Below are 144,179 nucleotides of genomic sequence, written 5' to 3'. Positions count from 1 at the left end.
GGCTGAGTAATACTCCATTGTGTATATGCACCACAGCTTTCTTATGCATTCATCTGCTGATGGACATCTAGGTTGCTTCCATGTCCTGGCTATCATAAACAGTGCTGCAATGAACATTGGGGTACACGTGTCTCTTTCAATTCTGGTTTCCTCGGTGTATATGCCCAGCAGTGGGATTGCTGGGTCGTATGGCAGTTCTATTTCCAGTTTTTTAAGGAATCTCCACACTGTTCTCCATAGTGGCTGTACTAGTTTGCATTCCCACCAACAGTGTAAGAGGGTTCCCTTTTCTCCACATCCTCTCCAGCATTTATTGCTTGTAGACTTTTGGATCACAGCCATTCTGACTGGCATGAAATGGTACCTCATTGTGGTTTTGATTTGCATTTCTCTGATAATGAGTGATGTTGAGCATCTTTTCATGCGTTTGTTAGCCATCTATATGTCTTCTTTGGAGAAATGTCTATTTAATTCTTTGCCCACTTTTTGATTGGGTCATTTATTTTTCTGGAATTGAGCTGCAGGAGTTGCTTGTATATTTTTGAGATTAATTCTTTGTCAGTTGCTTCATTTGCTATTATTTTTTCCCATTCTGAAGGCTGTCTTTTCACCTTGCTAATAGTTTCCTTTGTTGTGCAGAAGCTTTTAATTTTAATTAGGTCCCATTTGTTTATTTTTGCTTTTATTTCCAATATTCTGGGAGGTGGGTCATAGAGGATCCTGCTGTGATTTATGTCGGAGAGTGCTTTGTCTATGTTCTCCTCTAGGAGTTTTATAGTTTCTGGTCTTACATTTAGATCTTAATCCATTTTGAGTTTTATTTTTGTGTATGGTGTTAGAAAGTGTTCTAGTTTCATTCTTTTACATGTGACTGACCAGTTTTCCCAGCACTACTTGTTAAAGAGATTGTCTTTTCTCCATTGTATATTCTTGCCTTCTTTGTCAACGTTAAGGTGTCCATAGGTGCGTGGATTTATCTCTGGGCTTTCTATTTTGTTCCATTGATCTATATTTCTGCCTTTGTGCCAGTACCATACTGTCTTGATGACTGTGGCTTTGTAGTAGAGCCTGAAGTCAGGCAGGTTGATTCCTCCAGTTCCATTCTTCTTTCTCAAGATTGCTTTGGCTATTCTAGATTTTTTGTATTTTCATACAAACTGTGAACTTATTTGTTCTAGCTCCGTGAAAAATACCATTGGTAGCTTGATAGGGATTGCATTGAATCTATAGATTGCTTTGCATAGTATACTCATTTTCACTATATTGATTCTTCCAATCCATGAACACGGTATATTTCTCCATCTATTATCAAATTTTTTAAGTCCTGTGTGAGGAGAAGATGGAGAGAGTAGCATAGAAATATATACATTATCATATGTAAAATAAATAGCCAGTGGGAATTTGCTGTATGACTGAGGGAGCTCAAAGTGGTGCTCTGTGACAACCTAGAGGGGTGGGATGGGGTGGGAGATGGGAGGAAAGTTCAAGAGGGAGGGGACATGTGTATACCTATGGCTGATTCATGTTGATGTATGGCAGAAACCAACACAATAGTATAAAGCAATTATCCTTCAATTAAAACTAAATAAAAATTATTTTAAAAGCCCTATATGCAAAATGTTGCCATAGCAGTCAATTTAACCATTGACTTCCTAATTAACTATGGGTAGAATTTTTTTAAAACAAAGGAAAAATACCTTGATTGACACTATGGCAACTTAAGTATGTTTACAGTGGCGCCTGACCTTCCATCTCCCCATTCATGGGATGTACTGCCATTCAAAAGAAACAGTTAGATGCAAATAGATGCAAAGCAGACACATGTTGCAACATGTGCAACATCTATTTGCATCAGGTGCTGCACCTGAGCAGCACCACCTGAGCAGCACCTCCACTCATTCTTATACTCATTCACCCCTAAAGAAGGAAAGAGCACGCAAATGCCTGTGGCAGCCAGGTTCCCACCCTCTCACCTGGCGAGCATCTTCTTGTTCTGCCTCTGACTCATGTCATCACTGACCCCCTCATCTGCACATCTTTCCTCATTCAGCCCCATTCACTTCCAGCGCTGGTAGGGAATGGGTAGGTAGACTGCCACCTACCCATCACAGGTGATTCCTCAGGAGCCTTCTTCTCCAAGATGGGTACCTCTCCTCACAGTGAACCGACCTTTCCAGGCTGGCATTAGTGTTCCACCCACATAAAGGAAAGAAGCAGTCCATGGGAGACCTTGTGTACCAGTTATGACTTGGTTGTTTTTCTGGTGCCCAAAATTACGCACAGAGTGCCCAGGTCTAAAGCAAACACTTCTCAGATGAAATCAACAGCAACTGAGAATACCAGAAGATGTGAGTTCTAACTGTACTATGGTTCAACCATTTTGTTTTGCTGTCACACAGTCTGTAACGATATGGAGATCATTCATTTTGCATTCTCTCCTGTGCCGCACACATCTGGTAATAAGGATAAACAAACTGGCTGTCCTGCCCACAGGTCAGTGTCTGGGAAAAGGCGGGCTGCTGATGACTCATGACTGGAATCTGTGTGTCCACTCACCTGTGCCAACGTTCCCGGACCTTCAGCGCCCATGCTGGGAACTTTCCCTGTGCTTTCCGCTCCAAAGACAACAGAAGAATATATATATATGAAGTGAAAGTCGCTCAGTCGTATCCGACTCTTTGCGACCCCCATGGACCCCATGGAGTCCATGGAATTCTCCAGTACTGGAGAATTCTAGAATTCTGGAGTGGGTAATCGTTCCCTACTCCAGGGGATCTTCCTAACCCAGGGATCGAACCCAGGTCTCCTGCATTGCAGGCAGATTCTTTACCAGCTGAACCACAAGGGAAGCCCAAGAATGCTGGAGTGGTAGCCTATCCCTTCACCAGTGGATCTTTCCGACCCAGGAATCAAACCAGGGTCCCTGCATTGCAGCCAGATTCTTTACCAACTGAGCTATCAGGGAAGCCTATATATATATGTATATGTATATGTGTATATATATATATATATATGTATATATACACATAAATTCCCTGTTCTCTGCCAGGTAATTCAACAAGAGTCTTTTAGGATGTTAATAGAGGATAATTGAGCATATGTGCTTTTCGAACTTGGGCTCCCTGAAGAAATAGTTTAAACCCCATCAGGCCCACCTTTTATTAATACTTGCACACCTTATGTATCCTTTAAAAGCACCATTTTGCTTAACTCTCAAAGAAATCCCACAAGGTGGGGATTTTAATTTCCTTTCCCGCAGAAGAGGAAACTGGATATTCAGAATGTTAAGTGACTTTCCAAAAGGACTTCAGTCTAAACCCAGGTCCTTTCACCACACTGTAGGGCCAAAAGATAAACTCAGTTCTGCCCTAAATTATACACTTAGCTGGAAAAGCTGTCTGAAGAAATAATGACAGAGATTTTCCAAACTTGATGAAAAAAGATCAACTTGTAAATCCAAGAAGCCCAGCAAACCAGAAGCAGGACAAAGAAAAACAACCATAGTCAAACTACAGAAATCCAAAGGGAAATTCTTTCAAGCAACCACAGTCAGGGTCTGTCACAGGTCTATAAAATTAACCCTGGAGAAGGAAATGGCAACCCACTCCAGTACCCTTGCCTGGAAAATCCCACGGACGGAGGAGCCTGGTAGGCTACAGTCCATGGAGTCACAAAGAGTTGGACACGACTGAGCAACTTCACTTTCTTTTTTCACTTTGTAAGATTACAGAGCAGGTTACACACCACTGAATTAAAAGAGACATCGTGAACAGAAGGAGTTATTTGGAACACCATCTAAAAGGGCAGAGATGCAAAATAAAGAACTATATCAAACAATAAAGAAGTGTAGTAAGTTCTAGCATATATAAAGAGACAAGATTTAAGGACATAAGACTAAGACTTTTCCAGGAAACACAGATAAGATTTAAATGCTAAAATATCAGAATCCAAGTGGACTTCAAGTAGGGAAAAGTCCACAACTAGAAACAACACAGAGAAGCTATAGGACATGAAAAATGAAAGGTCTTGAACTTCCCTGGTGGTACAGTGGATAGGAGTCCACCTGCCGAAGCAAGGGACACTGGTTCAATCTTTGGTCCAAGAAGATTCCACACGCCAAGGAGCACCTAAGTCTGTGCACCACAGCAACTGAGCTCACACGCCTAAAGCCTGGAACTGGAGAAACCACCGTTTTGAAAAACCTGCTCCCTGTGACTAGAGAGTAGCCTGCTTGCAGCAATGAAGACCCAGCACAGCCCAAAATTAATTCATTCATTAAGAAAGACAAAAGATCTTAAAAGCATCCAAGAAAAAAAGCTAGATTACCTACAAAGAAATGGCAGTGAGAGTAAAATCTTATTTTTCAGTGTCCGTGGTATTAGAGTCAGTGACTTCACTGTGCTCAGAGATACTGAAGAGTTACCCACAGTCCTCTATACTGACACTGTCTTTAAAAGCAAAGGTTAAATAAAAACGTTTTCTGACTTAAAAACTAGAAGTGTTTTTCTCTAAGAGACACTCATTAAAAGGACATATTACAAATATATGGAGAAAAACCTCTGGTGGAATGTCCAAGGGACAAGAAGAAATTGAGAGTAAAGGTATCAGCAAATATAAGTAAATACAGATGGTATAAAATAGTGTCTAATTTAGGAGTGTGGGTAATAGAGGACAACTAAAATACTGAACAACTGGATGAGTGGTGCTTCGCAGTTAAGAGAACAGATACTAAATACAGATTTCTTCGGCTCAAATCCCAACCCTGGTGCTAATTATCTGGTATGTCCTACCCTGCTTTGTATGTGCTCAGTCGCTCAGTCGCATCCAACTCTTTGCCACCCCATGGACTGTAGCCCACCAGGCTCCTCTCCAGGCAAGAACACTGGAGTGGGTTGCCATTTCCTCCTCCAGGGGATCTTCCTAACCCAGGGATCAAACCTGAGTTTCCTGCAGTATGCTGAATTGGCAGGCAGATTCTTTTTTTTTTTTTTTTTTTTTTTTTATTTTATTTTTAAACTTTACAATATTGTATTAGTTTTGCCAAACATCAAAATGAATCCGCCACAGGTATACCCGTGCTCCCCATCCTGAACCTTTACCACGGCGCCACCTGGGAAGCCTAATTAGGCGAGTTTATTAATCTCTCTGTATGTCTATCTACATCTTTTAATATGAGGAGAGTAATAGTGTTTTCTCATAGGGTTATTGATGATGCTTAAATTAGTTAACATATGGGGAACCACTTAGAACCACGCTTGATATGTAGCAAGTGTTTTGTAAGTACGAGCTACGATTTTTAATAATTTTCAATAAAGCATTCTCAAGTCCTTGTGTTGCCAGGTAAAATACAGAATCATGGTGAGAGACTTTATCAAACTTCGTTTGACAGCAGTGATTAAGAAAATAAAAGTACTATTAGCAAGCTTCTTTTGATTGACTCGTAAAACTTGTGCCCCACTAATTTAAACTACATAGACTTTTCAAAACTCTACTTCTTAATCTGCATGATAATTCCGAGAAGTAGAAACCAAGCAGGTGTGGCAGATACAGTTAGTTGCCTCCCCAGTTTCAGTCTGCCTTTCTTGTATGCAAAACACTGGTTTCCAGTGGAGTATGAATGTGTCCAGCTAAGACCCTGACTCTCCCAGGTGACTTTACAGTTATGTGGCCTTAGAATCTAGTTTAGATCATTTAAGTGAAAGTCATTGGGTTGGGTTTCTGGAAAAGCCATGTTATGCTTTATGCCTTTAAGGCTAATATGTATGTGTGCTCAGTCACGTCTGACTCTGCAACCCCATGGGCTGTAGCTGGGCTACTCTGTCCATGGGATTTTCCAGGCAGGAAAACCGGAGTGGGTTGCCATTTTCTTCTCCAAGGGATCTTCCCAACCCAGGGATCAAACCCTAGCCTCTTGCGTCTCCTGCCTTGGCAGGTGGCTTCTTTACCACTGAGCTACTTGGGAGGCTTTAAAGCTAATATGTGTTTCCGTCTTTTGACTGTGTGTGTGTGCTACTCATGCCTTCAAAGCTTCTGTATTGTTTACATTTTTCAAGCAACTTTTTAAAATAACAATAATAAAGCAAGATATAGAACTGTTTGCTATGTTCCCATTATAGTTGCAGAACTTACAGAAATAGCTATTAATATATGTTTGTTTATATGTTACAAACGCCTGATAAAAATACACACTCAGCTGTTAACAGTGAGTGATGGGGAGGCAGTGGGAGAATGGATGAGGCACTTTTTTACGTTTTATTTGCTTCCGGTCTGTTTGATGTTTTTACAGGTTTGTATTCTGCTTTTGAAATCTAAAAAAAAAAATGCATCAATAAATAAAACATATGCCAGTAAAGGGAAGGGGAAAGAAAGCCATTGCTTTCCAGCTCGGAAGGAAGCAAAGGAAGTGGTTCCAGGACTGGGGAAGAGCGAGGAGACAGGACTGACTCAGGAAAGGGGAGTACATGGATCAGTGATGCTGTGATGTCTGGGGGAGGCAGAGGGGGGACGCGCCCACATGATGGTGTACACCTCCCCACGGTGAAGGAGAGACTCGGGGCAGGGAGTGGGGAGAAATAGAGATAGTGACTTTGGCTAAACGTGCAGAGGGAGACAGGAGTAGGGGTCCAGCTGGAAGAGTATGCAATAAAGCAAGTACCAAATAAACACCGGGGGGAATGGCCATGTTCTCATTTTTAGATGTGCCCTCCTCAGCTTTATCAGCGACTGTATTTCTGTGAAAACCAGAGTAATTTTCTTCAGTTAGAAACATGTTCTTTAAACTATGGCCATAGGCCATCTGTGCCTCTGCCTAGACAATGCATAGTGAATGCCTCTTCAAAATAGATGGCTTTCTATTACACTGTATCTCCATAGCAGGACTTGGGAATTAACTTTGCCATTGGAGAGAGGGAATTGTATTAGGGAAAAGAAAAATTTATATGATAAATTCAAATGGGATAATAATACGATTTTAAGGAAGACTAACCTGAGAAAATGCACAGGAAGCATGCTATTTGTGTAAAATACCTTAAAAACCCATGCACAATCTCATCTTTGTGGATGCTATGCATAAAGAAATCTTAAGAGAGCAGGCCGAAGTTAAACCAGCTGAACTGGGGTGATTTTGTGTTTTCTGAGAGAAACATAATATACGAGAGACTTACGATCAGCTAAGCTCTTGCTGAAGGAGACACAGATGGTGGCTCTTGTGGTTTTTGCTTCTTATTCCCTTTGAGTGAGAATAAAATTATCATATTTTTGCTCTTCAAGATTCCTCAGAATAAAAAATTAATATACTCAGGAAATTAAAAATGAGTATACTCAGAAATTTCATTTCTAGGAATTTATCCTTTAGATAGAGTCACACATGTGCACAAAGATGGCTATGGTAATGTTGTTCATATTAGCAAAAACTCTGCCTCTCTGGGAAACAGAACTTTGCAGTTGATTAAAGCCCAGAAATTTTACAACTCTCTAAAATGGATAATGGGGGATGATTTATTTTTCTGTTTAATAGAAGAGACCCTTCAGTGTTATCATTTTCACCCTGTAGGACATTAGCCAGTTTTCTATCAAAATTGGCAATGCTATTTCAGAATTTCTTTTTATCCATTGACTTTATAATTTTCAACTTGCATATTCCCCTTTTTTAAAGTATTTTAAAAAATTATTTATTTATTTACTGGCTCTGCTGGGTCTTGGTTGCTGCATGGGCTTTTCTCTAGTTGTGGCGAGCAGGGACTCCTCTTGAGTTGCAGTGCCTTCTCTTGTTGCAGAGCACAGGCTCCAGGATGCATGGGCTTCAGTAGCTGTGGGCACGCAGACTCGGTAATTGTGGCTCCCAGGCTCCAGAGCACAGGCTCAGCAGTTGCGGTGAACAGACTTGGTTGCTCCAAGTTGCTCCAGGATCCTCCTGTATCAGGTATCTAACCAGTGTCTCCTGCATTGGCAGGCGGACTCTAACACTGAGCCACCAGGGAAGCCCGCATAGTCCCTCTTGAGCCAACTTTGTCATCCTGGTGGTTTTTTCATTAATGAATTAAATAAAACTTCAGTATATGTGAAGAAATCTTCTCCAATGGTTGTTTTTCTGGTGTGATTGGCCAGCATATTCTGATCCACGGAAAGAAGATGACCGTGGGGCCACACCTCCCCCTCCCACCTCACAGGTGAAGGGCTTTGGAAATCACGCAATGCAAGGCTGTGAAACTCACTAACCTACATACAGCTTTTGGAAAGTAGGTGAGTTCTGGTCACTGGACTTTTTCCAAAGCCATTTGCCTCAGGGGTGGGGGTCATTGTGTACTCAACACTTGTCGTCTGTCCTACTGGAAACAGGCCTAACCAGATTGTCAGAAAAAAGTGGTTAACCCAAGGTCTTCAAATATGGAAAGTTAAAAAATAAAACTGCAACAAGAAGCCTGCAAGATGCCATTAAATAGACCTGGACATTAGTGCCCAGCAAACACCAAGTATTTGAGACGCAGCCCTGTAGCCACTGAATGTAATCAATGGCCTTGATCACGATGAGATCGTACTGCCAGAAATTTTAGGGTCATAGCAGGTCATCTTTCCTTTTATTTGTTTACTTGGCTGTGCTGGGTCTCAGTTGTGGCATATGGGATCTTTAGTTGCAGTATGGGAACTCTTAGTGTGGCATGTGGGATCTAGTTCCCTGACCTGCATTGGGGTCTTAGCAACAGAACCACCAGGGAAGTCCATCTTTCCTTTTACAGGTGAATTTTTGGGAAGAATTTTGCATCTAATGGGTGGCATGGATCTGAGAACTGTCCTACCAAAGGGTCATCGCAGTTCACTCTGAGACTTTGACCCTCACTCCACCTCCCAAGGCTGCAGGAATTCCTAACATCCAGTCTGGCTTCCAAATGCTGAATTTCCATGATGGACTTGATCTTGTTTGTGAACCTAGGGCTGCAAATTGACACTATAGAATTTTATTCAGCAGAGTGGCAGTAGTTAAGGCAAGCAGTCCTGGCAAAGGTTCAGATGAAGAAGCATCTTCCTGTGTGGCAGGTAGGTGTGTGAATTGCTATGGCTTGTTTTGGCAAACAGGCAAGCAGTCTGGCAATAAGTTGCATAACTCATCTATTCCTCCAGGGCTCCAAAGAGGGCAGGCAGAAAGCAGTTTTCTCTCCCCTTCGTGGCCTTCCAGATCTCTTTTATTGTTTCTTTCTCGTCCCCACCTGAAATCCCCAGTAGCTGATGTAGCCTTTTCTGTCACTTTTAAATCATTTATTTAGTTTTTAATAAATGCAAAAAGGTTTATTTCTGACTCATTTTAAAAGTCCCTTGCAAATGGAAAGGCTGAGTCTTCTCCTCATCATCGTGACTCAAATGACAGAGCAACCACCGTCTCAAATGTTGTTGTTTAGTCGCTAAGTCATGTTTTGCAACCCCGTGGACCCATAGCCTCCCAGGCTCCTCTGTCCATGGGATTTCCCAGGAAAGAATACTGGAGTGGGTTGCCATGTCCTGCTCCAGGGGATCTTCTCCACCCAGGAATCGAACATAGGTCTCCTGGATTGCAGGGGGATTCTTGACCACTGTGCCACCTGGAAGCCTGTGTGTGTGTGTGTGTGTGTGTGTGTATGCATGTGTGTGTATATATACATGTGTGTATGTGTATGTATATATATATATATATATATAAAATGTTCTTTTCCATTATGGTTTATCACAGGATACTGAATGTCCCTGTGCTATACAGTAGGACCATGCTGTTTATCCGTCTTGTGTATGATAGTGTGCATCTGCTAAACCCAAACTTCCTATCCATCTCTCCTCCATCGCCACCCTTTGGCAAACCCGAGTCTGTTCTTTGTGTCTGTGAGTCTGTTTCTGTTTCACAGGTAAGTTCGTTTGTGCCGTAGTTTAGATTTAGCGGAGAAGTGATATCATACGGTTTTCGTCGTTCTCTTACTCCCTCGATATAATCATCTCCACGTCCATCCGTGTTGCTACAAATGGCATCATTTCATTTTTTTGTGGCTGAATAACGTTTTAGTGTGTATGTATAGTGTATATAGTGTGTATACATATATATCTCACATCTTTATTTATCTGTCAGTGGACATTAGTTGCTCCTATGTCTTGGCTATTGTAAATAGTGCTGCTGTGAACTTAGGAGTGCGTGTATCTTTTCGAATTAGTGTTTTCGCCCAAGCCCAGGAGTGGGCTTGCTGGATCATATGGCAACTCTAGCTTTAGTTTCTTAAGGAACCTCCAGACCATTTTCCATCAACTAGATTTATTCTTGATATCCCAGGACGACATGGTCTGTGTGCTTCATGCACAGAGTTGATTTAACGCCCCTGGTCTCCACGAGGACTGTGGACTCCAGAACCTCTTCTCCAGCAGCCCCGAGTCCTTTCCTAAAGACATGTGTGCACCACTGCAGTGGCCAGCACCATCCGCTCATGTCGTATTTCAGGTCAGGGACAACGAAGCCTGGGATGTGGCACCCCAGAAACCAGCCAGAGCCCTGTAAACTTGCAAAGGTCAGAAGGTATCACTCTTGGAGTCTAGAAACAATCTGGACCACTTAAAGAATCCACCTGCCAACACAGGAGACTTGGGTTCGATCCCTGGTCCGGGAAGATCCCCTAGAGAAGGAAATGGCAACCCACTCCAGTATTCTCACCAGGGGAGCCTGGTGGGCTACAGTCCATGGGGTCACAAAAAGTTGGACACAATTTAGCAACTAAACAACAGCAAAGATGCAGTAGGAATAAAGAGGGTACATCCACTTTCTCTCATCAAGAGCCCTATTATGTTAAACAAAGGAGTAATACCTCCCACTCCTGAATTACCTTCCAGAGGACAGCCTTGGGAGAATTTACCAAAGCATGGGCTGTGAGCTACAGGCTCAGGGATCAATCAACCCTTTCCCTTTGGAGCAATGGCAAACATGGCACATTGCGTGGAAGCTGCTTCTGGAGTGCCCTCTCTCAGCTAGAAAGGACAGGCAGCTTCAGTCTGATAGAATAACACATTTGTGCTTTGCTTGCAGAACTGAGCTTCCTCAGCACTCGTCCAGTTCAAGGTCAAGGTGAAACTGACTCTGGGTTTAACCTCACTCCACGGAAATGGCTAAAAATGCCCCTTCCTATTTGTTAGCTGTCTTCATCTTTTAACTTTAAACCAGAAAAGTTTATGACAGAAGATTATGCAAGGAAAGTATTTTAGACAAGCCATGGCAAACGAAAACCAAGTCATTACAAGAATTAATCACTAGCCAAAAAACAGTCTGTTGTTAACTCCATTACGAGTTTAAAGCAGCTATTAAACCAAGGGCATTAGATTCTTCTAGCTCGTTTTCTCATTCCTGGCTTATCTCCAGCTGGCTTGAAATGCTAACACAGTAGCTGAGAAATTCACGGCAAATCCAAACACAGCCCAGATCTGCAGGACTTTGGGGTCTCTGGGATTCTCTGAAACAGTTGTCTCAAGTAAGTATCAGTCCTCAATTCTCAGTAAAAATGTCCCAAGAAGATGGTTTCACTCTAAAGAAGATACAGGAAAAGATACAGGATGTCAAGATGAGGTCTATGAAGCAGACATTTTCTCTGGACTTTGCTGCATGTCCTGTTGAGAGCCCCACCCACTGCACTGGTTAATAGCGTTTTCTTAATTAGCATCTTTCAATCTTCTTTATGAGACACAAAGCACTCTGAGTAAAGCGTGGCACATCAGGGACCAGGAATGTGGAATTCTAGGTCTGACTTCATCTCTGACTCAGAGGATCCTGGGCAAGTCCTAGCTTCTCTGCCCTCATTTTTTTCCGTCTCTAAAATAATTATGGCTCATCTGTATTATCTGATTTGTTAGGACAAATTTCATGACCACATCGGCATGAAATCTGGATGAAGCTGGAATTGAGAAATGGATCAGACACTCTTGATCGAGATGGTGAAAGCAGAGGCTGGAACCAGGACAGATAACTGACTCCCACCCAGGTTGAGGGTGGCACGGCGTGTGGGGGGAATCAGGGAGAGCGTTATTTTGAAAACATAGCTGTTGTTTGAAATCCGTAGTATATTTGGTTAAATTTAACTCAGTAAATTTCACAACATATTGTGATCTATATGGGTATATATTGTGTATTATGATTTTGGATGGGTAAGATAGCTAACACATTTTAGTTCTTAAGGGATTTTTTTTGGTCTTTTTAATTGTCCAAGTCAGACAAACACCCTGAATGACATTAAAGAGAGGGAGGTGAGCCAGATGGGTCTAATTTTGATATTTTGAGCAGTGAGCCATTTCTAGTCCTTACCCTTCCCAGAGATGGATGGACGAGGCAGACCCAGGGAGCACCTCTCTTTAATTGCACAGACATAAGAAGGACCGTTCCAGTCTGGGTACACCAGCCCTTCACACTTAAACCTTTTCATGTTGACAAGTGGAGCTGATGCTGCCAATTGGCAGAACACTGGGTTCTTTCTCAGATAATGCACGTGTCTTAGTCTCAGTACAGTTTTTAAACTGAAGGGAACTGCAGGCCTTATCACCCAACACTCACACACAGGTATTAACAAATGGACATGCTGAGCACTACTTAAATTACATTTCTTTCAGGAAAACAAGCAGCAACAACAAAAACATAAACCAATCATTGATCAAAAAGAAAAAAAAAAAGGATTTTGGAACAATCAGAAACAGAATCTACACCATTGGGAAAAGGTTCAATCTGTGATTCTTATTTATAGGCAGTCTTTGTGAGCATTCTTTATAGTTTATCTACATGAAATCAACTTGGGCTTCATCAATTCTGCTGGAAGAAAAAGAAGATGAAGTACTCCTGGAACCACCAGCAAGCACTCTGGAGAGGACAGATCATTTAATTGCATCATTAATTTCTAAGACATATGCATCACATTTGAGTCTGCAGAACATAACCTATTAGAGGAAGCCCAATTGCAAGTGCTCATAACAGAGAACACAGAAGACCTCATTCACCAGCCACCTCTCTTCCCTTTGATTTCTAGCTTCCAGAAAGCAGCAGTGTCGCCCAGCTGCAGTCGCAGGACCACCTCCCGGTGAAGTTAGAGTAAGGCGAACAAGGAGGGTCGTGGGTCCCGCTTTTGCCCTGTGGACAGTGTTTGATGTCTTAAGCCACGTGATGAGGACGTGTGTGTGTGTGTTAGTGGCTCAGTCATGCCTGACTCTTTGCAACTCCATGGACTGTACCCCTCCAGGCTTCTCTGTCCATGGGATTCTCCAGGCAAGAATACTGCAGTGGATTGCCATTCCCTTCTCCAGAGGATCTTCCCAACCCAGGGATGGAACCCAGGTCTCCTGATTGGCAGGCGAATTCTTCACCACTGAAGCCCTGGTGAGGGCATGTGCATTTATTACTCTTTATTCCTATTCTTAGCATATCTTAAACATCGAGATAGTATATTATTTTTAAGGAAAACAGACCTGACTCTGCAGGCTTTGCAAAGTGATTCAGTCATCTTAAGCTATTTAGGTCTGTGTACTCTTTCTGGCTCCAGCGAGAATCATTTCATACAATTAAATTTTTCTCCACTCATCGAACATTAAAATCATAAAGATATATATAAAGCAAACAGCCAAGACAACGCACTAGTCCTCTGGCCTCCTCTACTAATTGCACTCCCCTTCCCAAAGATGAGCACTCTGTTTCAGCATGCCCTTTCAGATGCTCTCTATATCCACACGTAGGCATATTCACGTGTTGTGCTTCCAAATGTAGTGTCAGCTTTGACCTAAGCATCCTTCCTTGGCTTTGATCGCTTACAGTCAACAAGAAGAAAGAACCGATGTCCTGGGTCAGAAGAGATAGGAATCCTGGAGAGGAAGACTTGAATCAAGAGAGGACGGCTGTGATCTCAGAGAAGGGAGCATGGCCTGGTAATTCTGCCTTAGGCTGTGTGCACAAACTTGCCCAGAATAGTCAGAGTGAGGGAACCGAGGGGCAGCGGTCCCCAGCTGGGGACCTGGGACCCTTTTATGGTCCATGATGCCTGGAGCACCGTCATGTCCCTTGGCTTAAGGGCGGGCAGCTGAACAGTGGAGTCTGAATGACCTAGGCATAAAGAGGACAAAGCCGGGCAAAGACGCTGGTTTTAGGAGCGAAGCTCTCAAGAGGCTGCGTGTGCAGACAGCTCATGCCTGAGATGAGGCGGTTTCTGCAGGGGCCTTGGGTTGGGTGACTCACTAATGAGGGTCAGCGTGGATGACATAGGAGGGGTGAAGCCGTGGACTTATAGCCCAACCTAAAGACGGGTCCCCCTTCACCCCATGGGCAGCAGTGGGAGGTGTATCAGATCTCAGGGAGCCTGCCACTCTGTATCTGCCCTGGGGACAAAACACCTCCTCCTCGGACTTCTCAGGAATGGGACTCTCTCGAAGCAAGACCAGGAAGCTGTGACAGCCGACCTGTCAACCCTCCCAGCTTGCTAACAGGGACCTCTGCTCCCCAGATGGTGACCACCTCCTGTCTCTTGGTGTTTCCAAGGTCATCTTTGCAAGCTTGTTGCCTTTCTCTCACTTCTTAACGTATCTAAACCGGAAGCTCTTGGTGGAGATTTTTTTTTTCTCATATAGCCTGTCTTTATTGAATTTGTTGCAATATTGCTTCTGCTGTTTTATGTTCTGTTTTTTTGTCCAGGAGACATTTGGGATCTTAGCTACCTAAGCAGGGATCAAACCCACACCCTCTGCATTGGAAGGTGAACTCTTATCCCACCGGACCAGCAAGGAAGTCCCTCATATAGCCTTTTTAAACTGGGTGTAATAATCCACATGCCATAAAATTTGCCCTTTTCAAGTGTACAATCTGGTGGCCTCGGGGCAGACTGCCTCCTCCAGTGCCTCCTCTGGGTGCCTCTGGCTAGGCTCTGCAGAAGCTGTTTTGGGGAGCAGCTTCTTCTTGTGTGTGCCCCCTGCCCTCCAGCAGGGATGAGCTGGAGGAAAGCAGGTCTGGCTCCCCCTGTGCCTGCCCCCTCCGGCCGTGGACCTGCCTTGACCGGGGCCTTGCAGGTCCACCGGCTCCCCGTTTGCTGTGAGCACAGGCTCGATGTCAGGGCAGAGAGAGAGGTCACTTAGGTAGACTCTATTGATTTTTGCCATCTTCTCGTTCCTCTGACTGTCCCCTTTCCCCTGGAGGAACAGTTAGGAAATAGCTAACAATCCTTGCAGCCAAACAAAGTTTCTGATTTTACTGCATTCCTAAAACAGTGGAAAAGAAATCAAGAACCGGGCCTCAAAAGGATCCCGTAGAAGCAAATTACATTCCTATTTGATGGTGAAGTGGCTGGCAGTCCATGCCTGCGGGATCTGATGTTCCCTGAGAAGGATATTGCTTGACAGTTGGAAAATAGGCTGGCCTGCACACATATCTTTCTCCTTGAGACCAATTAGAAAGCTCTGGAAACCTGGTTAAGGAAGGAATATCTGGTATTTAGTTCTGTGCACAAAATGATAACCCAACAGCCAGAGGTAACTGTGGGTACACGTATTTTCTGAGAATGCAATAAACTGAATGCAATAAACTGAACTCCAAATTTACAAAACATCATTAAGTAAAGCATAGTTATTGGCGTTCCAAAACCATTCAGCATTTTTATCCTGGTGATATTTTGTTTTATGGGATGAGGCTGACAATAAACAGGTCAGAGACTGTAGACACCTCCATGCTAAAAATTCTTAGATTCATATGTGAATGCCTCAGAATGTAGAGTAAGACATACCTTCAGAAACTAAAGACTTTCAGGGTCGTGTGATTGCCTGTTTAAAATGTTTTTTAAACTGATGTTGTTGGGGGCCTTCCCTGGTGGTCCAGTGGCTAAGACTCTGAGCTCCCAATGCAGGGGGCCCAGGTTCAATCCCTGGTCAGGGAACTAGATCTCACATATTGCAACTAAGAGTTCACGTGCCACGACTAAAGATCCTGCATTCTGCAACTAAGACCAAATAAATAATTTTTTAAAAATTGATGTTGTTGGAAATTTCCCCCATAAAAGGTAATGAAAGTGATAGCTGGTAGAGTTCTAATAAAGCTGAGAGCTTAAGAAAGATGTTGAATTAGCCTTACTAGTCTTAGACAGCTGCTTATCTACCCTGGAAAGGTGAAAAAAACGACCAGCCTCATGAACCAAGGCAATAGTGTGAATCCACATCCCCTGGGACCTTGGTAAAAATACAGAGGCCCAAACATCAGCAATGGCAACAACAGGAATACAGAGGCTCAGGTCCCAGGCATCAAGCTTAGTCAGCAGATGTGTGTGTGTGTGTGTGTGTGTGTGTGTGTGTGCTCAGTCATGTCTGACTCTTTGCAACCCTATGGACTGTAGCCCACCAGGCTCCTCTGTCCATGGGATTCTGCAGGCAAGGATACTGGAGTGGGGTGCCATTTCCTCCTACAGGGGATCTTCCTGACCCAGGGATTGAACCCACATCTTATCTTCATGGGATCTAAAATCTAAACAAATTCCCTTGAATATTCTGAAGCACACTAATATTTGAGAAACCTTTTGAATTTTAAAATCAAGTAGACAATTGAGATTCAAAGGCCATCATCCTGTGACCTTGAGCAAGCTTGTCTCTAAAACTTAGTTCTCTCATTTCACTTACTCCCTGGGCTGTTGAGAGGACTAAGTTAATGGGCTGTTTGTCTCAGGGCTGGCCATCTGGGTGCATGCTAAGTCGCTTCAGTCATGTCCAACTCTTTGCAACCCCATGAACTGTAGCCTGCCAGGCTCCTCGTCCATGGGATTCTCCAGGCAAGAATACTGGAGTGGGTTGCCATGCCCTCCTCCAGGGATCTTCCCAACCCAGGGATGGAATCCACATCTCTTATGTCTCCTGCACTGGCAGGCGGGTTCTTTACCACTAGTGCCACCTGGGAAGCCTAGAGGATGATTAATTAATGTTACTTCCCTCATGAGGTTGCTAGGACTGCCATAGCGAATTACTATGGACAGGGCGGCCTAAACATCAGACATTTATTTTCTTACAGTTCTGCAGCCTGGAAGTCCAAGGTCAAGGTGTCAGCAGGGCTGGTTCTCCTGAGGCCTCTCCCCTCGGCTTGCAGCTGGCCGTCTTCTTGCCAGGTCCTCACATGGCCGCTTCTCTGCATGAGTGGCCCCATATTTCTTTCTCTTCTGATCAGGTCATTGGTCTTATTGGATTAGGGCCCCACCATGATGACTTCACTTAACCTTAATCCTCTCCTTAAAGCCCTTCCCTCTGAACACAGCCACACTAGGGAGTTAGAGCTTCAATATGTGAGTTTTGGTGGAGACATGACTCAGTCATAGCACTCCCCTTCCCTTCATCATTTGCCTTAGTTTGCATCTGAATCATCTGTAACTCAAAAGGACTGGTTTACAGTACCAGTAAGTCCCCCACATACAAATCTTCAAGGTTTGAACTTGCAAAGATGCAAACGTGCCTGCCAGCCCCTGTACACCAGCTACTGTACTACTGTACTCCAAGGTACTGTAAGATTAAAAATGTTTTCTTTATTTTGGTGTTTGGTTTTTTTTACGTTCCCATTATTTGTGTGAAAAGTATCATAAACCTATTATAGGACAGTACTTATACAGCTGATAGTGTTAGTTGAGTACTTTGGACTTTGAGTACTTTGAGTACTTTGTTGGACTTCCGGACACTTCCAAGTGTCCGGACTTCCGCACACTTTCAGAAGGGAGCTTGTTCGTACGTACAGGACTTACTGTACTCCTCTGATGAAAGCGCTGGCTGAAGGTGAGGTGAGGATAGGGTGCAGGCATTTTGCTGGAGACACGTGCTTCTTGGGAACCCTGTCCCCAGAACCCTGGTCCAAGATGATAGCAGAGACTCACTACTATTCTTAGCTAAAGGACCCAATGACTCTCACTAGTTCAGTTTCGTTTTTTTTTTTTTTTTAATGACTTAGGTTGAGAAGTCACGGAATCCCTTGTGTCTAAATTCTGAGTCCTCGAATTTCCAAACTGTGAAGGGCTTTCTTTTTCTTCTAAAGATAGATCACAGCAGAGAAAAAGAAAAGTCTCTTCAGATTTCAAACATAGAAAGTGTAACTCAGTGATATATTATTTCCTGTCAGAGCGGTTATTTGCACCTATATTTAGAGTCCATAATACTCAGTTTCAGATGTGTAAGGCTTCGTTCCACGCTGCCTCGCCCTTCGCTGCTGCTCACGTGTCTCCTTCGTGGCTGCACCCAGAGCTCTGCAGAGGCCAGCCACGTTGTGACAGAACCTATGATGTGAACTTGATTCGTTCTGATGTTATACAGGGGCACCTGGCCGCCTCCGATCCATCTCCGATGTAACTGGCAACGCACTAAAGTGACTCAACCTGTGAATCACTCAAAACCAAGCTCGAAACCTGCAGGCCCTGCACCGTTCCCTTATTCACACTAGAATTAACATTTTTGACTTAGACTATGAATTTTACCTCTTTCCCAATCATGTCCCTTGGCTCTCCATTGTTTTTTTTCCCCCGTGAAACTGAAGCAGCCTTCTAAAAGTATACGCATTTATTGTATATCTTCCTCTACCCGATTTAATGTGTGCCACTGATTCCACTGAATTGTGAAGGACAAATTGAATGGAGAAGCCTGGAAGTAGGTATGTATTTATAAGAAAGTCCTGACTATTTTTCTTTGGTAACTTGGGCAGAGAGGAAGGCTCCGTGTGGGGGCACTTCTGGTGTATTCGTTTTTAATATGTATATAATTTATTTATTGGCTGTGCTGGGTCTTCACTGCTCACAGGTTTTTCTCTATTTGCAGCAAGCAGGAACTACTCTCTAGTCGCAGTGCCCGAGCTCCTCTTTGTTGGCTCCTCTTTGCGGACAACAGGCTCTAGGGTGCGAGGGCTTCAGTAGCTGCAGTTCCCAGGCTCGAGAGTTCAGGCTCAGTAGTTGTAGCACGCGGGCTTAGTTGCTCTGAGACATGTGGAATCGTCCCAGATAAGGGATGGAATCCAAGTCTCCTGCCTGGGAAGCCCCTCTTGGGTGTTATTGTGCATTATTGTCAGGACCATCCTGACCACCCCAGTGGGCCGAGGCAGCCCCAAAACTCTCACTCTTCACCTTATTTATTGTTTGCCCCGCACTTGGAAAAGGTGCCCTATGGTTCAATTCTAAAATGTCAAAGCCCAGAGAGATCTTAGCCTCTCTCTCTTCCTCATTCTAATTAGCCAACGTTAAGCCACATAGTTGTCCAGGCAAAGTGAGTTTTCCTGGGCCTGGGCTCAGCCACGTGACTTGCCTTGGCCAATTGTATGTTGACAGAAGCGGTACAAGGAGAAACCTTAAAAAGTGCTGGTGCCGTGCGGCCAGCTGTCTTGCACTTCTGCCGTTGCTGGGAGAGGACGTGTCTGGCCGGCAGTGGGAACCAGGACGAGGAAAAGACACGCTTCATCTTAGCTAGACGTCCTCTGCCAAGCCTAGAGCAGCGCTCGCCAGCTGCTCCTGGGAAGGGATCAGTTTTTCAAACATGTTATTTTGCTCTTCCTGCAGTTATCTGCAGTACTTCACACCTTCAGAGCGCTCAGGTGAAGTCACCTGCACTCACTGTGGGACTGGGCTGCTGTGGGTGTATGTTCTGCACATGTGGTCCACAGACCCCTTGCTCGCATCACCCTTGCCCTCCCTCCGTGGTATGTGGCTGCTGCCTGTGTACTCAGTGAGATGGTGGTGGGCGAAGGGGAACGTTCTTGGGTCACCTGAGGTCTTGGCTTCAGTCTTAGGCAGACCCTGAGCGTCTGAACTTGGAGGAGGGCTTGCTCAGTTGGTCCTGTGCCTTCCCCCAAGGACACACAGCTCTGCAGTGAGTGTGAAGGTGGCCCTGGTAGGAGAGAACTCCCCGCCCTCCTCCAGCGGCAGTCAGTTTTCACCTCTGTCCCTCTCTCCAGGATCAGTTAGTTCTCCTCTGGGACTGAGCGTTTTCCACCCCACCCCTGGCATCGCCCAGCTCTGGCCATGATGCCTCCCCCAGCAGCCCAGGATCTTTGCCTGGGTCCCCGGGGCATGAGAGCTGGATCCTGTGCCCGTGTGTCATGGAAGGGAGTGCCCCCGGGTCCCTGCCCGCCCCACCCTGTCTGTGAATCTCTGAGGGAGCCTGAGGAAAAGAGTTGCAGAGTGGGTTTGAATAGCCCATGTTTAGGCTCCCAGGAATTCACAGCCCTCATGGAGGTCTACACTTGGCCCTTAAAGAATCCATGATGTTTGAGTTGTTTTCTTCCCCCTGGCGTTAATGACGGCCACCTCTTCTTTCTGAGCTCCCACATGGGTGAAATAGTCCTCACATTCCATTTTCCTTGGAGGGCTTGTCACCACCGAATTTGGTTCACTTCATTGCCTGCAATCTTAACTCTGAGATGGGCTGAACCAGTGTTATGGTTTTGCTAATTACCAAGATTGTCATTGTTAGGGTGGAAGCAAGGTTCCTTTGTGGCGCTCCACATCCCAAGCCCAGTTAGACTCCTCATGCCTTAGCTAATGGTCTGAAAACTTCTCTTTATGGTTATTTCCTTGGGCTTCCCTGGTGGCTCAGTCAGTAAAGAATCTACCTGCCAATGCAGGAGTCTTGCGTTTGATCCCTGGGTCGGGAAGATCCCCTGGAAATGGAAATGGCAACTCACTCTAGTATTCTTGCCTGGAGAATCTCATGGGCAGAGGAGCCTTGTGAGCTACAGTCCCTGGAGTCAAAAAGAGTCAGACACAACCAAGCAACTAAACCACCACCACCGTTATTTTCTTAACATTATCTTGATGCCATTTTGGTTTCTTCTTTCACCCCCAGAAATATTTAAAATATTTAATGTGTGTATGTGGATGCCTGTGTGTATGTGTTTCATTTAAGAAAACTAGGTAGTTTTTTTTTTTTTTGCAGTATTTCAAGTTTGATAGCATAGTGATTAGATAGTGTACTTGTACCTGTTCTTTATATATTAATTAATGCTTTTTGTGGTTGAATTTTGAAAATGTTCCATTTACATACCTTGTAAAATATGAAGACTCAATTTTTTTAGAATGGTTTTAGGTTCAGAGCAAAATTGATGGGGATGTGCAGAGATTTCCCATCTACCTGCTGCCCCCACACAGCCAGAGCATAAGGTACTTAAAAAAAGTTTAGAATCTGTTTTATGGTATAGAGTTTGCATCAAATCATTTTAAAAATAAATCGTTCAGATCTTCTCTATCAAAAATTATTTTGTATCTGCTAATCCTTAAGTTAAAAGACTCTTACTCCTTGGAGGAAAAGTTATGACCAACCTAGATAGCATATTCAAAAGCAGAGACATTACTTTGCCAACAAAGGTCCGTCTAGTCAAGGCTATGGTTTTTCCAGTGGTCATGTATGGATGTGAGGGTTGGACTGTGAAGAAAGCTGAGCGCTGAAGAATTGATGCTTTTGAACTGTGGTGTTGGAGAAGACTCTTGAGAGTCCCTTGGACTGCAAGGAGATCCAACCAGTCCATTCTAAAGATCAGTCCTAGGTGTTCTTTGGAAGGACTGATGCTAAAGCTGAAACTCCAATACTTTGGCCACCTCATGCGAAGAGTTGACTCATTGGAAAAGACTCTGATGCTGGGAGGGATTGGGGGCAGGAGGAGATGGGGATGACAGAGGATAAGATGGCTGGATGGCATCACGGACTCAATGGACATGAGTTTGGGTGAACTCTGGGAGTTGGTGATGGACAGGGAGGCCTGACGTACTGTGATTCATGGGGTCGCAAAGAGTTGGACACGACTGAGTGACTGAACTGAACTGAATCCTTAAGTAGGGGTATATTAAAATTTTCTCAATATTATTATTTTTTCTAAAATTTTAGACATAACTCTAACTGTTTGGAGTTTCTGTATTTTGGTGTTATTCATCTGGAATAATTGTTCATGATGGGAATTTCTTTGTCTTTTGTCTTCTCCTTCATCGAGAAAAAGTCGTTCACTTTGTCCTGTTAAGAATTCCTCTTGAAAGTCTTCATTCGGTATTAAATAACTAGGTATTTGGTATTAATAGCCAAGTGTCAGTAATAACCAATAACTGCTCTGTTTGTGCTTATATTTGCAAAACATATTTTGTTCATTTTTTTTTTCACCTTTTCTGGTCACTTAGTGTGATGATTGACATTTGGGAGGCTCAATTTTATCATTTGCAGATTATAACTTCTTGTGTTCCTGGAACTTTGGCTCTGATGTCATCGTCACGTTCTGTCTTGAAGTCTTGTCTGTGTTCTTTCCAGGCTTCCTCACCTGTTCCTCCAAGTGCACCCTCTCCAGCCATGACCGCTTCAAGTTGCCATCACCTCCACCCGCACGTGGGGCCATTGCTCCCTGCTTATTCCAGCTGCATCCCTGGAGGCTCTAACAGTTCAAGGTGCACAGGAGTTCTCAATAAGTATTTCTTTAGTGAATAATGATGGGTGTACAATTAGTTAGGTTCATTGGGAAGAAATAGAAAACTCAAATATCAATGGCTTAAAGAGTTTCTCTCCCTCTCTTATTTAATCCCTAGGCCTTTAGGCATTTAACCCAGAGCATCTGGTAAGACTTTTGCTCTAAGAAATGTTCAGGGACACAGATTCCTTCCAAATCATCATGTTGCATCCCCAGGGCATGTTTTCCATCCGCATGTCTAAGATGGCCCACATCTCAGGCCACAGGATGGGGGAAGGGTCAAAGAAGAGTCAGCAGAATCTCTTAGAGAAGGTTCCTGGGGCCTGCCAAAGATACAAACGCTTCTCCTTTTGTAGTCTTAGCCAGAATTTCATCTCAGGGCCATGCTGCCTACAAGGGAAGCTGGGATGTGCTGTCATAATCTGGATAACTTGGTGCCCAGCTAAAAATGCCATCACTGTGGAAGAAGAGGAAACCATGAACTGGGGCATCTTTAGCAATTGCAGAACACTAATCATGCATTGGAGAAGGAATGGCAACCCACTCCAGTGTTCTTGCCTGGAGAATTCCAGGGGCAGGGGAGCCTGGTGGGCTGCCGTATACGGGGTCGCACAGAGTCGGACACGACTGAAGCAACTTAACAGCAGCAGCAGCAATGATCTGAAAAGACATAGTGTTTGTGGAAACAAGAGGACTGATGGGGTATATGGTAGTAGGAACAAGGTAGTGGTGGGCCAGCTACAAAGACCAGGAGGGGCTGGCCTGAGAAGGGTCTTAGACTGTCATGCCAAGACTTCAGATATTATCCCGGAGACTGTTTATCAGTGACGGTTCCGAAAGGAAGCAAACAGTTTGAAAGGGGTGAAGTGAGTTCAATGAAAGTGAAAAGTGAGTGAGTGAAATTCCCTCAGTCCTGTCTGACTCTTTGCAACCCCATGCACTGTGGGACACCCCCCACCACCACCAGGCTCCTCTGTCTGTGGGATTCTCCAGATAAGAATACTGGAGTGGGTTGCCATGCCCTCCTCCAGGGGATCTTCCCGACCCAGGTATCGAACCTGGGTCTCCTGCATTGCAGGCAGATTCTTTACCTTCTGAGCCACCAGGGAAGCTGAGTTCAGTGGAGGGACTATTTAAAGGTGGATGATGCAGGGTCACAAGCAGCAGGCTCCACATCCCCACCAGGACTGCAGAGGCAGGTGGGTAACGTTGCTGGAACCCAACAACCTCACAACTCCTGTTGTAGGAGGTGGGCATCAGGTAGGAGCTGTGCCTTTGCAGAGGAGCACTGGCTCTGCAGCGTGTGGCCTGGACACAGAACTGCTGACGCATCTGCAGTGCAAAATGAGCATGAAGACACCGTGTTCAAAAACTCTGAAGATGGCAACAGCAGAGCGTTAAACCAAATGTATTGCCTTCCTTGAGCACAGGGGGCCTGTGCCTTTTGTCCAGGTTACACACCCATGAAGCTGGCCTTGCCTGGCAGAGAAGAAGCTGGAGGAAAAGCACCCTAAACTTCGCTCTACTCCAGCCCTCTTTCTTTTTCCCTTGCCTTCCATTGCCCACACCCAAGGAGAAGTCAAAGCCAAGGAGCCTGGTTGAGGCCATCCATGAAGGTGAGGCCGCCCATGAAGGTGAGGCCCAGCCAGGTAGGAGAGCAAACAGTGGGACTGCGGGAGCAGCTACAGAATACCAAGCTCACCATGCAGAGCCATTAGAGATTTTAAAGCAGAGTGACGTGTCCAGTTTATTTTTAGGAAGAACTTTTTGACAGCCGTGTGGAGAATGGATTAGAGAGCCTGAAGGCAGAAAGACCAATTAGGAGGCTACCATGATGGCTTCCTAGTCACTCTCCTTTTTTAAAAAAATAAAAATTCACTGTAGAAATATATTTCTTATTTATACTGCTAACCAAGTAACACACACACACACATATAAAATTTGATGTTCATGCAACAATACTTAACCTTATTACAAGCAAAGTATTCTGATTTCATTTAGAAATATTGGTTCCATATTATAGTAATCATTTTGACCATATGTGTAAATCAAACCATCATGCAGTACACCTTAAACTTACATAGTGATGTGTGTCAACTCTTTTCAATAAAACTGGTGGGCAGGGGAGTGGGAATGCTGGTTCCAAATCATTTAGCTGATTCTGTGAGTCACTGATGAGTCACAACTTTCAGTTTAAACATTAGTCTAAGAATGTTATAGACAGAACAGTGCCCCACAAAGATGCCCATGTCCTCTAAGTTTGATTGAGGACCCTGAGATGAGCGGTTACCTTGCATTGCCCAGGGCCCCCAAAGTATCAGTGCGTGGGTGCTCCATCACTAAGTCGTGTCTGACTCTTTGCAACCCTATGGGCTGTAGCCCACCAGGCTGTCCATGGGATTCTCTGGACAAGAATACTGGAGTGGGTTGCTGTTTCCTCCTCCAAGGGATCTTCCCAACCAAGGGATCGAACCCACATCTCCTGTATTGGCAGCCAGATTCTTTACCACTGAGCCATGTAGGAAGCCCAGGGTCTTTAAAAGGGGGAAAGGGAGGAGGAAGAGATGTGATGAAAGAGACAAAGTCTGAGTGGGGCAGCTGGCCATCGCTGGCTTGGAGGAGGGAAGAAGGGGGCCAGCCAAAGAACACATACCTCCAGAAGGTAAATAAGGTTGAGGAGACGCACTCTCCCTGAAGGCTTCACAAGGAATGCAGTCCTGTTAACACCTTGATCTTCGCCAGTGAGACTCACAGGACTTTGACCTCTGGAACTGTGAGGTGATGAAAGTGTGTTGCTTTAAGTTGTTGAGGTTTGTGGTGATTCATTTCAGCAACAGCAAGACCCTAACTTGAGGAGGGAGGTGAAGAGGGCCAGAGTGAAGGCAGTTGGTGTGGGCAGGGAGGAGAGACGTGGGGTCAGCTCCTCTCCCAGGGCCAAGGACCACAGCCCCAAGACAAGTCACAGCTTTCCTTCGTCCCATGTGTTGTAAGCCTGGGAAAGTTAAAATGAGTATCAGAGACTTACAGGGGGATGAAAGCCTGTTGAAAAACTCTTGTTTTAGTGAGACGTGACTGTGAATTCAGGGTGGATAAACAGAATGTGCTGTAAACCTGTGAGCGGACCTTGAAGGAGACAGACAGGGCCACCCAGACAGTTTCTTCCTTTAGTCCCAGCTGCCCGAGGAGATTAACCTGCTGAGCATAGCTCTCACGGATGAGTCTGGAGTGTATTTAGAACTTGCAAAGTGAAGCAAACTATTGATTTCTCTAGAGATGAAAGAAGAAACTGCTCCAGAACAGAAGTCATCAGCCACACTGTGGAACTAGGAGATGAACAGTTTGTAAGATGGACAGACGAGCACACGAGTTAGTCCAGGATTGGTTGTATCAGTCATGGAACACGTGATGGGCAAACCAGCCACAGGACCTGGTAATGGTCAATTAGCTCATACTTTTAAGTATAACGATCAATCTCCACTCATAAGTTACTTGTTCTGAAAACACAATTCATTGGAAGATCAAATCTCACGATAACTAGGGCACGTGATTTAAAATAAGTCATTTACAACAGCAAGAGAAAATGTAAGGCAAATTGTCTAAAAAAAATCTAAGGAGGCACAAGATCTTTATATAGAAAATTAGAAAACTGTAGAGATACATGTGTGTGAGCACTCAGTCATGTCCAACTCTTTGATACCCCATGGACTGTAGCCCAGCAGGCTCCTCTGTCCATGGGATTTCCCAGGCAAGAATATTGAACTGGGTTTCCATTTTCTTCTCCATAGAGACACATAACAAGATCTAATAAATGAAATCTGTTCCATGTCTGGCCGGGGTGACTATCTTAAAGATGCTGATTTTCTCCCAAATTTCTCTGTAAGTTCAAAGCAATAAGGAGCATTACCTCCTGAGTGTGTGCGTGTGCATGCGTGTGTGTAACTTAGGAAGATACCTGTAAAGTGCGTGTGCAAGAGCAGATGGCCAGGAAGCGCCACGACTACTGGAAAGGGAAACAGACTCATTCACTTAAACTAAAAATTTAAAAACTCAAATGTAATAGAAGTTGCCATAAATCATATGATAAAGTCAAACAGAGCTTGGGGGAGGAATTTGTAGATACAGGTAACTCATAAAGATTGAAAGGAGAAGGGGGCAGCAGAAGATGAGATGGTTGGATAGCATCAGTGACTCAATGGACAGGAATCTAGCAAACTCTGAGAGACAGTAAAGAACAGGGGAGACTGGCATGCTATAGTCCAGGGGGTCGCAAGGAGTCGGACACAGCTTAGCAACTGAGCAACAACAATAAAGCATCAGTCACTGAGTCAGTCAGTTCAGTCCCTCAGTGGTGTCTGACTGAGACCCAGTGGACTGCAGCACGCCAGGCTTCCTTGTCCATCACCAACTCCTGGAGCTTGCTCAAAATCATGTCCATCAAGTCGGTAATGCTGTCCAACCATCTCATCCTCTGTTGTCCCCTTCTCCTCCTGCTTTCAATCATTCCCAGCATGAGGGTCTTTTCAAATGAGTCAGTTCTTCCCATCAGGTGGCCAAAGGATTGGAGTTTCAGCTTCAGCATCAGTCCTTCCAATGAATATTCAGGACTGATTTCCTGTAGGATCAACTGTTTGGATCTCCTTGCAGTCCAAGGGACTCTCAAGAGTCTTCTCCAACACTATGGTTCGAAAGCATCAATTCTTCGGTGCTTAACTTTCTTCACAGTTCAACTCTCACATCCATACGTGACCACAGGAAAAACCATAGCTTTGACTAGACAGACCTTTGTTGGCAAAGTAATGTCTCTGCTTTTTAATATGCTATCTAGGCTGGTCATAACTTTTCTTCCAAGGAGCAAGGGTCTTTTAATTTCATGATCATAGTCACCGTCTGCAGTGACTTTGGAGCCCCCCAAAATAAAGTCTGTCACTGTTTCCATTGTTTACCCATCTATTTGCCATGAAGTGATGGGACTGGATGCCATGATCTTAGTTTTCTGAACCTTGAGTTTGAAGCCAACTTTTTCACTCTCTTCTTTCACATTCATCAAGAGGCTCTTTAGTTCCTCTTCACTTTCTGCCATAAGGATGGTGTAATCTGCGTATCTGAGGTTATTGATATTTCTCCTGGCAACCTTGATTCCAACTTGTGCTTCATCCAGCCCAGCATTTTTCATGATGTACTCTGCATATAAGTTAAATAAGCAGGGTGACATACAGCCTTGACATACTCCTTTCCCGATTTGGGACCAGTCTGTTGTTCCATGTCCAGTTCTAACTGTTGCTTCCTGACTTGCATACAGATTTCTCAAGAGGCAGGTCAAGTGATCTGGTATTCCCATCTCTTGAAGAATTTTCCACAGTTGGTTGTGATCCACACAGTCAAAGGCTTTGGCATAGTCAATAAAACAGAAGTAGATGTTTTTCTGGAACTCTCTTGCTTTTTCTACAATCCAACAGATGTTGGCAATTTGATCCCTGGTTCCTCTGCCTTTTCTAAATCCAGCTTGAATATCTGGAAGTTCACAGTTCACATACTGTTGCAGCTTGGCTTGGAGAATTTTGAGCATTACTTTACTAGCGTGTGAGATGAGTGCAATTGTGTGGGTCTGAGCATTCTTGGCATTGCCTTTCTTTGGGATTGGAATGAAAACTGACCATTTCAGTCCTGTGGGCACTGCTGAGTTTTCCAAATTTGCTGGCATATTGAATGCATTTACAGCATCATCTTTTAGGATTTGAAATAGCTCAATTGGAATTCCATCACCTCCACTAGCTCTGTTTGTAGTGATGCTTCCTAAAGCCCACTTGACTTCTCATTCCAGGCTGTCTGGCTGTAGGTGAGTGATCACACCTCGCGGTTATCTGAGTCATGAAGATCTCTTTTGTATAGTTCTTCTGTGTATTCTTGCCACCTCTTCTTAATATCTTTTGCTTCTGTTAGGTCCATACCATTTCTGTCCTTTATTGAGCCCATCTATGCATGAAATATTCCCTTGGTTTCTCTAATTTTCTTGAAGAGATCTCTAGTCTTTCCCATTCTATTGTTTTCCTCTATTTCTTTGCATTGATCACTGAGGAAGGCTTTTTTAAACCTCTCCTTGCTATTCTTTGGAACTCTGCATTCAAATGGGTATATCTTTCCTTTTCTCCTTTGCCTTTCATGTCTCTTCTTTTCACAGCTATTTGTAAGGCCTCCTCAGACAACCATTTGCCTTTTTGTATTTCTTTTTCTTTGGGATGGTCTTGATCCCTGCCTCCCGTACAATGTCACGAACCTCTGTCTATAGTTCTTTAGGCACTCTATCAGATCTAATCCCTTGAATCTATTTGTCACTTCCACTGTATAAGCATAAGGGATTTGATTTAGGTCATACCTGAATGGTCCAGTGGTTTTCCATACATTCTTCAATTTTAAGTCTAAATTTTGCAATAAGGAATTCATGATCTGAGCCACAGTCAGCTCCCGGTCTTGTTTTAGCTGACTATAAAGCTTCTTTATCTTTGGCTGCAAAGAATATAATCAATCTGATTTTGGTGTTGGCCATCTGGTGATGTCCATGTGTAGAGTCTTCTCTTGTGTTGTTGGAAGAGGGTATTTGCTATGACCAGTGCATTCTCTTGGCAAAACCCTATTAGCCTTTGCCCTGCTTCATTCTGTACTCCAAGGCCAAATTTGCCTGTTACTCCAGGTATTTCTTGACTTCCTACTTTTGCATTCCAGTTCCCTATATAATGAAAAGGACATCTTTTTTGGATGTTAGTTCTAGAAGGTACTGTAGGTCTTCATAAAACCATTCAACTTCAGCTTCTTTAGCAATACTGGTCAGGGCACAGACTTGGATTATTGTGATATTGAATGGAAACAAAGAGAGATCATTCTGTTGTTTTTGAGGTTGCATCCAAGTACTGCATTTCGGACTTTTTTGTTGACTATGATGGCTACTCCATTTCTTTTAAGGGATTCTTGCCCACAGAAATAGATATAATGGCCATCTGAGTTAAATTCACCCATTCCAGTCCATTTTAGTTCATTGATTCCTAAAATGTCAATGTTCACTCTTGCCATCTCCTGTTTGACCACTTCCAATTTGCCTTGATTCATGGACCTGACATTCCAGGTTCCTATGCAATATTGTTCTTTACAGCATCAGACTTTACTTCCATCATGTCACATCCACAATTGAGTGTTGTTTTAGCTTTGTCTCTGTCTCTTCATTCTTTTGGAGTTATTTCTCCACTGATCTCCAGTAGCATATTAGGGAGTATATGGACTCCCATACTGGGGAGCATTTAAAACATCAGTGCCCAGAATATTTTAATAATTACATATCAATATGAATCAACCCACCCACTAAGTAAGCAGACAATGGCAATTCACAAAAGAGGAAATCTGAACAGCCAATAAATATACAATGACATGTCCTACTTCACTAGTCATTGAGGAAATAAAAACAAAAATGAGATACCTCCTCACTCGCATAAAACAGCAAAACCTTTTCTATGTGACGATGTCAAATGTTGGAGAGGATGTGGAGGAGCAAAAACTGTCATACTTTCCAGATAGGAGTGTAAAGAGGTCCAAGCATTTTTGAGAACAATCTGATGCTGTCTAATGAAGAGGAAGATTCCTAGCGATGCTCCCTTGAGAAACCCAAACATGTGCACAAGAAGACCCACAGTACCCTGTCATTTAGGCATTGTTTAACCTGGCAACAAAACACCCATCACTGCGAGACTAGACACAAAAATACTGGTATATTCCCCCCCAAAGAAGAGCTATATCAGGGACTTCCCTGGAAGTCCAGTGGTTGGGATTTTGCCTTCCAATGCAATGGGTGAGGGTTCAATCTCTAGTCTAGGAACTAGGATACCACATGTCTTATGGCCAAGAAACGAAGGTATTAAAAAATGAAGGCAATGTTGTAGCAAGTTCAATGGGAACTTTAAAGATGGTCCACATCAAAAGAATCTTTTAAAATAAATCTTAAAAATGATCTTTAAAAAGTACTATGTCATAGCTGAAAATGAGTTCACTAGAGCCTTGTGTATTACCATAGATAAATCTCAGAACAATAGCACTGATCCAGAAAATCAAGTTTGTAGCAAAATGCATATAGTAACATGGCATGCAAAACAATGTTTTGCACACAAAATCCATATAAACATCTGTATAAAAGTCATAAAAACTTTTATGACACTAGAATGTTAAGCACCAAACTCAGAACGGAAGGTCTGGGAAAGAGGAAGGGGAATGCAGCTGGGGAGAAGCGGGAAGACACAGCAGGCTGTAGCTGTGATGTTTGATTCATACTCTATGCTCATTATTTTATTTTATATGTTGGACCTTTTTATATGATCTACTTTTGCCTAGTTTGTCCCACTTTTTCAATTCCATAATCAGTGCTCCCATTTCATTTAGTTTATATTTTCCAATTTCATCTGTCTTTTTTTTTTTTGATGTTCTTTCTCAAGCCTTTATCAAGTGTAGTAGAAAAGCTTTTATATGCATATGTATAAATAGTATGCATAATATATATATCTTAGAAAACTTATGCCTATGCCTAACTAAAAATGTTAACGACATTTTTAGTCCCCTTGTTTGACTTAGTATGGATAGAATGCTAGATTTCTAACTTTTTAAAACAAAATAGATATCCAAAAAGCAACCCAGGTTTACTGTATAGCACAGGGACCTATAGTCAGTATCTTGTAATAACCTATAGGGGAAATAATCTGAAAAATAATATATGTGTATGTGTATAACTGAATCACCCTGCTGTGCACCAGAAACATTGTAAGTCAACTATACTTCAATAAAATATATATATTGAGAAAAAAATCAAACCTTTCACCTTGACAATAAAGCCACACAGTCTTGCCCCCCATCCCCAAGCCTGTCTCTGCCAACCTTTCCAATCTCTCCATCCATCACTCCCATGTACCACTGGGCTCTTGATATACCGTATACACAGTGACACCATTGTGTCATTTCCTGAGTATATTTCTTTTCATAGTGCCATGACTTTACTGTTCCCTCCATGTGACCCCACCTGGGAAGCCATTCATCCTTCCACATTCATTTTGTGTATCATCTCTGTGATCTCCAAGGGCTCCTTCTCGAACTCACATGCCTAGGAGTCATCCTTAGGTCTTCTTAGAACTCAGGTTCTGATTCTGCAGGTCTGGGTGGGGCCTCCATGAGGATCACATGGAGAACTCCACCCTTTTCCTCCAAAATCAGGATTCCTATGGCCTCCCCTACATTCCCTTACAGTATTCATTGCATTGTTCTGGGTCTTCTTTCTTAAAAAAAAAAAATGAATATCCATCTTTTCCGTGAAACTCCTAAGGCTAGTCATCTCCTAGGGTAGTTTTCCTGCCCTGGACTTCACTGAACTGTCAGCACCCAGCCTTCATTCTCTGACAACCTGAAACATTCCAACATTGAAAGCATAATTGCCTTTTGCACCTCAGGTAAAACCTTGTTAAATCTGTTAAAACATATCTGTTTAAATTATGTTTCATATCTCAGGCCAGTAGCAACAGGTAGGTAGGACAGAAAATGCAATATTGTGCGCAGATCAGGTCTGAATAAGTTCCTAATTACCGTGCTCAACGCAAAAGGCAAGCTGGAAACCCTGAAAGATGTTCCAATCCCTTAGGGCAGAGAAAGCCGTGGAGATGGGGAGAATTACTTACTTAGTCACAGGGCATGGATCTTGCTCTAGGCGTTAAGGTGGATTACGGGAGCTTTGCAGAACCTGTTCGAAGAAAATAGGCCCTCTGAGAGTAGGAAGAGCGAAAGGGCAAATGAAGGGCTGCCTGATGAGTAACTCTTAATGGCCTGCCCACGGCTCGCCCGCCACGCTGCCAGTCCCATCCGTGGGCAGGGAGCCCGCCTGGCTGTGCCCGTGGCAGAAGCAGGCAGCTGAGTGGAGGGTGGTGGAGCCTGGCACCAGCTGGCACTTGCCTGCCCGAGTCCAGTGCTGGGTCTGGGTCTCGGCGGCTACGCCCCTTCTTGAGCAATTTTCATCTGTCAGGGTCCACGGGTGCCGGATTCAACAAATACAAATACTGCACGGGGTATATGTAGACTCAAAAAGTATTCCTTATTTATCTGAGATTCACATATCGTGGGGCATCCGTATTTCATCGGGTCACTGTCTCTGGGCCTTGCTTTCTTCATTTCTAAAATGGGGATGATAAGCTGATACACATAATAAAAGTTGTGGGAAGAAATGACTTAATACAGGGAACATGCTTAGAACAGAGCCTGGCTCCACAGCACATGCTCACCAAGGTGACTTTATTATTCCGCCTTCACGTCACTATCTTCAGGTTTGTCTGAACCGTAGACACACAAGTTCTAACTGATCACCCTGACTCTAGTTCCTTTCCCCTCCTTCCTTCCATGTGACAGCCAAGGAGGTCACTTGCCAAGGAGGTCACTTGCAAACAGAACTCTGAGCATGCCTTTTTTTTTTCTTTTCCTGGCCATACAACAGGCAGGATCTTAGTTCCCCCACCAGGGATTGAACCCTGGGCCCCCTGCAATAGAAGGGCAGAATCCTAACCACTGGGCAGTCAGGGAAGTCCCCCTGGGCATGTGTTTTCAGTTCTACTACACGTCTTCTCATGGCTCCCCGATCCACCTTCCTCTAACTGGGTGACCTTAGTGAAGGAAAATCAGAATGGAGCTGCTTTTCTCCACAGTGTGGGCGCTGAGGAGGTGTGGCTTCTGCACGTCTCAGCCTGGATGGAATCTGAACTTTTGACCACTTCTCCTAAGGATGATAGCCAGAACATCCGCTAGAAACTCAAGATTCTTGTCAGACCCTTGCCCCACTCACGACAGCCCATCCACTGACAGGACCCCTACCCTAAATCAACCCGCAGCAGCTTGTCCCTTATGAACACGTACTCATTTCCTATGCCAGAGAACAGCCTCATGGCTTTTGCCCCTGTCTTTCGGTTTTATCCCCAATCTGCGTCTCCCAAATTGCAGTTCTTAAAACCCTTCTGATAAAGCTCTTTGTTCTACAAAGATTCAAGATAGCTTCGTGTCCAGCGCCTACAAGACTTGCAGCCCCTCACCTTTTCAGCCTCTGTTGCCACCACCCCTGCCCTCTGGGCCCCATGCCCAGCTCTTCTTTCCTCCCTCTGTGCCCTTCCAGGGCTACCCCGTCTATCTGCAATTCCCGTCCCCCTGTGGCCCCTGAGAGACAGCCTCGCATCCTCTGGAGCTCTGTGTTAGAGCGCCTTCTCTGGCAATTTCTCTAAGCCCCCATTGTGAGACCTCATCCACCTCCACATTTGGGTTCTCATACCTTTATCTGCTCCTGTCATACTATATTATAATGATTTCCCATTCTTACATTATATTTTCTCTAACAGGATAACATCTGTGTGTACATTAATCTTAATCCACAGCCTAAAGTTTTTAGTTAGTATTTGAAGTATCTTAATCAGGAACTCACACATCAAACATTAAAAAACAAATAAATAAACAAAAAAACCCTGGCAGGAGTTTCCAGCCCAGAGGAGACTGCAGCAACTTCAAACACCTTGCTCACCATCTTCACCAGAGGCTGTGCTCTCTGGCTAAGGGATGTGGAAGCAGCTTTTCATTTCTGGAGTGGGCGGTGTTGAGGGAATATGGTGGACTTATATGGGCACCACTGTTCTGTCAAGAGTAGAAGAGAGGGAAACCCGAGTTCTCAACCCCACTTCACTCAGTCCTTCCACTTCCTGGAGGTTTCTGCCATCTGATTTGCTTAAGCTGATTTATTGTTGGCATACAGTTTCATTTGTCACCAGTGAAACTTTCATGCAAAGTGTTTATTGGAGAGCCTGAAAGAACAGAGAGCAGGGACTTACCCAAATTTTGGGGACAGCTGGAGAGACTGGTGTTCTACCTGCTTGCTAACAGAAGTTGGTTCATGTTTGGGAATGTGGCCTAAGACTTGCTCTCTTTGCTACACACACCTGGTAGGGACGGGGCGGCGGGCGGGGCTGGGGGGAGGCAGAATGCACCTGTACCCTTCCATGTGTCCCAAATCATCGAGGCCACCATCATCCAGCAAAAAGGACCAGACACAAGCTACACCAAATTGCTTCAGTTTGTGTCACCTTCAGAGACCGATATTCAACACCTTTTTGACTCTGGCCCCTCCCCCTGCAGCTAGTACCACTGTGGGTGTTTATACTGAAGGAGCAGGAAAAAGCCAAAACCCTTTATTGCTGAGCCAGCTTTAAAGCATTGAGGACAGACCCAGACATCTGGTTAGCAAGTAGGGTCAGGATGAAAATATGTGGGGCTTCCCTGGTGGCTCAGCAGTAAAGCACATGCCTGCCAATGTAGGAGACATGGGTTCAATCCCTGGGTCTGGAAGATCCCCCTGGAGAAGGAAATGGCAACCCACTCCAGTATTCTTGCCTGGAGAATACAATGGACAGAGGAGCCTAGCAGGCTACAGTCCATGGGGTCGCAAAAGAGTCAGGCAAGACTGAGCGACTAAACATCAGCAACAATGAAAACATGTAGGAAAAGAAAGACTACACAAGAAAAGTTACCTTATGATATCTTTTTCTTGAAATTGTTTCTGTAAGAAACAGCTTTCCCTCTTGAAAATTCATACCATCCCATTAGCAGTAAAGGCATTGAAGAATCTTTTTTTTTTTAAGAATCTTAAAAAAAAAAAAATCCTCTCATGCACTTTGCCTGTTGGTATTTTTCCTCAAAACCCATAACCTTAGTCTAATCATGAGAAACATCAGACAAATCCAAACTAAGGCACGTTCTACAGCACACGTGGACAGCACTCTTCAGAACCGTCAAGGTCGTGATAAACAAGGAAAGCCTGAAAAACTGTCAAAGACTGGCGAGACCATGGGGACATGATGACTAAGTGCCATGTGGGATCCTGGCTGTGCTCTTGGAACAGAAGGAGGACATTAGTGGAAAAGCTGATGAAATTCAGATATGACTGGAGCTTCACTGGCAGTACTGCACCAGTGTTAACGCCCTCAGTTCAGTTCAGTCACTCAGTCGAGTCTGACTGAGACCCCATAGACTGCAGCAGGCCAGGCTTCCTTGTCCATCACCAACTCCCGGAGCTTGCTCAAACTCATGTCCATCGAGTCAGTGATGCCATCCAACCACCTCATCCTCTGCCATCCCTTCACTTCCTGCCTTCAATCTTTCCTAGTGGGGTCTTTTCCAACAAGTCAGTTCTTTGTGTCAGGTGGCCAAAGTATTCGAAGCTTTGGCTTCAGCATCAGTCCTTCCAATGAATATTCAGGACTGTTTACTTTAGGATTGACTGGTTTGATCTCCTTGCCATCCAAAGGACTCTCAATTGTCTTCTTCAACACAGCTGTTCAAAAGCATCAATTCTTCAATGCTCAGCCTTCTTTATGGTCCAACTCTCACATCCATACACAATTACTGGAAAAACCATAGCTTTGACTATACAGACATTTGTCGGCAAAGCAATGTCTCTGCTTTTTAATATGCTAAGTTAGCTTTTCTCCCAGGGAACAAACATCTTTTAATTTCATGGCTGCAGTCACCATCTGCAGTTAACGCCTTAGTTTTGACTAACATACTACGATAATGCAAGCTGCTGATATTAGTGGAAACACCATGGAGGAAATACAGGAATTCTGTATTTTATAATTCTATAAAAAGTTTTGCAGCTTTTCCCTAAACCTAGAATTATTCCAAAATAAAAGCTCATTTAAAAAGGAAATGTGTTTTGAAAATAAAGGTAAATATTTGACTGACTGGATTTCTTTTAGAAAGACCTTTAGGAAGATTAACCAGATAATCTTCACAGTCTGCTTAAAAAACAGATGAGGGAGTGAACAGTTCTGCCTGATCCCATAAAGAGAGGAAGCCACAGGTCTGCTCCAGGCCAGAGACCTGGACTCCTGGCAGACAGACAGATGGACGCTCCCTGTCACAGAGGCAGGACCAGAGCTCTGCCATAGCTCGCCTTTCTCACCCGATTGACTTCGCCCACCCCCTCAGCAGGCAGTAATCATGCCTCCCTCCCCTGGAAGTCAGGGCTTGTCCCTGGACTGCGGGCTCTTCTTCTGAGAAGCCTGAGGTGACTCATTTCCTGGGACCTCAGAGTCTCCATGCCTGGTCTTCTGCTCTTGGACATCTCAAGTTCAACCTTCCATCTTGCACATCCCTGCACTTGACATTGCTAGGGTAACAGTAGTAATGTCTTTGCTAAAACTGGATGTGAGCTCCTTCCAAACCTTCACCTCCATCCTGACCCATGATGCCATGCCCATCCTTCAGCTCCCCAGACGGCAGCCGCCATTGGTAACCACTGTGCCCTGAGGTCCTCTCCCATCCTCTCTCCTCCCGACACCTCATCCTCTGTACTCCGGGAACTTCACAGTGTGTACACCCAACAGCTGTGGCCACCTTGGAGAAGACAGACAAGAAACTTGTAAACACATAAGTAAGACAACTCAAAATACAGATGGGCATCGTGAAGGAAATAAGCCAGCCTGCTTGACTTGCAGATAAAGTGTCCGGGCATTTATGTGGTGGCCTCACCTGAGGCATGAAAGGGAGCCGGCCTTGTGAAGATCCCTGGAGAGTGCAACTGTCCGGAGGCATAGCTAATTCAAAGGCCTTGGGGTGGGAATACTTGCAGCATTTGAGGGAAAGAAAGAAAAGCAGAGTGACTGGGGTGGGTGGGGGTGGTGACTGAGGGATGTGGAGGGTGAAGGAAAGGGTAGAGAGTGAAAGGGGGTGAGCAGCGGTGAGTGAGGGTGAGGAGGGGTGAGTGGGGATGGGTGGGGGGTGGGGGGATGAGTGGGGTGATTGAGGGTGAGTGAAGGGTGAGTGGAGTGATGAGGAGTGAGTGAAGGGTGAGGGTGGTGGTTGGGGTGAGTGGAGGGTGAGGGGGATGGTTGAGGTGAGGGTGATGGTTGAGGTGAGTGGAGGGTGAGGGGGGTGGTTGGGGTGAGTGGAGGGTGAGGGTGATGGTTGAGGTGAGGGTGATGGTTGAGGTGAATGGAGGGTGAGGGGGGCGGGTGGGCCAGGTCCATTCGTGCAGGATTGGGGGATGTGAGGAGACGCAGGTTTCATCCTACCTGCTTCTTGTGTGTGGAACCGGGACAGCACAAAGGCCATGAGTGCCAGGCCATGTCTCATGAGGGGCATTTGGTTTTCTCCCCAGCCTCAGGAGTGGAGCTCTATGGGCCAGGCCTCCGTCACATGCCCCACACGTCGCCCTGTTGGGAAGACCGCATCTCCTGCTTCAAGGACGCGGGGAGGGGCTGCAGAGGCAGCACAGAGAGCTGCCCTGACAGGCGGGACCACACTTAAGAGACAAGGCAGAGGCCTCTGAAACAGCTTCCTTCCTCCTGGCTCCTTAGAGCTAGGAAACCAGCCTGGCATTTTACATCAATCAGACCATCCAGAGAAAGTCTCAGTGTCTCAGAGTGATTGAAAAAACAAATGTCTGTAACAAATGACAAATAGGTTAGAAAGTGGAAGAATTCATGGGGTGGAAGGAACTGGTTTATGATTCTATTTCCAGCCCATTAGCCCTGAGCTTTGAGAGGTCAGATAAATGGGTGTGATCAGTGAATTTCCTTCCTCTTTGTGATGGTAACCATAACAACAAGCATGTTTTGAACACACCGTGTGAGCCAGGCACACAGTATGTTATCAGGCCATTTACCTGGAAATTTACAATCTTCATAACCACCCATTTTTCAGATGAAGGTTGGGAAGTTGAAGAATCTGCCCACGATCATGTCACTAGAAGATGTAAGATTCAAACACTGATTAGGAACCCTAGGGTCTTAATCCCTGCCCCTGGGTGGCCGGGCACCTCCAGTGTCTGCTCCAGGCCTGCTGGGCGCTGGTAGAGCTGCTCCCTGGGCCTGGCAGCTGCCCCGAGGCTGGGCCTGTTCAAGCAGGAGCCGCCACCCCTTAGGGAGCTGGCCACCACTGCCAGGGCTGAAGGCCAAAGTGAAAGGAGCCCAAGGACTGGCAGAGTCGGGATGATCGCTGCTTATGTTCCCCTGAGGGGAAAAGGGGAAGAAACTGTGGTTTTGATGAACGCATCTACCCTAGCCTCTGGTTGACTCCACACCCTACCTCATCTAGAAGCTTCTTCCTCGGTGATAGTTGAGATGTAAGTCTTTACTGAATTTGTTACAACATTGAATCTGTTGTCTGTTTTGGTTTTCTGGCTGCAAGGAATGTAGGATCATAGTTCCCTGACCAGGAATCCAACCCAGGACTCTGGGTGCATCTGTGTGGTGGGTTGAACTGAGGCCCCCCAAAGGATACGCCCAAGTCCCAACTCCCAGAACCGTGAGTGCAGACTCACCAGGAAAAAATGTCTTTGCAGATGTATTTAAGAGGTGAAATCACTCTAGGTTTCGGTTGGGTCCTAAGTCCTAAGACAGATGTCCTTACAGGAGCAGAGGGAGGTCTGGGACATAGACAAACAGAGAAGGTACAAGGTGAAGCTGAGGCTGGAGTGATGAGCATGGGTGATGAGGAAGCTGGGAGAGGGAACAAGGGTCCTCTTCCTCTGGGGCCTCCAGGGGGCCCGTGGCCAGGCTAGCACCAGGAGTTTGGACTTTTGGCCCCGGGAACCATGGAGGGTGATTCTCTGACGCTTTAAGCTGCCAGTCTGTGGTGATTAGTTAAGGTGTCCCTGGAAGCTAACAGGGTTCTGCCACCCTCATCCTTAGGCCTAACAAACTAGTTACACTGCACCCCCTTCGAGCCCCAGGCAGTGGCATGCAGTGCTGAGTCCCTCAGTCGTGTCTGACTCCGCAACCCCATGGACTGTAGCCCACCAGGCTCCTCTGTCCAAGGGATTCTCCAGGCAAGAATACTGGAGTGGGTTGCCATGCCCTCCTCCAGGAAATCTTTCCAGCCCAGGGATCAAACCTACATCTCTTATTTCCCCTGCATTGGCAGGCAGGTTCTTTACCACTAGCACACTTGGGAAGCCCCATCCCCTAGGCAAAGGGTTCCCAGATTCCAGGGAGAAATGGAATGGATAAGGGCAGGCCATCTTTGCCCAGTGCACTGGTCCTCGTGGGCAGAGCCTCAGGGCAGGACATAGATGCCAGCCATGGTCCAGCTTCAGAAAGGGCCCTCTTCCAGCGCTGGGGGCCCCCCTCTCCCAGTTGGACTTTGGGCAGCTCCTTCCCTGCTGGGGGCACAGGTCAGTCTGTCTTTGATGATTCCATCTCTTCTCCCCGCCTTTAGCCTCCAGGGGAGGTGCTCCCTGCCCCTCTCTGGACAGGGCCTGGTGGGGCCGCCCAGTGCATCTCACTCTGGGCCGCTTTCCCCCTTGAGTCTCCTAAGTGCTGAGTGACTCCAACTTCTCTGGCCCCATGTTTACCAACAACTTCCACAGACAGCTAATCCTATCCTTTCCTTTTGGATTTTTCTAGTTTCATCCAAAGTACGGTTTCCAAACCCACAAGGGGCAAGGGGGGCACCTTATGGGTGGGGCTCCATGGGGACATCCCCAGCTGGTGCTACGTGAGTTGGTGCCACAGCAACATGCCAAAGTGATGTCCGTCAGCAGGCGTTTGACACGGGCAAGTGCATCCTGACCGCGATTTTTTTGTTGTGTGTGTGTGTGTGTGTGTGTGTGTGAGAGAGAGAGACTGAGTATATGAGTGCTGTAAAAGTGTGAGAGTATGTGTCTCTTAGTGTCTGTGAGTGTGTGTATCTGTGAGAGTGTGTTGTGAGTGTTGTGTGTGAGAGTGTGTGAGTGATTGTGTGTGTAAGTGTGTGTGTTTGACACAGGCAGATTCATCCTGACAGCTCTTTTTCTTCTCTGTGTCCGTGTGTGAGAGAGAGTATGAGTGTGTGTGTTAGTGTCTGTGAGAGTGTGTGCATGTGTCTGAGAGTGTGTGTGTGAAACTGAGTATATGAGTGTTGTGAAAGTGTGAGAGTATGTGTGTTAGTGTCTGTGAGAGTGTGTATGTGTGTGAGAGTGTACGTGTGAGACTGAGTATGTGAGTGTTGTGAAAGTGTGAGTGTGTTTGTGTCTGTGAGAATATGTGTGAGACTGAGTATGTAAGTGTTGTGAAAGTGTGAGTGTGTTTGTGTCTGTGAGAATATGTGTGAGACTGAGTATGTAAGTGTTGTGAAAGTGCAACAGTGTGTGTGTTAGTGTCTGTGAGTGTGTCTGTGAGAGTGTGTTGTGAGACTGAGTGTGTTGTGAGACTGAGTATGTGAGTACTATGTGTAAGAGAGTGTGTGTGTTAGTGTCTGTGTCTGTGAGAGAGTGAGTGTGTGTGTTAGTGTCTGTGAGAGTGTGTATGTGTGTGTGTGTCTGTGAGAGTGTGTGTGAGTCTGAGTATGTGAGTGTTGTGAAAGTGTGACAGTGTGTGTGTTAGTGTCTGTGAATGTGTCTGTGAGTGTGTTGTGAGACTGAGTATGTGAGTGTTGTGTGTGAGAGAGTGTGTGTTAGTGTCTGTGTGTGTGAGAGAGTGTGTGTTAGTGTCTGTGAGAGTGTGTATGTGTGTGTGTGAGAGAGTGTGTGTGAGTCTAAGTATGTGAGTGTTGTGAAAGTGTGACAGTGTGTGTTATGTCTGTGAGAGTGTGTGTGTGAGACAGTATGTGAGTGCTATGAAAGTGTGACAGTGTGTGTTAGTGTCTGTGAGTGTGTGTGTGACAGAGAGTGAGTGTGTGTGTGAATGTCTGTGAGAGTGTGTGTGTGAGACTGAGTATATGAGTATTGGGAAAGTGTGAGAGTATGTGTGTTAGTGTCTGTGAGTGTGAGTTTGTCTGTGAGAGTGTGTTGTGAGACTATGTGAGTGTTGTGAGTGTGTGTGTGTGAGTGATTGTGTGTGTGTGTGTGTTGAGATAGGAGGCAGTCGCTAGCCACCTAACATTTTGATGTTCTCACACGGAATAAAGGGAGACTTTGAAGTTCTTACTCTTTCCGTCAGCACTAAAACCCTGAGATTCTGTGGAGCTTGTCCCAGAAGAATTTAAGACCAGAAATAATGAGTTCATGGGTGCTTTCAACAGCTCACTCTTACAGAGAACTCCAAACCCACAAGAAAGAAGAAAGAACCCTCCCTCATCAACCCAGTGTCTGCAGCGACCGCCTTTGGCAGAACGCACTGCTTGCTGTGAGGGACTCGCTCCTGTGGTTTGTTTTTAACAACATCTGTCCTTGAGCCACCTTCCGAGGGGCGAGGCTGTTTCCTGCCCACCTGCAGCGGGGCCCCGAGGCCCGTGTGAGCTTCACCCGCCCGCCAGGAGGCGAGTTGTCAGGCAGCCCATCTTGCGGGCCCTCCCATCCACTTCCAAGCCCTCTTCTGGGCAGATTTCCTTGACTGCAATGTGTGTGTGTGTGTGTGTGTGTGCACGCATGTGTGTGTGCACTCAATTGTATCTGACTCTTTGCAACCCCCTGGACTGTAGCCCACCAGGCTCCTCTGACCATAGGATTCTCCAGGCAAGAATACTGGAGTGGGTTGCCATGACCTCCTCCAGGAGATCTTCCCAACCCAGGGATCGAACCAGTGTCTGCTGTGTCTCCTGCACTGACAGGCGGGTTCTTTGCTGCTGAGCCCTGGACCGTGGTGCATGCTCACCAATGAGCCGGGATGGGAGGTCTGCTGCTGAGTGCAGCAGGAAGACGGCAGGGAGAAGAAAGCAGAGGGGGGGTTGGAGGGAAGGGAGAAGGAGAAGGAATTCTGGAGTAGAGGTGAGGCCAGGACACAGGGAAGGGTTTTGGGGTCCCACAGGCAGTAAGGGAACACCATGTCCTCAGGAAAGTGGGGAAAGGAGACAGGAGAGGGAAGGAGGCTTAAAATGTCTTCAAGGCTGAAGTTTGGCCAAGAGAGCCCAGTCCTCCTCCTCCCTCCCTCTGACACATGTGCCAGAACCACATGTGTCTCCTGCATTGGCAGGTGGATTCTTTACTGCTGTCACCACCTGGGAAGCTCCCTCTCCAATCAAGATGGACAATAAAACCAAGGACCTGCAGTGAAGAAAGAAATCGTCCCAGAGACAGGCCCACGCAGAAGCAGGAAGCAATGTGATGAGGGCTCCGCGGCACGGCCATCCGGCTCCGTCTCGTTCACTCCTGGATCCGCTTGGAGCCCCATCCTTCCGGACCCTCAGGACGTCAGAGGGACACTTACCTGAAGACGTTGTGCCCTCACGTGCCGGTCCCCGTGGGAGAGCTTTGCGCTATTTTCCTAGCTGTTCCTCTTCGCTCTGTCTGCCTCATGTTTGTGGTTTGGGAAGGGGCGGAGAGTGGGTGAGTAGGGACTGATCTCCCGGAAAAGGTCCACAGCTAGGCTGCCCTCGGCTCCTTCCAGTGGAAAGACCAGCCCAGACACAGACCGCCCCCTGTGGCTTATGGGGATTGACGTCCAACTCTGGTTCCCAAGACGGATGATGGCAGAGGGCAGAGTGACGCCCTGGGAACATATATATCTGGATACGGCCTGAGAATCACATGGTCCAGTGCCGGGGTCCAGCCCCGGTGGATCCAGGGAATTCGAAGCGGGGACGGCGTCGGCGAGGATCAGGAAACAACTGCTTAATTAAACGTTAATTAAGGATATAAAGAGTAATAGAATAAAGACAGCTCAGTGAGGAAATTCAGTGGAGAAAAGAGGCTGAAATAAGGATAGCTCAGTGAGGAAATTCAGTGGAGAAAAGAGGCTGAATAATTCAGCCAGAAGGTGAGAGAAAGAATGACATGGGGAGACCAAGTTTCGGTGAACAAGGCCCGCACTTTATTTTCCAAAGTAGTTTTTATACCTTAAGTTATGCATAGAGGATAATGGGGGAAGGGGTAGAGTCATACAGTAAGCCAGGCTTTCTTCCTGCAAACTTATCATATGCAAAAGTTTAGGTGATTTGCATCATCTTCTGGCCCAGAGGCCTGTTAACATTTTAAGATCCTTTCTTCAGAAAACTTATTTTTCTCTAAAGGTGATTAGTCAAGCGCCACCTTCAAAAGCATTAGATAAAGTTGCATTCCTACAGAGCAAAGGTGTGGTGAGCTATAACAGGAAAAAGAATTAACTCAAGGGTCCCAGGTTGCAAACATTAAAGCTACTACTTACACCAATTATATTAATCAATACACTGCCAGGGACACAGCAGGTAAGGGATATGGAGACTTAGCAGCAAACATTGGCCCAATAAGCGAAAAACCCTTCACCAATACAATTTCTAATCAATCTTTTAACTGCTCAAAGGACTCTGTATTTAGACAGTTTAGAACATCTCATGCCTCTCACAGTTGGGAGGCTCTGAGCAATCACATGTGGCCGGAAAAACCTATTCAGGCAGGCTAGAGGACTTCCAAAGGAGTTTGTAGGTTGAAACACTGTCACACCCAGGAATTATTAACTGGAGCTGTAAGTTAACTCTTTTTTTTCAGAGAGAGGTAGTGGGGGACAGCCCCCCGTAAAGTCAGAGGTGTAGGTGAGAGCACAAAGCAGAAAGTAGGCAGACTCTGGTTTTGGGGGTAGATGCTCGAGAATTTCCAGGGAGACTCCTGAGGCTTGATCCCGCCTTTGCGTATGCTGAGCCTCCTTCCTCATGACCTTTGCCACAGGCGGAGCTCGCTCCCCACAGTCCAGTTATGATCTCGTCCTCCTGGCCTCCTTCATTCATTCATTCCATTCGGGACATGCTGACTGTGTACCTTCCCTGTGCTGGGCCTTGTGCAGAACTGCCCAACAAACCTGTCACGGACCCCACCCTGGACCCAGGGGGTTGGTTTCCTTTTCAAAGGTTGAGGAAGTGCCCAGGCAGGGGACGCCTCTGTCTCCTCCCTGCCCCCAGTGCGTGGACATTGGGGTTCAGTGCCTGCCTCCCAGCTCCTGTTTGAACACGCCATCTCCTCCTCTGGTCTGCAGGGAGCCCAAGTTCCATCACCCCTGCGCAAAACAGGCTTTCTGGTCCTGGCCCCTGGCCTTGCTCTTAAGGCTTAGAGAGCCCTCTGTTGGTGACCCACGTGCAGTACCCTGGCCTTGAGCTGGCTCTGGTAGCATTTTCTGCTCCTGTGAACCCCGTGTGTGCGGTTCACCTATCCAGCCGTCAGTCCGTCCACCTTAACAGCCACTGCTGAGCGCCAGGCCCTGTCCGAGGGGCAGAGGATATGAAAATGTAAAGGGAAACTTTCAGGCTTCTCACAGGTTTCAAGTTCAACTCTCTTCCCATGAATGAGGATCCTGGCGCTGGTGGATGGATGGTGCATTTGCAGTTCCATAATCTCTTTCGGTTTTTCCAGTGGTCATGTATGGATGTGAGAGGTGGACTGTGAAGAAACATGAGCACCGAAGAATTGATGCTTTTGAACTGTGGTGTTGGAGAAGACTCTTAAGAGTCCCTTGGACTGCAAGGAGATCCAACCAGTCCATTCTAAAGGAGATTGGTCCTGGGTGTTCATTGGAAGGATTGATGCTGAAGCTGAAATTCCAATACTTTGGCCACCTGATGTGAAGAACTGACTCACTGGAAAATACCTTGATGCTGGGAAAGATTGAAGGCGGGAAGAGAAGGGGACAACAGAGGATGAGATGGTTGGATGGCATCACCGACTCAATGGACATGAGCTTGAGTAAACTATGGGAGTTGGCGATGGACAGGGAGGCCTGGCGTGCTGCAGTCCATGGGGTCACAAAGAGTCGGACACAGCTGAGTGACTGAACTGAACTGAATCTCTTTCACGGGCTTCCCCGGTGGCTCAGCTACAAAGAATCTACCTGGGATGCTAGAGACATGGGTTCGATCCCTGAGTCAGAAAGATCCCCTGGAGAAGGAAATGGCACCCACTCCAGTATTCTTGCCTGGAGAATCCCAAGGACAGAGGAGCCTGGTGGGCTATGGTTCATGGGATCGCGAAGAGTCGTACACGACTTAGCAACTAAACAGCAACAACAACAGTCTTTGTCAAAGGATGCGAGCTGAGGGACCCTCCAGTTAAGTGGACACTTTGTGGCTGTCCTTTGCGTCCTAGAGTTTCTGACCTAAAATGGGCAGATCTGTGTCCACTCTGACTCTGTGCTATATGTGGAATAATGGGCTTAACTCTCCTGGGAGATGAACTCTTTCCCCCCAAACCTACCTCCACCCCCTGCCCCCAAGGACTCCTCATTTCTGCCCCCTAAGCGGGAGTCCAGGGGGCATGGGCGTGAGGACCCGCAAGCCCCAGTCGGAATCTCCTGCCTTCCCTCCGGTCGATCACTGCTGCTGGGCTGCACCTGCCCGCCCCCCACACACAAGGTACTGGTCCCTCCCTCCCCAATCCTTCCATCTTCTGAAGGACAACCAGCACACCTTGACTCTCAGCAGTGACCACGGGGAACCTGGCACCCCCTTTCTCGCTCCCACAAGACTCAGAAAAATGCAGGTCCTGTGGTGTGGGCCCCTCCAGGGCCAGCGAGGGTTACCACTCCCTCAAAGTGAAGACCCAGCCTCTCCTCCAAGGGACCAGCCCTTCAGGCAGGGACCAGGCCTTTCTCAGTAGCAGAAACACAGAGGACATGCTTTTTTCTGTCCTTCTTTTGTGGTATTTCTGTGGTTTAAATCTTTCTAAAAATATTTTATTGGAGTATAGTTGATTTGCGATGTTGTGTTCGTTTCTGGTGTACAGAAAATCAGTTATACATATCCACATATCCACTCTTTCTTAGATTCTTTTCCCATACAGGTTATTAAAGAACACTGGGTGGAGGTCCCTGTACTCCACAGCAGGTCCTTGTCAGTTATCTATTTTAGATAATTTTAGTTTGTGTTTGTTCATCCCAATCTCCCAATTTATCCCTTCCCCTCCTTGGTTTAACTCTTTTTAAGCTTTTAACACAGCATCTTTATTGAGATGGAATTCATATGTTATACCAATCACCCAGTTAAAGTGGACAATTCAGTGGTTTTTAGTGTATTCAGATTCTTGCAACTATCACTGTGATCAACTTTAGAACATTTTCCTCCCCCAAAAAAGGAGGCCCCCACCTCCACTAGCTGTCACTCCCCACTTTCCCCCTGACCCCAGGATGTCCTCATCTACTTTCTATCTCTGTGAATTTATCTATTCTGGATAATTCCTATTGGAATCAGGTAACAGTGGCCTTTTGTGTCTGCCTGGCTTCTATCACAAAATAAATTTTTGTTCCTTATTTTATTTGCACTTTAATTAGACTGGTAATATAGTTTATCAAGAAACATGAGACCCTTGCTGAGAGAAGGGTGCTTAACCATTACCCAGTGACATCAGGCACGAACAGGGCCCTTCTGGCCCGCCTGGCAAAGGCGTGGGTGTCTGGCTTTCATCTGAACGCAGGCCGCACCCACTGTGAAGCCCCTTCCCCAAACCAAAAGTGCCAGGTCACCCTCAGCCCCTTGGGGTCTCACCTACACCTGAAGTTAATTTACTTCCGGTGTTATTCACGTTCTATTCAACAGCCAAAGCATGCTCGTGACTGATGGAGAAGTAAGACTAATTTCCCCCAAAGAGATGAGAACCAGCAGTTGTATTTCTCATTTCAGAAGCATGAAATTTGACTGCATGGGGTACACACTGCAAAGGAAAGCAGACAGGGAAAACAGAGCTGTGATGACAAACGTGGAGGGGATCCGAGAACTGCGGGCAATCGGAACGAGCTTCTCGGAGGCTTAATTGGGCCGGTCATGCGTCACGGCTCTGAAAAGGGCAGCATAATGATTTACTGTTGGGCTGTTAAAGGCACCTGGCTCAGAGGCATCTCTGGCTGTGCCTGTCCCTCCCAGGACTGTTTGTGGTACTCTGGGGAATGTTCTCAGCAAATGAAAAATGTACTATTTTTTCAATCATAAGTGTCTGCTGGGTGGAGATGGAATTACGCCTTTTGGACAACAGCTTCTCCCTGAATCGACTGACTCATGAGCACGAGATACAGTTCAGCAGTGGATGTTTTTAACCATCGATACCCTCCCCACTCCACCCCCTGCCTCCCTGCCCTTCCTACAGTAAGGTGCCCAAATACGGAGATCTCTTATCAGCCATCAGCATCACTGCCTTCATTGTTAGTGCCCCCACACGAGAGACTCTCTACTCACAATTATATACAGTAATCAAGAAGTTATCTTCTGCAAATCCCTGGCTCTGATCACATGTCTGCCCCAGCCTTGAGCCTAACTTCTGTAAGGAACCGAGCGATGTGTCTATGTTCTGAATTCACTCCCGGGGCCAGTTTGGGGCCACCTGTCACAGCGTGGCCGGGGATCGCCCTGGGTGAGAGCCGGTTTAGATTTCCTGCTTATTCAGATGCAGGCTCCGTCCCTGGAGCCAGACGTTTCGTCTAGACGCTTCCAAGCCAAGAAGGCCCCCTGGTGCCCGTCCGGTTCTGGGTCCCCCGAGGCACATGTGTGCCTCTGGTGTCCCGAGCAGCTTTTGTTTGTCTGTGTTTTGTGTTTGAGCGCATCCATCTGGCTCGCCTTCTGCCACCTTTTCTTCTGTTTACACCCACAGTCTCAATTTGTCTTCCAGCTCTTTCCAAACCCATTATGCTAGGGACAGATTTAGCCCATTTCCCAGGCCAGATGCTCAAATACATCCTTTCCTGCATTAAAAATAATCTCAAGCAGGCTCCCAGCCAGCAGCAGGATTTACAGGCCCTTGGAATTCTAGGAGAAATCCGCAGAAACTTTTCTGATTTTGGCTCGGTCCCCCCAGATTCACTCCTCTGGAAGGAAAAAAGGCACTGATTTCATATGAGCGTGGAAAACATCTGAAGTTGTTGGTCTCTGAGCAGACAGAAGACCTGGCCCGGATCCAACAGTACAGTTCTTTGCTGATGTGATGTTCCTCTCTCATGAGGTCGTGCACCACTCCCTGGCAGGGCGAGCCGCTCCGGAGCTGTCCCCCTGCATTTGTTCATCCATCGCCTCCAGCCTGGGATGCTGGGGTTTTCTGGTTAGCACCATGCTCTCCACCTTCTTGCTGATTTGGGTGTGTACACATTCATCATATTCTCCTCGTATGTCGACTGTTTCAGCTGGGACCATTCTTTCTTGCCTCATCGGAAAGCTCCAGGAAAGGGCTTGCTGATGAAAGGAGTATGGTGTTCGGAGGAGAACAAGCTCCCATCATCACGCCCAGGGGAGGAAGCCAGATTCTTGGCTGGAGCTCAGCAGAGAGTCACCGGGACAAGCATGCGATGCTGCGGGCTTCCTCGCTGACGGGAGAGCGGCCCCCCAGGCAGGGACCTCTCCGCGCTCAGTCTCACACAGGGGCCACCCTTGGCTTCCCGGGGAGAAAAGCCAGCCTCAGAATCCAGCGTGGGAGAGACTGCGACCGACTCCCAGGGATCCTGATGAGGGGTCGCAGGTGAGATCCAGGAAGCTGCAGGTGGTCTGGACTCAGGACTCACCAGAGGCGGAGTCTGGCCCCCTGGGCCACGGCCTCTCTGAATCCTCCAGGCTGCTGAGCTCCGAACTCAGGTGCCATTATGGTCCAAAGGCTGCACCCAGAATGAGGGTCCAGTGAGAGCCCGTGGGGCTAGAGCAGAGGGGGGATGCATCGCACCTGGGGGCTAGGTGGAGCACCCTGTGTGCCACCCACAGGCACCGCCAAGAGCCCCTTGTCAAATGTAAAGGTGGAGAAACGCCATCCCAAGTCACCCCACCCCAGGAGCCATGGGTCCAAACGTCGAAGAGAGAGGGCGGGGTCAAATGCCACCCTCGACTGTCCCAACAGCACTGCCCCGATAGCCCGAGGGTCAAGGCTTCTCCTTAACCTCATCGACCCACGGTCGACGCTGCCCCTGATTGTGTTCTTTGCTGTATCTATGACCCACTTGAAGTGAAGGGAAAGTCACTCAGTTGTGTCTGACTCTACGACACCATGGTCTATACAGTCCATGAATTTCTCCAGGCCAGAATACTGGAGAGGGTAGCCTTTCCCTTCTCCAGGGGATATTCCCAACCCAGGGATTGAACCCAGGTCTCCCGCACTGCAGGCAGATTCTTTACCAGCTGAGCCACCAGGGAACTGCATGACCCGCTTGGTGCCATGTAATGAATGTTTACTCTGGGCCACAAGGTAGGGGTCCTTCCTATGGGAGGGACGGCCTGCAGAGACCCCGAAGAGGATGCTGCTCCCCGTTCACTCGCTCCTCAGAGTGGGGTCCGGGGCTGGCGGCATCAGCATCACCTGGGGACATGTGTTAGAAATGCAGAATCCAGGACCCCCAGCCCTCCTAGTCAGAATCTGCCTTTTAACCAGACCCCCAGGTGATTTGAGGCTTCCCAGGTAACACGACCCAGTGGCTGAACACACACACACACACACACACACACACACGGCAGGTCCTGCTGTGTGGACAATTTGGGATTTTCCCACAAGCAGGTTGGCACAGTGTCCACAGTCAGCCAGGCTTGTTCTCCTGCTTTTTATGGGGGGACAGTTACCTTCTTGTGCCCACCTTCTCCTAAAAGTGTGCCATCACAGGCCACTCCCAGGCTACTCGGTTCTGTGGGGCGGCTGGAGGCAGCCAGCGACCCCTGCTCAAGAGAATTTCATTCTCATCATATGTATAAGGGCCGACGTACTAATTTTGCAAGCATGATTTAAGTACTGGGGAAAGGTTTGTTCATTGGACAAGCAAAGTGCTTAAAAAAGAAAAGTAAATATATTTTCCTTGTAAATGCACTATGAAATGTTCAGGGGAGTTTAATTAGCCAGAAGTTCTAACCTGCCTGTGTGCTCAGTCATGTCCCTTTGCAACCCCATGGAGTGTAACCCTCGAGGCTCCTCTGTCCAAGGGATTCTCCAGGCAAGTGAGTTGCCACTTCCTTCTCCAGGGTATCTTCCCAACCCAGGGATTGAACCTGCGACTCCTGTGTCTCCTGCATTGGCAGGCGGACTCTCACCACTGAGCCACTTGGGAAACTTGAAAAGTTCTAAAGTCCTTTTGTAAAAAATTACTTGAATTTAAATAAATTTTTAAATAAAAGAATAAGCTTTGTTAAGTTCGACTCATAAGCTTAAGAAAAGCTGGGTTTTACAATGCGTTACTTTTTTGAACATGTATTAATTGAACACTGTATTAATTTTTTAGACACCAAAGTCACCTTTTTGGGGACTCAAATTCTCCTTTCAGGACCACAAAAATGTGCAGCAGCAAAGGTACAGAGGAGAAACCAAGTGACATGCTTCCCTGGGGAAACATGGTTTTTCTTACCAGCACTTCTGAGCCTCATTCTTTTCTCACTGCATCTGGTTTTGCCCTTTGAGGGAGAGAAGAAAAATGTGAGTTCTCTGTGTTGCCGGAGATGGACGATTTCACACGCTGAGCTCTATTTTTCTGCAGGAGAGCAATTCCTTCGGCCCCATCTCCTCCTAATAATTGATCTTCCATCTTGATTCCATCTTCCTGAGATATCTCATCTCCTTCTGATCCCATACTTCTGTGACTTCTCTTCCAAACACCAGACCCCCGATGTATCCACCAGCGGTCCCCAGGACAGGCTGCTGTCATCTCAAATTCAATACCTCTATACCACCTCCTGGGCCTCCCTCCCCTTTTCCTTGTCCGCAGGCTCAGAACGTCAGGCATCTTAACGCCTCTGCCACGGTCCCACCTCTCTTTAATAAGTTCATTCTTTCTTAGAAATTTCCGTAGCACTTCCATTACCATGCCTGCATGCTAAGTCGCTTAAGTCGTGTCCAGCTCTTTGTGACCCCCTGGATTAGGGCTCGCGCAGGGCTCCTCTGTCCATGGGGATTCTCCAGGCAAGAACACTGGAGTGGGTTGCCATGCCCTCCTTCAGGGGATCTTCCCAACCCAGGGATCGAACCCACATCTCCTGCGGCTCCTGCACTGCAGGCTGATTCTTTACGGCTGAGCCGCCGGGGGAATCCACCTCCATTGCCACCACCAGAGGCCAATTCCTTATTTCCAAACCACAAGAGATTTTTTTGGAGGGAGGGCTTTTTTTTTTTTGATTGGTATATAATTCACACACCATGACATTCACTTGCTTAGAGTGTCCAATTCAGTGTGTGGTTTCTACTGTATCCTCAGATAGGTACAACTACGCTGCTAAGTCACTTCAGTCGTGTCCGACTCTGTGCGACCCCATAGACGGCAGCCCACCAGGCTCCTCTGTCCCTGGGATTCTCCAGGCAAGAACACTGGAGTGGGTTGCCATTTCCTTCTCCAATGCATGAAAGTGAAAAGTGAAAGTGAAGTCGCTCAGTCGTGTCCGACTCCTAGCGACCTCATGGACTGCAGCCTACCAGGCTCCTCCGTCCATGGGATTTTCCAGGCAAGAGTACTGGAGTGGGGTGCCATCGCCTTCTCCAGGGACAACTATAACCACCATCTAATCCCAGAACATTTTCATCAACCCCCAAAGAAGTCCTGAAAATGACTTCTTAATGAACCTTATAGCTGGTGATCTTTGCACTTAACTAAATACAGCTGAAGGTGGATTTCGGGTTGAGCTGTGTCGGGTTCAAATGCAGAGAGTGTCGTGTTGTCCTTACCTGAGGCAACTGTGGTGCAGTGGTCCTGGACTCCAAACTCAGCAATATGACATTCACTGCTTTTGTGGCCTTACTATTTCCTGTGCCCAGTTTTATCATCCATAAAGTAGGACGACGACGGTATTTGTTGTTCAGTTGCTCAGTCGTGTCCAACTCTTTGTGACCCCATGGACAGCAGCACACCAGGCTCTTCTGTCCTTGACCATCTCCTGGAGCTTGCTCAGACTCATGTCCGTTGAGTCGGTGATGCCATCCAACCACCTCCTCCTGTTGCTCCCTTCTCCTTTTCCTTTATGACAATGTTATAGTATGAGAATAAATCAGATACACTGGTGCAATGGGAGCAATCCGTAAACACAAGTTGTTATTCTATGGATTTCTGATCCAACTGTATAACCTTAATGAATCTTAGAATCTTAATCTTGAGATGACGGCAGATTCACCGACGTTGCAAGAAATCATACAGAGAGATTCCTCAGCTTTCTCCAGTGAGTTCATCCTGAAAAACCACAGTGCAAATCACAGCCAGAAAATCGACCCGGATGCAGACAGATACCAAATGTTTCTGCTGCCAGAAGGACCCCTCGTGTCGCCCTGTGACAGCCCCTACTCACTCTTCAACCTCCCTGGGAAATCCCTGATCTGCTTTCTGCTTTGTCATTTCAATCACGTTAAGTCAGGATAGGTGGGATAGCTGCTTTTTACAGTGTTCAGTACAGTGGCTCTGGGAGATACACAGACTGGTAGCCTCACTTTAGAGTGAGAAAATGGACTTGGCCAGCGTCCCATAGGGTGTGCATGACAGAGCTGGCCCTCAGATCACCTAGATAAATATACCCTGTGCTTTCCCTCCGCCCCCCACCATACCATTCTGCCTCCTTTATAAACTCATTCATTCAACAAACATTTCCAGAGTGCCTGGGCTCTGCAGACCCAGAAATGATAAGAGGCTGGGCTTCCCTGGTGGCTCACTGTTGAAAAGCCCACCTGCCGATACAGGAGATGTGGGTTCAGTCCCTGGGTCAGGAAGAACCCCTGGAGGAGGGCATGGCAACCCACTCCAGTATTCTTGCCTGGAGAATCCCTTGGACAGAGGAGCCTGGCGGGCTATGGTCCATGGGGCTGCAAGGAGTCGGACACGACGAGAGGCTGAACGAAGACAAGGTAACGGCGTCCTTACCGAGTTTGTTGCCCGGGCTCTGAACCCTGCTCCTATCCAGCCAACACCAAAGAGGACGCAAGCATCCTGGGTCTCTCAGGGGGCAGGATCGGTTCTATTGTAGCTCACAGCCCTGCCCTGGGGCTTATTCTCCACGGGTCTCTGCATCTTTCCTTCTCTGCAGCAAAGGGTCCTTCCTGGTTTGCTGCTGAGCGGCTTCCACAGTCCGCTTCCTGCCCACACCAGCCTGGAGGTCCAGAAGCTTCTTTTAATTTTTGAACCATCTCTGCCCCTTGAAGTTCACACTGGTGATGTACCCATCAACACAAGCCTTGTAAACACAGTGTGGGTTTCCCCAGATTCACCAGGAATTTATAAAAGTCACATTTACAGATATTTTGAGACGGGGCCCCATCTGGCTTGAGATTCAGTGGAGGACGCTGTGGGACCCCACCCGTGAGAGTCTTAGAAGCCTTCTGACCGGCTGAGAGGTCTCGGAGTTGTGCTCTAAATATTCTTGGAGTCATGAAAGAGGGGACCTTTTCCCTCACGGTCATCTTACTTTGAGAATAATTTGTCTTTCTGGAAAGACTGGGAGTGTGAAACAATTTAATTCTGAACCCAGAAAATCCTGGCTTTTGAAAATTATATTCCGTGAGTTATATTTGAAAACTGAAAATTTCTTCTTTTAGTTCCTTTCTGTCTGTCCCTTACCTGCTGAAAGACAGCAGTTTGCACTTTCCACATTCTGCCCGACACTTCCTTAGCCAAACCCACTGTCCATTGGTCATGGACAGCTTTCTTTTCCACCTTTCATTTCCACATCTGTCACAGTTTAGCAGGTGACAGCTTTACTAAACTTTCCGCTGCTACATCCATATTTTTTTCCCCTCCAGCTTCCAATAGCAATTTCCTCACGGCTCTTTCAGAGCTAATAACAATCTTCCTAAAATTCTTTAAGCCGTGGCATAGGCTTAAAGCCAAGGCCTTACGATTTACGTTTTAAAATGTCAACACCCCATTGCTGGTATCAGTTTCCATTTTGGTTATCTATTGCTGTGTGCCTCACCACCTGAAAACGTGGTGTCTTAAAACAACCATGTTTTGTTATTTATCATTGTTCCCTGGGTGGACTGGTCACGGGTGGCACTTGCTGGGTCTTTCATGTGACGGCAGGCAGATGTTCCTGGGGCATATGAGACCAGAGAAAAAGGTCAGGGTGTGACCCCAGAAGATTCGTGTGCCTGATTAAAGAACTTGAACTTTAAAACACAGTCAGTGGGGATTCCTGGGAAGAATTTTGAGCAAAAAAATGAGGTTATTAGCTCTTTCGTAAGAAAATAATGAGAAGCCGCGTGGGGATGGGCGAGGGAGCGCCCGAGAGGTGCAGGTTGTTAGAAGGCCTGGGAGTGGGCAGAGGCTGGTGGGGGTGAGAGCTGAAGTGCAAGGACACGGCCACGCTGGTATTCAAGGCACCTCCCAACCGAACATCCCCACTTCCGGTGTTTACTTTCTCAGTGAAGGGCAACCACAGTCTATCTAGTGCAAGCCAGAACCCTAGGGGCCATCTGCAGCTCCCGAGATCGAGAGCATCATGTACCCTCACCTTCCTGGGGCGGGGTCTGATTCCCTGTCCCACTGTCTTTGCCCTCTGCCACTTGGCATCCCTGGGCTGATAGTATATGAGCAGACTCTTTTCAGGCCTCTTCTCACCAGAGTCTTGAAATGTGCTTGTGTGTTTTGGCTTGGCCTCTTGTCCTTCTGTTGTCCACCATGGAAGAGCTTGCCCCAGGTAACTGCAGCTTCTAGAATGAGAAGCACATGCATGGGGACTTCCCTGGCGGTCCAGTGGCTAAAACTATGCACTCTCGGTGAGGAGGCCTGGGTTCGATCCCTGGTCAGGGAACTAGGTCTCACATGCTGCAACTAAAGATCCTGCATATGACACTAAGACCCAGTCAGTTCAGTTCAGTTGCCCAGTCGTGTTCAACTCTTTGCAACATTATGGACTGCAGCATGCCAGGCTTCCCTGTCCATCACCAACTCCCGGAGTTTGCTCAAACTCATGTGCGTTGAGTCGGTGATGCCATCCAACCATCTCATCCTCTGCCATCCCCTTCTCCTCCCACCTTCTATCTTTTAATACAGCCAAATAAATAAATTTAAAAATTCTATTTAAAAACAAAGGAAATGCATGGATCCCAACCAACCTGAGACGTATAACAAGAAAAAGAAATGATCACTGTAACCATGGAGAATTTGGGTTACCCAATATTACAGTGGAAACCACTGATAACTGTTTGTTATTTCACTGCAGTGCAAACCTAATCAGTATAATTATCTTGTACTTCCCTATCTACTCCTCCCTTTAGTGCCGTCAGTTTACCTCAGTAATATCTCTGGAACCTAATCATATCTGTCTGTCTGCAAGACCACCATTATCTTAGCTCAGGCTCTGGCCCCTTTTTCACCTGGACCTCGGCAAAGCCTCCTGCCTGGTCACACCTCTCTGGCTCTGGCCCCTTAGTGTACAGCGCTCCACCCTGCAGCTAATATGACCTTTGAAAAGAACCAGCCTCATTTTAAAGAGTCTCGCCAATCTCTTGGCCCAGTTGATGCTTTGATTCTCACTCTTCTATGACAATGGAAGCTTCCTTATCCACGGTGCCCCTGTCCCCATTGGGGCACACCCAGGTTACCATTTCACCATGAACTCTTGGGGGCAGAACTGACACATATCAGGAGCCTTTGACCCAAGGGGGACAGTCTGTTTGGGCTGAACAAGGGTGAAGTCCCTTTTGCTGGGCTTAGGATGTGGGGAGAGCACGCAGAGAGAAAGATGGTCCCTCAGCCCAGGCAGCCCCCAGCCGTGAACTCTCCCAGGGTATAGACAGGTTGCCACGTGGGTCAGGGTCCCACCTGGCGCTTCTGGGGCAGAGGGTGGACGGTCCCTCCATGCCCTCCTCTCTGTACAGTTCCCGCAGGCCAGCAAGTCCCTCTGGCTTTGTGCTCAGGCTCCCCCTGTCCTCGCCCCCTGCCCCCGCACCCCATACAGTCCGGGTTAAGATCTGCTCACTGTGGATGAACTTCAGTCCCTGACGTTCAGCCCCTGGGACATTGCCTTTTGATTCCCTGGATGCTCTGCGCTTACAAATCAGAGCTCCGGCTCTCACAGCTTTTATCTCTGGACCAGAAGCCAGTAGCCAAACCAGAAGCCAGTAGCCAAACCTTGACCCCGTCTTTTGTCTTTGCCGTTCAGGAAAGCAGAGCCTGCATCCTCCCCTAGGAAGAGCCGTGCTGGTTTAGGAGCTCAAAGAAGAAAGGCACAGTAAGACATGAACAGATGTGAAACACATCCTAGCCTGATAACATCACTGTCCGTCTCCACTTAGACTACTCAATGGCTTCCTGCTGATCTTAAGATAAGAATGAAATCTTCATCATGGCCCCAGAGAGCCTGAACCGTCTGGCTTCCGGCTTCCCCTCCAACTAATCATCCCCTCCAGCCCCTCCAGCTCGCTTTCCAGGCCTCAAAGGAGCCACACTCCCTCCTCTATAGAGTTCTCCTTCATCTGGAAAGCCCCTCTCGCCATCCTTCTCCCACCCCTCCACCCCCCAACCCCCTACCCCTCCAGCCCCTTCCCTCCCCTGCCCACCAGGCAAGACCCTGTGATAAACTCCCATAGCCTCTCTCCTTTTGAGGAATTCCTTTCACTTGCTGGGTTATTTGGCCACCATCTGTCTCTCCCTGAGTCTGTAAGCTGTGAGAGAATTAGTATGTTGTTGTCTTTTTCATCATGAGTTTTTCTTTAGTGAATGAACAAGTGAATGGGATAGATGGATGAACGGATGGATGCAGGGGTGGTAGTTACTGGTTAAAGGCAATCTCATATCTCTAGGTCCTAATCCAATTTGGTTCATCAGAGAACAGACCCAGCCTGATGAATGGTTGGAACATTCGCTGCCTGTTTGGGTTTGAAATAGAAAATTCAAGTCCTCCTAAATCACTTGGTCCCACCCACTGGACATTTTATTGCTTAGGGTTTTTCTTTTGTGCTGGTCCTCAAGAGCTTTTACTAAAATTCCGATAATTCTAGGAGAGTTCAGTCCTCTAGGGCTATATTTCAGGCAGCAGAATTCATAGCTGAGCCCTGGAGATGAGAGGAGAAGGAGGATGGGGAAGCCAGAGAAATGAGAGGTGGGGAAAGGGGACAGACGACCAGGGAGACTCTAAGAGTCAGCTTCTCAGATTTGCCAAGATCCCATCCTCTGACTTTAAAGCCTCACGACCCTGCGAAAAGTCATATTGCTGTTTTGAATTTTGCCCCAAGTGACAAGGGTACAAAAACAAACAGGGGAAATTCCTTTCAAGGTAACTGGAAGCACATTTATCTATTTTTCACTATTAGAGAAATGTTGTCAGTCACGTGCCTGGCCCCGGGCAGGGCACTAGAAATAGAGAATGAACAGAACAGACCATGTTTTTACCACATAGGATAGTGGGGACTTCCCACAAGGTCTTTTAGAGAAAAAGACATGCATTCATCGGGCCCACCCAGACTCCCCTGGCTTGAAACTGCCTGGAAGCAGTGGGGCAGGGGTGGGGATCAGGGGACAGTTGGGGACCATATTGTTGGGAATCACAGAAAGCATCGAAAGGGAAAGGAAAGAATATTCTCCTTTTCCATCTTCTAAAATTTTTGGTGCCAGGACGTGGGAAGATGAGGGGAGAGGGGGACGTTGGAAGTTCCAACTGGGAAGTCCGGTTGGAAGCTGGACTCCAGGAAGTGTCATCATTGTGGTTGGAGTCACTCTGATGGCCTGAAGCCAGCCTGTAGTTTGAAGCTTTGCTACAAATAGAGAAAACGTGTCTAGTCTGCAGAGGAGAGTTTAACTGACTGGAGGTGGGACAGTCAGTTAAATCTGCTGCATCTTATTTCATTTCTCTTGTTTCCCTTTGTTCCTGGTTTTCAATTTCTACCCTTCTCCAGTTACGTAAGAGCTGCCTCTTCTAGCATCTTACCCTTAATGAAATCCCTTCTATTCCTTTTCTTATATTACACATTCTTCCACCCCCCACCACCAGGCCATTACAGACGGCACGTACAAAATACAGCGATTCTGCAATTTCAATAAAAGCCATGTAATCGCTTCCTAAAGCACTGCTATGCTTTGAAAAATCAATATTCCTCTATTGGCAATTTCCCATAATGTGGTTAGTTTAACAAAATAAAATTTGAAAAATCAAAACGTTGTGAGAACAACTGCATTCTTCCAAGTTCTCTTCTTTAATCTCCTACCCTCCAGTGTTTCTTTCATGTCCTCCAACCTCACTGCTGGCTAAGGGAGAAAGTCAAGGAGAGCTGACCTTGGACCGTTTCAGAAGAAAAAGTATATTAGTCAGGGTCGCTTGGCTGTAAGTGATAGAAACTCACCGGGAGTTTAGCCCAAATGGGAAAGGTGTGGAGGGAGGGGGTGGGCTTGTTAGCAGAGGGAGGGGAGAGGGGCCTGGCAACAAAGTGAGCAGACGTCTCCCCATTGAGACCCAAAGCAAGTAGTCCCTTCGCACACCCACCCTCAGCTGGGCATTTATGAGGGTGGTGGGGATGAAGCTGGAGGAAGATGCTCTCCTGTTTGGAGAAGGTTTCTGGGCTCAGGGGTTGAGGGTGGTTAATTAGGGGAAATCATCATCTTTTTGCCCCAGGGTTCTTCGGGGTCCTGTTCTGACTCCCCCACTTGGCAAACAGGAAGAGGTTGCAGCAGAGCTGTCTACAAGACCTGCATCCACTTTCTCACCAGCAGAGCTTCCAGCTGCCGGTCTCTACCCTGGAGCTGTGCATGGCTTGATCACCCCACCTCCATATGCCAACACCAGGGCACTCTACTGGACAGACCTGACCTTTCTTCTTCTTCTTTTTAATTTGGCTGCATCAGGTCTTAATTGCGGCATGTGGGATCTAGTTCCCTGACCACGGATCTAACCCAGGCCCCCTGCATTGGGACCCCCGGGTCTTAGCCACTGGGCCACCAGGGAAGTCCTGCCTGTCTTCCTTCTTGAGACACTAGTCCCTGGGCATCTCCAGTTCGCCCGTCCCTGTTTTCTCCTCCTGCACTGGCCTCTCCTTCATGCTCTTCTGCTGGCTCTGCCTTCCCCGTTGGTCCCCCAGATGTCAGATCTGCTCAACGCTGGGTCCTGGGCCCTCTTCTAGTCTCTGTGTCCTCTCGTGAAGCAGTTCCACTGGTGAACATTCCCACTTAGATGTGCCCTGGGCGTGTCAAACTCAACACGCAAAACAAAGCCCTAGAAGCACCTCCTTCAGTCGAGTCCGATCCTCTCCTACTACTCGTAAGGGGCACCATTCCCCACCCCCACCCCGTCACTATCACCTCTGGTTACTGGGATCCGTCCATGACTCCTTGCATTTCCACTCTCCACCGTGGAACCGGATCTGTTGTTGTTTAGTTGCTAAGTCATGTCCGACTCTTTTGTGACCCCATGGACTGTAGCCTGCCAGGCTCTTCTGTCCTTGGGATTCTCCATGCGAGAACACTGGAGTGGGTTGCAATTTTCTCCTCCAGGGGATCTTCCTGACCCAGGGATCGAACCCAAGTCTCCTGCATTGACAGGTGGATTCTTTACCTCCTGAATAGGGAAGCCCCTTAGCTTGTAATTACCTCCTCGCAATTCCTTTAAGAAAAAGAAAGATGGGGGAGAGCTTTTTCAGTAGCTGCAAAATTTTCAATAAAAATAAGCTTACCTTTAAACCATGGTACCATTGAACCCCCCCCCTTTTTTTGAAGTTGAGCTCTGATAAAAAGGTCAAATAATCTTGCTTTATTTTTCATTACTTACCATGAAATAGTCTTCATTCTACATAGCTTTTGCTTACTTTTCAAGCACTTCACTTTTAATAAGGTTGTCTAAAAGTTTTATGTTTGCATGATAAAATACAACCATTATAAAAGTTTTCCTTAGTATTTGCATTAAGTTTATCATTTCTCTGATGAGCAAATATTTGTTTTCACTCTTTTTAACTTGGTAAATTTCACACTCATAAATATATCTGTGAAAGAGAACCGCAGTATTTCACAATAAATCTAAAGAGATGCTGACGTGACCACGTTGTTATTCTGAACCAGGACACATGCATTGCTTCTGTCACTACAATAACTGCATGGCTGAGTAGCTCTGGTACTATTCATATTTTTCAGTTGAGGACACTAGGGCTTAAGGAAGTTACAGAAATCCCCTAAGATCCCACAGCTAGAGAGTGTAAAGTAGGAACCAAAAGCTGAGCCTATGCGGGTCTGACACCAAAACCCATTCCACTCAGCCTCCCAACCCCATGGCAGAAACCACCAGAAACTGTGCTTTGGCAATAACTCAGCTCCCGGCTTTCTAAGAGAAAGAGGTGAAGGCACCAAGTGGGGTTGTGAAGTGCTAGAACCGGGATAGAATTTCAGAACCACACCCAGGGCTGCAGAGGGCAAAAACTGGTCCCGGCAAGTGAGCTGGCTGCCCTGCGGTGGCACCCCACCTTCTGCATGTGCTCCTAGCCTAACGCACCCTGGAGAAGGGTTTTTATTCTCTTTCTAGTTCTTGCCTCCAAGAAGGGTTAACCCATTAGGAGAGAGGGGACCCACATCTATGAAAATACCTACACAGACTTTTCTCAAGTTTTAATTCCTATAAATACCAAAATCCTGTTAAGAGTTTAATTGCCAATGTTTCATGTATTAAGTTGGATGATAAATACTCCTGCTATCGCTGTTAATGCTACCACTAATATTATTCTACTGGTTAGGTTTTCTGATAGATCTAACTCCATTGTCTTCTATTTCAGCTTCCCAGTGGACCTGTCATCTCCCAGGGTGTGATGGAGCTTTGGAGAGAGGTTTGTGAGTGTTGATGACAATTTACAATAAGGAAGTTTTACTGCTTTTTATGGCTTCCCAAGTGGCTCACTGGTAAAGAATCCGTCTGCAAATGCAGGAGATGTAAGTTCAATCCCTGGGTTGGAAAGATGCCCTGGAGGAGGAAATGCAATCTCCTCCAGTATTCTTGCCTGGAGAATCCCATGGACAGAGGAGCCTGGCTGGCTACAGTCCATGGGGTCTCAAATAGTTGAGCACAACTTAACACACACACACACACACTTGCTTTTTATGTTCAGAATTACAAAGTTCACATTTGTAATTGGTACTGTAATATTTGAACACATTATCTTTAAATTATCACTGTTATTTAGTTAAAGTTGGATATTCTAACTATAAACCAATAGGTACTTAACGTTTACTTACATCAGGACTTTCTGTACACTGTTTGCCTCAAACTGATTTTTAAATAAAATTCATAGATTTCTTTTCAAAGGACAGAGCACACACATGTGTGCATGACCCAAATGCTGCTGGGTAGCCCCAGAGATGTTTTTTAACCAGCACACATCTGTTCAGATTATTGTGTTTGCTTTCATTTTGGATTTCAAATACAAGCTATTTGCTGCTAAATTTAATGGGTAAAATGTACAAATAATAATTGACAAAGCATTCATAGCTATAGTCGAAGTAAAAATCCTTTGGAAACGAAATAAAACAATCGGATGCACCAAAACTATTGTAAAACAGTTAAATCTCTCAAGGTATCGGAGGGCTGTCACGTCGGGTATGTTGCTCTGTGTCTAAAATAAATTTCATCAGCTTTTCTTTGCCCAAGGGTTGATTTTAACTCAAAACATTTTGGATTCATCAGTTCAGTTCAGTCTCTCAGTCGTGTCCGACTCCTTGCGACCCCATGAATTGCAGCACGCCAGGCCTCCCTGTCCATCACCAATTCCCGGAGTTCACTCAGACTCATGTCCATCGAGTCAGTGATGCCATCCAGCCATCTCATCCTCTGTCGTCCCCTTCTCCTCCTGCCTCCAATCCCTCCCAGCATCAGAGTCTTTTCCAATGAGTCGACTCTTCGCATGAGGTGGCCAAAGTACTGGAGTTTCAGCTTTAGCATCATTCCTTCCAAAGAACACCCAAGACCGATCTCCTTTAGGATGGACTGGTTGGATCTCCTTGCAGTCCAAGGGACTCTCAAGAGTCTTCTCCAACACCACAGTTCAAAAGCATCAATTCTTCGGCGCTCAGCTTTCTTCACAGTCCAACTCTCACATCCATACATGACCACAGGAAAAACCATAGCCTGACTAGATGGACCTTTGTTGGCAAAGTAATGTCTCTGCTTTTGAATATGCTATCTAGGTTGGTCATAACTTTCCTTCCAAGGAGTAAGCGTCTTTTAATTTCATGGCTGCAGTCACCATCTGCAGTGATTTTGGAGCCCAGAAAAATAAAGTCTGACACAGTTTACACTGTTTCCCCATCTATATAAGTTGCAATAAAATGCAAGTGTTCATCGAGCCTCATACAGTCCCAGGGCTGCAGCTAAAGGCTAAAGCGGAGTCCATCCCACCAGGCCTTACAGGCAACATTCAATTGACGTTTTAAGGAATTTAATGCTAATAAATCAGAAATCCTTTCTGGTTTGGGTGTAAGTTCTATGTGCTGAAATAAGTACATTGTCCTATTGGAGTTTCTTTTTTTTTTTTTTTTCCATTGAAACCATCACAATAAGGAATATGGCTCTGCTGAATTCTTAAGAAACTTTGAGCTCTAGTTATTTTTGCATTGTTCTTTTTTTTGGCCCACAGAGCAGCGTGAGAAACTTCCCCAACCAAGGATGGAACTTGTGCCCCTGTATTGAAGCAAAGTTTTAACCACTGGATCACCAAGGAAGTCCTTCAAAGGCATTACAGTTTATTCACTCATGACTGTTCCTATTCTCTGTACAAGTTTAAAGACACTGGACTATTGAAACTACCAACTGGACTGGAAGTACTATTTTTTTTAAATAAAGACTTTACTAGCAAACACTGGAAACAAAAGTATATCAGTAAGGAATATGGTAAAATACAGAAAAATCTCAGAGCCATACAATTAAGTAAAAAAAAAAAAAAGCTGCAAAGTAATATGTAAAATACCATAATATTTATAAAAAGACTCCTTCAGCTCGTACACACATGTACATACACCCATCAAATTGTAATACAGGCTACATGGGGCAAGGAGATGCAGATGGGATAGAAAAGGGAGGTGTGTGTATTATTTTCTTGTTTATTTTGGGCATGCTACGTGGCTTATGAGATCTTAGTGCCCCCACCAGGGATCGAACCCATGACCCTGCAGTCGAACCTCAGGGTTTTAACCACTGGACCTCCAGGGAAGTCCCTGTGTGTGCTATTTTGAAAACATTAAGAAGGAAAACCAAACTGAACGCCAACAGGCGAACAAGCAAACCCCGAGGATTGTAAACCACTAACTGTGTGTTAGACTTCTCTGCTGGTTCAGCTGGTGAAGAATCGGCCTGCAGTGCAGGAAACCCCGGTCCGGTCCCTGGGTTGGGGAGATCCCCTGGAGGAGGAAATGGCTACCCACCGTAGTCTTCTGGCCTGGAGAATCCCATGGACAGAGGAGCCTGGCAGGCAGCAGTCCATGGGGTCACAAGGAGTTGGACACGCCTGAGGGACTGAGCACAGCACAACAGTGAGTGTTAGTTTGCCAGGACCATCACAACAGCATACCAGAGACTGGGGGGCTTAAACAACAGAGATGTATTTTGTTTTCCCACAGTTTTGGAGGCAGGAAGTCCAAGTTGAGGTGTTGGTAGGGTTGGTTCCCTGAGGCTCCCCTTTCCTGGCTTGCAAACCACACCTTCTTCCTTTGTCTTCAAACGGCTTTTTTCTCCGTGTGGGTTTGGATCCCAGGCATCTCTCCCCATCTGCCCCAATCCCCACTTCTTATAAGGACACCTGCCATCTTGGATTCAGGTCCCACCCTGAAGACTTCATTCTAGCTTTAATCACCTGTTTGTTGGTCAACTCTCTCTGTACAGTCACACTCTGGGGTATTGGTGATTAGGGCTTCAGCATAGGAATCTGGGGGCAGACACAAGTCAGCCACAATTCAGTATTTTTATTTTATTATTTTGCTTTATCTTACGTTATGGGAATTACTAAACACAGCACAATTTTAATAAACCACGTTTGGAGAACACGTTTTCGTGAACATCTGAACACCGATAACAGACTTAATTGGGTGAATTTTCTAAACCATTTAAACTAAAATTATGATCTGACCATGGATCCTTCAAAATTTGAAGTATTTTTATTTTAAATTCTAGACCAGATGGCTTATGTGCCGCAATATGTTCATTTTAACAACCATATGATTTTACACTATAGAAAGGCTAAGGATACACTAAAGATGACTTTATAAGTGGATTCAGGGGCGTCCCTGGTGGCTCAGTGGTTAAAAAAAAAAAAAATCAGCCTGCCGATGCAGGAGACACGGGTTTGATCCCTGATCTGGGAAGATCCCACGTGCCGAGGAGCAACTAAGCCCTTGTGCCACAACTCCTGAAGCCCGTGTGTGCTGAGAGCCTGTGCCCCATAACCAGAGAAGCCACTGCAAGGAGAAGCCCACACACCGCAAGAGAGGAGCCCGCACACACCGCAACCAGAGAGGAGCCCACACACACCGCAACCAGAGAGGAGCCCGCACACACTGCATTCAGAGAGGAGCCTCAGCACGACCTTGCTTGAAACAGGTCATCATGGATGTAACTGGTTCAGGTGAGGTTCCACTGGAATGGGGGGTGGAGCAAGTCCTTGATCCACTATGACAGGTGTCCTACACAGATATGCAGACACCTTACGAAGATGGACAGACGCTGAGACTCTGTTACAAGCCACAGGACATCAGAGATAGCTCGTAACCTTGGGGAAGCCAAGACGGAAGTATGGAACAGTTATCCCCTCCAGCCAAGCCCAATGACAACTTGGTCTCGGACTTTTGGCCTCCATGATACCGTCTCAGCGTTTAGGGCACCCAGCTTGTGGTACTTTGTTAGGGCACTTCTAGGAAGCTGATACTGTGAGGATCAATGAACAGAGTGAAAAAGAGCCCTAACAGAGTGTAGCCAGGGCCTTCCCTGGTGGCCCAGGGGTTAAGACTCTGTGCTCCTTGCAGGGCAGGAATAGAGATGCAGATGTGGGGGAGGAGGAGTGGGGACAAATGGAAAGAGTAGCATTGACATCGGGCTTCCCAGGTGGCTCAGTGGTTAAGAATCTGCCTGCAATGCAGGAGACACAGGGGGTTTGGGTTTAATCCCTGGGTCAGGAAGATCCCCTGGAGAAGAAAGGGAATGGTTGCCCAGTTCCATATTCTTACTTGGAGAATCCCACGGACAGAGGAGCCTGGTGGGCTACGGTCCATGGGGTCACAAAGAGTTGGACGTGGCTAAGGTGACTGAGCACAGCATAGCATTGACATCTACACACTGCCATGTATAGAATGGATAGCTAGCGGGAAGCTGCTGCAAGTTCAGCTCGTGCTCTGTGATGACCCAGAGGGGTGGGATGGGGGTGGGGAGGTGGAAGGCTCCAGAGGGAGGAGATATATGTGCACCTGTGGCTGATTCGCTTTGTTACACAGCAAAAACTAACACAGCATTGTAAAGCAACTATGTTCCAATAACAATATAAAATAAATGTCCTCCAAGGAACAACAAAGAGAAACCCTCTGTGCTCCCAGTACAGGGTGCCTGGTTGGGGAACTAGCTCCTGCCTGCTGCAGCCAAGGCTCAGCACAGCCAAATTAAACAACAACAAAAAGAAGTGTACCCAGTACAGCAGAAACTAACACAAGATTGTAAATCAACTAATACTTCAATAAAATTAAAAAGAAAAAAACATGGCATCCAGACAACAGGCATCACTGGGCCACGTGGTTCTCCTTCCTATAAATTACTTGTTGGACTTGAGTCTGTTCAGTTTCTTGTCCCCTCTCCACTGTGTCTCCTCCTGACAAGACTGCATAAGGCTCTTAAGTGACCGGAAGGAGACCTGTTTTCCTGTGCTGCACACACAGTCCCCTATCTGTCTCGGATGCAGCAAATAGTTCTTGAGAGCTGCCGAAGTCGTCATTTGCCCGGAGGAAAGCACATCCAAAACAAGGGCTCAGATGAGAAGGAATGAGCTTTCTAACCCAAATTCACCAGCACAAACTTATTTGCAGACTCATATTTTTAACCAGCCCGGCCTCTGTTCCCAGGCTAGGCACAAACTGTTGCGATGTTGGTTTCTGGCTCCCACACTTGTTTACGATCTTGGAGACCGTTCTCAACTGTTTACAGCGATGGCTGCATTTCTTCCTTGGGAACTCGTCTTGGAGATCCCCACAGCCGTTTTGGGGAACTGAGACAGAGAACCAATTTGCATTCGTGGCTCATGCACTTACCCCCTCCTGTCCCACGCCAGGTCTGACTGTCCTCCTGTTTGCAATTCAGGTGTCCTGGCCTCTGGGGGCCAGGCTCCACAGAGCCCCTATCTTCTTGTTTATTTCTTTGTTCAGTATGGATACCTGGCCTACCTCCCAATGTGTTCAGAAGCAAGAAACGGCTGGGATGGGTCCATTAAAAAAAAAAAAGGCAAGAGAGTTCACATCTTTTGAGCATTTACATGTGTGGGTTTTTGCGTGGATATTAGCTCAGCAATCATCCAACCACTGGGACTGGGTGTTCTATCCCTGTTCACACGGAGAAATGATGTGTAAAGGAGTGAAACTGTGCCCACACTCATCAGACTGATTTATGGTGGGCCTGGGGCCAAAAGCACGTCTGCCGTCTGATGGTAGGGCTTGTGTTTTTCCATGTCACCTACAGGGCTTATGTAGAGCCTGGACAGCTGTGTAGACGGTAAATGGAAAAGGAGGCTACGGGTATAAACAGCTGCCAGTGGGTATAAAACAGAGCTAAGAGTTTTCTAGCACCAAGGAACGGATTGCTGGCTCTCGTCTGATAGCTAGGTCAACACAATTCATGAAGAAGACACTTTTTTGAGAAATTTGCTGCAAAGACCTTCTGTCATCATGGGGTCAGCCAGGTGGTGTCTAAGGTCTTCCACCAGTCAGGAACTGTTGAATCTCCCCCCTTGGAAACTGAGGCTGTGCTGGTGTGGGTTTGGTTGTGGGACGTGTCCAGGTGTGTGGGCAGCGTGGGGAGGTGAGTGGCATCTAGAAGCAGGGCCTGGACACCTGGACTCCAAGCAGCTGCCAGGCCAGAGTCAGAAACAATGGACCGGTGCTGGGTTTCCAGGACACATGAGGCTGGGCCCAGGGGGTGTGTGTGTGTGTGTGTGTGTGTGTGTATGGAACCAGTGCTCAAAGAGGTCAAGCAGGTGGAAACTGGGTAAGTCTGCAGTCATTCCAACATAAAGGCAATCCACTTCTGTGCTTCCTTTTTTTTTTTTTTTCTCCTGGATATTCCTCTTCTTTTAATTGGAGGATCATTGCTTTGCAGTGTTGTGTCAGTTTCTGCTGTACGACCACATGCATCAGCTATACATATACACACGTCCCCTTGCCCTTGGACCTCCCTCCCTCCCTCCCACCTCCCATCCCCTAGGTCATCACAGGGCCCCTCGCTGAGCTCCCTGTGCTCCTCTCCCGCATCCCATCCCCTAGGTCGTCACAAGGCACCGTGCTGAGCTCCCCTGTGCTCCTCTCCCCGCCCCCATCCCCTAGGTCATCACAGGGCACCCTGCTGAGTTCCCTGTGCTCCTCTCCCACATCCCATCCCCTAGGTCATCACAGGGCCCCTTGCTGAGCTCCCTGTGCTCCTCTCCCCTCTCCCATCCCCTAGGTCATCACAGGGCCCCACGCTGAGCTCCCTGTGCTCCTCTCCCACATCCCATCCCCTAGGTCATCACAGGGCACCCTGCTGAGTTCCCTGTGCTGCGCAGAAGCTTCCTACCAGCTGTTTCACACACAGTCACGTATACATGTCAGTGCTACTCTCTCAATTAGACCCACCCTCTCCTTCTCTCGTTTTGTCCATGTATCCATTCTCTATTCGTGCCCTCTAGATAGGTTCACCTGTACCAATTTTTTTAGATTCCACATGTATGTGCTAATACACAGTATTTTTTTTTCTCTTTCTGACCTACTTCATTCTGTAATATCCAGATCACCTTCTTATTTGTGTGTGACGGACTTCGGGTAAAACAGAAGTGAAAAAACACTTTTCATCTCTTCATCTTTAGGTTTCTTTGAATTCTTTATAAAAAAAGTATTTTTTAAAAGTACAAAAGCAGTTTGGTAATTCATAATTTATTACAGTAGAAAAGCTGGAGGGCCCAAGTGTCTTCTGGGGGTGTGGATGTGGGTGATCTCACTGCTCCAACCCCCTGCAGGAATAGTCCAGATTTCAGAATTGGGGGGAATGCTGCTGAGTTTCCCCACATTGTGCTCCTGGCTGGTTTTTCAAGGCTCTACTTTTTCATTTCCTCCCCCTCAAAGTCAGGGACTCGCTGTTCTAGACATACTGTGTGCATGCTCAGTCGCTTAGTCGTGTCCAAGTCTTTGCCACCCCCTGGACTGTAGCCCAACTAGGCTCCTCGGTCCATGGGATTTTCCAGGCAAGAATACTGGAGCGGGTTGCCATGCCCTCCTCCAGGGGATCTTCCCGACTCAGGTTTCAAACCCGCGTCTCTTGCACTGGCAGGCGGACTCTACCACTAAGCCACCTCGGGGCTACTCACAGTTTCCTGGCCAGCTCACCCACTCTTGTGTCTGGGCCTTTGCATTTCCGTTTGATTGAATCACTGCCCCCCCAACCCCGACCTTTCTCTCTGACCCTCCACCATGCTCCTTTTCCTGGGTAAGGCCTACTCACATTTCTGGGGGAAAAAATTATTTTTTTTTATTATGGTAAAATATATGTAAGACAGAATTTACCATATTAACTATTTTTAAGTGTGCAGTCGGGGCATTACATACATTCATCGTATTGTGCAAACACCACTGCCATTCATCTCCAGAACACTTTTGTCTTCCCAAACTGAAACTGAGTCTCTATCTCCCCAGCCCTGCCTTCCCCGACTCCTGGTCACCTCTATTCTACTTTCTGTCTCTGTGAATTTGCCTATTCAAGGTACTTTGACTAAGTGGAATCATTATTTGTCATTTTGTGATTTCTTATTTCACTTACAATAGTATCTTCAAGGCTCCTCCATGTTGCAGCACGTGTCAGAATTGCCATGCCTTTAAAGGTTCTGTTGTCTGACAATACCACATTTTGCTTCTCTAGTCACCTGCTTCGGAGAAGGCAATGGCAACCCACTCCAGTGTTCTTGCCTGGAGAATCCCAGGGACGGGGGAGCCTGGTGGGCTGCCGTCTATGGAGTCGCACAGAGTCAAACACAACTGAAGCGACTTAGCAGCAGCAGCAGTCACCTGCCTGAGTGGTTGCCATCTTTTGGATACTGTGAATTATCTTGCTATGAACACTGACCTGCAAATCCTTCTCGTTTTTATGATTCCACTTGGACACTGTCTACTCCCCAAACCAGTTCTGATTCCCTACCATTCAGGTAACCTTCCCCCTTTGCCCACCAAATTTCTAATTTTGTTTTTTTCTCATTTCTATTGTCCTGGGGTGAAAACAACCAGTAAAGCATGTAGGCTTTGCCTCAGTCTCTACTCTCTAGGGACCTCAGCTCAGACATATATACGGTTAAGTCCCCTACATATGAACCTTTAACTTTCAAATTTTAAAGATGCAAACATGTGGCCTCATGCCCAGTCAGGTAAGTTAGCTCCTGAGGCTGGCGCACATTGTCACGTGTGTGCATCCTCTGCAACCATGCGTGTGGCTGTGCTTTTCTGTACTCCCCTGTACAGTATGCATGGAGTGAGGCTCCCTAGTGGCTCAGTGGTGAAGAATCCACCTGCCAATGCAGGAGACACAGGTTTGGTTCCTGGTCTGGGAAGATCCCCTGGAGAAGGAAAGGGCAACCCACTCCAGCATTCTTGCCTGGAAATCCCCAGAACAGAAGGGAGACACAGGTTTGGTTCCTGGTCTGGGAAGATCCCCTGGAGAAGGAAAGGGCAACCCACTCCAGCATTCTTGCCTGGAAATCCCCAGAACAGAAGAACCTGTTGGCCGAGTCCAGCGGGTTGCAAAGACACAACTTAGTGACTGAACAACAACACTGTACGGAGTACAGTAGTTCAGTGTCTTTATTTCAAGCCTTGGCAGGATGTCTGGAAGTAGTGATGGAGCTGGCACTGCTAAGAAGTGCCAGCTGGGATCCTGCACTGCTGTACTTCTCAAGGTACTGTACAGTCTAAAATGTTTATGTATTATTTGTGTGAAAAGTACTATGAACATATTACAGTACAATACTACACAGCCAGTTGTGTTAGTTGGGTGCCCAAGCTAACTTTTTGGACTTACGGACAAATTGGATTTACAAACACGTTCTTGGAATGGAGGGCTTTCCTTGTGGTTCAGCTGGTATAGAATCCACCTGCAATGCGGGGGACCTGGGTTCAATCCCTAGGTTAGGAAGATCCCTTGGAGAAGGGAAAGGCTACCCATTCCAGTATTCTGGCCTGGAGAATTCCATGGACTGTATAGTCCGTGGGATCGAAAAGAGTCGGACACAACTGAGCAACTTTCACTTTCTTGGAATGGAACTCGTATGTAGGTAAGGGACTTACTTACTGTACTAAGCGATGGTCACATTTCAGCTAAAATGTGATGGTAGTTCTTTGGAGACATTGAGGATTAAGGAAGTCTTAGTAATTATGTAGGGGTCCCAAGACCATCCTCAGTGGTAAGAAAGGCTACACTGGAGGGGAGGAGGAAGGGGTGGGTGCCTAGAAATGAATGAGGGGTGTGGTGGGGGGTGGTAAGAGAATAACCCTGATGCAGAGGACAGAAAGGAACAGAGAAATTCAGGAGGGAGTCAGATTTAGCTCCTGTTAACTAATCCATTCTTGCACCCAACGCATGACTCTCCTCTGCATCCTCCCTGCACGAAAGGGCCCTTGTTCCTTCTGACAGCCTCTGCTTGAACACTTCCTATAACAGCAGTCTTACTACTCAAAAAGAGCTGCTTTCATTTCTGCACTTCAGAACCAAACGGAATCAAAATCTGCCTACTTGCAATTTCTGCCCCTGAGTTCTGTTCTGACCACCGCAGTGGCTCACATGAGGTACCATGCCTTTCCTGCATTACAGACCTTCAAACATGTGAAAGGTTATCTGCTTCTGCTTTCTCTTTGGGGGGTTTAATAGCTCACTGGTGACATCATTTCCAGCTCCTTCGGTACCCCGGTCACCTTTGGACACACTCAGGTGTGTCACTGAAACTTAAAACGTGGGCCCAGCACAGAACCCAGACACAATGCCCCGGGAGGGGGTCTGGGGCAACGGTGGGAGGTGGGCAAGGGGGCGGTACTGCTCAGCCAGCGTGCACAACGGCTCCTACAGTCCTACCCAGTATGTCCATCCGGCTTTGGTGACTTGAACCCAAGGCGGCCAAGTTCCTCATTTCCATCCCCAGCCTCTCACCCCATTTCCATTTCAACTCCATTTGTTGTAGTCTTTCCACTGTTTTCCTGTGTTATTGGTATTTAAGTGGTTCAGTTTATGGCCATCTGCAGGTGACCATTCCGAGCCACAAGCGTTCAGGTTTCATTCAGCTGATGTGAGAAGCCCGGGCATTAATATGATAATGTAAAAACTCCCCAGGTGGTCCCAGCATGCAACCAGGGTTGACACCCAGCAGCGTTATTGCTGCCCTGTCCTTTTTAAACACAGTAAACATGTACTTCTTATTTCCTCTCCACCCAGCTCATTCCAAGCGAATATCATTCTCCGAGGTGTTAGACATTTACTATACGCACCCTTGATTTATGTGGCCAAGCTCCCGGTCTGCTCGTGCTAAATTATGAGGCTGGAGAGCTGACTTGTTGCCTCGATGACCTTCTCAATGTCTTTTTTCCTTCCTCATCACAGTAACTTGTGACTATATGGTCATATTTACTTGTGAGATCTGCATGCCGAACTTTCATTTTTTCTCTCCTTTTTCTAATCTACTTCTACGGGACATCTAGAACCACGCGGGTGCCTGGCCTCTACTTCCAACAGAAGGCCCTTTGACAGGGTTGCAGGTTGGTCGGGTAAGTTCTTTGTCCAATCAGTGCTCTATTTATCTTAAAATAATCCTCACAACCCTACAAAATAGGTATTATTCTTAATCTACACATGAAACAACCAAAACCCAAAGGTTAAGGAACTGGACCCTGAAGTCCTGTGGTTTTCCTGCATAGTATCCTGTGTTCTGAGAGCTGAGGGGCAGGGGTAGTCAGGACGGAGATGTGTCAAATATCAAATTTTTAAAAATGCCTGAGAAGCAGTGGTAGAAAGCAGCTCGCTGATTAGTGGAGCTCTGTTAAGAAACCCCACCTCCCACCCGCAAGAGAAAAGCATGGTGCATGATCAAGAAGCAGGGACTATGAGAGGAGCCAGGCTCCAGAACGCCAGAAAATCCACCTTATTGAGCAGACAGCTGAGAACGAAATAAATCCCTCTCTTTTATCATCACGTGGAACATGTGGCCAGACCAAAGAGCAGCATGGATTAAACCTGGAGGTTACAGCCCTGCATGCGGTCAGCACTGTTCCCCTCTACATCCTGCTCCGTTTCTTAAAATGAGGTTTCTTCTACTGCAATGTAGACTCCCCGTCCATCAAAATAAGATGTCTGTAGAAAATACAAATCAGATACTCAATGTCTGAATGTACAGTACTTCTAGATCTACATTAAGAAATATGTGTGTATTTTTCTTTTTGGCCGCACCAGGTGGCGTGAGAGATCTCCCAACCAGGGATGGGACCTCAGACCCTGCAGTGGAAGCAGTGTCCTAGCCACTGGACTTCCAGGGAAGCCCTCACTTCCTGCTTTTAATTGGTGGAATCAAAGGAGAGACTGGCACCCCCCTTTTCACAGCATTAATTTACAATGCCTACTGTGTATTTCTTTAAAGTTGTCATCTTGAAAAAGAGGCAGAATTATAAAAAATATCACAAGACATTTGATGTCACTGTCAAGAGTCACAAAGTAACTTAATAAATGAAATGTTCTCATGTCCTAGAACTGGATTAAACTTTACCAAGACTTAGATGTTGACTTGATTTTGTCCATGAGCTCTTTCAGAAGTCAGCTCTCCAGTCGCCCAGTCCGTGAAAGGGCTTCATGTATCAAGAGTCTTCTGAAGAAAAGTGCGCCAGGAGGCCGGCTGCGATAGACTGAGGGAGCCACTGCCAACACCCACTGCCACGGCCAAGAGGCCCGCTCTGCCAGGACAGGGAAACTGCCGAGGAGACGGCCAGCAGCCTGTGGTTTGGTTTCAACCACAAGTATAGGCTATGCGTGCTCCTTCAAGCCCTCCTCCCACCCCCAATCACCTGGTTTGGCTAACCAGTGACTATATCACAAAATAATAATGGGAAAAAAAATTAAAGAAATGCCTGTGACAGTTACCAATAAGGACAGTGTGAAGGCGTACTCCATCTTACTTGATCACTTTCTCTTTGGTTTAGGTAACACAGAAAAATAAAGGGCTGACACAATACTGCTTTTACTGAAGAATGTAATGAAATAAACTGAAGGAAAAAAAGAAGAAAATAGTGCAGACAAAATTTTTACACCAAAATTATGAACATTAGTCATTTAAAAGAAGAGAAATATTCTACAACAGATGAAGAAAGTTTTAATTTCTTTTCACATTAAACATCATATACCACAATCAGCTAACAGAAATTACTGTAACATTGGTCAAGATGACATAAAACTAAGGATAAATGCCTGTTATGAGGAAACCTCATTTAATGTCAGTGATGATGTCAGATACTATACTTTTCCATGATAAGATATAATTTATCTTGAATAGAAAGTAAATAAGTCAGATCAAGGAGACATGCTGAGGTTTTAATAAAGAAGAAAAGCTTTGCCTTTCCCAGAACGCTTAAAATCCAGGACAATTTAGGTAAAAGACAGGAATTAAATACCAAGTGCTAGGAGGGCCTCAGGCCCGTAACTCAGGCTGTGTTCACAGGACTGGACCTCTGCAGCCCTCGCCTTTCCGTGCGTGAGCTACTGTTTCTGGCAGAGGGATCTTCACTGGGATGTGGTATCGATTTTAACCGTCAAGCAGTCCAAAGAACTATTTCAAAAAGGGACAGTTGAGTACTTTCATGTATACACTATTAAGGCATCTAAATTTTTGGTGTTTTCAGTATATAATTTTACTGCTTTTTTTTTTTTTCATTTTGCACAACAATGATATTAGGTATTAAGTGACACATTTCTTTCTCTACTAATGATCCAGTTTATCCATTTTGCAAACTCCAAGTCTTGTGAAGGGAAATTTATAACGTGGTAACACACAGAAAAATACACAGAAAACCAATAGGGAATGTGGTTAGCCATCATAAAATTTCAATCATAATTTACTGATAGTCTTTAACTTTGGAAAAACAATAATTAGAATTAAAATAGTATTAAAAATAATTACCAGTAGTTTATATTAGGAAAGAATAGAGCCATAAATGGCTTAATTGCCCAATTAAGTAACTAGATTCTTCTTTAGTCAACACTAACAGAATTCACATTTGAGCCAGTCAACAAAGCATATAAATATTTAACATCTCTTGAATAGAACATCTTAGTGATAACAGAGACTACGTACTGCTACCCATTGTCATGACTGTGCACAAATTAACCAGGTTAAATATCAGAGATACACTGGGAATCCTCCCAAAACTAACAATAGAATATTCAACAAATTTTCTTAAAGATTCAGAAATAAAAATTGAACAATTATAACATGGATGAGACAGTACTTAAACAACTATCAACCTAATCAAAGACCTTTAAAATTACCACCAAAATGCACTATGATATTTTTTTATTTAGTGTACAGAAAGAATCTATAAGTACAGGTTGCAGAAAGAAAATGTTTAGTGCTATTTACATTCATTTTAAAACTCTGCTCTATACAAATTTAATTCTGATCAGTATGAACAATATTTTTGTAGACCTACTGCATATAAAGCCTTTTCATCAAAGCATTAACAATGAATAAAATAACCTGATTACCTTTCAACGAAGCTGACTGAAGCCATTTATACTCACTGCTTGGAAGGGCCGTGGACGCTCGTCTCAGTACAGAACATTATGTCAGCCTGCAACTTCATTTTTATAAAGGCTAGAGTTATTTATATGGAATATTGTTCTATATACTACACGCCAATCTATATTTAAGTTCTATAGTTAGGTATTTTATGAGGTTTTTATTAAATATATTCTACACATATTCGCAATTTCACCCAGGAAGAATTTCTTCCCAGTGAAAAAATATAAAATCTTTTATATTTTTTTTTACAGGTTTAGATGAAACTAGCTCATGCTTTAGTGCTGTGCAAATTGTTTTTAGCATATCAATTTTTAAATTATTGGTACAAAACAAAAGAATGGCATCCTTAATCAAGTATGCCTTAAAAATCAGCTTTCGATTTTAATACAATTGCAAGCACTAATACCCAAGGCAAACTACATATAGAAACGAAATTAGTCCTATGGAGAATTTTTAATTTTAAGAATTCATCTGAGCTCTCATTAATAAGTAAGTATGACACGGGACACAGAGATGAGCAATAATTACGGAAAATTGAATTTGCTGATATTCAAATACATAAAAGTGGTGAATCTATGAGGTTTTCTAATATTTCTGTGCAATCATGGAAATCTACGAGTGACTGGAACTCCCCCCACGTTAAGGCTAAGACGCGCGCCCGCCCTCTTGTGCTGTGTGAACAAGCCCCCGTCAGTCTGCCTGGAGTGCGCGTGTGAAGGAAAGACACCTAGCGTCACGAGCCTCTGCTGAGCACCTCCAGCAACAGGCACACTGTGTCTTTTCATCTGTCGCAGTGAGAACAGCGCGCTCAGGGCAGGATTCTGTGCCAGTGCAGCCGCCACGGCTGCCTTCGGTAGAATTCACCCAACATTTTAGGTTCTTTTCCATTTTTTCCTTTCAAGTTGGCCCAGCAATTAACTTCATTAATTGCTGAGTGTCTTCCAGTGTGGATTTACACATATGAGTATTTCTAGGTACCATAAACCATGTTATAAATTCTGCTGATGAAGAAAATAATTGTCAATCGTTTTTAGTGCAAAACTGTATTTGGAACACTTGATTTGTTAGTTCTGGTGATGAAAACTTTTGTGGCAGCAAAATGGTTTCTGCTATGAAAAATCACTTGTTAACTTTTCCCCTGGAGATTGACTTGCATTCAAAAATCAATTTATATTTTAAAACTGCTTAACATAAACAAAACTACTAGAAATAAAAAGTCATAGTGAAAAATGTCCTTGGTTCTTTTTACTTTCATGAGAGAAGATGACAGTTTTCACGTGGTGGTTGAGGTCCAAGGGTCTACAGGCAGACTCTTCCTGAAGGTTCTGAAGCGATGCCGGGTCGCCCCTGGCCCGGCAGCACGAAAGACAAAGACCACGCCACACCGCGCCCGGCAGACCGCTTACAGGATGACACAACAGTTACTCTCTCCAGTCTTTTCACGATTCCTCTGACCTAGGCAAAGTGAAGAGAAGCCTGGTTTATAAAGATGCTTGGGGGAAGCAGAGGGATTCCAGCATAATAAGAAACAGATTTTTTTTTTTTTGCTTAATGTTGGCATTTTTTAAAATTAAAAGGCTATAATAAATACCCTTTTAGTTTTAGCCTGTCTCCAAAATGCCTGGTTATCTGCTTAGCGAGCTCTGACCATAAACTATGAAAACATCCTTTCCCCAGAATATCCAAGAGAACTGGAGCCATTTGTGAATGCCTGCCTCTGTGGTGCAAGGCAGAAAGCTCCCAGCACACAGCTCACCTTGGGAGTTTGGCTCTGGCAAGGTCTCTCTGGCCACCAAATGCATCACTGTTGTTTTGCCAAAAGGAAGCTTTAATGCTGTGTGAAAAGAAGACAGTTTGTTACATATACATCAACCTGTTGGAATCACTCACCAGAATTGAGACCACTTTAAAAATTGACTGCTTTCTGTATGACTTCCTCAACAGATAGCACTTCTTACCGGATACAGCATTTCTTACATAATGAAGTTAGGTTAATATTATCAGAAGCAATTTTTATAATTCAGAAATTATTTAGCTATGACTATTAGTCTGACATATAAAAACATACTGTGTAAGGAAGGGGAAAGAGAAAATACATAATTGCTTAAGCTAATTTTATTTAGTCACCTAATAAAATTCCTGCATCAAAGAGGTCACCACAATGTAGAAATAGAAGAAATGACATATTAATGATTTTAAACATAATAATAATACATAACTTTATTATTTTCAACCTTATATTCTTAATTAGAAAACAATTTTCTTTAAAAGGTTACTTTAAACGAATCACTGTTTGGCATTATTAGTAATCACTGTTTTCTAATCAAGCCTTTAAAAGGTTTTTCTCATTTATAAGTAACAATTTTTATTATGAAATATTTCAGAAAGAGTAATATAATACACCCATGTATCTATGAACCAGTTACACAAAGTAAATCCCTTTGTCATTCTGTGTATAAAATGAGAAGGAGACAGTGGAGCTACGGCCTGGAGTTGTTTCTGCAGCTGCAAAGTTCTAGTTCCAAGTTTCAATCTATCCCCTCACTTGGAATTGAACGCAGGCTCAGATCAGTACCCAACAAGCTCAGCCCTCCTGCCACCCGCTGTTTAAATCTTCTCTATAGGATGATGGTTAAGAAGAGCCCTAATAATCTTTAATATTCCTAATATTTCATATGATCAAGGTGACTTTCCATCTTATTTAATGCTAGCCAGCAGCCATGAAATTAAAAGATGCTTATTCCTTGGAAGGAAAGTTATGACCAACCTAGATAGCATATTGAAAAACAGAGACATTACTTTGCCAACAAAGGTCCATCTAGTCAAGGCTATGGTTTTTCCTGTGGTCATGTATGGATATGAGAGTTGGACTGTGAAGAAGGCTGAGCGCTGAAGAATTGATGCTTCTGAACTGTGGTGTTGGAGAAGACTCTTGAGAGTCCCTTGGACTGCAAGGAGATCCAACCAGTCCATCCTAAAGGAGATCAGTCTTGGGTGTTCTTTGGAAGGACTGATGCTAAAGATGAAACTCCAATACTTTGGCTACCTCATGCCAAGAGCTGACTCATTGGAAAAGACTGATGCTGGGAGGGATTGGGGGCAAGAGGAGAAGGGGACGACAGAGGATGAGATGGCTGGATGGCATCACTGACTCGATGGACGTGAGTCTCAGTGAACTCCCGGAGTTGGTGGTGGACAGGGAGGCCTGGCATGCTGCGACTCATGGGGTTGCAAAGAGTCGGACACGACTGAGCGACTGAATCGAACTAAACTGAACTGAGCCACTATTTGGTCTATTCTCTTAACTTCCAAAGTTGAAGTGAAGCCTAACGGCCCCGAATACACAGTAGGCTGAAACAAGAGTGCCCTTACTGGATAACCTCCTGGGCCTGCTTTAACACTGAAATGCAAACAAAATTTTATATTACCAAACATTTCACTAAATGTATTGGGAAAGCCTGAATGAATTTGCAACGTCCACACACCAAGCTGTGGACCACTCTCACACCGCTTCCTGACCACAGGCAGCCCGCCCTGCATTAAGAGCACATCCTGCCACTCGCTCACTGTGAGATGGGTTCTGAGTGCCATCTGCCTCCTCCTGATGCCTCAGTTTCCCCCACCGAAACTGGGAGACAAATTCGAGCACCCGCCCCTTACCACCATATTGATTAAAAGAAACAATCCAGGGAAGTGCCTACCACAGGGCTCGGCCCAAAGAAGCACCCCATAAATTTTATTGCCATCACCATTATCATCTTTCTGAGCAGCAAGAAAAATGGGTCTCAGAGAACAGGTGTGCAAACTGAGATGCAAATGTGGAGAAACACTGTGGTCAGGCCTAGGAAGCTGCTGAGGGGCTTACCCATTTAGGCTACACATCTGACTAATGGGAACAGTTACTGTTCTTCTCCATCTGAATTTTAACTCAAAAGAGCAGACACTAATGGCATCAGAGGAGAAAAAGGAAGGGGGATACGAGACCTGAGACGCCCTCTCTCCTTCACTGTGGGGGCTCTGCTTTCTGCTGTGGCAGTGCACAGCAGCCAGGACACAGGTCCCCACACTTCACACAGGAGCCACTGGGGGCGACACAGCCCTAGCAGGCAGGGAGACGGAGAGGGGGACTGGGTGTGCAGAAATCTGCATTTAAAGGAAGATTCCGACACCCACGGGGTGGCAGGGTTATAGTACAGAGCAGCCCTCAAGCCGTGTAGAGCACGCCCAGGCCTGCTCCACGCTGGCCATTCAACGGCATGACCCTGTGCACTGTCTCCTCAGTACTCACATTCAAGAATATAGGAGACAAAGAAAAACAGTAACCAAAGCCCCTCAAGGGCTGAATGTCATTACCCAGATTTACTGATCAACTTAGAGGATCCAGGTTATATTCTCATGTTATTTGTCTAAATCACAAGACCGGAGAAATGGTTGGTTTTAAAAAGATTGACAGCAACATAGAAATAATGTAAGTCAATCTATTAATCATTCAAAAACAAATTCCAAAAAACAATCAATGATTTGATTTTAACACAAATTCTATGATCTTTAACATGAAGTTGGAGCTTTAGGGCCACAACAGAGAGGTAATTAAATTAAGTAGGTGAGAAAATGCTCACACAGGTCAACACGTAAAGGGAAGTGTAGTCTCAAGATGCACTCGTGGAGTCAATAGGTTAATTCAGGCCACGTCTCCCAGTGACATTCCAAGAGTTACTTGAGGCACAGATAACCAAAGAAAGGCTAAAATACGGTCCCATTTTCAATGAATGTGAAATACAGCCAAGGACAACACTTGTAATTACATACTGAAACGTTCTATCTGTCTGTCATAATAATCATTTGCATTCATCTACTCCAGCCCTCGTCACACAGTATTTTAACAGTGAATTTTATCTGCTTCTACTATCTCATACCAGAGTACCTTGAAGGAAGAGATTCTATCTTTTTCAATCCTGTACCTTTAACTGTTTAGCACTACTGTCACATAAGAAATAAACAGATGCTGAATGAATGAGTGAATGAATGAAAATAGCCTATCTTTAAGGAAAATCAGATTAAACATTTCAATTGTTAGGTTTAGAGAAAAAAACTCATGACTATATGTATACCAAGATACATTAAAGTAGATCACTTCCTCTGACTACAAATTTCTGTTGATAATTATCACAATATATTTGAAATACCCGTACTTAAATTCTGCTCATGGTTGAAAATGCACCACCATGAGGGGGCACTGCTGAGCCACGTCTCTTCATTCACACGTGAAGAGCAGTAATCACTGACAGTGTGTACCGCGTGCAAGCGCTGCTCTGAGGCCCTGTGGCCATTCTACCTTACTGATGAGGAAACCACACTAGGACAGAGGGCAGGCAAGTGGCGGCGCACAGTCACGGAGCCAGTGCGCAGCGCAGCTAAGCTCCGACATGGACAACGTGGCTCTAAGGTCTGCTCTTCCAGTCGCTATACATCACTGTTTCTCTAACATGACTCACTCACCTGTACTTCTGCATGATTAGCAATTCCATCAATTACAGTCAAAATGAAAACATCCCTTCAATATTATATCTGAAAATCCACCATCATAAACTTTGCCAAGTTTGTGTGTCTGGATTTAACTTAAAAATATGACATCTAAATTATATTGCTATGCTATGCTAAGTCACTTCAGTTGTGTCCGACTCTGTGGGACCCCATAGACGGCAGCCCACCAGGCTCCACCGTCCCTGGGATTCTCCAGGCAAGAACACTGGAGTGGATTGCCATTTCCTTCTCCAATGCATGAAAGTGAAAAGTGAAAGTGAAGTCGCTCAGTCGTGTCCGACTCTTAGCGACCCCATGGACTGCAGCCTAACAGGCTCCTCCATCCATGGGATTTTCCAGGCAAGAGTACTGGAGCAGGGTGCCATTATATTACCCAGAAGTAAAATTACACTACATTTATAAAATAATAAGTGTGGATTCCCATCTCTAATGGCTTAAGAGTTTATTTTACAAGGTGGTAAACACTTAAGCATAGAGCTGAAATTAGAATGCAAAATGTAAAAAGGTAGACATACCAAAAACTAGGCAAAATTTATAGAGTTTGAAATTGTATGTTTTTAGCAAAACCAGACATGAGCATCTAAACAAACGAGTGATGCTGCTGCAAGACAGGCACTAAGTCCCATTACAAAGGTGGCCATTACCTCCTAAGGTGACATTTCCGTGCAGAAATCTTCCTTGATAAATAAGGCGTAGAATATTTGGACTGCTGACCTGCTCTTCTTCCCAGTCTGAAAAGAACCAGGGAATTGTTAGGTGCATTTCAACATAAAATTAAGGTATTACCGAATTGTTCTAAAATTCTGATCCCATTCATATGAAGAGTATCAGAGAGGACACCTGGAGCTTCCTGCTAACTGGAATAATCACGACTCTCGCAAGCACTGTTCTCACTGCTTCTCACTACACAGCAGGAACTGCTTAAGGTTAGTCTTCGCTTCTTAAAGAACACCAAAATGTGCCAGAAAACAGTCCTGAAGTTTAAAAACTAAAATAAATGAGTTGGGGAAAGTCTAATCCTAGTTAAAAAGAAGTCAGTTGAAAATTAATTTTAATTATCAAAATAACAAAACATCGCAATATTCCGGTATCTGTACCTGTTAAAACATGTATTTGAGGCTGGAAACAGTAGGTTTAACAAAGATTTTTAAAAGCGTTAGTATATTGGTAAAGAGCATAACAACAACAAAAAAATATACCTCAGTAACTAGAAAATAAAAATTTTAAAAAGCAAAACAGTGTCTACTTTTTCATAATGTGGATAACTTTATTGCTTTTTTAAAGCCAACTGATAAACATTACAGAAGATACAATTTTAGTTCACTTTACCAAAAATTCTCAGAATGAACTTGAAAAGCAACAGATATCACAAGGTACCATATATACAAGTATGAAATCTAGGATAATGTACAAAGACAACGGAAATACAACTGGTGTGTAGGACGGATAACAGAATACTTCAGTTTAGAGAATACCTTACCTTATTATGGTAAAATACGGAATACGATTCTCTCAAAACAGTGGTTTGAGGACACTGTATCATGACAAAGTATGGGGTTAGTAATTTTCACTACCTTGTAGATATAGAATTTAAAGTTGTGATTTTGATAGAGATTTGAAAATTCCATCATCACCTTTCTTAAGAATTCTAGCATCATGTGTGTGTTTCCTACAGAAGTTCCTGCTTTCATGAGATAACTGTCAACACAAAAACTAGTTTAAAAGACTCTCAAGAGCAAGTGACAGAAGATAGAGGAGGTGAGTGGAGGGCTCTCCCTTTTGCCTTGTTTTGACTGTTCAAGATGATGAAGTGAGTTTGATACCACCAGTGCCTGTGGGTGACTCAGCATGGTGGGAAAGGAGACACGAGCCCCCGCCCCGCCCCCAGCCTTTCCCCCATCCATCCCCCTTCAGTGCCCTCTGACTCCCATGGTCCCAGGCCCCTCTCCTCCAGAAGGAAAATCGAGTTGTTAACACTTTGGTATGGATTACTTTGAATTCATCACACCCAAGATTATTGTGAATAGAATATTTCTTTTAGCATTGTTCATTTGGTCAATAAATTTGGAAAACTCAGCAGTGGCCACAGGATTGGAAAAGGTCAATTTTCACTCCAATCCCCAAAAAGGGCAATACCAAAGAATGTTCAAACTATCACACAACTGCACTCATTTCACATGCTAGCAAGGTAATGCTCAAAATCCTTCAAGTTAGGTTTCAACAATAGGTGAACTGAGAACTCCCAGATGTACAAGCTGGATTTAGAAATGGCAGAGGAACAGGAGATCAAACTGCCAACATCCACTGGATCAGAGAAGAAGCAAGAGATTCCAGAAAAACATCTATTTCTGCTTCACTGACTATGCTAAAGCCTTTAACTCTGTCAATCACAACAAACTATGGAAAATTCTTAAAGGGATGGGAATACCAGACCACCTTACCTGCCTCCTGAGAAACCTGTATGCAGGTCAAGAAGCAACAGTTAGAACCTGGATATAGAACAACAGATTGGTTCCAAATTGGGAAAGGATTTTACGTCAAGGCTATATACTGCCACCCTGCTTATTTAACTTATATGCAGAGTATATCATATAAAATGCTGGGCTTGATGAAGCACAAGCTGGAATCAAGAATGCCAGGAGAAATATAACTAAGATCATGGCATCCACTCCCATAACTTCATGGCAAATAGATGGGGAAACAATAGAAACAATGACAGACTTTATTTTCTCGGGCTCCAAAATCACTGTAGATGGTGACTGCAGCCATGAAATAAAAAGACACTTGCTCCTCCAAAGAAAAGCTATGACAATCCTAGACAGCATATTAAAAAGCAGAGGCATCACTTTGCTGACAAAGGTCCATAGTTAAAGCTATGGTGTTTCCAGTAGTCATCCACGGATGTGAGAGCTGGACTATGAAGATGCTGAGCATCAAAGAATTGATGCTTTTCAACTTTGGATTTGGAGAAGACTCTTGAAAGTCCCTCGGACTCAAAGGAGATCCAACCAGTCCATCATAAAGGAAATCAGTCCTGACTATTCATTGGAAGGACTGATGCTGAAGCTGAAGCTTCAATACTTTGGCACCTGATGCAAAAAGCCAATTCACTGGAAAAGACCCTGATGCTGGGAAAGATTGAGGTCAGGAGAAGAAGGAGGCAACAGAGGATGAGATGGTCGGATGGCATCAATGAATCAATGGACATGAGTTTGAGCAAACTGGGAGATAGTGAAGGACAGGGAAGCTTGGCACGCTGCAGTCCATGGGGTCTCAGAGTTGGACACAACTTAGCCACTAAACAAACAACATCACTCTCAGACATTTGAAAATGCTTTTCACAGTCTTACTTATCTATCCTGCCTGGCTGTGAAGACAATCTAGTATTCTAAGTTTAGTTACTTCAGCTCTTCTGAAATTCCTTCTTATCTATGACCTTTAGCTCCAGTCTCTTTCTGATTCAGGAGCTAGTACTGATTTGTTCCTTATCAGCAAGAAGAAAGACCCAGTCATTTCAAAGTATTTGTCTAAAGCAGTATTTCTTAAACTCAGGTCTATGAATCCTTAAAACAAGTTCTTTGGGTCTGAAAGTCCTCATCAAGAGTTTTTAGATTGTCTTTTCATTTTAACCTGATAACCTGGATGAGATTATCTAGATAATTCAAAGTATTACCTTACAACCAAGTACAGCCTTGGGACTTCAGTGCTCATGTATGCGTTTAAGCTTATGATTGTACTGGTACCAAGCAGTACTTCTTTAATTGTCAAGAGGTTAACAAGAAAAGAACAAAGGTTGACTTAATACATAAATGACATGTTCCTGTCAGTGAAGGCTGAATGACACTTTGGTACACTGTGTGCATGAAGGGTCTGTGGTAAATCCACACATAACTGGGTTCTCTACAGCCAGCGGGAGAGGAGGCACACCATACTCCACAGTACCATATTCATGGGGTAAGCAATGAGTGAGTGTTAGCAAAAATATGCCACCTGGCACATTAAAGTTGTTAATTTGAACATTACTGGTTTTAGAGCTGTATTTGCATTTTCTTTATAGATCTGTTTTAGTTTTATGGTTGTATAGAAGTTAATAAGGATTAAAGAGTTTCTTCTAAAAGAGCTTCATATAACATTATTTTAGGGTGAGCAGTATGATCTAATTGATTCATTTTGTATACACTGTGTTCTCTGTTAATACAAGTCTTGTGCTTTAAGAAGTACAAACTGTTTTGGTTAGCTCCTCTGTCCATGGGATTCTCCAGGCCAGAATACTGGAGTGGGTAGCCTTTCCCTTCTCCAGGGGATCTTTCCAACCCAGGGATCGAATCCAGGTCTCCCGCATTGCAGGTGGATTCTTTACCGTCCGAGCCACCAGGGAAGTCCAGTAAAATTAGTGAAATCAGCACAAACAGTCGTATCACTAGGTACACGCAATTAAGAGGATCAAACTGACTTGGGTTAGCTTCATAGGAAGAACATAAGCTGAAGACTCGTTTGAGGATGGCACGAGTCTTATTACATGGAAAAAAACCAGAGAAAGGATCTCTCTCTCTCTCTCACACACACACTCCAAAATTCTGTCATGGATATTGGCTTGAAAATGCAAAGCATAAATGGATTTTATACCTTCTTGACCATGTAGTAGTTCAGAAAACAAAGGAAGTGACATGAATCAAACATTCACTTTCTGTCAAATGCCACCTAAGCAGGTTGTGTACAGAATAGACCAAAAATTTTAAAAATGTGTTACAATTTGTTAAAGATAGTTTTTCTTTGTTTTTACTTTGTGCTTTGGTGTAAAGAGAGTTACTGATATGAAGTGTGTGTGTGTGTTAGCTACCTTGTGTTTTCCTTTAAAAAATAATTTTCTTTTACATTAAAACAGCTGTAAGGCCACCCAGCGACCTGATGCCCAGGCTCCTTTACCATTCTGCAGTGAGGGAGTTGAAAGGCCAAACCCAGCAGGGATGCAGCAGCCCCTTCAACTTTAAGCCTTGTACCCTCAATCATTCGCTTGTTTTCTTATATTTTACTTACAACTTTTTCAAAATGTCTGTGAAACAAGGCAGGGCACAAGGAATCAACATTATTCATTCTCAAGAGAAAACCACTACTCACCCATCGGCCAGTTGTCATACACGTGCTTTGCGATGTCAGAAGCAGAATCATTAGGAGAAAATAGGAACTCTTTCGTTTTCCCGCTCACCAAGATGAGGCGCAAGTTTATCTGAAAGAAGACAATGATTCTTTTAAAGTCTTAACATTTTTAAAGTAAAATAACAACTTTTCATTTCAATCACATTCTCAATTAGTAATAATGCCATTTTCTGTTTTTTATTTACTTAAATTCTGAAAAGATTCTTTTTAAAGGTCTAGAATTTGAGACATGATTTTCATTATTTAATGCGTGTGTATGTGTGTGTGTGTGTGTGCGGATATATTTACCATATAAATGAACAAAGGGAAACCAAAATTCATTATGCTTTTATAATGTTCATTGTAATTGTTCAGCAATTTTCCACTGAACAGCTAATACAAGTTGTTACCCTGCAGATCACATCACTAAATAGGAAAAAAAATTCAGTTGCTAATATGCTTCTTAGAAAAAAGGAAGAGAAAAAGTAAACTATATACAACTTTTTATCCTATAAAAATCATTCAAACCTAAACAAATTAACCAGAAACTGTAATTTTGAAGAACTTCATTAGAGTTAATTGGAAGAGTCAGTAACAGTAGTTCCTTTAATCCCAATGACATGATCATTCACTTTCATGGAGCTCTGTGTGACAAAGAACACAGATTCACCCTCAGTGGAACACCTAAGATGGACAGTAGAATTAACATTTTTGAGAGCCACTGGATTTACATTTCCAAGTCAATACAGATTTGCTTATACCATTCTTAATACAGTTTCCAAAATGTTCACTTTAAAATTTTTCTTTGTCCATAATTAACCATTTTTTTCAACCACAATATTCATTCATCTCCCTTATATATAGATGAGGTTTTCTATACCTATAAGGCCTGTTATATGAGAGGAAATAATATCTTCCTAAAAAAGAAGGGTACAGCCAGAGCCCAGTTTCTCTACACACAGAGCACAGAGACTGCCAATGCACCAGGTCACCCAAGCTCTCCTCCTCAGTTACTAACATCTTTTTATTATTATTAAAAAAAAACAAAACACAGTAAGTCTGTAAGATGACAAAGTCTACAACGAATAAACTGGAATCTACTGCAGCACCACCAAGATACCAGGTCACTCATTTACTATCTGCCACCACCATGGCCACTGCTATTCCCAGGACCTCAAAATCGCCACTTTGAAAATGTACTCATAATTATAAAATATCTCCTCAAGCAAAATGCTATATACACCTAACTCTGCATTCAACGGGATGTAACTGGATTTCACAGCAGATGGAGTAGAATCAGGTTCCATATTAGAAACTGTATTCTAACTGCTATGTACCCTATTATCTCAATTTGTAAAGTATTTCAAAAGATAAAAAAAATAAGTCTATATTTCAGGTGAAAAGCCCTTTCGATATGACCTGTGTGAATTTTTTGCTGCCTTTCCTAAATAAAATGAAATTATACCAAAGAACTTAATACAGGAAGAGGTCTGATGAAACAACACTGTTGGAAAGAAGTAATTTGATCCAGGAACCTTAAGTTCCATTAGAATAAAATTCAAGGAAGAATTTAAAATAATGATTCAGTTGTAAGAAAGCACCACCTTCTTTCTTTCCCACAACAAATAAGTAATGAGTGACTGCTAAAGCAAGGAGCCTACCGTCTACATAATACGGTGTGAGTTTCAGTTCTCACACATACATAACTATTCAACACTGTCTCTTTATGTGTGAATATGGGTAAATATCTATTTGCTGTGAACTTACAAGGAATCTTTTAATAGCTTCAAACTACTGCGGAAGGGCCCTTCAGCCATTAATGCCCAAGAAATTATGCCCTTCAAAATGGGTCAGCCACATGTCTGCTTCACTCAGAAAGAAATATAATTAAATCCAGGCTTCCTAAGAGGTATGCAAATGATAGGAACTTACTATTTCCTGGGATCAACTTTTAAGTTAAAAATTAATTTCTACTGAGCTTTTATTCAAGTTATAATATTTTAAAATAACGAAGAAAATAGAAGAGGACTTAACCATTATTTTCCGCAAAGGTTACACTGACACATACTTTAAATTTTCCCTAATATCCCTCAGCAAGAAAATGGAAAAATAAATGATAGTGCATCCTCATCATGGAAGCTTCCTACAATCGTTAAATGACGTGAGACACAGACCTATATGACTTGATGTGGAAAGACATCCACAATGTATTAAACAAAAACTAATACACACACCTCCACCTCATAAATACATAATGCTAAGTGCATTCATGCTGCCAAGTTCTTGGCTTTTCCTATTTTAAACCTGATACAATCACTGTCACTAAAAAGCTCTTTCACATTTCAAAATCAACAGTCTGACAAATTTATGTCTGTCAAGATGATCAGAATGTTGAAAACTTTTGGCCTGTAGATGTGTCTGACACAGTTAATTTTTGTTTTAAACGTTTACAGGTGGACATGAACTTTTCAGTTTGACACATATACTCTCAATTTACTCACACTGGTCTGCTTTATACACTTATACCTGGATGGCCACAGAAATTAAGTTTATAATTCTTGGTACAGTTTGAAAGTGGCTTAGAGCTACAAATTGAGAAACAAAAGAGTAAATCTTGAAGCAATCATCCAAACATCTAGCCATATAGGTTGGTCAGTAGTTAATTGTTCTTATAGCACAGTTAGGATTTCCTCAGCGGGTAAAGAGGGCAATGCAGGAGACAAAGGAGATGTAGGTTTGATCCCTGGGTCAGGAAGATCCTCTGCAGAAGAAAATGACAACCCACTCCAGTGTTTTTGCCTGAAAACTCCCATGGACAGAGGAACCTGGTGGGCTACAGTCCATGGGGTCGCAAAGAGTCGAATACCACTGAACAACTAAGCAAGCAAAGTATAGGTAGAATCTATCATGCTCATTCAGATTAAATGTCAATTACAGCTCCTCTCAATAAACGTATAGCAGTCCCTACAAATGTGAGCTAGTTTCTTTAGAAAGATTAAGTATTAATTATTTAAATACTTTTTAATGAAAGACCTTTTTTCTTCTTTGAAGCCAAGGTAAGTCAATTTATAAAATACCTTATTTTAAGAATAAGAATCTCTGCTTGTGAGGTACTGGTATTCTCAACACATCAACAGTGGGTTACAAACAACACTCTTATTTACAGCTTAAAATGTGATATACTCATATACATACTCATCTAAAAAGAAAACTGTTCATCAGGACTCTGAATGACTTGGTAGGAGATGGAGTTCTTATCACAGAATAATATACCCAAGGGATGGCACTTAGACCATCCAAATGAATGATATATACTTTATAATTACTTTGGAGGCAAAACAAATCAAAACAAGACTATCAGTGAAGCAGAACTACCATGATCATTTCCTGTAAAGCCAATGGAAACAAAAGAAGCTCTTTCATGCATGTAATTTCAAGTTTGTCTGTTTAAGATTTTCGGTCAAATTGATTGTGATTCCTATTTGTTGGATAATATCAATTTGGAGAAATCTTATCTACAGCTTAATTCACTCAACAATTTATTTTGAGTAGGTCAGAATGGGAAAAAAATTAAGAGGAAAGAAAGAGGGGTAATGGAAGATGGGATTAACTGGAACAGCCTTTGGAAATAAAACAGGAGATTATGGAGATGGGCCATGCCCTCTGAAAGAAATATGACTGTTTTTCACAAAGATATCAATGCACTGATCAAAAGGGGAACTCTTGACTTCTCCGAGAGTCTCTGAGGAGCAGCGTGAGTTCCAGGGCACAGAGGGGAGGCCTCTGCCTGCGCCTTGGTGGGGCTCATTCCTGCCTGTTTTTGCTAAAGGACAGGTAAGTGGCCAGTGGGAAAGAGGTTAGACTTTCTTTGCAAATCACTTTTTTAAAGTTCTCAATTCATCTCAAGGGGATTATATAGAGTTAAAAAAAATAAGTCAATTCAAAAGATGACGTGGTATATATGATTCCATTTATACAATATTTTTGAAATTACTAAGTAAGAGATGGAGAGAAGTGGTGGCCGGGTTCTAGGAAGAGGGGAAGAGAGAGCACGGCTGTGTCTATAAAGGGACATATAGGGATCCTCGGGGTGGAACTGAAATGCGTGCTGCTGGGTAAGCGGCCTGTGACTGCACAGAACTACATCGGCACAGACACTAATGAGGGCATGCGAACTGGAGAGCTCCGAATAAAGCCTGTGGGTTTCATCAGTGTCCACTCCCTGAGGCTACCGAACTACTTACAAGATGCTAGCTATCATTAGGGAAAACTAGGTGAAGGCTGTATGGGATTTCCCTGTATTATTTCTTACTATCCCATGTAAATCCATAATTACCTCAAAAAGATTATTTTAAAAAGAGCTTGACTTCCTAAAAATGTATATGGTGGTATATGTTTGTCTTTACTTATCTTTCTTATTTTTATCTGAAGGTGAACAGTGCTTTTTAAAAAATAATTCTGTATCAAAATAGCTACTTCATCTAGAGTAAAAATACAAACTACCAGTGACTTAAGATATGAGGCTGAAAAGAGATAAGTGTATTTTTTTTTCTAGACCTATGGACTTAAATGGCATGTTTTGAATTTCTGTTAACTGTATGTTAAAGAAAAATGGAACGAAGGAGGAATATGTTCATGTTTCTACACAGGACTGATTAAAAACAAATTATTCAAATAACTGCGGTGCTTAGATATGATAATTACATAAACTTTCTTTTAGTTGTTCATTTATTCAGACATTTTCTGAAACTGATACAGTGCTTGGTGCCTGATTACAAAATATTTAACATGAAACTTGTGGAGATTTCATACCCTGGAAGCTAGGAGACATACAAACAACTGATTGTGGAGGAGGGGGTGGCTACAAAGTGCTCAACAAGTATTTGCTAAATGAATATAAAAGAGAAAAGAAAGCAGAACCTGTGAGCTGGAGATTCCAGGGTAGGGTGTGTAATGTACAGTGGCCAGAAGTAAAACCGCGACTACCCACACACCTAGTTGGTACTCAGTCTAGCGGACTCTGATGCTACCACCCACCTCTCAGAGTCCTGGGAATGAAAGGAGAGATGTTAGCAAGCGGGAGGCTGAGAGCTGAACCTAGGGCACCACCAGCAATACCCGCTGGGTGCCGCCCTGCTCAAGTGGCCCGTGGCCCAGGCAAACTCCTCAGCAAGGTCTCCATGATTATCCTCTGTCACCCCAACCCCTCTTGCCCCACCATGCCCCAGTCGCATGGACCTTCTTTCAGGGCCTCAAGCTGCCAAGCTCTCTGCCTCAAGGCCTGTATCCAGGTTGTTCCTCCTGGCTGAAATGCTCACTGCCCCACTCCAATCCACACACACTCTGGGCTCACATGCTTGAGAGGGGATGGCATAAAAAAATTATCCTGCACCTAGTCACCCTGGTGAAGTGATAAAACTACATTTTCAACAAAGAGCAGGGAAGAATTTCAAAATATAACTGAAGAAGCCAAGAAAGCATTCCTACTTTTTTATTGGAATGAAGGAGTACTCCTATTTGTGAAGAAGTTGTAAGGGATTCATGAAAACAGATTCTACCTTCTAAGAAAATACACCTGGATTTTTGTCTCTGAATTTACTTGTATTATGTACTCATAAACTAAGGTACACTGAGATTTGCTAAATGGGTTAAACCTATGGGATCTTTACCTTCTTTTTAACACTTAAAATGATGAAAATGATGTAGATTCCAATGTACATGAACTATTAAATCTGTAGCAGTAAAAACTCAATAAGAAAGAAAGTAAAGTCGCTCAGTCGTGCCCAACTCTTTGCGACCCCATGGATAGTAGCCTGCACCAAGCTCCTCCGTCCATGGGATTTTCAAGGCAAGAGTACTGGAGTGGGTTGCCATTTCCTTCTCCAGGGAATGTTCCCAACCCATGGATCAAACCCAGGTCTCTCACATTGTAGACAGACGCTTTACTGTCTGAGCCACCAACATCTACTCTGAAAAATAGGTAAAGGAGAGGTCAAAGAGTCCTCTAGCTTAAGTTCCCAAGTAAAATTATCAGGGAACACAAGCCCTGCAACAGACCACAGTGATAAAAGAAAAACAGTTGCCCTGAACAGGGAAAAAAAGAACAAGGCATTTTAAAAATCATCCTATTCTTTACAATATGTTTGTCAGTCAATTGATTATTCAAAAGTGATAGCCAGCTCTCCTGTCCAAGAAGAACTCATTCTGGGCAGCCGTGAAGACAACGATTGTCCCCGGCCGCCTGGATCCGCAAGCTTATTCAGCTCGCAGACGGCTTGCGTCGACCTGTGACTAGGGATCCCATCACTCAGTGGTGCCCCAGAGAGCCATGACCTCATGTGCTCCTGACAGTGAGGTTCTCATTTATAACTGGACGTCTCTGGAACACTCGTGAATTCTTACTTGAACATAATTGCTTTATTACTTATTATTTATTAAATTTTAAAGTCACAATAAATGGTTTTACTTAGGATTCGTGTGGCAAATTACTTTGCTGCAAAACTCCACAAAATGAGCAGAAAATGGAAAAGGCAAACATGATAAATGCATCTACATCAGTACATAATGTTCAGTACAACTGCCAGTAAAACAGCACAGAAGTCTGCATCTATGCAGGACATGCCACCTGAGCTAAGAATGTCTATCGTTTTTTAACATAATCACGGAGTGCTCCTCATTAGGCGTGACTGCATCAAGGCTATTCATTTAGAAAAACACAAGACGTGTGTTACTGAAGTTGTTACTGAATATAAATCCAGCATCATCAAAACATTTAGCATTACAATACAGAAAGCAAATGCAATAGCAGCAGATGGCTTCAATTAGATTGTAAACTCAACGGCAGAAATCACAAAGCCTTGGATTGCAGGAGACCCTGGTTCAATTCCTGGGTCAGAAGATCCTCTGGAGAAGGGACAGGCTACCCACTCTAGTGTTCTTGGGCTTCCCTTGTGGCTCAGCTGGTAAAGAATCCGCCTGCAATGCAGGAGACCTGGGTTCGATTCCTGGGTTGGGAAGACCCCTGGAGAAGGGAAAGGCTACCCACTTCAATATTCTGGCCTGGAGAATTCCATGGACCGTATAGTCCATGAGGTTGCAAAGAGCTGGATACAACTGAGCGACTTTTACTTTTCTTTCTTTGGATTCCTTCTATGTCTTTACTTCCTTCTACTTCCTCCCACCATCAGCCAGTTTGTTTGTTTTTTGTTGTGTGTTTTTTTTTACAGATTAGGTATCTGTGGCAGCATTACGTATTACACATCCTAATGAAGGCATGCTACAAGTACTGAACCAAATAATCATGCTCCCTAAAGTGCGTCAATAAAATCATCAGGGGGCCATTAGAGAGGAAGAGAAAGAGACCATGATCAGGACGTTGTCTCTAAGAAGCCATAGCAACACTGAAGAGGTAACCTGACAGTCCAAGTGCTTACTAACAATCCTTATTTCAAAGTTTCAAAGCCCTCTGAATGTCTACAATCGCTCTACACACTTTTCAGTCTTTAAACTGCTATTATTTTGGTAATTTCAATCTGAATAAGGTGACCTGAGCATATACAATTAGAAAATATGTGAAAACAACAACTTCTGAGCAGTCTTGCTATGCTGCAGCACAGCTATTGCACAACACACCTGTGTATATGAATTACTTCTCAGATGAGAATTTAGCAAAGAATTCACAACTCTGTAAGACTCAAACTACTCATCAAACTACCATTCTGGTCATTTTTGTCGTGCTTGATGTTACTGATGGTGGTGACAACAAAAAGATTTACTGACTACTTAGCATGTGTCAGAAACTGTGCTAACTACTATTGTATAAAGCAGATAGTATCTTTATTTTCCAGATGAGCACACTGAGGCTTAACTGAGGTTAAGCATCTTGCCAGAGTTAAGATTACTGCACAGCCGGAGGCTGGTTATCAGCCTGACCGCTCACTGCTCATCCCGGACACCGTGCCAGCACGTCACTGTTCTGGGAGCTAGGTTTGTTACTTGTAACACAACTACTACCGACATGTTTCATACTGCAGAGTTCACAAAATTTATATAAAGTCTCTGGATACTCACACCACCCTCATTTTCTCACCTACCCAAGGTCACGTGCCTGGTGGCTAGACAAGGGCTTACATCCAGAGAATACCCTAACTACTCAGAATCTACTTTAAAGCTCAAATGAGACAGTATGTGAAAGTATTCTGTAAACTCTGAAACTTTCTGCAAAAACATAAAATAGCATATTATTATCCATGTTCCCTGATTAGGGAGGAAATGATTGTATTCAATGATCTCTAGAGTTCCATTTAGATGTAAAACTGCAAGTTAGAGTTTTTAAGTTTTCCTTTGCCATTAGAAGCTAATTTTAAAAAACAGATTCCCACCAGAGGACTATTAACATTTTTTACACAGTATGATGACGCTCTACAAAATTTTTCTTTTTCTCAAAATAATGTTAAGAATCTCTCCATGATATTAACCACGCATTCAGCCGAAAAAAAAAAAAAAATAGTACCTACTATGCACAAACTGGGTATGAAAAGAAGCAAACGGACAAAAGATCACCTGAGAGAAAGTGCCATGAAACAACCAAGACTCTGGAACAGGGAGCTTCAGGGGGGCTTCACTGAAGGCCTAGCTGAGGACCTAAAACAGGAGCTGGAGATGCCAAGAGTGGGCAGCACGACACTCCAGGCAGTGGCCCAGCGCGTATGAGGACTTCAAGGAACAAGGAAGAACCTGACAAGTGCAGGGAACTGCACTAGCGACCGAGGAAGGGTGGCACAGATGAGGCTGAGGAGCTCGCAGGGGCTGGATCCGCTCACACAGCCTGGGAGGCGTCTGAGTGTTCACCGCGAACTGTGAGACATTTAAAAGTTTTAAACAGCGAGGCTCACAATTCAAATTCCACTGAAGAGCCCTTTGACTGCTGTACGGAAAAAGCGGCTGATGAGATAAGATGAGAGCCCAGTTGAACACCAAAGAAAAGTTAACACTTTCAAAGCAAATCAAGAGCTGGCAAAGGAAACTGAGAGGGGGGAGCTAAGAAGACAAACGAAAAAGCTGTGCATGTGGGGCCACGCAAGCCAGGAGAACAAAGTGTAAAGGGAAGACCAGGTGAGCTCCTATTTTAAGTTCTGCTGAGAGGCCAAGTACAATGAAGACAGAAAAGCATTTTCTGGATTTATATCCTAGAGATCACTAATGACCTAGAACAGTTCCGGGGCATGCAGCCCATTCTGTGCACAACCTTTGTAAATATTTAATGACTACTTAATTTCCCACTAAGTGAAAATACAGCCATTTTTTCCTATAAAAGAGTTTCCTACATAGGAATTATTTTTTAATTCAATTAAAGAACATGATTTACCTTATTTGAACTAACATTGCTTATAATACAAACTAGGAGGGAGAACTCTCAACACAGGAAAGGAGCTGCAGAAAGGACACACAGGGACACAGGGCCCCTCTGTCTCAAAGGCTGGTTCCTGCGCTGGTGCTGCGTGTGCCCTCACCACTAAGACTGATGAGTTGCCAGCCTCCACAATCAGGGCCTGTCGGGCCACTCAAAATGCCAGCACCATGCATGCCTGGGCCCTTGACAACTCCAGTCAGTGGGACAGAGGTTACAGTACCTGGGAAGGAAGGCCCTTCTCAAATAAATCACTGCTCAGGAAAAGCCTTTTGCCTTTCCATCTTTTCACCACCTGGAACATAAGGTGATGTCCGGAGTTACCTTTAGACCACCAGATAGAAATCCACAGGCTACAGAGAGAAGAGCAGAGAGACAGGAGGAGCCTGGTCCCTTGAGAGCAGCCTCAGGCCACTGCACTAACCCTACAGGGTCACCATCCAGATTTCTTGCTGCAGGAAGCATGTAAACCCCTCACTTTTTTTTATGCCACTAAGTACAATTCTGCAGTGACGTAACAGTTAAACACAATGCTAACAGATTCATACAATGTTCATTTCTTTCCTTCCTCATAAAGAGTGTAAGAAGCAACCTTTAACACAAGAGGACATGAGAACTATAGCAAACTTCATTGCACTAGGAGTGGCCACGTATCTAGTTCCGACCAATGAGGTACACGGAAGACTGTCGCAGGTGGCCCAATGGTAAAGAATCCACCCACCAATGCAGCCAATTCAAGTTTAAGCCCTAGGTTGGGAAGATTCCCTGGAGATGGAAATGTCAACCCACTCCAGTACTCTTGCCTGGGAAACCCCATGGTCAGAGAAGCCTGGTGGGCTACAGCCCCTGGAGTTGCAAAGAGTCAGACATGACTGAGTGACTAATTCTTTCTTGCTTTAGAAAAATTATGAATTAAAACACCCAAAACCTGGGAAATGTTTTGCCTAATTCTTTATACAAAATTGACCCTGCTTTTTGAAAACTGACCCTTACGAAACTGTATTTGTTTCAATATGGAAATGGTATAAAAATTAGTCTATCCTTCCATTAATTAATGTTGAGCAAATAAATATTTGTAAAATACTACTATTAGTTCCCAAGCTACATGAACTGACCCAACCCAGGGCAAAACTAAACAGCAACTGAAATGTCAATCCAGGGTAACCCAGCACTACAGCAGAAACCCTGTGCCATCCATCACACAGAGCCAACAAGCACCAACATAGACTTACAGGCCCGAGCACAGCAGCCTAGAAGGAGGCTCTATCCTACACTGAGAGGTCAGGGGAGTTCATCTGGTGGAGAGTGGATAGGGGAAGCACCTCTTAAATACACCTGCTTCAAACTTCGGAGATCCTCTCATTTGGACACTACAGAGCCATAAATGCACATACTTTGAGAAATCATCATGAATTGCCAATCTGCCATGGATCAAAGGAATCAAGGATATTAACGTTAAAATTATTTTACCAAGTTAGAAATTTCCTGAATAAATTTGGGAGGCCCAGAAACCAAGGAATATATTTAACCCACTGCAATAAAAACATCTTCATTTTATTCTCAGTTTTCTGAATACTATTTAATTCCCAAATATGTACTACCTTCTCAACTCAGAACACCAAAACAAAAATTCAGACGACATTACTGGCATTTTGTGGAAAATCTCAGGAAGTTGTGCTTCCTGAATTGCACAGAGATCTAAGTTTACTAGGTGAGTTCCATACCAGGGCAAACAACTGGCTTTATCATTCACAAGCTGATTAAATAATTCTAATCCACAGAGAGAAGCACTCAGCGGAAGATGTCTGAAAAACTCGCTTAAGGCAATAGGGGAAATCCATATAGTCCTTCTTAACTTTATTTTCTGGGACCAACTCGTGAACAGTTGCGTGATCCATGTATGTCTAAGGGAGATAAGCTTATCGTCTTTCAATATACATCAAGTAACCAGTCTCTGCAGGGCGCCATTATAAATATCCTTTATCAAACAACGATGCCTTTAGGATCTATTAGGTAGATGCTCAGCGACATTTCCCCCCAAACTTTCAGGATGCTTGTTAGGAATTCTGCCACTTTTTAGGATTTTTTTTAAGCCAGCAGACTCTCTGAATTAGAAGACATAATCTAGAGTTCCCTGGTGGCCTAGTGGTTAGAATTCTAGGCTTTCACTGTCATGGCTGTGGGTTCAATCGCTGGTTGGGGAACTGAGATCCCACAAGCCACGTGATGCAGCCAAAAGAATTTAAAAAATAAAGAAAAAAATCGATTAAGTAAAACACTAGGAATGAAAGCATTTTGTTAACTTTATGAAAAGCACTCCATAAGTATACTGCAATTTTATCAGTATTATTTATGTCAATGTTAGTTATTATGTTACTATGTATAGAGTTCCTTCTTTCCCTCAGTTAAAGCACTGAAGGTATTGAAGAAATTATGAAATACAATCACGGAATTTAGGGAATTTACTTTTAGAACCAACTAACAGTAAAGAGATTTTATCACGAAGTTGCTTGTGGTGGCTATCCAGAGAGCTTCTCTCTTGCTATAGGCTGAGATAATCAGTTTTAAACTGTGTCTAAAATAAGAGCAACTATGCTATCAAAGCTGACCTCTGGAAATCTTATAACCAAACTCAATTTGGTTATAAAATTTGCTGTTTGGAGGCCTTCATTGTATTTTCTTGGTCTTAGCTAAACTCTACACAGCAGAGATAGAGACAGCGGTCTATTGCTGTATAGACCGCTATACAGACAGGTAAATTAGGGGTTATCTATCCCATGCTGTGTTATATCCTGATTCGAGATACAGAACACAAACTGTATTAGGGGCATGTAATCCTCAAGAGCAAGGCAATACCATGGCAATGCTGCTATGTTATGTCCTCTTTATCCCTGAACATTTTGTTCTGCTGCTGCTGCTAAGTCGCGTCAGTCGTGTCCGACTCTGTGCGACCCCATAGACGGCAGCCCACCAGGCTCTGCCGTCCCTGGGATTCTCCAGGCAAGAACACTGGAGTGGGTTGCCATTTCCTTCTCCATTGCGTGAAAGTGAAAAGTGAAAGTGAAGTCGCTCAGTCGCGACCGACTCGTGGCGACCCCATGGACTGTAGCCCACCAGGCTCCTCCATCCATGGGATTTTCTAGGCAAGAGTACTGGAGTGGCTTGCCATTGCCTTCTCCACATTTCGTTCTGAGGACTGTTCAATTCCTAGCTACAGTGCAAAATGCTAAACCACTTCAATTTTTAAAATCAGACGTAGAAGGTGGATATACAAATTTGTCTGTTTTATTCTTTCTAGAATAAAAGAACAAAAGCATTTTCTAGTTTAGAGTTTGAATGTCAATGTGGGGAAAGGCTACTACTAAACAGCTCAGTATACTATAATGTTAAGAATAAAAGTATAAATTACAATAAATAAATTTCAGTTCCTCTGTTTTATTCTATCTCCTGTTTGACAGATTTGTAGAGGCAGCAGAACCTCTGAATTTTTAAAAATCTGATTTAAGTAATTCAGGCTTGCTTTTGCGATTTACGTTTCAGTCCCCTACCCACCCTTGGGGGTGGGGGTATGTGTTGAGAAGGACAGTTTCAGTAATGGTAATAAGAGACTGGGTCTCTCAGGGGAGGAACAGGGAAAGGGCCATAAACGAAATTGTTTAAATGTATTAGAAAGGACAGGGTTTCCAGAGGCTTTTGATATTTTAATGTAAACCTATGATCCAACTCTACAAGCAGAAAGTAATCATAGGAGAAAAAACATCTCCAAACCAACAGAAGATTATCAGGTTTGTTAAAAGGGATATTCAAGTGCAAATCCACAGGTACGGATAAACTTGCACACGGGGCCAATCCCTACTCAGATCTAGAACTAGGTGAGGGTTTTGAGACAAGAGCAGGTAGCTGGGTGAATGGCAACCAAATGCCTTCTCTGTAAGCCAGGGATGCCAGTGAAACTTGGATTCAGAGTTTTAAAACTTCTGCTTTTATTCAGTTCAAGGATTATAGAAAAATAACTTCTAGTGTGAACTGTTTGCAAATGTTTATTTTTAGCTCTCCATTCACCCTTAACTGCATAAAGGATCGAAAAACAAAAGGCGGCAACAGCAGCAAAACAAAACTAAAAAATAAGAAAACAGCCATACTTTACCTCCAGCTCAGATACCCTCACAAACTTCCTAATTCATAATTAAGTCTAAATTTAGACAAAGGAAAAAAGATTCTATCCTATACATCCTCTTCAGTCAGGAAGAGAAAGTTAATAGTATCTGAGAACCACAGGAATTCAGAGACACTTAACATCAATTATTTAAATAACTACTAACCTATCACAGAGCAAAGGAAAAAAGAGAACAAACTGCTTAGTTCAATGACCAGAGGTACAAGCACAATTTTCTTCCTTTTCCTTGCAATAAAAAAGGAAGATAGCAACCTAATGATTTCCCACATTAACACCAATCAATCAACTGAAATATATTTCTCTGTCCAAGAACTATTTTTACATCTTTAGGCAATTTTCTTAGATTTCAAAGATTGTTATTTATTGAAAACATTCTTAAGTCACATAATCTGTATAAGTGCAATTATGCTCAAAATCTGTGGTCAATGTTTAAGTTTGTATATTCTGACAGCAAAGTCAGAACATTTTCTACTTCTTCTTAGAGGTAAGAGAAAAGCTGAGAATGCTAAGAATATTGCCACAGCAGGATTAGAAAAGAAGGTTACTATACTATGACTTCTTCAGGTCTCAACGTTCATAAGACAAAAAAAAAACACTTTAATGTTAAACAGCCTTTGAAACGTTAAATTTTTCAGCACCTTCAGTTCAAAACTAAAAGTGGCATAAATACTTGTCTTTATATGCTCTGTATCTGTAAGGCTGATAATGTTAGGTAATTATCACTAATTTTGAAGCTGTAATGATTATTGTGGTTTAAAATATCATTCTCATGTATATTTCATTCACACATACCAAATGTCATATGTAATATGATGTTTCAAAATCATTCAGGAAGAGCAAGTAAACACGACTGACCATGAGTTAATAATTGTTGAAACTGCAATGTGGATACATGGGGATTTATTATACTTATCTCTCCATTTTTGTCTGCAATTTTTCATAAAACTTAAAATAAGTATTTACAAAACCCCACCTAAGGGACTCTTAATGTTGTAATCTAAAGAAGTTGAGTCAAACTGTAAAGCTGGTCATTTAACTTTGGGACAGAAAATGAGAAACTATCATAGCATAAGATGGAAGAGAAAGGCCAAGTAAGGTGTTTTGTTGCATCTATATCAGAAATCTTGGAATAACAGTTATAGACTTAACAAGAAATGCAGCCACCAGGGAATAAAATATTCCACCAAATCCGTGAACTAAGAAGGATGTTATAACAGTACTTTTACAAATCTGGAAGAAGTTAACCTACCTGTTCAGATAGTTAGAATACTTAATAAAGCAGCTATATACTTTGTCCAATCCATCCCAGATAATCAGTTTATTTATAATAATGAATTAATTAAACTACTAGGGCATTGCAAATTATATCAATTTCTTTCTTCTGAGCAGTTTTTCAAAGTAAAACAAAATGCACTCTTCTTTCCATCAGAAAGATAACTGTAGTGTTTTAAAGTGAAAGTCGTTTAGTCATGTCCAACTCTCTGGGACCCCATGGACTGTAGCCTGCCAGGCTCCTCTGTCCACGGAATTCTCCAGGTCAGAAGACTGGAGTGGGTAGCTGTTCCCTTCTCCAGGGGATCTTCCCAACCCAGGGATCAAACCCAGATCTCCCGAGTTGCAGGCGGATTCTTTACTGTCTGAGCTACCAGGCAAGCCCAAGAACACTGGAGTGAGTAGCCTATCTCTTCTGCAGTGGATCTTCCCGATCCAGAAATTGAACTGGGGTCTCCTGCCTTGCAGGTGGATTCTTTACCAGCTGAGCTATCAGGGAAGCCCTTTCGCTAAAAAGACACCATTAAAAAAAGAGAGAGAGAGGAAAGTTAGAAAAAAATCTGATTAGCAATTTGGAGAGAAACAATCTAGAAAGAATCCAAGGACCACCCTCTCACAAACAATTAATGAACAACACTCACTAATGTTAAAGGTTGACTAAAAGAACGCAGATCTCCATCACAGGGAATAAATCAAGGGTAATAATCCCTTTTCCCCTCCCGTTTTTCTACAGACAACTGTGAGGATAAAATGTCAACCACTTAGAAATGTGGAAGATTCTACAAAGCTTAACAGAATGATTTATGTTGTTTGCATACGTCGAACAATGCCTCCTAACTTACGGTACCCCCAACACTCAGCATTTTCTTTTCTGGAAAGAAGCTTCTCTAATGAAAATAGTTGAGTGGTATGTTAGTGACCCTGCAGAAAAGATGTACTGGAGATAGGCAGAACCTCACTGAGAGGTCCTCAGACTTTTTATAGTAAGAGAGAATGAATTCTAGGTTTAGACTACTCCCAGATTCCTTGCAGTCTTAAGAGTTTATTTTACATTCATGGTTCCTATATCTGAAATGGTATTAGAAATTTAAAAAGATTAAATTCAAGTTGTTTTTTCCTTGAGTTATCTTCCACTCTTCATTCTTTCAATCTAAAGAATCAGATACAGACACTGTCCAAATCAACATGCTAGGTTACAACCATGATATAAACAATAAACTCAACTGCATAATAAGGACATTAAAGATTACCCCTTTACCTGGCTTGCTATTATTTGTTAAATAAATGCTACCTTTTTTGTGTGTACACAAAATGAACTGGCTCATTTCTAATACACACAATAGTACTGAAGAATACAGTCTACCTCCCCAGAATTCCCTGATAGCTCAGTAAAGAATCTGCCTGCAATGCAGGAGACCCTGGTTCGATTTCTGGGTCGGGAAGATCCGCTGGAGAAGGGACAGGCTACCCGCTCCGGTATTCTTAGGCTTCCCTTGTGGTTTAGCTGGTAAAGAATCTGCCTGCAATGCGGGAGACCTGGGTTTGATCCCTGAGTTGGGAAGATCCCCTGGAGAAGGGAAAGGCTACCCACTCCAGTATTCTGACCTGGAGAATTCCATGGACTGTATAGTACATGGGGTTGCAGAGTTGGACACGACTGAGCGACTCTCACTTTTTCCAGAATTCCAGATGTTACAATCATAGCATAGGCTCTGAAAACAGAATACCTAGATCTGAATCCTGGTTCCATCAGTCACCAAGATATTGCTTTATTTCTCATGTTTCAGTCTCCTTATTTGTAAAATGGGGATAGTAATAACTCCTAGCTCACAGCATTGTAGGGGAATTCTACTGAATGAATGTGTGTGGAGCACGTGGGACAGGGCCCGCTTGGACACTGAATACTAGGATAAACAGTATTTACATAGAAAACAACAGAAACGACCCAAGAAGGCTAATCAACCTAGGCTCCAAAAGGACTGTGTTAATGAGACTGAAATCTAAGCAAAGTTCCAATACATCTGATGTTACTTTTGATTTTTTAAAAAACCTATTATTTGTAGTATCTGATTTATTACACTCAGTTCATCAGAGAAAAATAAAATACCTCCGAGGTATAAAACTGCAACACAAATTAGGACTGAACTTGTGTTTATTATTTATAACTATACTATGCCATTTCACAGCAGTCATGGTTCTTGGGTAAACTAAACAAACTGCTTAGGAAGCTATTCTGCCAAAGTGGTAGGGCTAATTTTGCTGTTTAGTTGCTCAGTCATGTCTGACTCTTTGCGACCCCATTGACTATAGCCTGACTATAGCATGGACAGGTCCCTCTATCCATGGGATTTCCCAGGAGAGAATACTGGAGTGGGTTGACAATTCCTTCTCCAAGGTCTAACTTTAAAACTCTTAAAGTAAGAGATGGTGTTATTATTGTTTTGCAGATATTAAATTTTACTTTGAACTGGGAGATTCAATCCTTTCCAAAAGGATCATGCTAATTTCTTTGGTTGGATTTTCTACCATTTTCTATTGTGTATCTTTTATTCATTGAATATGCATTCCACAGATAGCGAAGTTTAGTATGCCAGTAAACTTTTAGTTGCTCTGTATTTCTCTACTACAAGGCCATAATAAAAACTATGACTTTCTTCAAACTTACTTTCAGTTTATATTAGTATTGTGTACTGATTTTGTAAAGAAATACATGTTATGAATTTACTGTACATAAATCCCCAAAATAGAATCATTAACAGTGGCTCTCAAGGAATTTAAATGAAATTCAGAATGTTTCATAAATAGTTGCCAGGTGATTGCAACTGGTCCTCTACAGTCTTATTAAATTACTTAAATTAGAAGATCTAGAAATCTAATCTCATTTAGGACTGCTGAGAAATAGTGTTGATGTTCTTAATTTTGATATAATTAGTACCATCACTGGAATACATTACCTTGGTGGAATACATGTGGCAGACAAAATAGCTTATAAACTAGCAGAGCCCGAACTCAGTAAGTCAATAATCTTAGACAAATGTGAATTCTGAAGACCAAAAAAAAAAAAAAGTATACATTTTGTAAAGTACAGTTATTTGTACTTGAAAATTTGTAAAGTACAGTTAGAGACTCATTTTTATTTATTTTTGACAGATGACTGGAAAGTAAATAAAATTTAAAGTATAAGGTTCTTTAAAAAATCATAAACATATATACATATATATGTGTTATTATCTTTATGTATATATTTCCAAACCTAGAAACAGGATAAAGCAAAGTACTAGTTGGAGAAGGGAAAAGCTTAAAAAAACAACAACAACAACAGATGAGAGCTTTTTTAAGAGCAGAAAGATATTAAGCATTCCTACAAATCTCAAATATTATTCAATAAACTCAAATGCCTCCTCCTTTGATTCTACTGAAATAAAATATTCTGATTTAAGTGAATTTTTGTTTTGCTTTCACTGTAGGGGAATTACTGAACTAAAATTAGCAAAGTGTTTCTAGTCATTGGTGCTCCATATTAGACTCCACAGAATCCCCAAAGATGACGACTGCATTTTAAAAAGCAAAAAATACACTCTAGTGTTCCCAGCAGCACTATTCACAATAGCCAAGACACGGAAATGACCTGCAAGTCTATCACCAGAGGAATGGATAAAGACGATGTGGTGTATGTGTATGTGTGCAGGGAATTCACAGTAGACTGTGATGGCCACTTGAGCTATTCCAGGAAGACTTCAGTATACAGCTAGTGGTGCTACTTGAGATTTCAGATATCACTTGCGAAAATAAAAATATAATAATAAGCTTACATCTGCACTCTGCAGTATAAACAACCTAAGAATGAGCCCATCTCCACTTCAGAATGAAGATATTTAGGGAGAATGTTTTCCCAGTTTTCTGTTTTCATTGGCAGTCTGTCCTAAATCCCACAGGAGTGAGGCAGGCAGGGCTCTGGGAAGTCTGAGAGCACTCTGCCTGCTTCCTTGGCCAGCTGGGAGTCTGACAGAACCACGGAGAGGCTAGATGTCTCAGTCTCTTAGTAAACCTGTCTTTCTCTGGGTGTAAAGAGTTAAACGCGAAACACCTCTTAGTTAAACCCTGCATAAGAGCACCAACTCAGTGGCTGCTACTGAACCAACAACCCTCCCACCAGGTAACAGAGAGACTGACCTGGGCAGGATTAAAAAGGATCAACTTCAGAGCAGAAAGCAAGTATTATTAACGCTTGTCCAGATTATATATAATAGCAAAGCAAAATATTTTGACACAGAAGGTTGAGAAAAGGTAGATATGGACACAGAAACTGAAAAACTGCAGTGACTTCAAAAAAAAGTGGACATGCTGAATTCTTCTATGTCTAGCACAATATGGAAGAAAACTCTATGAATTATAATGAAAACAATGTTTTGACTATAGTAAAATATCTGACAATGAGTTAAGATCCATGCAACCTTTACCAAATTACACAAGAAGGACTTTAATTGGTCCTTATCCAATCACCCCTGCAATCTCTGCTGTTGCCCACAGCTATTCTTGCCTGGGTTTCTCCTTGGATGGCTTTCCTGAGAGTCAAACTTTAAAAAACATTTTTTCACCATAACTCCGTTCCTTTTCTCATTTAAAAAATTATCCTACCTGTAACTAGAGGCACTATACTTTTGGGCTGCTCTCTCATCTCTTCATGAATTCATGTAATGTCATATAGGTATTTTTTTCTTCAATTTAATGCCCACACTAATTTATATTTTTAGTCTTCTCTCTTCTTTTCTGAGGGCTATTCCACATTCTTACTTCTTATTCCACATTAGGAAAGGTCAAAGATGACTCCCAGGCCCCTCTACCATTTGCTCTTTCTAAAAGAATTCCATTAGCTTGATTACATGTCTTTCTATGTCATGTAGACCAAAATCCAAAAAGTTAAAAGAAAGTTGATGACAGTGTACACAATGACAGTAGCAAAAAGTGCCGACAGTGAGAGAACAAAAATTACAAAAAGTAAAACCAAAAGCTGAGCAGTTTGGGACCATCTGAAATACAAGCCAAAAAAAATTTACATAACTGCACTGTCCAATACCACCTGTAACTATTCATATTTAAATTCATTAAATAAAATTTAAAACTCCATTCTTTAGTCACACACCACTTTCCAAGTGCTCAACAGCCACGTGCAGCCAGTGGCTACTCTACTGGACAGCACAGATACAGAATATTACGAACACTGCAGAATGTTCTACTGGCCAAAGTGGCAGTGCTAGCTCAACATTCACCTGGTATTCTCTATACAACCGGCGCAGTGCTATTATAGGAACAGGGGTATAGAGAGATGAGGAAGATAAGGCTTCTCTCTGCCCTCATAGAGTACACAGTCTGTCTAATGGACAAAACAAAAATATTCACACGTGCTAGAGTAGAGGTAAAACCGTGGATGAGAGAAGGACTGATTGGGAGGCCCAGCCCTCGGAATTCCAGACTAATCAGCTAGGACTGCAATCCTTTCACTTTAGTTTCCTGTGGACTGGATCTTGTTCCCCGGCTGTTATGATGGTACAACAGGTAATGCTGAGACTCATCACTACCTAGCAATTCTGGGCTCACTGGAACCAGAGACGCTGAAACCTGAACAGGATGTGTGTTGGCTCTGTCCCTCTGAGGACACTTGCTGGTGCTTCACCTTGCTGGCAACCCTGGAAGGAAAAGGCCGTGCTGCCACTCTTTTTCCCCTTGGTCCTTCCTAGGGAAACAGCTGTGCCTCCACTGTCCCTTTGGTTTGGAACTCCTAGCATGTGCTATACTTAGAATGACGAAGCGCCTGACCAAGTAGTTAAGGCATTACCAAGGAATTAACACTGCCACGAAGCACAAGTCTTCAGTGCAAATAAAGCAAGAAGGAAGGGGGGAGGTGCCCCAAAGCAGAAAGGGCAGGCTAAGCAAGGATGAGAGAAGCAGGAACGGTGACTGAGGGTCTGTGGGCCAGCAGAGGATTCATTATAGCCCCACACAGGGCACACTCAGCAGGCAACTGCAGCAGATGAAGCTAGATGGGAGCCCAGCTGCCAAGAGCCTTAATGCCACCACCTAAGGAGCGGGGCGTGGACTGGCCAACCATAATTAAGTAGAAGAGCTAAACAACGAGATCTCTGTAATGAGATCTGTGTTTTCAAAAAACAAACCTGGGGAAAGGGTGAAAGGCAGATAAATAGAAGCAGATAAAGGGGGATGATATCTGGATGAAAACATGGCTGGAGGCAGTGGAGATAAAGAACAGGAAATTCATTCAAAAGACACTGTGTGTGTGCTGACATCAGAGAAAATTCTATCTGGCACACCGGCAGGCGATAAATGCTTGCTGCACAAACTAGTGAGGAAGATACTGATCACGCAGATGACACAGAAGGGCAGGGAACAAAAACTATGAGAAACACAAAAATTTAAGGGAAGGACTGACAGTGAGAGACACTGAAAAGGAACAAAGAAATCAAACAAGGACATATTCCTTCTGCCTGGCATGTGATCCCCCAAGACACTGGATGGCCCGCAATTCCCTCAGATCCCTTCCCAATGGTCTCCCCGATCACCCTCTGTAAAACTGGGCAACACAGCAACTGTCCCTCAGCACTCTCCAAACCCTCTCCCTTATTCTTCCCTGGAGAAAAAAATGCCGCTACCTCACACACTATGTATTTTACTTTTCATTGTGTTTAATGTCTATCTCCCTACTACTTAAGTGCAAGCTTCACTCACTGCTGCACACCAGAGCCTAAAAACGTGCCTGGCATAAGCACATGCTCAACAAATACTTGCTGATGAACTGAATAACAGAAAGAAATAAACAGAGCAAGACTATTATCCATAGACAAATAAGTATGGAAGTAAACTGACAGCTAACATGGAAGTTATATCGATTATATTGAGTGCTAAAGGTAAAAATCTATGTAATAGTCCTTTAAGTACAAAAGGCTCAAACACCATTTTCTTCAAATATATGTTTTTATATATATCAAATATATGCATTTAATAGTAACACAGGCTTTCTGTTTAGTCACAAAATAATGAGAGAGATTTTACGGCTTGAAAAATCACTCATAATACTTGGTAGCCACACTGCAAATCTACCACTTCAAGTATTTAAATCTTATTAATACTTCTTCAACTTCCATTACAAATTTCTAATTTCCTTTCTGAAATCTTGGTTATTTTAAAATGTTAAGCAAATGCAAGAAGCTAAAGTTGAAATACCAGAATATAAGTATAATAACAGTCGTTACCTTTAAGATATAATGAAGATGATATTAAAATGGTGAAAAGTTAGAAATGCAAAAATATCCAAGAACACAAAATGGGCCCACCTAGCTGGCTGGCTTAAGGAAAGTGACAAAATATCATTAATTTTCATCTTCCTCATCAATAAAATGCAGCTAACACAAGCACCTACCTTGTAGGTAAACTTGTTCTGAGAGTCTTTTTTTTTTTTTTTGAGGATTAAGTCTGTTTCAAGTCATTAGCTTAGCACAGTGCCTACAATATAATTACTTCTTAAGCCCATAAATACTTATGAAAAACCTACTATATAAAAGGCATCATACTTACTGGCCACAGTGGCCAATGAAAGAGATATACCTACCTAACAGAATTGTCGACAATTAAAACAAATCTAAAGACAAACTAATGAATTACCAAGTGTGACTAGTGCTACAGAGGGAGCCCGTGGGGTTCTGAGTCAGAAATCGAGGGATGAGGGAATTCAATTTTAGATGTGAGCAGGAAGAGTGCCTCTGAGGACAGGAAGCAAGACGGCACTGCCCACAGCTGTAGGGCACAGAGGACATTGAGGAGGATTTCAGGCCCAGCCCAGGTGTGGGAAAGAAACTGTGACCCGTCTGAGAGGACCCAGGATAACTGAAGCACAGGAAGTCAAAGGAGGTAAGATTACAGAGACAGGCAAGAGCCAGATGATGCAGGACTCCAAAGGGCCTCTTTAAGGATCTGTGATTTTATTCTATGGGAATTTATTCTTCAATGGAAAGCTGCTGAAGTTTTCTGTTTGTATTTTTTCAGAAGGAAAGATGATCCAATTTATGTCTCACAAAAATCACTTAAGCTATCTTTGGAAAGTGTATCACAGGGGAACGTAAACAGAAGCAGAACAATTAGTTGCAAGACTAATGCCATGTCCAGGAGACAGCAATGGTACTTGGCAATGCGGTGGTGGCATGGAGAAGAGATGGAGTCGATGAATTCCAGGCGCAGTTTGAAATGGATTGAATTTGGGGGATGAGGGAAAGGGAGAGATCAGAGATGACTCCTAGATGTCTGACTTAAGCAACTGCCTGGCTGATGGTGCCATGGTAAGTAACACAGTTAAGTACTGAATTAATTTTAGCTACTCATAGCTACTATCAGTATAGAAAAGAGAGAGGGAAAAAAAACTTGGTAATCCTAGAGCCAAAAGGGAGGGAGGGGAACTAAAGCACACACAGAAAGGGCAATTAGGTCAAGCCATGAGGAAGAGCGATATCAGACCAAATTCCCCACTGAAAGCAACTACAAAAGTGACCTAAGATACCAAACAAACAAACTGAGCTACCTGAAGGTACACAGAAAACCACCGAGAGCTACACGGACGGCCCGTTTTCCCCTTGAGGCATCTGCCAGTTACCAGTACAGGGCATCCAGGCCAGGCAGAACAGGAGCCGGGAGCTTGTGGCAGTCCCGCCGGGCTGGGAAGGCAGAAACTGGACTCCTGTGCTACACCAGAGGAGGCAGGATTGAGGATCCCAGATAAAAAGGAACTGTAAAGAAGGAGCCCAACATCTTGCTCAGTGTTTGCCCTCCAGGAATGTGCTGAATCATAAACAACATGGACTGAAATGCAGAAAAGCTCCTCAAAAAGATGTTGCGAAGAGGCCAAAAAAGCTAAGCAGAGCTTTTATCAGTCCTCATATTTAAAATTCAGGGCCTGCCAAGGAAGAAGCATCTTGGTAAACACTTCAAACTTTTAAATAAGACCTCAAAAGAGCTATGTGTTAGAAGCCTATTTGAATTTCCTGATTACCCTGAATTCAGGCTTATTTCTTATTAATCACTAATGAATCAAAGTGATCAATGTTTACCTAACTACCTCCCAGAGAATATTAATATTTTTTATGTTAAGAAAGATAACATCATTCAGACCCACTATAATGTTTCATTACAATGTTATTAAAACATTACCAGGCATATTGGGGAAAAGGATCAAATGATCAAAAGCTAGACAACGGAAATGGGCTCATGGGTGATAGGGATTAGTATCACAGTTATCAGACAGAAACATTGCAACAATGCTTATATACTCAATAAAAATAGGTAAAACATTGTGAGAATTTGAATCTGTATAAGTTTTAGAACTGAAAATACAAAAACTGAAATTAAGAACTTAATAATTGGGTATAACTGTATACTGGACAGAGAAGATAAGGGAACTTGAAGACAGTTCAGCAAAAATATCCAATAGATACACAGAGTAGGAAGAAGAATGAAAACTGAAATGACCTAACACACATGCATTTGTAGTCCCAGAAAGAAAGAACTGAATAGAAAAAGTACTTGAAGAACCCCAGCTTACGGAGAAGGTGCGGAGAAAAAGGAACCCTCCTACACTGTTGGTGGGAGTGTAAGTTGGTGTGAGTGTGTAAATTGGTGTAGCCACTGTGGAAAACATTATTGAAGTTTCTCAAAACAGAATTACCATACAATCCAGCAATCCCACTTCTGGGCCTATATCTGGACAAAACTCTGATTCAAAAAGGTCTAGGTACCCCTATGTTCACAGCTTTACTGACTATGCCAAAGCCTTTGACTGTGTGGATCACAACAAACTGTGGAAAATTCTTCAAGAGATGGGAATACCAGACCACTGTACCTGCCTCCTGAGAAATCTGTATGCAGGTCAAGAAGCAACAGTTAGAACTGGATATGGAACAACACACTGGTTCCAAATCTGGAAAAGGATTCATCAAGGCTGTTTATTATCACCCTGCTTATTTAACTTATACGCAGAGTACATCATGAGAAATGCTGGGCTGGAAGAAGCACAAGCTGGAATCAAGATTGCCAGGAGAAATGTCAATAACCTCAGATATGCAGATGACACCACCCTTATGGCAGAAAGTGAAGAGGAACTAAAAAGCCTCTTGATGGAACTGAAAGAGGAGAGTCAAAAAGTTGGCTTAAAGCTCAACATTCAGAAAACGAAGATCATGGCATCTGGTCCCATCACTTCATAGCAAATAGATGGGGAAACACTGGAAACAGTGACAGACTTGGGCTCCAAAATCACTGCAGATGGTGAGTGCAACTTGCTCCTTAGAAGAAAAGTTATAACCAACCTAGACAGCTTATTCAAAAACAGAGACATTACTTTGACAACAAAAGTCTGTCTAGTCAAAGCTATGGTTTTTCCAATAGTCATGTATGGATGTGAGAGTTGGACTATAAAGAAAGCTGAGCGCTGAAGAATTGATGCTTTTGAACTGTGGTGTTGGAGAAGACTCTTGAGAGTCCCTTGGGTTCCAAGGAGGTGCAATCAGTCCATACTAAAGGAAATTAGTCCTGAATATTCATTGGAAGGACTGATGCTGAAGCTGAGACTCCAATACTTTGGCCACCTGATGTGAAGAACTGACTCATTTGAAACGACCCTGATGCTGGGAAAGATTGAAGGCTGGAGGAGACGGGGACGACAGAGGATGAGAAGGTTGGATAGCATCACCGACTCAACGGACATGAGTTTGAGCAAGCTCCAGGAGCTGGTGATGGACATGGAGGCCTGGTGTGCTGCAGTCCACGGGGTCGCAAAGAGTTGGACACGACTGAGCGATGGAACTCAAGTGGACTAAACGTTCACAGCAGCACTTTTCACAATAGCCAAGACATGGAAACAACCGAAATATCCATCAACAGATGAATGGATAAAGAAGATATGATACATATATACAATTGAATACAATTGGGCCATAAAAAAGAACAAAATAATGCCATTTGCAGCAACATGGATGCAACTAGAGATTTTCACACTAAGTGAAGGAAGTCAGAAAGAGAACGACAAATACCGTATTGATACCATTAGTATACGGAATCTAAGATATGCCACAAACGAACCCATCTCTGGAACAGAAACAGAATCAAGCACAGAGACTAGACTAGCAGTTGTCAAGGGGAAAGGGGTGGGAGAGGTTTGGATCGAGAGTTAGAGATCAGCAGATGCAAACTGGTATATATAGAAAGGACAAACAACAAGTTCCTACTGTATAGTACAGGGAATTATATTCAATATTCTGTGAAAAAGCATAATGGAAAATATGAAAAAGAATGTATATACATGTATCAATATAACTGAGTCACTCTGCTATAAAGCAGTAATTAACACATTTTAATTCAATTATATTTCAATTAAAAAATAAATTAGAAAAGAATTCCAGCTTAGAAAATTCACAAAATGACAAAAATAGCAAGCCATAGACTCAAAATGCTCTACAAATTCCATGCATAAAGAATACAATAAAAGCTATGCATAAGCGCACAATAGTAAAAGTGCTAAAAGCCAAAGACAAAGATAAAATCTTGAAAATAGCCCAAACACATTAAGTTCAACAGAAGCTAAACAGAAAAACACATTAACTTCAAAGGAAAAATAGTAAGACCACAAGCTGACTTAATAAAAACAGTGGGAGCCAGAAATTATAAAATAATTTAAAGGTGCTAAAGGAAGAGACCCTTTAAAGATGAAGGTAAATAAATACACTTCCAGGCAAACAAAACTAGTTATTACTAGAAGACCTGCAAGACATGAAATCTGAAAACTGACTCTGTCAAAGTCAATAGAGAGTAAGCAGCAGCACAAATTACCAACAATCAGATTTTAAAAGCACATTTCATTACAGATACTACAAACATCAAAAAGATAATAGAAATATTATAAAAAAAGAAAAATAAATCTGAAGCCACATTGAAAAATTTAGATAAAATAGATAAATGCCTTGAAAAGCAAAACTTGTCAAAACTGACAAAAAAGTAATAGAAAACATGTATAGTCCCACATGAATTGAAGAAACAGAATCAATAATCCTCAACCCTCCCCCCACGAAGACTCCAAATTCCATCACCAGTGAACTCCTCCAAACATTAATGGATGCAATAAGATCAATTTTCACAAACTCAGAGAATAAAAAACATTTCTCAGGTCATTTTTTAAAGTCAGAATAACCTTGACAGCTAAATATGTCAAAGACTTTACAAGAAATTAAAAATCACTAGTCAATCTTTTTCATGAACAAAACTGAGAACAATGTAAATGAAATATATTGTAGCGTATTAAGAAGATAATTCAAAATGAAAAAGTTAGGTTTATCCAGAAAATCAAGGATGCTTTAAAATTAGTAAAACGTGTATCCCTACCTCACCACAGTTGTTAACACATATCTGAACACACAGCTGCTACATTCTTAAGAATTTTATCCTAAGAAAATAATCAGACAAGGCACAGAGACATACTCTAAGACAGGCATTACAATATTGTTTTTAATAGCTTTTAAATGCTTTATGAATATGGAATAGCTAAACAATTTTTGTACGTCATTCAGAATCCGTTCAAAATTATAACATGGTTCTATACTTATTTGTATGGATAGTTGTTAATGATATATGACTAAATGAAAAAATCAGGAGCATTTCTATGGCAAAAACACTAATTTTATAAGAGAGTAAACAAAATCAAACATCTGTCTTGAGAGAGCATTTTGTCTAGACATAATGAATTGCCATGTTAATTTATGTTCATAAACACGATATATTGCCTAACTTAAGATAATTTTCCTCAACAGAAAGAACATTTTCTTTTGAAAACCTAGTTATAGAAGACTGCCCATATATATATTTTATTTAGACCATAAAAAAATGCTGCTAGACTTTAATCAATTAACAAAGAATCTGCATCATACATAAGCAGATACTAGTAGGAAGACAAACACAAAATACCCTGAAAGCACTAAATCAACCCATGTGTCTGTCACATATATAATGCAACCACTTCAGTGTTCTTGCCTAGAGAATCCCAGGGACGGGCGAGCCTAGTGGGCTGCCGTCTATGGGGTTGCACAGAGTCAGACACAATTGAAGCGACTTAGCAGCAGCAGCAGCAGTCTTTGAATTCAAAGTGGTAAGTTTATAGGAAAAAAATTCTATTGTATAATATATATACAAGAGGACTCAAAGCTCCAACAAGTTTAAAGAAAATTCCCTTGAATTTAAGCAGTAAGAAAAGTGTGTTACTTGCTGCTGAGTCGTGTCCTACTCTTTTTTATCCCACAGACTTTAGCCTACCAGGCTCCTCTGTCCATGGAATTCTCCAAGCAAAAACACTGGAGTGGGTTGCCATTTCCTTCTCCCAGATGATCTTTCCAACCCAGGGATTGAACCTGGGTCTCCTGCATTGCAGGTGGATTCTTTACCATCTGAGTCACCAGGGAAAAACCCACCTGCATTAAAATCACTCCAACCCATAGGTTACACAGCATTTTGCAAAAACACCTGGAGCAAGTTGTTGGGAGGGGATCCAGGTATTCTGCTGAACAGAGGGCCTGAGGGGTGAGCACTGTCTGCTCAGGTACACAGGGGAAAGGCTTAGGGTGTTTATCACTATTGCCATGAAACCCAAATTCCTACCCTCGCTCTGTATTTTCCTAGCTATGTGATTCCAAAGAAGACCCTTACCCTCTCTGAACCTAGGCTGAGAGAAAGTAAAAACAGCTCTGCTGACAATCACTCTATGACAGAGACAGACAAGGCCCGCAGGAGACCAACAGGTAATAAACTCTCCCAGGGCCACACTGGGGCTCACAGTGACTGACAGCTCCTCCAGCTAGCTTCCTTTTTCCTGCCTCCTAAACCAAGACCGCTGGAAGATCCAATTACTAACCCACTTCCACTCTGTGTCTGCAGCATTCTACCGAGCTAGTCTCCTCTTCCCCGGCTCCCTCATCAGCATCATGAGGCAAACCCCAGCGAGAACCTCTGCGATACCCTCTTCTGTGACTGCGTGGCTACAACAAGTCAGTAAATTTGACTTGTTCCACTACAGATGTATTCCTGGTGCTCTTCACCAGGCGGGTAACAGCCGCTTCTTTTTCTACTTACCAACCTATTTCTCCAGGGTCACTGAAAGGATGAAACTAAATGTTATCCTGTCAAATGCCAAGCATCTGCCTGGGAAACAGCTAGGACACAACAAATATTAGCATCTCTCCCCTCGGAGCTCAAAATAAAGCTCCTCGTGTAATTTTATTTTTTAAATTATCTAGTTCATCCCTGCAAAAATCTACATCTCTCCAAAACTAAGCCAGGAAATAAGCCCCTCAAGTAAACAGAACTCTGAACAACCAAAATAGACATGACCAAATGAAATAAAAGACTATGCACTTTCCCATAAGAATGCCTGAAAATCCCACTTGGACGTCATTTACTCATTTTTAACACACTTTGTCCTAATAAACTTTGGAAATCTGATTTCTACACCCACAGCAAATTAGAATCAGCAACTATGAAGTTAGAGAGGGACAGTTAGGCATACTGACCACAGAAAAATACTCAACAAGGCAGGAGATGGGAACACTATATCAAACAGAACTCAAAATACTTAGAAATCTGAAGTCATCTTACAGCTTCTAAAGTTTGACTGAACATCCCAACCATAAAATACTTCAGCATACAATGCCAATATATATAATATATTCATTTATAAACCATACATTTTATGCAAATTATAAAATACACTAAAACAAAATTAAAATTTATTGTTTTAATTTTAATTAACTATGTTAAACATTGTTTTGATCACACAACCACTAAAAATACTATTACTCTTAACACTAAGAGCACTGTTACTGAATATGACTATTTTTGATCAGCATCTAAGATATTCATCTTTAGTAAAATAAAAATGTGTTGTTCAGTTTTGAGTTCTACAACTCTTTGAGGTACTTTAACAGTGAACCTCTGCTCCCCATTTCCATTCAAAGTATCAAAGATTCTCTTAAAAAGTACCTAGGGCTTCCCTGGTGGTTCAGTGGTAAAGAATCTGCTTGCCAACGCAGCAGACGCTGGTTTCATCCCTGGTCCAGGAAGAACCCACATGTCACAGGGCAGCTAAGCCCATGCGCCACAACTATTCAGCCTGTGTTCTAGAGCCTGGAAACTGCAATTCCTGAAGCCCGGGAACCCTAGAGCCCACGCTCTGCAACAAGAGAAGCCAACAAGCAGCCTGTGCAGCACAACTAGAGAGCAGCCCCTGCTCGCCGCAACTAGAGAAAAGCCTGAGCAGCAAGGAGGACCCAGCACAGTCAAAAATGAATAAATAATTTTTAAAGTACCGATATAAAAGAGTGTCATAAAAAACTGCAAGAACCTTGAGAAACTCGATAGTCCTGCTATCTCTACATTACAAAATTCTCATACTGTCCCTCAGGAAAATGTTCATTAGAATGTGGACCTAGAGAAGCCTGGAGGTTTTTTCAGACCCAATCCATGTATTAATTAAAAAAAAAGTTCAATTTCTCCTTCTTTTTTGGAGCACAAAATAAGCTAGACGTTCTAATATTTTCATTCTCAAATTGACTTGCCTCATCTCACTTTGTCAATTACTAGTAGTCAACGGGCACAAAGCTTCAAAAGCTGTATTAGATGCTGAGCTAAGACAGCTGTAGTTTACAGAATAATGACAGTACGTTACAAAGGAACAGTCAATGAACTTCACTGAACTGAATCAATATTATTCAAATGATGGCTAAGTCACCAAAAGTAAGTTAAATTATGTGTCTCATATTACATGTAAGCAAACAGGACAGTAATCCAGTATTTTGGGAAATTCCCCAAAATAACCAACATGTATTCAAAAAATTTACTGATTCAGAATAATTTATTACCCAGGGTCTCCAGTTACCATGAATTCTAGTCACTTTCAATTTTCCCCCTCCAGAAAGAGAGGAATTCTTAAAGAGCACGTTGAAGTTCAGTCTCCTAAAATGTATTTACTATTTCATGTTATGAAAACTAGTAGAGCCATCAGTACTTTATCCACTAATTTAAAATAACTTCAAAACTTACACTAATAATGCATTTTTCATATTCAAAGTAGTATCAGATATCACTGACTTCATGCTTAACACCATTACTGTAGTCGTAGTAGTATGGGACAATATTTATGTTTCCCATAAATAACAGAAAGAGTAATGCCTTACAAGTCAAGAAAATCATTCAACAGTTTTTAAATGTTTTAGAAATTATGGTAGATATAATAAACACAAGACATATATTCATGTAAATTTGACATCATGTTGGGTGAACTCCGGGAGTTGGTGATGGACAAGGAGGCCTGGCATGCTGCGATTCATGGGGTCACAAAGAGTCAGACACGACTGAGCGACTGAACTGAACTGAAGAATGTGAAATAGAAAATGGTTCACAGGAAGGAAAGATCAGTGTGGACTAGAATGGACTAAAAACCAGTTTCACAAGAGAGGGACATGAGCTGGAATAGGATTCAGAGCTGGAAAGGAAAAGTCATTCAAAATGGAAGGAAATAATGTGTTATTTGTTTTCTCAATAAAACTGTCTAACTCAAGATACCAAATTTAAGACACAAAGTAAAACAATTTAGAGAAATATACCATAAAAGACATGTTATTTAATATGTTGTTCATCAAGTCACCTACATATGCATGTGTGTGTGTATATATTAGCATACATATATTAATATATAAATGGTACTTATCCACCCTTAACCTTCATAAAACCTCCAACTCATATTAGGAACAAGAGCTCCAGCAAGAGAAAGAAAAATTTAAAAGAGCTGTAAGTAAAGAGAAAAATTTAAGGCATTGGATCTTAATATAACTCTTTCTCCGAAGTTAAAACTTTTCTATTCTCTAAACCTTTTTCGAGCATGACATTTTCCCCCTGGTATACTCTGTATCTGTTATTAAACTTAGAAAAGTGATAAAACTTCACTTTGAAAAGAAATTCATTTGAATAATTTCCTGTCCACTAGAGGGCTCCAATATTTCTTTCACAAATGGAAAAGATATGACATTACAATAAAAATATTCATTAAGCACTGAAAAAAATCAAATTATCATTAACTCACTTAATCCCAGACTAAACATAGTTACATATGCTACAATTTCACATTCATAGCTTAAAAAGGTACAGGATTCTTTATTACCTAAAATGCTTCAAATAACCAAAACTGCTTTGCCATTATTCTCACACTGTCAATGTCTCTCTTACAAAGGGTTTTCAATTTTATAGATATCATAAAGTATAATTTCAGTCCAAAGCTCCAAACAGTAGTTCCAATTTTTATATAATAAATTTTATATATTAATTTACATATTGAAAACTTTCCAAATCCAGAAAACAAAATTACCAGCTTATCTAACCAGCCTTAGGCTTTATTACTGATACAAAGACTAAACATTTTCTTTCAGAAAGCCTAAATCATTAACATAATTCATGCTACAAGTATAAACAATGAATACAGCCCCATCAGGAGCTCTGATTTGGGCCTAGGGGGGAAATCAACCACTTAAATACAATGTATTACAATGACACTGGGTTCAGGACAGGATATTTATAGATTTTTCTCACAAATTAGTTATTACACTGAAATGTCAGTAAATCTCAATTCAAACTCAATCACCTTTAGCAAAGAAAAAGCCAATGTTTTAAGTAAATACTGTTATACCATTTATAGGACATCTTTACAGAATGTTAATTGAAAAAGTATCAACTGCAAATTATTTTTTGTAAAGAATATAGCAAATCCATTCACTAGGGGTACCATTCGTATCCTGCCCTAAAAGACTGACTTGCTGATTTGGATTCTAAGAAAAAGAGACTCCTTATGGTACACAAAAAAATATACTGAATGTTTAAAAATAAATTTTCAATGTCAGTAACAAAAAAAGTCATGCTAAAAAAAAAATCGATTTAAAAAGTGAGTCACAATAATTTCTGTAAGGAGACTTTACCAAAAACAACAACTGCTTTAGCAATTATTAGAACTCAAGAGCGAACTATCTCTATTGAAACCATGACAGGGTTTATTATAATTTCACTGCCCCACCTCTTCTCCAAAATAGGATTTTCCTATACAGGTGACAAGCATCATTAACAGATGAAAAAGCGTAACATTTGTTTCTAAATAGCACACACTATCACCAATGAGAAACTTAAAATGCTTACTGCATCTAGCAAATGTATGTATTCATACTTGCAAGAATATGCATCCCAATCAATTTAGAATTATGCTGCAAGGGAAGTATCAGATTGTGGAGAGGTGAGGCTGAGAAGGCCGATGCTTTTCAAGAGTAGTGACATTTTCCTCACTTTAAGTCAGAATGTAAGTGCAGACTGTCAATTATTGATAATGAAAACTTTAACAAACATGAAGTATTGAGTCCACGACTTCTAACCGGTATTTATCATGTTATATTTCAAAAAGCTGTAATTCTAGGTACATATCAAAGGAAGACACTTCTTAAACAAAAATGCAATGTGAGTAATAGCAAATGACGGTTTAAATGTTTTAATGCTGGAAAAAAACCCTCAAGGCCTCCAGCGAGTTGTATGGCTAAAAAATGAAACATAAAAATTATTCAGAATCATCTAATCTGAGCTGTACCCTAGACACATTCTGCAACAGCATCACCAAGGAATTATATGTTTATTACATAATACTGCTTTGCCCTTGCCTATCACCTTTAATCAAGGGATCTCAAAGCACCACAGAATCATCACGGCCTTAAAATACAGTCTAAAACAGAAACAGTTGTATTTGATAACTAGAGCTATTAATACAACCTTGCCATCCCTTCCCGGCACCCCGAACACTAGCTTCCAAACCTCCTCTCTGACTTGGAAACGGTATTCTCCAAATCACCTCAATTTGTGAGTGAAGCTACGCACATTCAGCTCCTTCTCGTCACTGGGCCTAAATAAAGAAAGCTGTTGCACTGTTTTAATCTCACAGATCTATTGCACAACAACTTCTATGACAGATATATAGTACATAAGGTGATCATACTGCACACTGTGCATGATGATATAAAATGGAGGTTTTAGCCAGACAGCAAGTCTTTGCTGGAGGGTACGAGTCCACAGAGTATCCATCGGGGAAAGTGGGTTTTCCTGCTCCGTCCAGAGACCTATCTAGGCAACTTCACCAACAGGGTGAAGGAAATCCAGTCTGGTTAGGCTTAAGCCGGCAGGAGACTATGCTCCAGTGTGCACCCCAGGAGGGAAAGGAAAACTAAAAGGACAATGCTCGAGTTTTAAGACTCAGGAAGGAGAGTGTTGGGTTGCTCTGTGGCCACCCAAGAGACAGAACACTGTGGTTCCTTTGCATTTAAACAGCACACTGAAAGGGAAATCAAACACAAGCAAAATGTCTTTAAACCAAGGTCAAAATATGCCATTTAGAGCCATTTAATTTAATTTTACAGCCCGTAAATGGGGTTCACTCTAACTGAAGCATCTGACATTTTAAAATTTAATCCTCAGCAAAGTTCAATTTTGTTTTTTCACCGAAATATACAAACACTCAAATGTTAACTTCGAATATATGAGCATAACTATGTTAACTTCAATTCTTTCATAAAGGAGATTATTCCCCTTCCTGTTAATTGCATTACGTTTGTCCCCAAGACAGACAGCAAAGAGTAATTTCACCTCACACAAACCCACCTTCCCAGCGCTGTAAGCCTACACAGTTCCTGTTAGTCAACAGTCTCATAAGCTTAACCTACTTTATGAACAAAAAGAAAAGCGTCAATAAACAAGAGTACTTTGGTTTCCAGTTCTTAACATTCCAGGATCAAGGTTCAATCAATAATGTGTTTTATTAGCCTTTAAAAGTCCAGTGATGTCATACTACTAAATATTTGGTACTAAAAGTCCTGGAATATTCATTAAAAGTACCAAAATACAGTCAGCCTGGATTTGTGAACATTCCAAAACGTCTATTTCTGTGCCGTGCTTGTTCTCCCAAACGTTTCGAAAAGCTCACAGCAAATCCTGGCCGAGATAAGACGTCCCCACTTCTTGGAAATATCCGGCTTGCACCTACTGCATTCATGACCAGTGTCACAGGGCAAGATTCCCGACTTCATGCCCACCTCTGTATCTAGCAGGGACACCCGGCCTCAGCTCTGCCGTTTTCAGAAGCTTTCAGACACAAGTGTTCAGAGGCTTCTAGCAAAGCGGAAGAGATTTTTCTCCACTTCAAGGCACCTTGCTACTTGTTCCCAACTTCTCCATTGTCTTTAACCATTTAGAAAACGCAACCAAGTGAGAAGATCCGTATTCAACGCAGCGCTTTCAACGAGAGCGACACCAGACCCTCCAACTTCTTCCACAATCTCCCGGGACCGTGGCTTCCCCACCCCCACCCCGCAAACCTTCACCCTACGCCTGCATCCTTTCTGATTAAACGAGATTGGAAACCACAATTAAATCAAAGGTTGTCGTTAACTCTTAATCCTTCACTTACCATATCCGCCGGGACATTACTGGACATCTTGCCGTTTGACATATACCCAGATGTTTACGCAAAGAAAAAAAAAAATTTTAAGACAACAACAAATTAAAAAGAGTCTTCTGTTAGTCTTCAAGCTAACAGAAATCAATCTTCAAGATCTTGATTGGTTCGAGATGTGCTCTCCAAAAATAATTTTTTAAAATAAAATAATAAGTTCTTTCCGAGCCGAAGTGCCGGCCTGGCCGGGCGCAGAGGAACAATCGCCGGCAGAGCTGTAGCCGGAGCGGAGCAACTCCCGGGTCGCCGAAGTCAGCAGCAGCGGCAGCAGCAGCCCCAGGACCGGCCGCGCCAGGTGGACTGAGCCGAGTGACACACGGACATGGAGCGGGGTGGGAGGGGGTTAAATCGCCTTCCTCCTTTCCCAGCCCCGCCGTGATTCACACTCGCTCCCGAGTCGAGTCCTCATGAAGCGGGAGGATGACCAGGCGCCGCGGCACACAGAGAACTTATGTGGCTACACATGGACTCGTCCCCGGCGGCCGGAGCGGGCAAACGGCTCTCAAATCGCGCGGCCGGGGCCGCGGAAACCCGCGCTCAAGGGCATTTAACTCGTTGGCAGCCGAAGTGCTAGCCCGGGCCGGAGAGCCCGGGCGGGGAGCGGTGGCGGGGGGGAGCGCGGGGCGCTCGGCCGGCCAGGAGCGAGACCCCCACGGCCCGTTGGGGCTCAGGCCGCGGGCGCCTCCGGGCAGCCGCGGGGCTCGGGGCGCATCGTCTCCGGCTTCCCAGCGCTCCTCTCCCGCCTCCTCCGCCTGTGCCTCCCCCCCACCGTCTCCGCCTTCCGCTCCCCTCCCCGGCCTCGCGAGCTCCCCGCGACGCCGACTTCGGCCGGACCCCGGAAGAGGCCGGGTCCTTCCTCTCCTCAGCCCGGGAACCGTTTCCTCTCAGAGCTTCGTCTCTCTGCCTCCTCCTCCTTCACTTTTCAGTCCCCGACGCCGCAGCCGCCTCCTGTCATCACCCCTCAAGCCAACATGGCGGCGGCGGCGGCAGCTGCCGGAGCGCGAGCCGGGGACCCGCGGAGAGCACGGTCCCCCTCCCCCCCGCCTTCTTCGCAACCACCGCCTCCGCCTTCTTGCCCCCAGTTTTCCGCGAACACCGAGTGCGTCACTACGGAGACCACCCTGGAGCATCACGGGAAGTGTAGTCTATGCGGTGGGGGTGGGGGTAGGGAACCGGACACCAAACGCGTTCTAGTCGGACTCCGAGGCCACGCCCCTCTTAGCAACAGTTGCTAGGAGAGGAAAACTCGCTTTAGCCGGACGACTGCCCAGGAGTTCAGGGAGATACCTGCTGCCAGGAGGGCTGTGATACTGAGAATTATTGGGGGTGGGGGATGGAAAATGATTCTGCACAGAGAAATTCCCTCATGCACAAAATACTCTCAGACTTAAAACATGGTTTACCTCCAAGCAGAATCATTCATTTTAATGACAGCGCGCTCTCCACATCCTGCAATCTCAAAGCATTTCGTATAGTGATTTCATCTAGGTCTCTCCTCAACAATACATTTGGAGGATCAGAAGCAATCATTGATTTCCAATACGGTCATAGAAGTTCAGCAAGAGTAAGGATATCATTAAGCAGGGAGAATGTTTGAACATGTGTTTCTTGACGACCCAGGGCCATAAAACTACAATCCAGTTAATTGAAATTACCCAAAACTACATTCAAGACAATAGTGTATGAACCAAAAACTGTTAGACACAATAGTGTATGATGCAAAATCTCTGTCAAGAAACAGCTACGTACTCCAAACCACATGGGGTGACACAAGTTTACCAGGCTAGCCCTGAAATCCCACTTAACTCAAAATGTGATTGAAAACTTATACACCAGCAGTGATTAGCAAACAACAGAAAATAATACCATCGGTGAGAGACTTAGATGAAGAATATGTCTTCCCCAGATTTAGGAACAAAATGCAGAGACCGCAAATGTCTATCTGACATATCTCTCTTAGTGCTTCGAGTGTTTTAGGAAAGGCCATCTCAATATACCTATATAAAAATGCCAACAGACTTAAGAGTCTGAAAGCCACCTCTCCAACCTCCAGTTCTGTGACCTCATCTGTGAAACAGTCTTGCCTACCTTCCAGGGGTCAAGTAGGGGCAGTTGTGAGGATGAGTCCATGCATGGGAAATAAATCACTTTGTAAATAATATGCATCGTTTGATGTGAAATGTTACTACTTATTCATTCAGCAAACCCTCCGGGTCCTTGGCGAGGTACCGGAAGTTTAAAAGATGACTAATTCAGGCAGTGTCCTCCATTGGCTAGGAGCCTGTGTCATTCCCCCAGCAATCTCTCCAGTCAGGTGTGTCTATCATGATGGAAACTCTCAGGAAGTTTAGAGTACCTACCTCTCGAATAGATTGGCTGGAGAAATTCCAAACACTCCTGGGGGTGTACATCATCCTGGGGTGAGTTAGGGTGGTAACCAGGGAGGAGGAGGGTAGGTCAAATTCTCAGAAAGACCAAAGGACAGGAGACAAAAGAGACCCAAACCTTGCCTGGAGTAGGTTTCAGGACTTGATCTAGATATGTCTAAGTCTGTAGCTGCGTGAATCTCCCTGGCCTCATTCCCCATGTGTAGCAACCTCAGCACCCTCTCCACCAGCCCTCCAGGAAATAAGGACTGCCGAAGATGCTTCAAGGAGCTCACCAAGTTCGTCCTCCACCCCACTCCAAATCCCAACTTTTGTCCACCTGCTGCCCTGCCCAAGGCTCTGCTGAGTCTGAAAGTCATTGAAAGACAAGAAAGACAAGAGAGCAGGATGTATAACCCACTTCCTCTGCTCTTTCCCAATAATCATACAATGACAAGAGAGGTAATGACCTCCACCGCCAGCCCAAAACCTTGGCATCTCTGACACATGGTGCTCTATTTGCTGCCACAGCAAAACGCAACATCTTTCAAAAGTAAAGTCCCCGCACCTGGCTGTGTTTCTAATCATTCTTCTAAGAGGCTGCGACATTATTCTCCATAAAATTCATTATAGCTCTTTCCTAATAGTGTTAAGGCATAAGGAAGCATGACCGGACACCACTGCAGATTTTTGTACTCTCCTGTCTTTACTCTGTACTTCCCGATTCAGGTGGGTAAGATGAGAGGCTGGAGAAAGAGTCCCTGGGTCCACAGTGAAAAAGGGTAGCATCTTTTTGATACCTTCAATCCACTGTCAGCAACAATCTAAAGGAAGTGAATGACACAGCATTTTTGTATTGAGAAAAGCAACTCCATGGGAAATCAGAAGCCTTGCCTCTGCCCAATAATTTGCTGTGTGACCTTTGCTAAGATGCTTTGCTTCTCTGAGCCTCAATTTCTTCATCTGCAGAGATTGGACTAAAAGTCTTTAAGCTGCTTCTAAGAGTCTGTGAAGTCAAGTTCCAGAAGAATAACACATGACACCCATGATCTGTTAAAAATATCTCTCCCAAGTGACTGCTCACATGTATAAGGGTTTTTTTTTTTTTGGAGGTGGGGTGCGGTGGGGTGGAGCCAGGTGTGATGGAAATATTCTAAGATTAGATTATGGCAGTGGCTGCATAACTCTAGAGTAAATACACTATAAACCATTGGATTTCATACTTTATGTGGATGAATTTATTTTTTATTTTTAAAATTATAGTTAAATATACATAATATAAAATTTACCATCTTAACCTTTTTGGGGCACACAATTCAGTATTAACATTCACTTTGTTGTACTACCGTCATTACCATCCATCCACAGAACTCTTTCATCTTATGAGACTGAAACTCCAAATCAGTTAACAAACTCCCATTCCCCTTCCCTCCAGCCATTGGCAACCACCAGCCCCTTTGCCACCTCCATCCAATGTTACCCAAGGCTGACCTGGTCTTCTTTGGTTCCAGTGTAAGAGTCAGTTTGAGGTTTTACTTTGTAGAAGTATACTACGTTTCTTTCTCACCAGAAAATGTATATGAAGCCCCCTAATGCCAATGTGAAAACTATCATAGAAGTGTCCTCAATAAATGTTAATTTCCTACCGTAATAAAAGATCAAGGACTTTTTCTCTGAAACAGGAGATAATTTGATAGTTACTGGTCTAGTAAAGGACTTTCCCTTTAAGTCATATATATATATATATAATTGGCTATGCCAGGTCTTAGTGGCAGCACGGAGGATCTGGTTCCCTGACCAGGGATCAAACCCAGGTCCTCTGCACTGGGAGCACGGAGTCTTAGCCACTGGACCAAGAGGGAAGTCCCCCGACCTTTAGTCTTTACTCTTTCCAGAACAGAATGAATGTACTATGTGTGTTTGTTGATTTAAGAATTGTGCTGTGAATGCCTTTTTGGGGATGTGAAAAAAATAATTAAATTGTCTAAGGCAAGGGAACAGGCAGACACGTGCCGGGCCTGTTTTCGCTCCTGAGGAGCCCCCTTACACGTGAGTCGCAATTATGTCTAGCCCTTTAACCTTACACTCCCCTAACCAGACATTCTCAACCCTGTTCCTATAAAAATTACTAGGAGCCATTTAAAAAGATGGATGCCCCACCCCTACCCCAGCACAAGTAAGTCAGACTCTCCTGAACCAGACACGACACCACTATCTTTCAAAGCTTACCCAAGTAATTCACTTGTGCAGCCACAATTGAGAAACACTGTGTAAGTCAAATTCCTTCAAGTTCAGCCTCTTTCCTATGTGATCCAGCAATACTATTCCTGGGCACATTCCCTGAGAAAACCATAATTCCAAAAGATACATGCACCCCAATTTTCATAGCAACACTATTCACAATAGCAGTGACATCAAAGCAACCTAGGTGTCCATCAACAGAGGAATGGATAAAGAAGATGTGGCGCATGTATACAGTGGGACAATTAAAAGGAATGAAATTGTGCCATTTGCAGAGACATGGATGGACCTAGAGACTGTCATATGGGTGAAGTAGATCAGAAAGAGAAAAACAAATATTGTATATATATATTTTTTCAGGTTTAAAGGGATGTTTCCTTTTTTTTTTAATTTTATTTTATTTTTAAACTTTACAATATTGTATTAGTTTTGCCAAATATCGAAATGAATCCGCCACAGGTATACCTGTGTTCCCCATCCTGAACCCTCCTCCCTCCTCCCTCCCCATACCCTCCCTCTGGGTCGTCCCAGCGCACCAGCCCCAAGCATCCAGTATCGTTAACACACATATGTGGAATCTAGAAAATGGTACAGATGAACCTCTTTGCAAAGCAGAAATATAGACACAGGCATAGAGAACAAATGGATGGACATAAAGGGGGAAAAAGAAGAGTGGGATGGATTGAGAGATTGAGATTGACATATTAATATAGACACTGCTATGTATAAAATAGATAACTAATGAGAACCTACTGCATAGCATAGGCAACTCGACTAAGTGCTCTATGGTGACCTAAATGAGAAGGAAATTCAAAAAAGGGGAGATATATGTATAGCTGATTCACTTTGTTGTACAGCAGAAACAAACACAACACTGTAAAACAGCTATACTCCAATGAGATCTTCCCAACCCAGGGATCAAACCCGGGTCTCCCACATTGCATGTGGATTCTTAACTACCTGAGCCACCAGAGAAGCCTTACTCCAATGAAAATTCATTCAAGGGTAAGATCAGCTTCCTTTCTCTTTGTCAGTCTTGCCTTAATAATGAGTGGTAACCTGCAGGTACTGTGATTTGCAAAGGTGGCCACAGTCATAAAGATTAAAGGAGTAATCACCATTGCCCTGCTCTCCCCTCCCGACCCCACTGTGCTCATTCAGCCACCCAGATGTTGACCTCTCCTCTGATACAGCCCGAGTCTCTTTATCTCAAGACATTTCCCTCTTTGCTCAGAGTCCAGTAAGAGATAGAGGTGGGGAAGGTGAAATTTAAAATACCACGTGGTGAGTTGATAAATGCCACCATGGGAACTGGCACCGGGCACTAGGAAAGCACACAGGAAATGAAGCACATTTAGCTTTGAGGTGTCTGGAATTGAACTGGGTGAAGGCTAGTTGAGCAGGTGGGGTGATCAGGAAGAGCACACATACATACGTACACACACACACACACACACACACACACACTCCAACCAGATAGGAAACCCCTCACATTTAAAAACTTTGGATCTGTCCCAGACTGTGTATGCTAATTTACTGTTCAGTCGCTCAGCCGTGTCCAACTCTTTGCAACCCCATGAACTGCAGCACGCCAGGCCTCCCTGTCCTTCACTGTCTCCTGGAGTTTGCTCAGACTCATGTCCATTGAGTTGGTGATACCATCTGACCACCTCATCCTCTGTCGTCCCCTTCTCCTCCTGCCCTCAGTCTTTCCCAGCATCAGGGTCTTTAACCAATGAGTTGGCTCTTCGCAACAGGTGGCCCAAAGATTGAGGCTTCATCTTCAGCATCCCTGCATGCATTCTCAGCGTGTGTTCAGTCATTGCAGTCATGTCCAACTCTTTGAGACTATGGACTGTAGCCCTCTAGGCTCTTCTGTCCATAGGATTCTTCAGACAAGAATACTGGAGTGGGGGTTGCCATGCTCTCCTTCAGGGGATCGTCCCAATTCAGGGATTGAACCCGAGTCTCCTGCAGCTCCTGCACTGCAAGTAGATTCTTCACCACTGAATCACTGGGGAAGCCCTTCAACATCAATCCTTTCAATAAATATTCAGGGTTGACTTCCTTTAGGATTGACTGGTGGGATCTCCTTGCTGTCCTTTGGTTGAAAAAAATCCTGTTCCTTGTGGTTTTTCATTTTGCATTGAGATGATTTCTATCTGGTCGAACATTTCCCTGTGTGTAAGAAGTCAACATTTTTGAAGGCTTGACACTGAGCAAGCAGAAACAGGGCAGCAAGCACAGTAAGGTCCAGGACCACGGTGGAGGAAGCCCCAGAATCTTGCCTGATGCACAGCTGGGAGGGATCCCCCACAGCTGAAGGATGCATCTTCCCCTGGCTGGGCATGGGCCACACGACCCTGGAGTTCCAAGGGTGTTTTATTTTGCTGCACTGCCCGGCATGTGGGATCTTAGTTCCCCAACCAGGGATCAAACCTGCACCCCCTGCACTGGAAGCGCAGAGTCTTAACCACAAGACCCCCAGGGATTCCCTTAAGGGTCATTGTAGTACAGCTATCAATCAGGTAACAGTCAGAAATTATTTCTTTCAGTTCAGTTCAGTTCAGTTCAGTCACTCAGTTGTGTCCAACTCTTTGCGACCTCATGGTCTGCAGCACGCCAGGCCTCCCTGTCCATAACCAACTCCCAGAGTTTACTCAAACTCATGTCCATTGAGTCAGTGATGCCATCCAACCATCTCATCCTCTGTCATCCCCTTCTCCTCCCACCTTCAATCTTTCCCAGCATCACAATCTTTTCAAATTAGTCAGTTCTTCGCATCAGGTGGCCAAAGGATTGGGGTTTCAGCTTCAGCAGCCAATGAAAATTCAGTCCTTCCAATTAAAATTCAGCACTGATTTCCTTTAGGATGGACTGGTTGGATCTCCTTACAGTCCAAGGGACTCTCAAGAGTCTTCTCCAACAACACAGTTCAAAAGCATCAATTCTTTGGCTCTCAGCTTTCTTTATAGTCCAACTCTCACATCCATACATGACTACTGGAAAAACCATAGCTTTGACTAGACGGACCTTTTTGGCAAAGTAATGTCTCTGCTTTTTAATATGCTGTCTAGGTTGGTCATTATTTTTCTACCAAGGAGTAAGCATCTTTTAATTTCATGGCTGCAATCACCATCTGCAGTAATTTTGGAGCCCCCCTCAAAAAAATTATTTCCTTATTTACAAATAATTTACATACCTAATACAGTCCCTGGGCCACCACATCACGAGTGAAGGAGGTGATACCCAGTTTTGCTACAGATAGGCAGCTTTGTTATTCCTCTTTTGGGCTGTAGCCACCTTTCCTTCCAACTATCCATAACTTCCTTCAGGGTCTGAGCTGGGCTTTCTTCATCTCTGTAGCCCTAGTGCTTAACATATTGTAGGAATAGCACCCAATACCTTGTCAGCAATCACATGGAAGAGACAACCCTCTACATTCTCTTCCCAATTCCATGATTTTGCAAAGTCAGGGATTATCTTTTGATGTTCTATTCAAACCTAGGAGTGTGCCTCATTAAGGCAGAAATGATATTCAGGCTTCGCTCATTTGCTTTCCCATGACTAAGAGAATATGCCAATGGAAAGACAATTTTTGTGTGCAGGCTGGAATTCACTTTGAAAAAGCGAGTTCTGTTTTTTAATGGTAACATGTTTTTAACAAGTTTTGTTTGCAAACATACAGCCATGGGAGTTGGGCAGACTATATTCGTGGGCCACCAGAAAAGTAGTACCCAAATGACCTCCTGCTGATGTCCTGCGGTGCCTTTCTTCCCAACCCAACCCCACTTTTGCCCACACCATTACCGGGTTTTGCCCGCACTGTTGAATATCTAAAGTCAAATCTAGAAGGAACCTTGGCAATGGCATCATCTCCGATTCTTTCAACAAATGAGGAAATAGAAACTCTTAAAAGGTACTCATGTCTTCTCTGTAATTTTCCTATGAACATAAGAATGAGTTTCCTTTAAGATGTTCCAAGAAACCAAAAGGCAGAACAGTTCCTAGCGGCATTGTGTAATTGTTGAATTATTACATGATTCTGTGTTAAGTCATGACAAATATACCAAACCAATATAAAATGCATCATCAAATTGATTTCCTAAAACAGTCATTATGTTTGGTTTTCACTGCCATGCAAATCAGTCCACCATCATAGGATTATTCAATGAAAAGGCATTTTTTTAATGCCAAAAGTAATAAAACTCTTCAATTAAAAAAAAAGAAAAAAAATCCTGTATAAGATTATACTTCCATCAATGTAGGCAAGAAAATTCTCTTGAATACTGATCTTGAGGCATGAACTGGAAATTCTATTTCTTTTATACCCTAATAACCTCTACAATAGTCACTGGACTTTTGTTTGTTTTCATCTTTTTTAATTGAAGGATAGTTGATTTACACTGTTATTTTAGTTTCAGATAGTCACTGTTTTTGAGACCAGTTTTTTGATTGATTGACCCATAAGTCCATGTCGTTCAAACTGTGTTTTTTTCTTTACCAAAGGAGACAGTGACATTGTCCATCAATAAATGTATTGCACATTATATTAATATCTAAGACAGCAGAATGATGAATCCAAGAAAGATTTCTCCAAAGCCTTGTGTATGCTTGTGAAGGCTTCCAGTGTATCACAGTGACAGGGAGATCACTAGTCGGAAAGGCTGGGGCCAGAGAGTGGCCTCTGTCATCATCACTGATTCATCTCTTGAGTCAGGCCTTATTGGGCAACCACCCATGTGGCTGCATTTCATGACCATGTTACGTGGAATAATCAGCACGCACCTCCTCCAGCATGCCAATCAGAGACGTCACACAGGAGCCAGGACCTAACCATCTCTCAAGGGCAGCAGTGATAAAGGAATTACCCTGTTTAAATGGGCATCTCCTTCAGCAAGTCAGGAGGCTTCATGCCACATCACCTTCTCATCTTTCTGGGGAATTCAGATGTCATAAATTTATCACAGTGGCAACCTTTGATGTAAGGCCACAGACAAAAGTGTTAGTCGTTCATCGTCTCTGACTCTTTGCGACCCCATGGACTGTAGCCCACCAGTCTCCTTTGTCCTTGGGATTCTCCATGCAGGAATACTGGCGTGAGTAGCCAATTCTCTTCTCCAGGAGATCTTCTCAACCCAGGGATCATCCTGCATGGCAGGCAGATTCTTTACTGTCTTATCTACCAGATAAAAGAGAAGACCTAAAGTGAACTTAAATCAACAGGTTCCAGTGAAAGAGAGAGGGGAAAGTAACATATTGGTAATGAATGTGGGCCCTGTATTTAAATCCTGGCTCTGCCACTTACTATATGTGTAAATGTGGGTGAGTTACTCAATTTTCTCATCTAAAAAAAAATGTGAAAGTAGAAAAATACATACAAAATACAAAAATTTTAAAGAGAACTCTTTCTAGCACATAATAAGCTCTCAAAAATAAGCAAGGCTGACAATTATCATAATAAAATGAGATACACTGGGAGAGACTTCGTGTTTGTCTCACTCTCTTTTTCTGCTGTGCTAGCATTTTCATATGTGATAGTAACTTGACTAAACCAGCTTCAGGGCCCGAGTTTTCAACTATTTGTTCTTGTTCAATTGGGATCCAGCCACACTGTCTGCCTCTTGTTACAGAGACCAGTAGAACCACACTGATGAAAAGCCTGGCCACGTGGAGACATGGGTTCAATTCCTGGGTCAGGAAGATCCTCTGGAGAAGGAAATGGCAATCCACTCCAGTATTCTTGCCTGGGAAATCTCACGGACAGAGGAGCCTGAGGGGCTACAGTCCATGGGGTCGCACAGAGTCAGACACAACTGAAGCGACTTAGTAGCAGCAGCAGCAGCAAGCTAACACAACATTGCAAATTAACTATACTTCAATTTTAAAAATGATTTAAGGGACTTCTCTGGTGGTCCAGTAGTTGGGGCTCTTCACTTCCACAGCAAGAGGACTGGTTTGATCCCTGGTCAGGGAACTGATCCTGAATGCTGCATGGTATGGCCAAAAATAGATAAATAAAAAAGGTTTAAAGAGAGAGAAGGAAAAGACAAGAGGAGACAAGAAAGAAAAAGGCGGGGCAGCAGAAGGCAAGCTCTCCCAGGTAAGCTCGGGTACCATCTGGGTTTTCACATACTTTATTTTGTGTAATCTTTACAACAGCCCTGAGAGGTCAAGTCGTTTTGCCCATTTTACAGATGAAGGAGAGCCTCAGGAGTAAGACAACTTTCTCAGGGATTCTGACTCAGATCTGTTTTGATTCTGAGGATTCAGCAGAAGGGCAGGGAACAATTAGAAAAAGCACCCTGCAGCAGTTTGCATTAACTCATGAAGGCAGAGTTGAGTTAAAATATTAGAACAGCAGAAGCCTCACTCTCCTTTGCAGATGCAGACATGCTTCCCTTCCACAAACCGCAAAAACAGGCAAGTAGCTTTAGGAACCCAGAAATAAGTTATTGGCTTCATAAAATCCTGGCCTTTGAGTTTAGTTTCTTCTAAGGATATAATGGCAGAGGATCCTGGCGGGCTAAGGTCCATGGGGTGGCAAATAGTTGGACACGACTGAGCGACAAGGATATAATTTACCCATTAAACCGACTCTTGGGGTTCTCATATTCCTGGGAGGGTGTTCCTTCTTTCTGTACAAATATGATTCCAGGTAGCTCTGCATCATGACATAGTCAAAGAAATTGAAATGAAACTTTGCCAGTTATTTAATAACAAATCACATGACTAACATTTATTAGCACAAAGAAATGGCAAGCTTCAGTGAATCTCCTGACACCATAAAATACTTGCAGGCCTGAATGGATCTTCTGCCTTTTTACTCTTTTCTTGCAAGCACCATCCCTTTAGGACAAAAGCAAGTGGCCCAAAGCTCATTTTTAAAAGTGTTCTAAAGAAGCGCTTGTCAAATTTCAAATTCAAATTCCTTCCAGGCTTCGTTCACATTGAACAAAGTGAAGGATGAGTCTGTTGAAGCTTGAGAGTGCTTTCCGCTACACACAGTGGTTCTTTGGGGCTGAATGTCTGGTCATTAAATTAAAAGGCCAGCTTACTCCGAATAAGATTATTCCTTTGAAATATGCTAAATAATAGTTACAAAATACTTTGGGGAGAGTTTTGTTGGCATTGGAGGTGCCTTTCCCTTGCCCCCAAATTTAAACTCCAGTTATATCGTGGCTTAGTAAAGAATCTGCCTGCAATGTAGGAGACCCAGGTTCGATCCTTGAGTTGGGAAGATCCTCTGGTGAAGGAAATGGGCACCCACTCCAATATTCTTGCCTGGGAAATCCCATGGACAGAGGGGCCTGGTGGACTACAGTCCATGATGTCACAAAGAGTCAGACACAACTGAGCGACTAACACTTTTGCTTTCATTTTATAGGTGGCTCAGACGATAAAGAATCCACCTGCAATGCAGGAGACCTGGGGTTCTGTCCCTGGGTGTGGAAGATCCCCTGGAGGAGGAAATGGCAACCCACTCCAGTATTCTTGCCTGGGGAATCCCATGGACAGAGGAGCCTGGAGGGCTACAGTCCATGGGGTCACAAAGAGTTAGACAAGACTGAGCGACTAACACACATGTTCTTTACACGAATACGTGCTATTTGACTTTAGTTTCTATGTTAAGTCAAATGTGTGAAGTCTCAAATTCTCAAATAAATTGTAGTGACAATAATTCTTATGAGGCTCAGTATGAAACTAGAAGTCTTGGTTATAAACCACTGGTACCTGCATTGTCAGTGGTATGCTCTGGTTCTCAGCACAGCTGCCTGCTGGTGCCCATGTTTTACTGGGTTGTGATGCCTTTGAGTTGGCACCCTATTCACCCTTTATTTATTGCGATTGGGTGTGTTTATTTTCATTCTTGTAAAAATTTCTGCTGACTGCAAGATATGCAAAGCTTTCACATCAAGAATAGGGACCTACCATTTTCGGAATCAATCATTTTTTATAGGATGGTTCATTATGGATTCTTTAACTCAAGTGGATGGTCTTTTTCAGCCTTTGTTTTTCACTCAAATAACCTAACTGGCTGTGGGTCTGGAATTCACTTTATCACATGGATAAGTAAGGGATATATAGTCCTGGGCGGAGGATTGGCACTTGTAGGTGTTGATCAGCCGATGTATTCTAGTTCTAGTCTGATTGTAGAATCAGAGGAAAACGTAGAGAGGCACAACCTGTAAGGGTTAATCCATGAGGTTTCCAGCTTGAGTTCCTTCATGTCAGGGATCTGAAAAGATGGTGATGGGGAAGGGAGGAGGGAGGAATCCTTGAAATACTTTCAACTCTTTAAAATAGTTAATAGAAATTCTATATTTAAAACTGATAAGGCTGCTCGGGAGAATCAAATGTCACATTTCTTGGATTTTTGGCTGGAACGTGATAGCATGATCCTCTCATGGAAAAAATCTATTAATAAAAACTTAATAAATGCAGTTTAGGAGATAAAAATCTTTCAGAAAAACGGGGCACATTGGGGAAAGATAACAAAAAATTATGCAAAACCACTGACTGTTGATTGCTTTACTGTAAACCATTAGCATCTCCTATGAAATGATGTGATAGTGGACACAGGTCTAAAGAGTGAACAAAAGACAAACCTCTGCTCTTGTGATGATAAAAAGTTAGTGTGGAGAGACACAAAATAAATAGGTTATCCAGACAGCATACAAGTAACTGATATGGGCTGAATTGTGTCACTTTCAAACTTCCTATGTTGAAACCCTAACCCCCAGTGCCTCCGAATATGACTCAGTCAGTTCAGTTCAGTTGCTCAGTCATGTCCGACTCTTTGTGACCCCATGAGCTGCAGCATGCCAGGCCTCCCTGTCCATCACCAATTCCCAGAGTCCACCTAAACCCATGTCCATCGAGTCGGTAATGCCATCCAACCATCTCATCCTCTGTCGTCCCCTTCTCCTCCTGCCCTCAATCTTTCCCAGCATCAGGGTCTTTTCAAATGGGTCAGTTCTTTGTATCAGGTGGCCAAAGGATTGGAGTTTCAGCATCATTATCAGTCCTTCCAATGAATATTCAGGACTGATTTCCTTTAGGATGGACTGGTTGAATCTCCTTGCTGTCCAAGGGACTCTCAAGAGTCTTCTCCAACAACACAATTCAAAACCATCAATTCTTCAGCGCTCAGCTTTCCTTATAGTCCAACTCTCACATCCATACATGACCACTGGAAAAACCATAGCCTTGACTACATGGACCTTTGTTGACAAAGTAATGTCTCTGCTTTTCAATATGCTGTCTAGATTGGTCATAGATTTTCTTCCAAGGAGTAAGCATCTGTTAATTTCATGGCTGCAATCACCATCTGCAGTGATTTTGGAGCCCAGAAAAATAAAGTTAGCCACTGTTTCCCCATCTATTTGCCATGAAGTGATGGGACTGGATGCCATGATCTTAGTTTTCTGAATGTTGAGCTTTAGGCCAACTTTTTCACTCTCCTCTTTCACTTTCATCAAGAGGCTTTTTAGTTCCTCTTCACTTTCTGCCATAAGGGTGGTGTCATCTGCATAACTGAGGTTATTGATATTTCTCCCGGCAATCTTGATTCCAGCTTGTGCTTCCTCCAGCCCAGCATTTCTCATGATGTACTCTAAATATAAGTTAAATATGACTATATTTGGCTTTAAAAAGATAATCAAATTGAAAATGAAGCCATTAGAGTGGAGCCTATTGCACTCTGGTGATCTTCTAAGAGGAAACCAGGGCACACAGAAGATAGCAGGGGTGCATGCACAGAGGGATGACCGTGTGAACAGGCAACAAGAGAGTGGCCTTGGAAGAAACCTAACCTGCCAGCACCTTGATTTCAGACTTCCAGCCTCCAGAACTCTAGGAAAAATTAATGTCTTTTTTTTTTAATCGATTTCTGCTGCTTGTACCACTCAGGATGTGGTACCTTGTTAAGGTAACTCTAGAAAACCACCACCACAACTACAATAGATACAGCCAGTTCGGGTTATGTGCTATAAATAAAATGACCCAGGGAGACAGGACAGGGAGACTCCAAGAGGAGTTATCAGCAACTGGGGGATTGAGAAGGTGGCTTAGAAGGGGGCATATTTATGCTGAGTCCTGATGGCAAGAAGAAAATCCATGTCAGAGCAGAAGGAAAACCTACATCCAGAACCTGGATTTTGGTAAAGTTACCCAGGAAGCCTCACCACAGAGCACTCTTGGGGGCCAATCAGCTGTGTTCTTCCCAAGGTGAGCACCCCCCTCCACGACCCTGACCCTGTTGTGTACTCTTGCAGGCTCAGACATGGTTACAAGGCATGGTGGTCCATTTGCCTGGCAAAATGTAATGATTTTACTCAGTATTTGTGTATGGCCATTGTATTTGAAAATTCATGGTTTTAAAAAATATCCGTGATAAAAACTGACTGTGGCTCAGATCATGAACTCCTTATTGCAAAATTCAGACTTAAATTGAAGAAATTAGGGAAAACTACTAGACCATTCAGGTATGACCTTAATCAAATCCCTTACGATTATACAGTGGAAAGGACAAATAGATTCAAGGGATTAGATCTGATAGATAGAGTGTCTGAAGAACTATGGACAAAGGTTCATGACATTGTACAGGAGACAGGGATCAAGACCATCCCCAAGAAAAAGAAATAGCAAAAAAGCAAAATGGCTGTCTGAGGAGGCCTTACAAATAGCTGTGAAAAGAAGAAAAGCTAAAAGCAAAGGAGAAAAGGAAAGATATACCCATATGAATATAGAGTTCCAAAGAATAGCAAGGAAAGATAAGAAAAGCTTCCCCTTGATGAGTGCAAAGAAATAGAGGGAAACAATAGAATGGGAAAGACTACAGATTTCTTCAAGAAAATTAGATACCAAGGGAACATTTCATGCAAAGATGGGCACAATAAAGGACAGAAATGGTATGGACCTAACAGAAGCAGAAGATATTAAGAAGAGGTGGCAAGAATACACAGAAGAAAACTATATGAAAAAGATCTTCACCACCCAGATAATCACAATGGTATGATCACTCATCTAGAACCAGACATCCTGGAATGCGAAGTCAAGTGGGCCTTAGGAAGCATCACTACTAACAAAACTAGTGGAGGTGATGGAATTCCAGTTGAGCTATTTCAAATCCTAAAAGATGATGCTGTGAAAGTGCTGCACTCAATATGCCAGCAAATTTGGAAAACTCAGCAGTGGCCACAGGACTAGAAAAGGTCAGTTTTCATTCCAATCCCAAAGAAAGGCAATGCCAAAGAATGTTCAAACTACTGCACAATTGCACTAATCTCACACGCTTGTAAAGTAATGGTCACAATTCTCCAAGCTAGGCTTCAACAGTACATGAACCATGAACTTCCAGATGTTCAAGCTGGATTTAGAAAAAGCAGAGATCAAATTGCCAACATCCATTGGATCATTGAAAAAGCAAGAGAGTTCCAGAAAAACATCTATTTCTGCTTTATTGACTATGCCAAAGCCTTTGATTGTGTGGATCACAACAAACTGTGGAACATTCTTAAAGAGATAGGAATACCAGACCACCTGACCTGCCTTTTGAGAAATCTGTATGCAGGTCAAGAAGCAACAGTTAGAACTGGACATGGAATAACAGATTGGTTCCAAATAGGAAAAGGAGTACATCAAGGCTGTATATTGTCACCCTGCTTATTTAACTTATATGCAGAGTACATCATGAGAAACACTGGGCTGGAGGAAGTACAAGCTGGAATCAAGATTTCTGGGAGAAATATCAATAACCTCAGATATGCAGATAACACCATCCTTATGGCAGAAAGTGAAGAAGAACTAAACAGTCTCTTGATAAAAGTGAAAGAGGAGAGTGAAAAAGTTGGCTTAAAACTCAACATTCAGAAAACTAAGATCATGGCATCTGGTCTCATCACTTCATGGCAAATAGATGGGGAAACAGTGGCTGACTTAATTTTTTGGGGCTCCAAAATCACTGCAGATGGTGAGTGCAACCATGAAATTAAAAGACGCTTACTCCTTGGAAGAAAAGTTATGACCAGCCTAGACAGCATATTAAAAAGCAAAGACATTACTTTGGCAACAAAAGTCCATCTAGTCAAAGCTATGGTTTTTCTAGTAGTCATGTATGGATGTGAGAGTTGGACTGTAAAGAAAGCTGAGCACCGAAGAATTGATGCTTTTGAACTGTGGTATTGGAGAAGACTCTTGAGAGTCCCTTGGACTGCAAGGAGATCCAACCAGTCCATCCTAAAGGAAATCAGTCCTGAATATTCATTGGAAGGACTGATAATGATGCTGAAACTCCAATCCTTTGGCGACCTGATGCGAAGAGCTGACTTATTTGAAAAACCCTGATGCTGGGAAAGATTGAAGGTGGGAGGAGAAGGGGACGACAGAGGATGAAACAGTTGGATGGCATTACTGACTCAATGGACATTAGTTTGAGTAAACTATGGGAGTTGGTGATGGACAGGGAGGCCTGGTGTGCTTCAGTCCATGGGTTGCAAAGAGTCAGATACGGCTGAGCGACTGAATTGAACTGTGATTATTAAAAAAAAAAAAGCTTAAAAAAAAGTGCCAAGTCGCTTCAGTCACATCTGACTCTTTGCAACCTTCTAAACTGGAGCCCACCGTGTTCCTCTGTCCATGAGGATTCTCCAGACTAGAATACTGGATCAGGTTGACATGCCCTTCTTCAGGGGATCTTCCTTATCCAGGGATTGAACGCACATCTCCTGCATTGGCAGGTGGATTCTTTGCCATTAGCGCCACCTGGGAAGCTCCCCTCCCCACCCCCTACCCCAGAAAAAGAGAAAATAAGAGTTTTCCAAGCAAAGGGACCAAGACTGAGAGGTGGACAAGAAACGGAGAAGTTGGTGTAGCCTGAACTTGATCTGTGTGGGAGTGAGGGCTGGGGATGAAGTTAGAGTTGGATAGAAGTGGTTGGTACAGGTTCAGGGTGCCCAGCAAAGAGCATGGCTTGATGTCATTCAGGATGGTGTTCACATTTGACTCAGGCTTTATATAAATCACTTGGGCTAACACATGGAGGATGGATTACAGAGGGGCATGAAGAGAAGCAGGGCAACCCATTTGGAGAGCTTTACTATAATCTAGGTCAGAAAAGATGATGGCTTGAACTATCTGGATGGGAGGGAGCAGAGGAGGCATGAGGCTTTGATTCTGGGTGTGTTTTAAAGTACAGTCGACACCCAAACTGAACCCTTCAGTGTCACTGGCAATCAGTCACATAAGGGAAAGGTTATCACAAAAGAGATAGTGATAATTCTGCAGAGACAAATTTATATGTAGAAACATGAATGTTTCTAAAGAATGATAGCAGCTGCACTAAGGAATGCCAAGTTAATCAGTTCTGCTTCTGTGGCTGCCTGTGGATCTCTGTGCCCCTGTGTTTACTCCCTGAAGAGCCTGAAATTCTTCTCTTTGCCCTTGGCCCAAAGTCCATCATCCTCCCTGTACTTTTCTCCAGAGAGGTCATGATCATACTCACGACACAAACGCCGGCTAGTCATTGCGAGTGGAGTGGTGGAAACCACCTTCCTCCAGATGGTAATTGACAAGGGTGCAGTCTGTTTTCGAACAGGTGGGTAGAGATAATAAAACAGAACCTCACTTGGTTCAGGTGGCTCAGATCCCATGTGTGGAGAACTCTGTGCAGCCCCGCAAGTCAGGTCGGTGTTCATCTAGCCATCCTGATATCTGTCTAACTCCGGCATAGTTCCACTTGGCTTTGCCCACCCAGCACTAGGGCACAATGTTCTTCCTGAATACCGCAGCCATGTTTCTGCCAGGGCCCTGGATTCCAGTCCCAGTTCTGGCAGAGCTCCCAGTTAAACTTCTCTAATTCAAAAAAGAAGTCTTTTCTGATGCTCAGCTTCTATTGAAAGGAACACCCAGTCTCTTCTGTAACTATCCTCTGGTTTCTGCCTTTTCCCCCTTTAAACGGTTGTTCACTAGACTCTAAGCCATCTGGTATTTCCTGGAGGAATAAAAGGAGTCCCTTTCACTTTACAAGATAACCCTAATCATGAGAACTGTCCAGCAAATATTCACTGTGCCATGTACCGCTTCTACATGGACCCTGCCTGGTTTGCCTTCTGCTCCACACATGAAACTAGGCCATTACTACAATGGTCCTTCGGGATATCTATTTGTATCAATACCTAAAATCAATGCCTAATCAACATCAATACCTAAAAGGCTTCTTTGCAAAAATAACAAAAGGATTAATTAAGAATGACTGAGTTCAGAAAAGGCAAATTTAGAAATAAATTTGCCTTTTCAAACACTGTCAAGAATCACAAATGAAACGCAACACATCTTCATTAGAAAAATGTGAAAGGACATAAAACCAGAAAAATAAACTCCTCTCATAACCCTGACCCCAAATCTTCTCCTACCACACCCTATTTGTCTTGTTTTCTACATTTCTTGTAAGTATTTGGACTCAATGTAAATATAAAATTTCAAATCTTGCTCTTTTTTTCACTACCATAAACACATCACTACTCTTTGTAAATATCATAGTGAATGACTGCTGATCACCCCATCATAAGATCATATAACAATGTATATACATTTACATTTATTATTTTTACCTCAGGTGGAACAGGTCCTTGATTATGACTTTTATATCATCTGCCTTGCTAACCCCAGCATCTTGGGGAGTTCCTAAGAAACAATTGTCTAAGATCTAGTTATAATTAAGAATGAAAATTATAAGTACTTAAACTGTATTATTAGCTTCTTCTCAAAAGATTTTTTTTAATGTGGACCATTTTTAAAGTTTTTATTGAGTTTGTTACAGTATTGTTTCTGTTTTTGGCTTTATGGCTGCTAGTCATATGATATCTTAGCTCCCCAACCAGGGATTGAGCCTACACTTCCTGCATTGAAGGCAAAGTCTTAACCCCTGGGAAGTCCCCATCATCAACTCTTACACACTCAGAGTTCAATCCATTTTAAATGTGCATTTACTTTCTTCCTTTTTGATATTTATAGCCTAATAAATCTATCATCCTTTGGACCCAGGTGTTTGGGCTCTTGGCAATTGGTAAAGATTTATATTTTGATTGGCCTTCCCTGGTGGTTCAGTGGTAAAGAATCTGCCTGCAATTCAGGAGACACAGGTTCAACCCCTGGTTTGGGAAGGTCCTCTGGAGAAGAAATGGCAACCCACTTCAGTATTCTTGCCTGGAGAATCCCATGGACAGAGGAGCCTGGCGGGCTACAGTCCATGGGGTTGCAGAGTCAGACCCAAGTTAGCATGAGAATATATATGTTTTGATCATGTACATAGTGGAACAAATATACTCATATAGTCGGTGATCCATGTTTCTGCCTCCAAAAATCCTAATGCCAGCTATACATCCTTTCAAAGTTGAACTGTATTAAACTTCATTTCAGTTCAGTTCAGTCACTCAGTCATGTCCGACTCTTTGCGACACCATGGACTGCAGCATGCCAGGCTTCCCTGCCCATCACCAACTCTCAGAGTTTACTCAAACTCATGTCCATTGAGTCAGTGGTGTTATCCATCTCATCCCCTGTCGTCCCCTTCTCCTCCTGCCTTCAATCTTTCCCAGCATCAGGGTCTTTTCAAATGGGTCAGTTCTTTGTATCAGGTGGCCAAAGGATTGGAGTTTCAGCATCATTATCAGTCCTTCCAATGAATATTCAGGACTGATTTCCTTTAGGATGGACTGGTTGAATCTCCTTGCTGTCCAAGGGACTCTCAAGAGTCTTCTCCAACAACACAGTTCAAAAGCATCAACTTTTTGGCATTCAGCTTTCTTTATAGTCCAACTCTCAGATCCATACATGACTATTGGAAAAACTATAGCTTTGACTAGATGGACCTTTGTCGGCAAAGTAATGTCTTTGCTTTTTAATATGCTGTCTAGGTTGGTCATAGCTTTTCTTCCAAGGAGCAAGTATTTTTTAATTTCATGGCTGCACAATTAGTTTTTTATTTTTTTAAAGAGATTTCACAATATCCTTGAAGTAATTGGAGTTGCTCTAGAATATTACATAACTAGGGTCTTGGAACTAGGATGAAAGTTATGTTACTATCAATCACGTCTTACATGACAGGAACAACATTCTTTTGGTGTTTTGATGGAGCAATAGTTTTGAGGAGCCAACAGGAAAAAAAAATGTCATTGTTTGCCTGGCTGATTTTAAAGTCTCATTTTCATGGAATGAAATTCATTTAAATGTCATTCTAAGGCAGTTTTTAGTTATTACATTCTAGTGATGGAGGAGTTTGTAATGTATTCATAGAAATAATTAAATGCTCATAATAGAGCTCTTGTTCTCCATTTCTGAACACGGCATTCTTCTAAACTATAAAAGCTCAGAACCCTCCTATTATCTCTGATTGATCTCCCAAAATGCCCTCTCATTCAATTTGAAGTAGTAAAACACGCTGAGGATTTTAAGAACCCGAAAAGGAAGTTCATAGAGGTTGATGGAGCTGAGCAGCCAGAATTAGAAGTTTTCTTTTGAAAATGCATTACCTTGAACAACATTCAGCTAAAACTCTTGAGGAACACGTAGATAGCTGGAGAGATGGAACCTTTAGGTGGGTTAGATTTCCCCCGCTCTGTGTTGTTTGGATGAAGTTCCAGAAAGAAATCATCAAAGCATGAAGGGTCTAGGCCACCAGCACAGCAATCTTCATCCCAGGGAACATGACTAAATTTCTCCTGTCTTAGTGACAGGAAGGAAAATTCTTCTTCTGCAAATCTGCTCCCACTCCTACCGTCAGATTTCCTCAGATGTGTAGAAACTGTATCAGCATTTTGTGAAGGTGAAAGAGCTCTGATACAAAGGGCTACGTTTGCTCTGAAGGCCTGGCAGGGACAAAACAAGATTCTTTTTCTCCCTGGAGGACTGGATGGTGCAATAAAAGACGAGCATGTGAGTAAGGGGTACAAAGGAGAACTATAAAGGACACGGTCCAGTCCTTTTTGATAGGAAGGAGGTCTTATTTTTAGTTTTCTATTCTCCTGGTTAGAAAAACATACTTCATCAACTAATTTTGACCTTTCCCATCTCTGTGGTTTTGTTTTACACCATCAGTTCACAGATTTCTGTGCTCTGCCCTTGTGTCTCTTTGTGCTAGATTAACCCACTTTTGTATAACTAACACTCTGTGAATAGAACCAGTTGTAAATGCATTCCTACTTTTTCAGCTCTGTGGAATATCAGGGTTTTCTCTGTTTTTGTTTTTTTGGTACGATGTACTCTTCCAAACGGCCTGGTAAATTTTAAAAGAAAATCAGAGATATTCAAACCTCAGCTGTGCAAGGATCTTCTTTTTTTTTTTAATTGAAGGATAATTGCTTCACAATGTTGTGTTAGTTTCTGCTGTACAATGAAGTGATCAGCTTTATGTATACATGTATCCCCTCCCTTTTGAACCTCCTTCCCACTCCCCACTCCCATCCCAGCCCTCTAGGTCATCACAGAGCGCTGAGCTGAGTGCCCTGTGCTATACAGCAGCGTCCCATTAAGCTATCTATTTTACACAGAGTAGTGTTTATATGTCAATGCCACTCTCCCAATTCATCCCACCCTCAACTTCCCCTCTGTGTCTACAAGTCCATTCTTTCTGGCTGCATCTCTATTGCTGCCCTCTGTGCAAGGATCTTGACCACCCTGCTCTGTGGCACAGTGACTTCAGACCACTTCTGTACCATACGTACCATCTGTACCTTACGTTTCCATTCCATTACACCAAATTACCCCTTACACACTGATCATCAGTGCTGCCAGAACTAGTGTGACTGGAGAAATCGATGCTTGTATTCTTTAAATTAAAACAGAGACCAATGCTCAGAGAAACAGATAAAGAAGGGTCGGCCTGTTTTAAGAAAGTCTGAAGGATTACCATCCAGATCTGCAAAACCCATGCATTAGGAGGTGGTTATTGGCTTTGTAAAAGAATTCTTGACTTTGCAAAGGAGCCACTAGAGGATTGTTTGAAAGCTCTGTTGCATTGAAAATCATTTGGTTTACCTACCTTGATTGCAGCCATGAAATTAAAAGATGCTTACTCCTTGGAAGGAAAGTTATGACCAACCTAGATAGCGTATTCAAAAGCAGAGACATTACTTTGCCAACAAAGGTCCGTCTAGTCAAGGCTACGGTTTTTCCAGTAGTCATGTATGGATGTGAGAGTTGGACTATGAAGAAAGCTGAGCACTGAAGAATTGATGCTTTT

The 144,179-nt window shown here is 43.4% G+C and overlaps 1 protein-coding gene and 1 non-coding gene across 2 annotated transcripts; one reads left to right on the top strand and one right to left on the bottom strand.

Annotated features, from left to right (window-relative positions):
• The first annotated feature begins 15,814 nt into the window (after positions 1–15,814).
• Positions 15,815–15,887, top strand: TRNAG-CCC (transfer RNA glycine (anticodon CCC)). The gene has a single exon. It is a non-coding gene; the product is annotated as a tRNA-Gly (tRNA).
• A 57,718-nt stretch (positions 15,888–73,605) lies between these two features.
• On the bottom strand, positions 73,606–122,370 carry UBL3 (ubiquitin like 3). The gene is made up of 5 exons (XM_005902167.3): positions 121,287–122,370; positions 85,830–85,938; positions 81,356–81,442; positions 76,924–77,001; positions 73,606–76,622 (listed from the first exon to the last, which is right to left on the bottom strand). The coding sequence occupies exons 1-5, from the start codon at positions 121,326–121,328 to the stop codon at positions 76,570–76,572; spliced, it is 369 nt and encodes a 122-aa protein (XP_005902229.1). The 5' UTR covers positions 121,329–122,370; the 3' UTR covers positions 73,606–76,569.
• Between the last annotated feature and the right edge of the window lie 21,809 nt (positions 122,371–144,179).

This window comes from Bos mutus, chromosome 12, assembly GCF_027580195.1.
Source record: "Bos mutus isolate GX-2022 chromosome 12, NWIPB_WYAK_1.1, whole genome shotgun sequence".
In the NCBI taxonomy this organism is placed as follows: domain Eukaryota; kingdom Metazoa; phylum Chordata; class Mammalia; order Artiodactyla; family Bovidae; genus Bos; species Bos mutus.
The sequence above is the reverse complement of the archived record's forward strand: the minus strand, read 5'-3'. Positions and strand labels throughout refer to the sequence as shown.

Excerpts from the sequence above, each read along its gene's own strand:
- UBL3 (XM_005902167.3), bottom strand. The coding sequence starts at position 121,328 with ATGTCAAACGGCAAGATGTCCAGTAATGTCCCGGCGGATATG. Across the intron at positions 81,443-85,829 it reads GTATGACAACTGGCCGATGG|ACTGGGAAGAAGAGCAGGTC; the intron begins GTGAGTAGTGGT and ends GGTTCTTTTCAG. Across the intron at positions 76,623-76,923 it reads GCCAGAGCCAAACTCCCAAG|GTCAGAGGAATCGTGAAAAG; the intron begins GTGAGCTGTGTG and ends CACTTTGCCTAG.